The sequence below is a fragment of the Peromyscus eremicus genome, chromosome 18 (genome assembly GCF_949786415.1).
Source record: "Peromyscus eremicus chromosome 18, PerEre_H2_v1, whole genome shotgun sequence".
In the NCBI taxonomy this organism is placed as follows: Eukaryota; Metazoa; Chordata; class Mammalia; order Rodentia; family Cricetidae; genus Peromyscus; species Peromyscus eremicus.
Window position 1 is genome coordinate 41124960 of NC_081434.1, and position 144179 is coordinate 41269138.

At 41.9% G+C, this 144179-nt stretch overlaps 3 protein-coding genes, 1 long non-coding RNA gene and 1 pseudogene across 13 annotated transcripts in view; 3 read left to right on the forward strand and 2 right to left on the reverse strand.

Annotated features, from left to right (window-relative positions):
- Nucleotides 1-2568: 2568 nt before the first annotated feature.
- On the forward strand, nt 2569-12558 carry LOC131895311 (disks large homolog 5-like). 5 transcript variants are annotated; one of them, XM_059245755.1, is made up of 7 exons: nt 2570-2790; nt 4788-4950; nt 6394-6525; nt 7594-7777; nt 10772-10887; nt 12036-12129; nt 12295-12558. In XM_059245755.1, exons 1-6 carry the CDS (start codon nt 2658-2660, stop codon nt 12106-12108), a joined length of 801 nt encoding a protein of 266 aa, XP_059101738.1. In that variant the 5' UTR covers nt 2570-2657; the 3' UTR covers nt 12109-12129; nt 12295-12558. The 5 variants fall into 5 exon arrangements, 4 of the variants coding, with proteins under 4 accessions (XP_059101738.1, XP_059101739.1, XP_059101740.1 ...); XM_059245756.1 differs by having other exon boundaries at nt 2576-2697; XM_059245757.1 differs by lacking the exon at nt 2570-2790 and adding an exon at nt 3214-3304.
- Nucleotides 12559-13430: 872 nt separating this feature from the next.
- On the reverse strand, nt 13431-48091 carry LOC131894861 (uncharacterized). The gene is made up of 3 exons (XR_009375044.1): nt 47892-48091; nt 31550-31728; nt 13431-22152 (listed from the first exon to the last, which is right to left on the reverse strand). It is a non-coding gene; the product is annotated as an uncharacterized LOC131894861 (long non-coding RNA).
- LOC131894860 (girdin-like) lies at nt 14316-71815 on the forward strand. 4 transcript variants are annotated; one of them, XM_059245184.1, is made up of 7 exons: nt 14316-14469; nt 63563-63725; nt 65217-65348; nt 66414-66597; nt 69595-69710; nt 70855-70948; nt 71114-71815. In XM_059245184.1, the coding sequence occupies exons 1-6, from the start codon at nt 14337-14339 to the stop codon at nt 70925-70927; spliced, it is 801 nt and encodes a 266-aa protein (XP_059101167.1). In that variant the 5' UTR covers nt 14316-14336; the 3' UTR covers nt 70928-70948; nt 71114-71815. The 4 variants fall into 4 exon arrangements, 3 of the variants coding, with proteins under 3 accessions (XP_059101167.1, XP_059101166.1, XP_059101168.1); XM_059245183.1 differs by lacking the exon at nt 14316-14469 and adding an exon at nt 61383-61568; XM_059245185.1 differs by lacking the exon at nt 14316-14469 and adding an exon at nt 62888-63076.
- A 67549-nt stretch (nt 71816-139364) lies between these two features.
- LOC131894980 (SIN3-HDAC complex-associated factor-like) lies at nt 139365-140537 on the forward strand (annotated as a pseudogene).
- Nucleotides 140538-142653: 2116 nt separating this feature from the next.
- The window catches only part of LOC131894978 (disks large homolog 5-like), a 19283-nt gene continuing 17757 nt past the window's right edge, over nt 142654-144179 (reverse strand). For all 3 annotated transcript variants that reach the window (XM_059245357.1, XM_059245356.1, XM_059245358.1), the window contains one exon: nt 142654-143548. In XM_059245357.1, coding sequence (XP_059101340.1) covers nt 143539-143548 — 10 coding nt within the window. In that variant the 3' untranslated portion in view covers nt 142654-143538. The remainder of the gene's footprint in view (nt 143549-144179) is intronic.

A 144179-nucleotide genomic window follows, 5' to 3' on the forward strand; every position in this document is an offset into this window, starting at 1 on the left:
CACTCCCAACCAAAGACTGAAGTTTCTTGGAACCTGTAGGGACAGGTATGCTAATTGTCTTAGGCTGCCACACATCCATTTAGGGCTCTCATAGGTTCAGGATCCTGCCGCAGTCTCACTGACTGTCAGATTGGAACAGATTTGCTAGATCTCTTCTAGGTTGACAAAACCTATTAAGCCCGTCTAATAAAATGCAGAATAGAATAGACCCTCCTGGTGGTGTAGGTAGGATGAGGAATCCCTCATGACGGTCCTGATAAGCAATGATGGGAGGAACCTCATGACTAGGTGGAGTGGATAGAGACTGCATCAGGGGCCACATGTCTCTGGTACAGAGTGATTCTGTGCAAGACTAAAAAGGTGAGAGGTGGCTGACGCTTCTCTTTTATCACAGCAGATCTCAGATTATATTGAGAAAGTTCCTCCAAATGACTGATTTACTCTTGTGAAGCTCCTCTGGGATAGATCTGACTCCTGAGACTGACAGTGAGGCAGAGATTTGAGGGGACTGGACCTGCCTGGACTGAATCTACGAAGTTGAACACAATCCTCAGGGGAGTCTTTGCCATGGAGGAGATGGGAATGGGGGGTATGCTGGGGGAAAGGCTGGGGGGCGGGAAAGGGGAGAACAAGGGAAGCGGTGGCTAATATGTAAAATGAAATTAAATTATAAAATAAAATTAAAAAATAGATATGCATATTGTATACCAAAATATAAATAAAGGCAACATACAGGAAGCCTACAGCCAACATCAAACTAAATGAAGAGAAACTCAAAGGGATTCTACTAAAATCAGGAATAACACAAGGCTTCTCACTCTCTCCAAATCTATCAATATTGGACTTGAAGTTCTAGCTAGAGCAATAAGATAACAAAAGGAGATCAAGGTGGTACAAATTGGAAAGGAATAAGTCAAACATTCACTATTTTCAGATGATGTGATAATATACATAAGTGACCCCAGAAATTCTAACAGGGAGCTCCTTCAGCTGATAAACACCTTCAGTAACATGGAAGGATACAAGATAAACAAACCAAAAAACAATCAGTAGACCTAAAATATACAAATGATGAATGTGCTGAGAATGAAATCAGAGAAACCTCCACCTTTACAAAAGTCACAGAAAACATAATATACATTGGGGCAACCTGTCTGATAAGAACTTTAAGTTTTTAAAAAAGAAATTGAAGAAGATATCAGAAAATGGAAAGCTCTCATATGGTCTTGGATAGGTAGAATCAACATAGTAAAAATGGAGATCTTACCAAAGGCAATCTTCAGATTCAATTTAATCCCCATCAAAACCCAACAAAAGTCTTCAGAGACCTAAAAAGAACAATTTTCAACTTCATATAAAAACCAAAACCCAGGATAGCCAAAACAATCCTGTACAATGAAGGCATGCCTGGCATCATCATCCCTGATCTCATGGTCTACTATAGAGCTATATTATAAAAATAACTTGGTATTGGCATAAAAATTGACACATAGATCAATGGAATTGAATCAAAGACCCTGACATTAATCCAAAGACATACGAATACCTGATTTTTGACAAAGAAGCTGAAATTATACAATGAAAAAAAGAAAGCGTCTTCAACAAATGGTGCTGGTGTACTGGCATAACTGTATGTTGACACATGCAAGAATGCAAATGGATCCATTATCTATGACCATGCACAAAACTCAAGTCCAAATGGATCAAAGACCTCAACATAAATCCAGTTACACTGAACCTGATAGAAAAGTAGCAGCACAGACACTGAGAGCACCACCTAATAAACGGGACCTCCTGCAACTGAGAAGCTCCTGTAAGGCAAAGGAAAGGGTCAACAAGACAAAATGACAGCCTACAGAATAGGAAAAGATCTTCACCAAACCCACATCTGACAGAGGGCTGATCTCCAAAATATATAAAGAATTCAAGAAACTAGACATCAAAAAACCAAAGAATCCAACTTAAAAAAAAATGGGGTACATTTCAAAACAGAGAATTCACAACAGAAGAATATTAAATGGCCAAAAGACATTTAAGGAATTGCTCAAAATCCTTAGCCATCAGGAAAATGCAAATCAAATGACACTAAGATACCATCCCACTAACAAACTCACAGCTTGAGTGAGCTCTACTGACACTGGGAGAATCTTCATAACCATGTGACTTTTTTTGAGCCCACCAATCTCTAAAATTCTGAGGATCTTCCCTGGGTGAATGTTCACTTCAGAGGTCTCATCCCTACTACTCCCCATTATCTTGATCTCATGTCTAAGCATCCTTTCTTTCTCAAATTATTGATTATTAATCTTGAGGAGGGGAAAGTCCAACCCTAGACAGCGCATGCAAAATGAGCTTTCAATTTCACTTAGATGAAGTTTCTAATGAAGCAGAGGCCTAGATTTCTGGCTTTGAAAGGAGGATCTACGTAAAGGCTTCCATTGTGAACCCAGAGGCTCCTGCAAATGGCACCTTGGTTTCAAGTCACTTTTGGGTGAGGTATGAGACAGGGATATAACAGCTATACCATGTGACATCAGTACATGGACATTCTACTGTATCCTGGAGAGCCCTGGCATTCCATGTGATGTCACCAGTGTTGTGGCAACGCCAACTGTCATTGGGGCATTTGTGCAGTGTCTCGTGTTTCACCTACAGACATGCTGACTAGACTGAACAGGATTCTTGGGAGACAGGATGGCGAGCACAGGGAGACCAAAGGGAGGCAGAAGGAAGATGGCCTTCAGTCTCCATGTCACACATCAAGAAATAAATGGTTCTGGGGAAAGCGCAGTGAGTCCTGGGAAAGGGATGGGGAGCTTCCTGAAGGAGGAAGGCTTCAGCTGATCCTTCTAGGAGTGGGGCTAAGGGGGAGGGAGAGTTTCTGAGAAGCCATGGGCCTATCCTAGTCCTCTGAGTTCTTCAAGAACAGAACAAAGTTGAGGATTTTTCAAGGTTAGTTTGGCAGAGAGCCAGAGATGGTCAAGGCTGCAGCTGTTCTGTTGAGGGCCCTCTGCTTTCCCTCTGAGTGGGAAGGAAGCACAGAGGGACTAAAGAGGTTTCAGTACCAGCCATGCACTTCACCCACACTGGATGTCTTTTGGTGTGTGTCACTAATAACAAGGAGAGTAAAGTCCTCTGGCCAGAGCTAGAGGTTCTCACAGTTTAAATAACAACCCACTAGCAGGGCAGGAGCCACCAAGTATTGCTGCATGTCAGTGATCCCTAAGGTTTCTGAGTTTCTTTCCTCTCACTCGCCAGTCCTCTTCCCTCTACCTTGAGTGCAAACTGGGACATCACTCTTCCTGTAAGTATTTGTTCTTGGTGTCAGAGGGCTCACCTGTGGATGCCCAGTTCATAGGTATTTTCAGTCATACCTTTCAATAATTGATAACTCCTTTGCTAACATCATGATGGTTAGAATGTATTCTGCTGAAGCTTTTGGCAAAAGTTTCATCATTACCTATATGATTATCATTGTTCTGACAGGACCCACATAATCCTTCACCATCCCCATACATTGTAACAGCCCTGTGGATCTTCTCTAATGTGCTTGTTCACCTTGTGGAACTGATCTTCCTTCCTCATTATCCTGAGCTAATTTCTTAGTATCCTCTATTTCTCATCTTATTAGTTAGCATTCTTCAGGATGAGAAGAGCCATTCCTGGGCAGTGTTAGGAAATTGAGTCTTGCCCTCCATACATGATGAACTATTGAATTAGAATGAACTAGATTCTAATGAATCATTGAGATCTCTGGATTGAAATGACGAGGTGCTGAAGGCCCTGCTCTGTCTCAGGGAAGGCTGCTGGAAAGAGGAGCTTGGCTTTTGGTGAATTGGGGAAGAGTTTGTTATCAGATAGGTGATGACGTTAGCAGTGACCCTAACAGTCCCTTCTCTGGAAATTCTATTGTATCCTGGAGAGTGATTGGCATCTTCTGTGAAATCACCAGTGTTGTGGCAATGCCAACTGCCCTTGAGGCATTTATTAAGAGCTCACAGGGTTCACCAATTGACATGTTGGCAAAACTGAGCACACTGATTCACATAGAAAACACTGGTTTTCTAAGCAGGAGTTGATGCCACAATTGGTACTTCTCTTAATGGGGTGCAGTAGCTGTGAACATTTGAAGCAATGGCCCTATGCAGCTTACCTGGCTTGCTAAAGAGCAGATCCAAAGTGGAGGATTTCTGAGGGCAGAGGGCCAGGAAATGTCAGGGATGCAGCTGCTGTGCTGGGACCTTTTCCAGTTCATTATGATTGGCAAATAATGCTAAAGGAGGCCCAGAACCACTAATGAGGTATCAGGGTAGCATGTTGCTACACTTTATTCTCAGTGGATTTCTGTAGATTTCATGGATATCTGATATAAATACCAGGAAGGGAAACTTTCCATCCATGTACCCAGGTCTGAGACATTCAGTTGCTTTTAGTCCAGCACACAGATTATCAGGGCTGAGAGATGCAAAGCACCAGGCAGTTCAGAACTTTCTCGCATCACATTAGGTATCTGGTGAGAATTCCAAACCAACATGACTGGTCTTGCTTATGCCTTTCAGGGACAGTGGGGTTGCAGTAGGGCCTGAGGCATATATCTATCCCTAGAGATTGGAGATAGACACATGGCTTATGGTCCCCAGTTTAAGGATATCTGCTCGGATTTTTGAGGGCTTCACTGGGTGCCATGCATTTCCTCTTCCTCAGGACTCCTCTTGGGACTCCACATGATCTCTCTTGGCCCTATGTCATTCATCTGGACAAATTCACTTGTGTTTATGTACCTACAGGGACTACTAGGAAGGCATCATCCACACCCTTCTTCCTCACTGAGCAGGAGCAACAGCTGAACCAGGTGGATAAACTGACCCTTCAGCTACAGATGATGACCAATGAGAGGAATGAACTGCTGGAACTCCTGGCCCTTTATAACAACAATGAGTTGAACAACAGGTACTCAACATGCCCTTTTCTCTGGTGACTGTCTTGAACCTACTGTGTCCTGAGTGCATCTGAGAGGCAGAACTGAAGCCTGTATGATTGAGATAGGACATAGTGTGTTCTGAATCCTCCCAATGAAAACCAGAGCTTGTGGCCTGAATCACAATCTACAGAGAGGGGCAGTAGGGTGTAAGATCACAACATGCATTTCAAGAGGCCCTGACAGGCATTGGCTTTTAGGAGATGCTCAGTGCTCTGAATTGATATTTATTTTTGCTTTTTGCTATGGCAGCAGCTTGAATGGCCTGGTGGGCCTACTCAGTCCATCTGTGTGTCACCAGAAGGCCTGGAATTCATCTCCTCTCCTCTCAGCTTGTTCCTTATACTATGAGACAATGCCACTTACCTGTGTTTCTCTGACATCCTAACTGTGTGTTTGTTTATGTGTGTGAAGTGCTCTCTAAGGGGCCCAAACATGGCAGTGGCAGGTTTTTCCCTTTTCACTTCCCTCTCCCTTGATAAACCATTAGATTACATTCCTAAATTTAGTCCCCAAAGTCCATTCCCTTTAGTGGACACTGACTCATTCTTGAAACTAAACACCAAAATCTCATAATCAAAATTCATTACTTGGCTACACTGGCTAACTGATCCAATCAGATCTCAACAACTCACCCTAGCACAGATTAACGTTTTCTTCTTAAAAACCCACTGCTGAAAAAAGCCTGCTGCTTGCTGTCTGCCTTTGCCTGATCAAGAGACATGCTCCCAATGCCATGCTTGTCCTGTGGGGTAATAAATCTCTTTGTGCTGAGGATTGTGTGTCTGAGTGTGTTCGGTACTGTCTTTGAGAGGCTTACTTACAGTGTGTGTGTGTGTGTGTGTGTGTGTGTGTGTGTCCTTCCAGATCCTGTGAGTCAGAGCTTGATAGTAGGCCTGAATATTCACATGTTTCAAAGATTTCTGGTGATGTACGTGCTGAGGCCAGGGAGCCCCACATTGAGCATCACTGCTCTCAGCTTTGTGCTCACCCTGGTGCCTCATTGGAATCCCCTTGGGAGTTTATAAAGCCATCCTCATGTAGTGCCTCCTTCATGGCACTATTGATTTTGAGTTCTGGATATCCTTGTAAGGAGAAAGAATCTCTGTTCTCAAGACAGTGGAAATGTCATTGCAGATTTCAGATAGACCCCGATCTGTGGCACAGACTCCTCAGACCCTCTTAGCTGGCTAGTCTACCCCTCCAGGCCTACTGAGGGAGCTCATGTAGTCCTGTCTCCTTCCTGGCCCTGGGACAGTGAGGCAAGTCTAATGCACATCAGGAGGTCCAGTACATAGAATTCAGGGTGTGAAATCCAGTGGGCTAGGGTAGTATAAATCAGAACCTTAATTCATGTGGTCCCTGACACCCGTGTTCATGGGGTTCTTTGCTCCTGGGGCCATGCCCTACCACAGGCTGATATCTGAGCTTGAGATGCTGAAAACACAGCATGAGAAGGAGATGTCAGATGTCAAGAAATTCCCCAAGGAGATCTGTGAGGCCTCGTACAAGTGCAAGGAGCTGAGTGAGCAGACCACCTCCTACCGGTGAGTGTCTAACTTAGATGGGACTCCAAAAATTGGTAGGGACTGCTTCTGTTAGTCTGAAGTTTCTCCAGTCCTGCCTGACCCAGCTGTCAGGAGAAATCTGTCCTACTCACCTCTGAAGTCAAATAGTCCCAAATAAACACACAGAGGTTTATATTACTTACAAACTGTATGGCCAATGGCTTAAGTTTCTTGCTAGTTAGCTCTATCATCTTAAATTAACCCATTTCTGTTAATCTATGTTTGCCACATGGCTGCTGCATGGCCAGGCTGCTGGCATGTTGCTCCTTGGGTGGCAGCTGGTATCTCCTCCACCTCTGACTTCCTTCTCTGTCTCTCCTGGATTTTTCTGCCTGGTTCCATCCTGCCTTGCCATAGGCCAAAGCAGCTTATTTATTAACCAATGCGAGAAACAAATATTCACAGCATACAGAAGACATCCCACAGCAGCTTCTCCCCTTCTACACCTTTGAACAAAGGTGGGCTGTGGTTCTAGTCTGACCTCTTAGCAAGCAGCCTGCCTCATAGCTCATGGACTTGTGCCTCCTAAACTGAGTTCTCCTAAGAGTGAAGAGTCTTAGAGCCCCCCCACCCCCAACATTTTCCTGTCAAAGTCTGGAGCTTCCAGAGAGAAAACATGGTTTGCACCATGAATGTTTGCTGTGGCTCTGGCAGGAGCTTACAGAGTTGGTTTCTATGGGAAGCGTGCATGGAATGTATTCCCATTGGGTCCTCTGTCCGCCTTAGAGCATGGTTTGACTCTACCTGCTCATGTTTCCCCAATACTGTGAACAGTTAAACACCAGAGTGTGTGTGGGGGAGGTGGAGGATCCAGTTTTCATAGGTACATGGATCCCTTTTGCTGTCAGGGTATTCAGAAGCAGTTTGAATCTATCTGGAATTTGGCTATTCTCTGGCTTTGGCCTGCACCTGAGTGATGCTGGCATGACTAATGTGGGTTCCTGCCCAGGGTCATGGGGATGGGGATGTGGGGCCTTGCAGGAATAATGGTATTAGAATCAGGAGTGCAGAAGCAGGTGGAACTCATCATCTTTGGTGATATTTCAGCACCCTCTACAGTCAGCTCCTGAGGGAATGGACTCAGCTAAAGGAAAAAGTGAGCATGTTGAAAAAGAACAACAGAAAGCTGCAGAGGGAGCATATTTTACTACAAGAATCCTGTGACGAGGCGAGGATGCTCAATGTGGAGGCCTATGGGAAGACCTATGACCTCTGGACAAAGCAGAAGCAGGTAGGTTGAAGCAGGAGGGCCAAGTTGCCCACCTGTCTAACCATACACATACATATACACACACCCATGTAACCATCTACTCACTTATCCACCTGACCCATCCCATCCAACAGTTCATTTCTGTGATCATTCACAAGTCTTTCTGGGGAGTTAGCCTCTTGGAAGGCATTGCATGACTGCCAAGGAAACCCTACTGCTCTGCTAGAAGCTGCAGTCCATCGAGGGAGACGGGTAAATCACATTTCACTCACTGATATGCTAGTATGGAAAGAGCAGTGCTATGATGGGAGCCACATAAGGAGTAGCACAGAGATCTGAGTGAGTGAGGTCAAGGGTCTGGGTCTCACTTGCTTTGCATAGGTCATATGAGATCAGAGGCAGAAACAGTATGGAAGGAGGAACATCCCCTACAAAAGCCAAACAATGGATCTATTTTAAAATTAATAAGTAGACTTCTCTTCTTTCACGGCATAGAAGTAACTTCCCAGGAAATGTCTGGGTTGTCTTACTAGCTTCACACATGGAACCTGACATTTTGATGCTCACTCTAACATGTATATGGCTGTGTTCTTAGGAAAGATCCCTTCTCATAGTTTTATAGAGTGCTGTAGTTCAGGAAAGTGCTGTGGGTGACATAGGTAGCCTCCTACTGTCTGACCTGGGCTGTTTTAATATAACATGCACTATAATCTGGTCAAAAGTTGTTGGGTAATGACAATGGGTGACTTCCATTCTCTGGTCTATCACTGCCTTCTGTGGAGGAGTCTGGGTAGGTTTTGGGAGGAGTCTATGATGGGTCAACTTGGATCTATCGGGAGGCTTCCTGTCCAGCCATCTTCCATGGGCACTTGGTCTTGTGTGGTCAAACTCAGTTGTGCAGAGGTTGTTATTTATTTGTACAATCAGTGAGTCTGGCGATAAAAACTTCCCTAGGAGGGGAAACAAGCTCAGGCCAGGGCAGAAAAGCCTGGCTGAGTCTAAGAGGCTTGTAGACAACAGGGAGGACACACTCCCTCTCCCTGTAGTACAAAAGGTGTTGCAAGATTCCAGTATTCTCCCTTGCCCTTCTGGGTTCAAGAAAGGGGTGTGTGTGTGTGTGTGTGTGTGTGTGTGTGTGTGTGTGTGTGTGCCTATGTGTTGTCTTATGTGTTTCTATGGGGTATGGGAATATGTGTTTGAGCCTCTATGTGTGTGTTCACTCACTCATGGAACAATGGAACATCTTTAACAATGATGGAGAGAGACTTAATGAGAAAGTACTGTGCCTAACCTGGTTAGTACCGCTTTTCATCAGTCAAAGAACAGATGGAGCTGCCCATCATTCTGCATGTCCACACAGTTAACAACAACAAAAGGCCACAAAATTGATGCAAGCTAACAATTTTTTCAGGTCTTTGTAGAGGCAGGATTATTTATCTGCAAAGAAATCCTCTGGAGAAAACAAAGTAATAGGGTACATGAAGGTGAGAAAGAGGTTACTGAGAGGCAGGAAAGGTGCCTGAGGGTTTGTGTCCTTCTCTGCTCTGGGTGAATGGTGGCTGACCACTGATGACTTCCCTGCATCCTGTTTTGTTCTTCTCCTCATCGCCTGCCGCCATTTTCCTTTCACCTTTGCCTAACCTTGGTTCAGCTAATCTTGACCATGGAGCTTGGCCTGGATTTTATTCTCTAAGAAATTCTGCACCGCAGAGGTGCTTGTGGCTGCATCTCAGCCCAGCAGAAGTCCCACAGCTATGCTGAGGTGTGAGGAGAGGCTGTCTCAGTGCACCCCTTAGGCTCCTCATATTCTAAAGCACCCACTCCATGTTGTGTCTGCAGCACTCAGAACCTGCTTTTATTCCAAACTTCTTCATACTGAGTTAAAATCGGCCTGATGGAAGGTTGAGAGAAATGAGAACTCTCAGACATTGCTAGTAGTGTAAGATGGTGCAGCCCTGTGAGAAGCTATATATAATTATTCAGAATGTTGAATGCAGACTCCAGTGGTCCATTGATTCCAGAATGTAAAGTAGGTGTCCTCAGAGAATAGGGTCAACAGGGTTACAGCAGGACTCATCAGAACACCTCCAGCTAGAAACTATTCAGATGCCCATCCTTCATTAGGAAAAACATACAATGTGGTCCATGGAATATTGTGAAGCATGGAATAATACATGCAATCCTTTGGATGTGAGTTAATCAACCTTCTGTTACTCAAAGAAATTCCTGACATAATCATATTACTTGGAGAAAAGGTTAATATAGACTTCTGACTTTAGACATTTTTGTTTTGTTTTGTTTTCTGAGCTCATTCCTTTGGGCCTAAATTGAGGCAACCTGTGGTTTAGAGAGCTTTTTTAGGAGGAAGCTGCCGCCCTTGGAGACACTGAGAAGCATTGAGTGAGAGCAAGGGGCTGGTCCACTGCCATCCAGTGGTCCTTTGCTGGGGAACTAAGCCTTCAATGTACAGACTTGGGAACTTGCTAGGAGAGCTTAGATTACTGGTCAAGGAACCCTGGGGTTCACCTGTCGGTGTACAGGTTTATAAGGCAAGCACTACATTGACTTATCGGTCCACTGAGTTTTTCTCCCATGTGCTAGTCTGACACACAGGCAGGCAAAACACCTGCACATATAAATTAAAAATAAAATGAAAATTATCAAAACAGAGTAAAAGAACACCATCTTCTCCACATCCCTGTGCTCAGAGTTTCCTGTGTTTTCCTGCCTATGGGCTGGAATATGAGTAGAGAGTCTGTGGGTCAATGAAAGGTCACTTTCTTCTCCATACTATCCCAGGTGATGTCCTATTACATCAGTGTTATCTAGGAAACTAAAAAAGGATGCAATGTAGTGTGCTTGTATGTATGCATCCATGTACATATATGTGTTCTCGTGTGTGTATGTGTGTGTGTGTGTGTGGGTGTGTGTGTGTGTGTGTGTGTGTCTCCATGCTTCTGTATGTTCATGGGTGCAGGAAACCCTCTCCTAAAAACACAATCTTCTAATGAGCAGGAACATCAAAGACTTGAGGAAAATCTTCAGTCCCTGCTGAAGCAGAAGGAGCTGCTCACCTGGCAAAGGGACTTGGCAGTAAAGCTGCAGCATCACTTCACTGTGTACCAGATGAGGTAGGAGCCTAGGCTTCCAGAAGCAGGTGGATCCAAGTGGGTTCACTGTACCTGGATCTCTGTCCTCTTTGAGTTTCTGTTCCATTGGCAAAGCTTCCAGCCACAGCCAGGGAAAGAACACCTCAGAGTGTCGTTACTGGCTCAGTCAACAGGAACTTATGTCCTGGAAACAATATGCTTTCTCCTTTGTCTTATGTGGATTGTGTCCCCTTCTTCCATTTTGAGACCTCTAGTATGCTCTGAGTATCTCATCTCTTTTTTTTTTTTTTTTTTTTTTTTTTGGTTTTTCGAGACAGGGTTTCTCTGCGTAGCTTTGCGCCTTTCCTGGAACTCACTTGGTAGCCCAGGCTGGCCTCGAACTCACAGAGATCCGCCTGGCTCTGCCTCCCGAGTGCTGGGATTAAAGGCGTGCGCCACCACCGCCCGGCTGAGTATCTCATCTCTTAAGTTAGATCTCTTCACAAATATTTCCATGGTAGCCAGAAACCTAGAGGGGATCATCAATCATGAAGGGAAGTGCATCCTCTTGCAACTTTATTTTTCATCAGGAACATCACTTCAGAGATGTTTCTACCCTTTGGTAGATAGCACACAGCAGCCTACTGCTGATTGCAGGCTCTCTGCACTGTTTATCAGTTTCTCATGACAAGATTTACACTGGTCATAAACAGAGTAGGAGTTGACAATTTAATCCCATGCAGGGGTCTGAGCTTTAGGAATAATCAAAGGCTATTCTGCATTGCTGTATAGGCTCCACTAGAAGGCAGGCATAGAGTTTTCCAGGAAGTTCACATTCACCTGGTATCTAATCAAGGTCAGCTGCATCTATCCTGACCTGTGCCTCAGACCTTCTCATACTTATATTTCTCCAAAATGATGTCTTTGGACTGTTGGAGAAATATGCTGTTTTTTCTAATCCAGCACGGTGTGTATTTTCCAGTTCAACTTCTAGCAGTTTTTAAAATCTGAGAAAAAAATCTTGCCCAGGACCTCTCTGACCCTTTTCCCTTGGGGAAGCAGGGAATTAACTCAGCTGAAAGGTACTGCTTGATTGTCTAGCTTAGTAGATCTAGTTGGGGCTCAAAAGCTGACATGGCAGGTCCCCACCGCCCCCATGGACTTCTGCTCTTGCTGCCTTCTTCCCTTAGGTTTGAAAACCTCCAGCAGGAACGGAGCAGACTACAGTCCAGGATAATAGCTTCCTGCACATGGAGCTGCTGAAGCAGAAATACTATGTCCCAGGCAAGTAATCCACCATTGAGCCCCATCTCCAACAGCAGGGTGTTCATGGGGTGTGTTTCCTTCCTTAACTTTTGTTTACTACGGATGAATAGGCCCTGATTTTCTTGCCAGTGGCACAGCAAAACTGTTTCTGAATCATATTTTTCTAATGATTTTCCATAACAGCACCTGTTAAGAAGAATGAGAAGGCAAGAAGCAGCCAGGACACCTTGAAGGCATGACATTCTACACTCCAGGTTCAAGGCCTCCTCAGAAAATGCCACCTCTTTTCAGCTTTGAACTCACTAGTGATGCAAATATCAACCTACCATCAGGGGATCCAGCCATAATCTGATCCACATCTGTTGGCTCACTATCCCCAGAGAAAAGTTTGTGTCAGAAATAAGTCTAAGATACAGAGAACACAAAATAAATTACTAAAAACCCTGAGTCCATATGTGATGGGAAATCTGACAAGAAAGACTGTGTTAATGTCACATTGCCATCCAGACAGACCACACCAAAAGCATAAGATCCTCTCTAATGCAGTGCTGATGCTGACGCCATGTCATGGGCAAGTGTTGCTGAAGATAATTCTCTACAGAGAATAAGCCAGTTCCTCATCGCTCTTGCTCTTCCATAATGAAATTCCAAAGAAAGTTGTAATTTCCACAATTTTTTTTGTTTTATATCTTGGGATATTTATGCTTTGGTTTTTGGTTTTCTTCATTTTCATTTAAGGTTGTGTTAATTTTTGTTATTGCTTTTATCTTGTCATTGTTTTAATAGTTTGCTAAGGCTATACACTGTATATAATGATGCTGTTTGAAAGCCCCCATTGAGTAAAATGAATGTATTTTATGAATAAAATAAATTTCAAACTGTTCACTCTAAGACTCTTCTTTAGTCAGATGAGGTTTCACACTCCTGTAAACCCAGAACTCACAGGCTTGTACTTATCTCAGTAAGTTCCAGGAAGCTCAGGCTGCACAAGGATTTTCCATTCATGAGCCTCAGGGATACACAGAAGGATTGCACCTGGATGTGGATGGCATAGCCTGCTCCATGTATACCCACTACATAATAGAGAAAAACTAGATGTATTGTATGCTTGAGGTCATATATTTAGCTACCAGTAAAATGTGGTACACTATACACACATGTTCATGAAATCATAATGTACACCAAATTAAAGGGAAACACAAGTATATTGATCCAGGCATTTCCAGAAATAAGAATAAATTAAAATTGTATAAAAGAAATAAAGAAATGAAAAGCATTCTGCCTCTGGTTTTCTTGAAATATAACATGAGTGATATCCGAACAGCAGAGATAATTCCTTTAATGCATGTTGGGATATTTTGTGGTGCTTTTCTTTATACTTCTGGTGTTTTGCCACCATGTACATGCAATTCCCACAGGGGCCAGGTGAGGGCAGAGTCCACCTGGAATTTAAGTTAAAAAGGTTTGTTAGGTGTCCTGTGGCTCTTCTGAGATAGCAATAAATGCTCTTAATGGATGAGCCATCTCCACAGTCCCTGCAATTGACCTTGGTCCTCCCAGCCATGTGTGCTGTTTTAGTTCGATTGGTTCACTCCCAACCAAAGACTGAAGTTTCTTGGAACCTGTAGGGACAGGTATGCTAATTGTCTTAGGCTGCCACACATCCATTTAGGGCTCTCATAGGTTCAGGATCCTGCCGCAGTCTCACTGACTGTCAGATTGGAACAGATTTGCTAGATCTCTTCTAGGTTGACAAAACCTATTAAGCCCGTCTAATAAAATGCAGAATAGAATAGACCCTCCTGGTGGTGTAGGTAGGATGAGGAATCCCTCATGACGGTCCTGATAAGCAATGATGGGAGGAACCTCATGACTAGGTGGAGTGGATAGAGACTGCATCAGGGGCCACATGTCTCTGGTACAGAGTGATTCTGTGCAAGACTAAAAAGGTGAGAGGTGACTGACGCTTCTCTTTTATCACAGCAGATCTCAGGTTATATTGAGAAAGTTCCTCCAAATGACTGATTTACTCTTGTGAAGCTCCTCTGGGATAGATCTGACTCCTGAGACTGACAGTGAGGCAGAGATTTGATTGTAAAGAAATTTATCCCCTCGCTCTCCAGACTGGAGCTGTCCCCTGGTATTCCATGTGATGTCACCAGTGTTGTGGCAACACCAACTGTCATTGGGGAATTTGTGCAGTGTCTCGTGTTCCATCTACATACATGCTGACTAGACTGAACAGGATTCTTGGGAGACAGGATGGCGAGCACAGGGAGACCAAAGGGAGGCAGAAGGAAGATGCCCTTCAGTCTCCATGTCACACATCAAGAAATAAATGGTTCTGGGGAAAGCGCAGTGAGTCCTGGGAAAGGGATGGGGAGCTTCCTGAAGGAGGAAGGCTTCAGCTGATCCTTCAAGGAGTGGGGCTAAGGGGGTGAGAGTTTCTGAGAAGCCATGGGCCTATCTAGTCCTCTGAGTTCTTCAAGAGCAGAACAAAGTTGAGGATTTTTCAAGGTTAGTTTGGCAGAGAGCCAGGGATGGTCAAGGCTGCAGCTGTTCTGTTGAGGGCCCTCTGCTTTCCCTCTGAGTGGGAAGGAAGCACAGAGGGACTAAAGAGGTTTCAGTACCAGCCATGCACTTCACCCACACTGGATGTCTTTTGGTGTGTATCACTAATAACAAGGAGAGTAAAGTCCTCTGGCCAGAGCTAGAGGTTCTCACAGTTTAAATAACAACCCACTAGCAGGGCAGGAGCCACCAAGTATTGCTGCATGTCAGTGACCCCTAAGGTTTCTGAGTTTCTTTCCTCTCACTCGCCAGTCCTCTTCCCTCTACCTTGAGTGCAAACTGGGACATCACTCTTCCTGTAAGTATTTGTTCTTGGTGTCAGAGGGCTCACCTGTGGATGCCCAGTTCATAGGTATTTTCAGTCACACTTTCAATGGTTGATAACAACTTTGCTAACATCATGATGGATGGAATGTATTCTCCTGAAGCTTTAGGTAAAAGTTTCATCTTTACCTATTTTACTTATCATTATTCTGACAGGAACCACATAATCCTCCACTATCCTCATATTGTAACTACCCTGTGGATCTTCTCTGATGTGCTTATTCACCTCGTGGAACTGATAGCGAGCACATCCGTTGTGCTTCCATATTATACTGAGTTAAGTTCTTAGCATCCTTATTTCTCATCTTGTTAGTTAGAGATCATCAAGATGAGAACAGCCATTCCTGGCACAGTTTGGAAAATGAGTCTTGCCCTCCATACATGATGAACTATTGAATTAGAATATACTAGATTCTAATGAATCAGAGAGATCTCTGGATTGGAAGGAGGAGGTGCTGAAGGCCTTCCCCTGTGTCTCAGGGAAGGCCCCTGGAAAGGGCAGCTTGGCTTTTGGTGAATTGGGGAAGAGCTTGTTATAAGATAGGTGAAGGCTGTTGGCAGTGACCCTAACAGTCCCTTCTCTGGAAATTCTGTTGTATCCTGGAGAGTCCTTGGCATCTTTTGTGAAATCACCAGTGTTGTGGCCATGCCAACTGCCCTTGAGGCATTCATTAACTGTGTATAGGGTTCACCAATCAGCAACAGCTGAACCAGGTGGATAAACTGACCCTTCAGCTACAGATGATGACCAATGAGAGGATTGAACTGCTTGAATTCCTGGCTCTTTATAACAACAATGAGTTGAACAACAGGTATTCATCTCGCCCTGTTCTCTGGTGACTGTATTGGCCCTACTGTGTCCTGAGTGCATCTGAGAGGCAGAACTGAAGCCTGTAGGAGTGAGATAGGACAAAGGCTGTTCTGATTCCTCCAAATGAAAACCAGAGCTTGTGGCCTGAATCACAATCTACAGAGGGGCAGTAGTGTGTAAGATCACAACATGCATTTCAAGAGGCCTTGACAGACATTGGCTTTTAGGAGTTGCTTGGTACTCTGGGTTGAGTGTTTATATTTGAGTATTTATTTTTTTTATTTTTTATTTTTATTTTTATTTTTTATTTTTTACTTTATTGCTTTTTGCTCTGGGAACAGCCTGAAAGGCCTTGTGGTCCTACTCGGTCCATCTGTGTGTCTGGAAGGCCTGGATTTCATCCCTGCTCCTCTCTAGTCTTGTTCCTTTTACTATGAGACAATGCCCCCTACCTGCATTTCTTTGACATCCTAACTGTGTGTGGAATTATGTTTGTGAACTGCTCTCTAAGGGGCCCAAACGTTGGAAACATGGCAGTGGCAGGTTTTTCCCTTTTCACTTCCCTCTCCCTTGATAAACCATTAGATTACATTCCAAATTTAGTCCCCAAAGTCCATTTCCTTTTGTGGAGTCTGACTCATTCTTGAAGCTAAACACCAAAGTCCAACAATTTAAATTCATTACCTGGTTACACTGGCTAACCTGTCCCTTCAGAGCTCAACAATTTACCCAGCACAGACTTAACCTTTTCTACTTAAAACCCCACTGTTAAAAAAGCCTGCTGCTTGCTGTTTGCCTTCGTCTGATCAAGAGACAGGCTCCCAAACTATGCTTGCCCTGCTGGGTTAATAAATCTCCTTTTGCTGAGGATTGGGTGTCTTTGTGTGTTCTGTATTGTCTCTGAGAGGCTCACTTACAGTGTGAGTGAGTGTGTGTGTGTGTGTGTGTGTGTGTGTGTGTCCTTCCTGATCCTGAGAGACAGAGCTTGATAGTAGGCCTGAATATTCACATGTCTCAAAGATTTCAGGTGATGTAGGTGCTGAGGCCAGGGAGCCCCACATTGAATATCACTGCTCTCAGCCTTTGTGCTCATCCTGGTCCCTCATTGGAATCCCCTTGGGTGTTTATAAAGCCATCCTCATGTAGTGCCTCCTCCATAGAAATACTGATTATGAGTTCTGGGTATCTTGTAAGGAGAAAGAATCTCTGTTCTCAAGACAGTGGGAATGTCATTGCAGATTTCAGATAGACCCCATTCTGTGGCACAGACTCCTCAGATCCTCTTAGCCAGCTAGTCTGCCCCTCTAGGTGTACTGAGGGAGCTCATGTAGCGCTGTCTCCTTCCCTTTTGACACTCAGCCTTTCCTGGGTGGCAGCTGGCATCTCCTCCACATCTGACTTTCTTCTCTGACTCTCCTGGATTTTTCTGCCTGGCTCCATCCTGCTTTGCCATAGGCCAAAGCAGCTTATTTATTAACCAATGGGAGCAATACATATTCACAGCATACAGAAAGACATTCCACAGCAGCTTCTCCCCTTCTTCACCTTTGAACAAAGTTGGGCTGTAGTTTTAGCCTGTTTACCTCTTAGCAAGCAGCCTGTCTGATAGCTCTTGGACTTGTGCCTCTGAAACTGAGTTCTCCTAAGAGTGAAGAGTCTGAGAGCCCCTCCTAACATTTTCCTGTCACCTTCTGGAGCTTCTAGAGAGAAAACATGGTTTGCACCATGAATGTTTTCTGTGGCTCTGGCAGGAGCTTACAGAGCTGGTTTCTATGGGAAACATGGAATGTATTTACATCGGGTATTTTAACCCCTCAGAGCATGGTTTCCCTCTACCTGCTCATGTTTTCTCAATACTGTGAATAGGGAAGCACCAGGGTGTGCGATGGAGAGGTAGGAGATCCAGTTTTCAGAGTTACATGGATCCCTTTTGCTATCAGGGTATTCAGAAGTAGTTTGAATCTTTCTGTAATTTGGCTATTCTCTGGCTTTAGTCTGCACCTGAGTCATGCTGGCATGGCTAGTGTGCGTTCATCCCAGGGATCTGGGGATGGGGACATGGGACCTTGCAGGAAGGATGGTATTAGGAGGCAGGAGTGGCAGATGGAGGTGGAGCTCATCATCTTTGGTGATATTTCAGCACCCTCTACAGTCAGCTCCTGAGTGAATGGACTCAGCTTGAGGAAAAAGTGAGCATGTTGAAAGAGGACAACAGAAAGCTGCAGGGGGAACAGATTTTACTACAAGAGTCCTGCGAGGAGGCGAGGAGGCTCTGTGAGGAGGCCTATGGGAAGATCTATGATCTCTGGACAAAGCAGCAGCAGGTAGGTTGAAGCAGCAGGGCCAAGCCCCCACTTGTCTAACCATACACACACATATACACACACCCATGTAACCATCTACTCACTTATCCACCTGACCCATCCCATCGAATTGTTCATTTCTGTGATCATTCACAAGTCTTTCTGGGGAGTTAGCCTCTTGGAAGGCACTGCATCACTGGCAAGAAAACCCCACTGCTCTGCTAGAAGCTGCAGTCCATCAAGGGAGATGGGTAAATCACATGTCACTCACCAATATGTTAGTATGGAAGGAGCGGTGCTATGATGGGAGCCACTCAGGGAGTAGCACAGAGATCTGAGTGAGTGAGGTCAAGGGTCTTGTTCTCACTTGCTTTGCACAGGTCATATGAGATCAGAGGCAGAAACAGTATGGAAGGAGGAACGTCCCCTACAAAATCCAAATGACCGCGTCTTGTGGACGTCTTTTTGGGTGTCATATGGCATTTTACCCTCTTGTTCCCCGACTGCCATGGTGTTCTCTTTACCTGGTCAACCTCTTGGTTCACACTGACAGAAACTTAAGTAACAGTTTGTCAATACAGTTTTCTGTGAGCCAGTTCTCCCATCCTGGATCTTACACTCAGAAGCTCACTGGATTACCAGGGATGTGGCAAGGGCTTATGACAGATGGGCATCATGGTGGCAGATTTGAGATTTTAAGAGAATTATTTCTCCAATTGCACCAACTTAGCCTGCAGAAGCACAGCATGCTTCCCCAGGCATGTTTAGTCTCAAAATGATGGAAAGCAGAACTGTGGGTCTCACTTGAAACAGTTAGTGTGAGGAGTCTAAATTCAACTGGTAATGTCATCCTCAATAGGTTGATGTCCTCCTCATTGTGTTTTGTTCACTTATGATTTCATGTGTGTGTGTGTGTGTGTGTGTGTGTGTGTGTGTGTATGCGTGTGTGTTGTATGCAAGCTTGAGGGTGCACACATTAGTGAGTTTGTTGGAAGGCCACATCAAGTGACCTCTGTTGCTTTCTCCCTTATTCCCTTTAGCCTGGGTCTCTCACTGAACCTGAAATTTTCTCTTCTGCCTAAGCTGGATAGCCACAGATCTTTGAATCTCCTGTCTCCTCACAGTAGAGCTTCATGTCTTTTTCTGTCTCATCTCATTGTAAATGATTCATTTGGTCAGAAAAAGAACTGACTTGTTGGTTTCTCTTAATTTTTATACATTTTTATTACTTTGAAATTAATGCATTTTGTAATAAATAGCAAAAATCAAACAATGGAGCTATTTGAAAAATCAACATAGACTTTTCTTTCACAGCATAGAGGTAACATCCCAGGATATTTCTAGTTTGTCTTACTGGCTACACAATATGGAACCTGATATTTTGATGCTCACTCTATCATGTATATGACTGTGTCTTAGGACAGATTCCTCCTCATAGTGTATAAAGTGCACATTTCAGAAAAGTGCTGTAGGTGACCTAAGTAGCCTCCTAGTGACTTCCTTGGGACTGTTTTCATATAATATGCACAGTAATCTGGTCAAAAGTTATTGGGTAAAGTAATGACAATTGGTGACTTCCACTCTCTGGTCTATCACTGCCTTCTGTGGAGGAGTCTGGGTAGGTTTAGTAGGAGTCTATGATGGGTCAACTTGGATCTGTCGGAAGGCTTCCTATTCAGCCATCTTCCATGGGCACTTGGTTTTGTGTGGTCAAACTCAGTTGTGCAGAGGTTGTTACTTTTCTGTTCAATCAGTGAGTCTGGTGATAAAAACTTCCCTAGGAGGGGAAATAAGTTCAGGCCAGGGCAGAAGAGCCTGGATGGGTCTGAGTCTTGTAGAAAGCAGGGAGGACCCACTACCACCCCCTAGAGTAGAAAAGGTGCTGTAACATTCTAGTCTTCTGCCTTGCTCTTCTGGGTTCAAGAAAGGAGTGTGTGTGTGTGTGTGTGTGTGTGTGTGTGTGTGTGTGTGTGTGTGTCTGTGTGTTGTCTTTATGTGTATCTATGTGGGTATGAGAATATGTGTTTGAGCCTCTATGTGTATGTTCACTCACTCATGGAACAATGGAACATCTTTAAGAATGATGCAGACAGACATCAATGTGAAAGTACTGTGCCTAACCTGGTTAGTACTACTTTGCATCAGTCAAAGAACTGACGGAGCAGCTCATCATTTGGCATACCCATAAAGCTAACAACAAGAAAAGACAGAAAATTGATGCAAGGTAAAAGTTTTTCAGGTCTTTGTAGAGGCAGAATTATTTATCTGCAAAGAAATCCTTTGGAGAAAAACAAAGTAATGGGGTACATGAAGGTGAGAAAGAGGTTACTGAGAGGCAGGAAAGGTGCCTGAGGGTTTGTGTCCTTCTCTGTTCTGGGTGAATGGTGGCTGACCACTGATGACTTCCCTGCATCCTGTTTTGTTCTTCTCCTAATCGCCTGCCGCCATTTTCCTTTCACCATTGCCTAACCTTGGTTCAGCTAATCTTGACCATGGGGCTTGGCCTGGATTTTATTCTCTGAGAAATTCTGCACTGCAGAGGTGCTTGTGGCTGCATCTCAGCCCAGCGGAAGTCCCACAGCTATGCTGAGGTGTAAGAGGCTGTCTCAGTGCACCTCTTAGGCTCACCATACTCTAAAGCACCCACTCCATGTTGTGTCTGCAGCACTCAGAACCTGCTTTTATTCCAAACTTCTTCATACTGAGTTAAAATTGGCCTGATGGAGGGGTGAGAGAAATGAGAACTCTCAGACATTGCTAGTAGTGTAAGATGGTGCAGCCCTGTGAGAAGCTATATATAATTATTCAGAATGTTGAATGCAGACTCCAGTGGTCCATTGATTCCAGAATGGAAAGTAGGTGTCCACAGAGAATAGGGGACAATAGGGTTACAGCAGGACTCATCACAGCACTCCCAACAAGAAACTATTCAGATGCCCATCGTTGATGAGTGAAAACATGCAATGTGGTCCATGGAATATAGTGAAGCATGGAATAATACATGCAATCATTTGGCTGAGTTAGTCAACCTTCTGTTACTTAAAGAAATCCCTGACACAATCATCTTACTTGGAAGAAATGGTAACATAGACTCCTGATTTTAGAGGTTTTCTAGTTTTCTGAGCATGTTGCTTTGGGCCTAAATTGAGGTAACCTGTGGTATAGAGAACTTTCATAGGAGAAAACTGCCCTCCTTGGAGGCACTGGGTAGCACTGAGAGAGAGCAAGGGGCTGGTCCACTGCCATCCAGTGGTCCTGTGCTGGGGAACTAAGCCTTCAATGCACAGATGGGGAACTTGCTAGGAGAGCTTGAATTACTGGTCAAGGAACCCTGGGGTTCACCTGTCTGTGGACAGGTTTATAAGGCAAGCACTACATTGACTGATCTGCACACTGAGTTCTTCCAGAGCACCAGGCATGCATGTGTTATACAGACACACAGGCAGGCAGAACACCTGCACATTTAAAGTAAAAATGAAATGAAAAAATATTAAAACAGAGTAAAAGTACACAATCTTCTCCCCATCCCTGTGCTCAGAGCATCCTGTGTTTTCCTGACTCTCAGCTGGAATATGGGTAGAGGGAGTGTGGGTTAAGGAAAGTTAACTTCTCCATAGTGTACCAGGTAGTCTCTTCTTACCTTAGTGTTATCTGGGAAACTAAACATAGATGTAATGTAGTATGCATCCACATATATGTGTGTGCTCAATTGTGTGTGTGTGTGTGGTGTGTGTTTGTGTATGTGCATGTGTGTGTATGTACAGGGGTGCAGGAAACCCTCTCCTAAAAACACAATCTTCTAATGAACAGGAACATCAAAGACTTTAGGAAAATCTTCAGTCCCTGATGAAGCAGAAGGAGCTGCTCACCCGGCAAAGGGACTTGGCAGTAAAACTGCAGCAACACTTCACTGTGTCCCAGATGAGGTAGGAGCCTAGGCTTCCAGAAGCAGGTGGATCCAAGTGGGTCCACTGTACCTGGATCTCTGTCCTCTTTGAGTTTCTGTTTGATTGGCAATGCTCCCAGCCACAGCTAAGGAAAGAACACCTTGTCGTTACTGGCTCAGTCAACAGGAACTTATGTCCAGTAAGCAATATGGTTTATCCTTGGTCTTATGGGGATTGTGTCCCATTCTTCCCTTCTGAGACCTATAGTATCCTCTGAGTATCTCATCTCTTAGATTAGATCTCCCCACAAATATTCACATGGTAGCCAGAAACCTAGAGAGGGTCATCAATCATGAAGGAAAGTGTGTCCTCCTGCAAATTTATTTTCCATCAGGAACATCAAGTTTAGAGATAAGTTTCTACCCTTTAGCAGATAGCACACAGGAGCCTACTGCTGATTGCAGGCTCTCTTCACTGTTTATCAGTTTCTCATGAGAAGATTTACTCTGGTCATAAACAGAGTAGGAGTTGACAAGCTAATCCCATGCAGGGGTCTGGGCTGTAGGAATCATCAGAGCCTTCTCTGCATTGCTGTGTAGGCTCCACTAGAGGGCAGGCATAGAGTTTTCTAGGAGGTTCACATTCATCTGGTATCTAACCAAGGCCAGCTACATCTTTCCTGACCTGTGCCTCAGACCTTGTCATACTGATATTTCTCCAAAATGATGTCTTTGGACTGTTGAAGAAACATGCTGTTTTTTCTAATCCAGCACAGTGTGTATTTTCCAGTTCAACTTCTAGCAGTTTCTAAAATTTGAGGAAAAAATCCTGCCCAGGTGTTCTCTGACCCTTTTCCATTGGTGAAGCAGGGAATGAACTCAGCTGAAAGGTAATGCTGATTGTCTAGATGAGTAGAGCAGATGGAGGCTAAAAGCTGACATGGAGGTTCCCCCCACCATGACCTGGCTTGTCTCTCAGCTGCCTTCCTTCCCTAGGTTTGAAAACCTCCGGCAGAAACTGGAGCAGACCACAGTACAGGATGAGAGACTCCTGCAGTTGGAGCTGCTGAAGCAGAAACACTATGTCCCAGGCAAGTCAGCCACCATTGAGCCCCATCCCCAACAGCAGGGTATTCATGGGGTGTGTTTCCTTCCTTAACTTTTGTTTACTAGAGATTAATAGGTCCTGATTTTCTTGCCAGTGGCACAGCAAAACTGTTTCTGAATCATATTTTTTTTAACTGATTTTCCCTATAGCACCTGTTAAGAGTACTGAGAAGGCTGGAGGAAGCCAGAAACACCTTGAAGGCATGACATTCTACACTCCAGGTTCAAGGCCTCCTCAGAAAATGCCACCTCTTTTCAGCTTTGAACTCAATAGTGAGGCAAATATCAATCTACCATCAGGTGATCCAGCCATAATATGATCCACGTCTTTTGGCTCACTATCCTTGGAGAAAAGTTTGTGTCAGAAATAAGTATAATATCCAGAGAACACAACACAAATTACTAAGAACCCTGAGTCCATATGTGATGGGCAAGTGTTGCTGAAGATAATTTACTACAGAGAATAAGCCAGTTCTTCACCTCATTTGCTCTTCCATAGTGAAATTCCAAAGGAAACTGAAATTTGTTTGTTTTTTTTTTGTTTGTTTTATTTCTTGGGATATTTATGCTTTGGTTTTGTGTTTTCTTCATTTTGTTTAAGGTTGTGTTAATTTTTGTTATTTCTTTTGTTCTTATCATTGTTTTAATAGTTTGATAAGGCTATACACTGTATATATCGATGCTGTTTTGAAAGCCCACATTGAATAAAATGAATGTATTTTTATGAATAAAATTAAATTTCAACCTTTTCACTCTAAGACTCTTCTTTAGTCAGATGAGGTTTCACACTCTTGTAAACCAAGAACTCACAGGCTTGTACTTATCTCAGTAAGTTCCAGGAAGCTCAGGCTGCACAAGGATTTTCCATTCATGGGTCTCAGGGCTACACAGGGGGATTGCCCCTTGGATGTGGATGGCATAGCCTACTCCATGGACACCCACTACATAATAGAAAAACTAGATATATTGTATATTTGAGGTCGTATATTTAGCTACCAGTAAACTGTGGTACACTGTACACACATGTTCAAGAAATCATCATGTAGACCAAATTAAAGGGAAACAAAAATATTTTGCTCCAGGCTTCTCTGGAAATGAGAACATTCATTAAAATTGTATAAACAAAATCAGGAAATGAAAATCATTCTGCCTCTGGTTTTCTTGAAATATAACATGAGTGGCAACTGAACAGCAGAGATCATTTCCTGCATAACATGTTGGGACTTTTTTTTGTGATGCTTTTCTTTAGACCTATGGGTGTTTTGCCACCGCGTACATGCAATTCCCACAGAGGCCAGGTGAGGGCAGATTCCACCAAGAATTTAATTTAAAGAGGTTTGTTAGCTGTCCTGTGGGTCTTCTGAGATAGCAATAAATGCTCTTAATGGATGAGACATCTCTCCAGTCCCTGCAATTGACCTTGTCCTCCCATCCATGTGTGCTGTATTAGGTGAATTGGATCACTCCCCATCAAAGACTGAAGTTTCTTGAAAACTGTAGGGACAGGCATACTAATTGTCTTAGGCTGACACACATCCATTCAGGGCTCTCTCATAGGTTCAGGATCCTGGCCCAGTCTCACTGACTGTCAGAATGGAACAGATTTCCTAGATCTCTTCTAGGTTGACAACACTTATTAAGCCTGTCTGATGAAATGCAGAATTGAGAAAACCCTCCTGGGGATGGAGGTGGGATGAGGAATCCCTCATGATGGTCCATATAAGCAATGTTGGGAGGAAATTATGACAGGGTGGAGTGGATGGAGGCTTATTCAGGGGCCACATGTCTCTGGTGCAGAGTGATTCTGTGCAATTTATAACTGAGATAAGGCTGTTGTGAGGCCCAAACTACTCTAAAAGTTCTATACATGTCTGGTGTATTGGTCAAGATTCTGTGGGGTAACAACTTATAGAATGCATTTCTATATATACAGAAGGCTATTTTTTAGAATGACTTAGAAGCTTTGGTCCAGCTAATTTATCACTGGCTGGCTATGATGGCAAAGTCCAAGAATCCAGTAGTTGCTCAGTCCACTACGCTTGATATCCTAACCCATCAGTAGTATAGTCTGGAATCCCAAAGAAGTTGGCTCCAATGCCAGTGAAGGTATGGACTTGCTAGCAAGGTGAGAGCAAACAGCTAAAGAGCAAAACTCCCTTCCTCCATTTCTGTATATGGGCTTCCAGCACAAGGACTGGCTGATTACAGGTAGGGTTTAGGGGCTCAAAACATTCAATTTAAAGGTGGTTCTTTCCTCATCAACATCCAGATTAAAGGAATGTCTTCCTACTGCAAAGAGGTGAATTCCATGTGGATCTTCTCTCTTCAAATTAAGCAAAAATTATTCACTGGTATGCCCCTCCATTTTTGGGTTTTAGTTAATTCCAGATGTAATGAATTTGACAACTAAAAGTAGCTATCACAACTGCACCCCATGTCAACTTGACACACAATTATATCTTTTTATGTCATGATTAATTTCCAAATGTAAAACAATAACCAGGTCATAATAATGCCCAAATATGATAAAATTATACCAAGTACAAAGCAAACACATTATGATTTAGACTAGCTCAAAATTATGCCTAGCATGATTTAACTATCCCTGTATAACTGCAAACATATTATAAAGTTCGAATATGTGGCAATGTCTCATGAGGGACATTCTTTTAGTATCTCAAATTTAAATATGATAACCATCGATATTCTCCCTTCTTTTGGAATGAATGTTTTTATTTATTTGTTTATTTTTATTTTTACATCCTAACCAAAATTTCACCTCCATCCTCTCCTCTCAACCATCCACCCACCTCCACTCTTCCTGATCCCCATCCATTCCTCCTTCTCGTTTTTCTCTTCAGAAATGGGCAGGCCTCCTTTGGATATCTGCCTGCTATGTTATATAAAGTTGTGGTGGGACTAGGCATGACTTCTTCTATTAAGGCTATATGTAGCAATTCAGTAGGAGGAATGGGTCCCAAAAGAAGGCATTACAGGCAAGCTCTGCTCCCACTGTTAGGAGTCTCACAAGAAGACCAAGATATACAACTGTAAAATATATCCAAAGGTCCTAGGTCAGTCCCACTCTTGCTCCGTGATTTGTGTTTCAGGCTCTGAGTCACTATGAGCCTAGGTTAGTTTGTTCTGTGGGATGCTTGTGGGACTCCTGACCCCACTAGCTCCTACAAAAATTTAACTGTTTATTCATTATTGTATGTGCATTGGAGTTTTGCCTTCATGTATGCCTGTGTGAGGGTGTCGAATCCTCTGGAACTGAAGTTACAAACAGTTGTGAGCTGCATCAATTTTTTCATTATTTTAAAAATTATTTCATCTGAGTTTATGGAAATGTACCGCTGGGTATTTAAAATAATAACATCTATATGTTTACTTATTTAGAAAGGGGGAAATACAAACATGCATACATACGATATAGAGAGAATGAAATTTATTGGTGGGGATTTAAAATGATAACATATATCCATTTACTTATTTAGAGAGGATAAAATACATATATACATATATATGAGAGAGAGAGAATGAACATACAATACACACCATGACATTTCGACATTCTGTTCATATGGAGGTCAATGAACAAATTAGGAGGAGTAAGCTCTTTCCTTCCACCCAACTAGGCATCTCATTGGCCCTTCCCTGGTACTTTTCATGATCAACTTGTGGCTTTCTGCCTTAGAGGATTTTCTTGTGGTTTGAAACTTAAAGAATATTTTAATATTAATCTGCATTAGGAAATATTTGTGCATAATTTTGTTTCAAATGATTGATACACTTAATAACTTTTCACCCTAGGGGTAAGAATTCTTGATGGGAGGAGGGTTGCTGTGTGTCTAGCTTGAAGAAACTGCTAGTCCAGAGTAATTCATGGGAAAAGGCAAAAGTGAAGTTACTCTGGCATGCAGGTGAGTGAGTTCACTGGAAATAACCAGTGAAAAAGCACCAAGGAAGGTTCCAGAGTGAGTCATTGAAATGCCATGTTCCTTCTTTGCATTGTGCCTTTGAGAGTCTGTCCTATGTGCCCCGTGCACTTCTCTGGACTAAGACTATTGGTCACTAATGCTCTGTAGGCCCCTCTTGACAGTTTAGGTTTTAGCATTTAACCAGTTATAGCAATCATCACAGTTATCCAAATATAACATTCTTATAAAAGTCAAAATTTCCAAGGCACTTCAGAAGTTAAATAGCCTTCATGTTTGCTAAACATTTTAGAATACTAAGGTCTCAAAGACTTAGTGAAAAACATACCAGTTAGATGAATTACCTTGTATATTTTAATCTCTAGATACTTTTAAAACACGAATTTCTGAAAAATTGATGCAAAATGACATGCACAGTACATGATATACTGAGGTTCTTCTTTAATGCACTTCAGGATCAAATATGAGCATAATCATTAATTATACCCAGAACTTTAGCTTTATTTCATACTTGATGACATTCAGAATAAGCTATATTAAAACATGGGGCTTGACATAGGAAGTTATTTGAGTTGATGTATGAATGTGAGGAAGAACACAGATCTTCCCCTGAAACTGCTCATAAAACCTAGAAAGGATTTCCTGACAATTTCCTTAAGCAGGTCAGAAGCACCACATGTCCCTCCATGGAGGAAACGTGCAGCCTCATGTCTGAACTGATGAAGGCACACAGAGAGGACATGATCCAAAAGCCCTCACTATTTGCCATTCATCTGCTTGACTCCTATTGCTTTCATTTTGACACACGTTTCATATCATTCCACTTTCCATCAACTCTAGAATAAACTCTCAGGTCTACTACATGCTCTAAAAGGCACAGTGCTGGCCCTGAGCAGTGGTGCATGTCCATGGCTCAATGCCATGCTGCATGGGTGAAATGACTGGGCCCACAAGGAGTTGAGTATCAGGAAATGCCCCTGAAGTGAGAAGGGTAAGGGTATTGGGAAATATGGGGGAATACATAAAGGCATCATTTTGTGGTATGGAAAGAACTCAGGTGAACATGAAGGCTGTAGCCCACTCCAAGGATCAGGACCATAATGAAATCTGGAGTAAGGGCCCATCTGTTCTGGAGCCGTGTGCACCTCTGTCCTTACACATTGTAGAATTTGGGGACAGAAACCTGATATGAGCCCGGATGAGTGTTTGGAAGACTCCCTTTCTTTGGTAGCCTTTTCAGGTCTCTAGCACCTGCAGGTCAGTAATTCCTCTTGAGATGATCTCCACAGCAGGACTGATGCCCTTCACCATCTCCATGTGCTCCATGGGTCCCTCTGACTTGTGCCTGGGATGGTACCCCATCTTTAAACTAAAGAGTGTTCTGGGACTCTAGAGGCTTTAGGTACAAGGGAGATGTTGGTGTGCTTACTCTTCCTGTTGAGATTTTAGGCACAAGTGAGATGTTGGTGTCAAAGACTTTGTTCTTGTCTTTCACACTTGGAAGCCTGGCTAGGGGTGGCATAGACCAGGAAATGAGACCTGTTCAAAGACAGCGCAGGCATGTACAGGGGTAACAGCTGCTCTTATACCCTCATACATATCAAACAGTTCAAGTGAGAGATAACTCTTTCCATCTTTTACCCGGAGAGATGGAAGCTCATTAGGTTGTGTCCAAGAGGGACCTCTCCAAATGAGCGTGGTGCCTGGATTGGTTCACAGGGGTCTGGGATTCAGGGTTAGAGGCACCCCAGGACAAGTGACAGTGAGGTGGGGATGGATGGCAGCTGATGATGCTGTGTTCATCTTCTTTCATCTCCCCTGTACACTGTGGCTGGGCTTCAATACTATATGCTTTTATATTTAAGTAATTTGATACTGATTAAGTGAAGTCCAAAATTTTGTTGTTAATGTACATTTAATGTACCTAACTTTTTAAATTGTAAATTAGAATATTAGTTTAATATTATTTGAAAATATTGACATTTAAGGATTCCTTCTTAAGCAAAGGATATTCTATGTAACGACAATTAATTCTGAATGAAAGCAATCTTGAACAAAATCTCAGGTCTAAGCATTTGTTGGGGGCTTTTCTTCCTTAGGAAGACTTGTGCTGTGAAAGTTTGTATTCGGTGAGTGTTCATGTGTTTCTCTTGGCAATCTCTGTTTTGTTGTGGAGTCCCTAACAAGGAATTTAAGATAGGTAGAGCCTAATGATGAGACTCTCCTTTTTTAAAAAAAAAATATACTCTCACATCAAAAACATCGTCTACTAACACCACCATAATCTGTTTTCTTATGCTATCTAAGGATATCTTAGAGATTTTTTATTTGAATGTAATAAGCCCCTATAAGCTCATAGGTAGTGGAATTATTAGGATGTATGGCTTTGTTGGAGAGAGTGTGGCCTTGTTGGAGGATGTATGTTACTGTGGAGGAGTGTTGAGATCTCTTATGCTCATGCCATGCCTAGTGTCTCAGAGCACTTTTTGTTGCCTGTGGGATCAAGATGTAGCTTCTTCTCCACTTTCTTTTCCTTCTCAAGCATCATGTCTGCCTGCATGCCTCCATGTCCTGCCATGATCATAATGGACTAAACCTCTGAAACTGTAAGCAACCTGATTAAATGTTTTCCTTTTTAATTGTTGCTGCAGTCATGGTGTCCCTTCACAGCAATAGAAACCCTAACTAAAACAGCAGGTATCCAACATAATTACAGAGGACAATGGACTCAAAACAATTTTACTTTTGGACCACCCTTTGAGCATGGATCAGATGCAGAATACATTGTAAGGGTTTGTACATTTAGGTGTATTTGTTACAAATGCTTTTAGACCTGTATAATCTACGTAGACATCATTGCAGTGCAAGCCCAAGGTCAATCAATTCACCTTGCTAAGTGGAAATCTGGGACAGCCATGTGTCATGCAGTGGGTAAGAGCTGATGTGTTGTTCTATGCTGAGTAGCAGTGTGCAGAGTCAGAAATACCTTTCTCTTTGTGTTCTGCCTTTTTTTCCTCCTATTACTTCAGACATGATCTTTCACCCATTTAACTAGAACTTTCTCAGCACATGAAGTCAGCCGACCCAAATGAACCCCTTCCTATGCTACTCACCCTGGTTACCTCCATGTCTTCAAAGCCTAGTGTAATAAATGCTTCCTAAGTCTACACAGAAATATAAACTAGTACATGAAGAAATTAACAACTCGACTTCTAGACAACTAGAAGATGTTTTAGATAGAGACCATAGTGCCGCCACCATCGTGGAGTATGATACCTCATGACATATGTATATATATGCATTACTCAGGGAGAAAAAAATAAAAATATAGTATTAATATTAAACTACTGAAATGATATGCAGGTATAGAAAAATGAACTGAAGGAAGATTTGATATTCATTTCTAGATACTGATAGCAAAGATTATTTCTGATATTTATGCTTTTTGAAAGTTACATTTTACATATTTTCTAATAAGGCAAATGCAGTGTCTCTGTTGTGAATTAAAAAGTTATCCCTTTTGGGCTGGAGAGATGGCTCAGCGGTTAAGAGCACTGGCTGTTCTTCCAGAGGTCCTGAGTTCAATTCCCAGCAACCACATGGTGGCTCACAACCATCCGTAATGAAATCTGGTGCCCTCTTCTGGCCTGCAGGTGTATATGCAGACAGAACACTGTATACATAATAAATAAATAAATCTTAAAAAAAAAAAAGTTATCCCTTTCAAAAAAACATAACAGGCACTCAGAGATGAAGGCAGAAAAGAGCTAACACAGCAAGCTGGCCAATCAGAAAGTTCTGCTGCCTCCTTGGCTGATGTCTGGGAGTTGGGATGTCAGTTTATCTTTATATTTATAGACACATATTTATGCGGTTAGATATGGTTGTACATATTATGTATACTATATAGATACTTATAAAAATTATGCAAATAACTATACTCATAGCTCTGCATACAACATGCATACCATACACATGCTTACCAATACCACAAAGTTTGTTTGTTTCTTTTTATTTTCTTATTATGCCAATTTATTGTACATCTAATTTAATTTCAAAGTTTATTTCTATGTGTGTGTGTGTGTGTGCCTGCAAAGGTGTAGACAAATACATGTTTTTAAATTTATGATTGTGGGCACATGTATGTGTGTACTGTGTGGAAACAAGCATGTGTGTATTGTGGCACAAGAATGATGGTGCCCTCATCCTTTATGATGGACTATTGCAGTGGGGTGGGGCATGCTTGATCATGCTGCATTCTGTGCATGGAACTTCCATGCTTCCAGAGCACAGATGTTGTCTAAGATGTTACTAACAATGTGTAGACAATTCAAGATCTTTCTTAGATGGATATCTACAATCTATGTCACACTTTAAGTTCCTAAAATACCATTTGCCACCAAAACATGTAAGTTTTCAGTTTCTCCTTCCTCTTCCACTACACTTTCAGGTTATAGTAAATCACCACCATCAAGTAAGTCTAAAAACACTTACTGACCATCCACAACTTGATGGAGAGCAGAAAATTTTGGGTTCCCAGGATACAATGATGTTGACTGGAAGACTTCCAGGTGGGATGTTCCTACTGCAACTGTTACCACAGGCCTTGAGGCTGAGACAGCAAAGAGGAATCTCTGCTGGGCAACTGTATAACTTCTCATCTTCTAGATTCTGCTGCTGCAGACAGGAAAAGGATTTCAAGGTCTGTGATTAGATAGCTAGTTTAAATGAGGCCACCCTCCCTAAATCCTCTTTGGCTTTGAGGGTAGCAAGACGCTTACACTTCATCTAGAAAACAGGAAGAAATTCCAAAGTGTTTTTCCTTTATAACAGATTTTATTGGTTGAGGACCAGTAGAAAAACATGTTATTTCAGAAAGGTCATGGACCAACACTAAGAATAAAAGTGCCAAATCCTGACCTAAGAGAGGCCTGCACCCAAACCTGAAGCTGAATAAGCTCTGACCCAGAGGAAAAACAGAGGTATCCCTGGGCCAGTCCATTAAATGGAAGAGCCAAGGCCAAAGGAGAAAAGGAAAAGTAACAAAATGAAATGAAACAAAAAGCAAAGAAAAGAACGCCCATATCTATCCTGACCCTGAAGTAGGATGGCCCCAACCAAGAGGGAGATGAGTTCTACCCTATCCCTCAGAAGAAAAAGATGTGGCTCAAAGAAGGAAAAGGAGAGTATCCATGACTCAACTTTACCTGGACTGAAGGCAGGGCCCTCACCAGGATGAGAAGTTGGCCTCAGCATAACTCTGACCCTGAAGACTGGGCCAAACTAAGAAAGGACACAGGCCCAGACCAATCCCTCAAATGAAAGAGGCTGGGACAAAGCAGGAAAAGGGAACACAGACAGGGGCCTAACACTTAACCCTGACAAAAGCCTGAGATAAAACAAGGGGAGAAGAAGACCTGGGACATTCTCTTAAATGAAAGAGGCCAAGGACCAACCAAGATAAAACTATTGTCTGCCTATAATCCTTACCCTGATGAAGTATGGGCCTAAGCAAGAAGAGATGTGGGCCACATCATAACCTTAATGCTGACAAAGACCAGGCCAAAACCGAGAAAAGTAGTGGGCCTGAGTCCCATTCTAGCTGTGCATATGCCTGGGCCCTAATCAAGAAGAGAAGTGGGACTGGGGCATCCCCTTAAAGAATGAACACCCAGAGAAAACCAAGAAAACAGCTATGCCCAGCTCTAATTTTTATTCTGAAGACACCAAGGACCAAATGAAGAAGTAGGTCTTTAGCTAGAGTTTTCTCCAGTCCTGCTTGGCCCACGGTCAGTTCATGTCTCTCTACATGCCAGTCCCGAAGGTGCTCAAACCCAACCAAGTAAACACACAGAGACTTATATTACTTATAAACTGTATGGCTGTGGCAGGCTTCTTGCTAACTGTTCTTATATCTTAAATCAACCCATTTCTATTCATCTATAAGTTGCCCACGTGGCTTGTGGCTTACCAGTATCTTAACATCTTCTCATGGCGGCGGCTGGTGGCGTCTCCTCTGCCCCAGCTGTCCTGTTCCCAGAACTCTCCTCTTTCCTTGTCCCGCCTATACTTCCTGCCTGACTACAGGCCAATCAGTGTTTTATTTATTAACCAATCAGAGCAACACATTTAATATTCAGAACATCTCACAGCATAGGTCTGGGGCAAATATTGACTGGGAAGAATTTGGAGCTCATACAAAGTTCATAGAACAAACCAGGCAAAATCAAAAGTGGAAATGTTACAGGCCAACCACAGACCTTGATGAAGAGAAACCACAAACCCCAAAATCAAGGGAGCTCCTGCCAACCCAATGAGAGATATGTGGTCAGACTTAATGTTGACCCTAGGAAGTCCAGTTTGAAGAGACAATTTAAATGGAGCCTGCTTCAACCACAATGGAGAACTCTTCCCAGACCAAACACTGATATCAAGTAGCCAAGGACTAAGCTCTGTGTGAAAGGAGTCCAGTCAATCCCAGAAGAGAAACACGCCTGACCATAAACTGCTATCAGTGGAGACCTGCAGCCTACTGAGCAAGAATTAAGTCCAGGAGCCCTGAACATTAAGGATGTATGGGCAGAATACTCTCTTCCTCATCCAACACCCTAACCAAAAGGGAGCCAGAAACACCATGTTCTCAATAGAGCCAATGGCTCCCTTATAGATGAAAGCAAATGGAAATCATTAACATATTTCATAGTTAGAGGGAACCTTGAGGCATTCTGATCCCAGATCTTGATTTCACTTGATATTTTACAGTCAATCAAGGCCTCAAAAGAGACATACAGAAGAACATTTGTTGAAAATCTTAGACTCACAGACTTCATGTACACATATAAGTTGACATCCTGAGTACCAACTGTGTGGATCACAGACATTTCATTTACAACACAAACTATCCTCAATACATGCACGCCAGAATGTGCCACTCACCATGTGATCCAAGCTCTCATTTGAGTAACCAATGAATATGGACATACCATAACACAAATGGTGTTATACTGCATGCTGTTGTGGCCTGATATAACTCCATATCTTGAATTCAGCTGATATTTTTAGGAACAAACAAGTCTCAAAAGTAACATAGGAATAACCCTTCCTACCAAGAAGCTTAGACTAACCAAAAATTTGCTTCAGTAATTCTTTTTTACTTCTTTAACAGAAACATGGTCCATAAAGTTTCTTTTTTCTTACAAGATTTGAGAGAGTTGAACTTAATATAAAAAATTAGATCAAGGGTGGAAATGATTTCTCAAAGAAGGATCCCATTGTATTATTTTTTTTTTAAATTCCCAGTATGATGTGTAATGCCAATCACCTAAGCATTAACAAATAAAGACTTTTCTCACACATTGTCAGAGTTCCTCCTATATTTAATTTTCCTTATTCTGACTTTTCTTAACATTCTGGAATGAACCATCTCATCCTGACCTTTCAACTGCAGGCACTTTTACATTTCATTTCATCAACTTGCTACATCTCCACTTTACTTAAAGGATTCCAGACAAATCATTGAGTAGGGTGTCCTCGAGCTGCTGAGCTCAGTGCTAAGGACCCCCAACTAATTTTGTTGTCTTTATAAAAATAACATCCCCAAAGGCAATCACGATCAGTCCATCACATTCTGGAAAGTCTATGACATGACTTTTCTCTAAAATATGTCCTTAAAAAATTTGCAATGGGGATTTAGCTCAGTGGTAGAGTACTTGCCTAGAAGGCCTTGGGCTTGGTCCTCAGCTCTGAGAAAAAAGGGGTCTGAATGTAATCTTCAGAGTATCTAGACTGTGACATATTTCTGGACCAGAAATTCTTGCCTCTCCATCACAATAATCCATATCATCATTCTAGAACTTAACCTGTTTTGTCACAACATCTCTGTATCATCTCCTGTATCCAGGATTCCTTGTTCCTTTTCTAGAGTTCTACAAAAAACCGAGAGCATTTATTTAGAAAGGTTCTTGGGGGACTTGAATGACAGGGCCCCCTGGATGATAAGCGTTTATCCCCCACCTGACATATCAGCATAAAGAAAAAGTGGAACCACTGAGAGACAATTGGAATGGAACTAAACTTGAGGGCTGTTTCTGAGAATCAGAAGTCACAGAATTGTCCAGATTCAAAGGGCTACAGATGTTGAAGAAAAACTTCTGAGTTCTTCACAAATATCCACTTCTCTGACTGTGTCTTGTGGACATCTTTTTGGGTGTCATATGACATTTTACCCTCTTGTTCCCAGACTGCCATGGTGTTCTCTTTACGTGGTCAAGGTCTTGGTTCACACTGACAGAAACTTAAGTAACAGTTTGTCAATACTGTTTCCTGTGACTAGCATTGGCCAGTTCTCCCATCCTGGATCTTACACTCAGAAGCTCACTGGATGACCAGGGATGTGGCAAGGGCTTATGACAGGTGGGCGTCAGGGTGGCAGACTTGAGATTTTAAGAAAATTATTTCTCCAACTGCACCAACATAGCCTGCAGAAGCACAGCATGCTTTCCCAGGCATGTTTAGTCTCAAAATGATGGAAAGCAGATTTGTGGGTCTCACTTGAAACAGCTAGTGTGAGGAGTCTAAATTCAACTGGTAATGTCATCCTCAATAGGTTGATGTCCTCCTCATTGTGTTCTGTTCACTTATGATTTGAGGGGTGTGTGTGTGTGTGTGTGTGTGTGTGTGTGTGTGTGTGTGTGTTGTATGCAAGCTTGAGGGTGCACACATTAGTGAGTTTGTTGGAAGGCCACATCAAGTGACCTCTGTTGCTTTCTCCCTTATTCCCTTTAGCCTGGGTCTCTCACTGAACCTGAAATTTTCTCTTCTGCCTAAGCTGGATAGCCACAGATCTTTGGATCTCCTGTCTCCTCACAGTAGAGCTTCATGTCTTTTTCTGTCTCATCTCATTGCTAAATGATTCATTTTGGTCAGAAAAAGAATTGACTTGTTGGTTTCTCTTCATTTTTATACATTTTTATTACTTTGAAATTAATGCATTTTGTAATAAATAGCAAAAATCAAACAATGGAGCTATTTGAAAAATCAACATAGACTTTTCTTTCACAGCATAGAGGTAACATCCCAGGACATTTCTAGTTTGTCTTACTGGCTACACAATATGGAACCTGATATTTTGATGCTCACTCTATCATGTATATGACTGTGTCTTAGGACAGATTCCTCCTCATAGTTGTATAGAGTGCGCATTTCAGAAAAGTGCTGTAGGTGACCTGAGTAGCCTCCTAGTGACTTCCTTGGGACTGTTTTCACATAATATGCACTGAAATCTGGTCAAAAGTTATTGGGTAAAGTAAGGACAATGGGTGACCTCCATTCACTGGTCAATCACTGTCTTCTGTGGAGGAGTCTGGGTAGGTTTAGTGAGGAGTCTATGATGGGTCAAATTGCATCTGTTGGAAGGCTTCATGTCCAGCCATCATCCATGGGCACTTGGTCTTGTGTGGTTAAACTCAGTTGTGCAGAGGTTGTTACTTTTCTGTACAATCAGTGAGTCTGGCAATAAAAAGTTCCCTAAAAGGGGAAATAAGTTCAGGCCAGGGCAGAAGAGCCTGGATGAGTCTGAGTCTTGTAGACAACAGGGAGGACACACTACCTCTCCCTAGAGTAGAAAAGGTGCTGTAACATTCTAGTCTTCTCCCTTGCTCTTCTGGGTTCAAGAAAGGTGTGTGTGTGTATGTGTGTGTGTGTGTGTGTGTGTGTGTGTGTGTGTCTATGTGCTGTCTTATGTGTATCTATATGGGTATGGGAATATGTGTTTGAGCCTGTATGTGTATGTTCACTCACTCATGGAACAATGGAACATCTTTAAGAATGATGGAGACAGACTTCAATGTGAAAGTACTGTGCCTAACCTGGTTAGTACCACTTTGCATCAGTCAAAGAACTGACGGAGCTGCTCATCATTCGGCATGTCCATAAACTAACAACAACAAAAGACAGAAAATTGATGCAAGGTAAAATTTTTTCAGGTCTTTGTAGAGGCAGAATTATTTATCTGCAAAGAAATCCTTTGGAGAAAAACAAAGTAATGGTGTCCATGAAGGTGAGAAAGAGGCTACTGAGAGGCAGGAAAGGCTGCCTGAGGGTTTGTGTCCTTCTCTGCTCTGGGTGAATGGTGGCTGACCACTGATGACTTCCCTCCTCATCACCTGCTGACATTTTCCTTTCACCTTTGCCTAACCTTGGTTCAGCTAACCTTGTCCTTGGAGCTTGGCCTGGATTTTATTCCCTGAGAAAATCTGCACTGCAGAGGTGCTTGTGGCTGCATCTCAGCCCAGCAGAAGTCCCACAGCTATGCTGAGGTGTGAGGAGAAGCTGTCTCAGTGCACCCCTTAGACTCACCATACTCTAAAGCACCCACTCCATGTTGTGTCTGCAGCATTCAGAACCTGCTTTTATTCCAAACTTCTTCATACTGAGTTAAAATTTGTCCTGATGGAGGGTTGGCAGAAATGAGAACTCTCCGATATTGGTAGTAGTGTAAAATGGTGCAGGCCTGTGAGAAGCTATGTACAGTTATACAGAAAGTTGAAATACAGACTCTAGGTGGACCATTGATTCTAGAATGGAAATGCCTCTGGGCTGGAATATGGGTAAAGTGGGTATGGGTTAATAAAAGGTAACTTTCTTCTACATACTATCCTAGATGATCTCTTCTTACAATAGTGTTATCTGGGAAACTAAACATGGATGCAATGTAGTGTGTTTGTATGCGTGCATCCATGCACATGTGTGTGTTCAAGAGTGTGTGCATGTGTGCATGCATGTGTGTGTGTGTGCTTGCACAAGTGTGTATTTAAAGGGGTGCACACAATCCTCTCCTAAAAACACAACGTTCTAACGAACAGGAACATCAAAGACTTAAGGAAAATCTTCAGTCCCTGAGGAAGCAGAAGGAGCTGCTCACCCAGCAAAGGGACTTGGCAGTAAAGCTGCAGGATCATTTCACTGTGTCCCAGATGAGGTAGGAACCCAGGATTCCAGAAGCAGGTGGATCCAAGTGGGTCCGCTGTACCTGGATCTCTGTCCTCTTTGAGTTTCTGTTCAACTGGCAAAGCTCCCAGCCACAGCCAGGGAAAGAACACCTCACAGTGTCTTTACTGGCTCAGTCAATAGGAAATTCTGTCCTGGAAGCAATATGCTTTCTCCTTGGTCTTATGGGGATTGTGTCCTCTTCTTCCCTTCTGAGACCTCTAGTATCCTCTGAGTATCTCATCTCTTAGATTAGATCTCCTCACAAATATTCACATGGTAGCCAGAAACCTAGAGGGGGATCATCAATCGTGAAGGAAAGTGTGTCCTCCTGCAACTTTATTTTCCATCATGAACATTATGTTTAGAGATAAGTGTCTACACTTTGGCAGATTTGCATACAGCAGCCTACAGCTGATTGCTGGCTCTCTTCACTGTTTATCAGTTTCTCATGAGAAGATTTACTCTGGTCACAAACAGAGTAGGAGTTGACAAGTTAATCCCATGCAGGGGTCTGAGCTGTAGGAATCATCAGAGCCTTCTCTGCATTGCTGTGTAGGCTCCACTAGAGGGCAAGCGTAGAGTTTTCCAGGAGGTTCACATTCACCTGGTATCTAATCAAGACCAGGTACATCCTCCCTGACCTGTGCCTCAGACCTTGTCATACTGATATTTCTCCAAAATGATGTCTTTGGACTGTTGGAGAAATATGCTGTTTTTTCTAATCCAGCAGTGTGTATTTTCCTGATCAACTTCTATCAGTTTTTAAAAGTTGAGAAAAAATCCTGCCCAGTAGCTCTCTGACCCTTTTCCCTTGGGGAAGCAGGGAATGAACTCAGCTGAAAGGTAATGCTCGATTGTCTAGCTGAGTAGATCTGGTTGGGGCTCAAAAGCTGACATGGCAGGTCCCCACCAGGCTTGTATCCCATCTGTCTTCCTCCCCTAGGTTTGAAAACCTCCCGCAGGAACTGGAGCAGACCACAGCCCAGGATGAGAGCCTCCTGCAGATGGAGCTGCTGAAGCAGAAACACTATGTCCCTGGCAAGAAAGTTACCATTGAGACCCATCCCCAGGAGCCAGGGATCATAGAGTGTGTTTCCTTCCTTAACTTTTGTTTACTAGGGATGAATAGGCCCTGATTTTTCATGCCAGTGGCACAGCAAAACTGTTTCTAAATCATACTTTCTTTACTGATTTTACCTGACAGCACCTCTTAAGAAGACTGAGAAGGCTGGATGAAGCCAGGAACACCTTGAAGGCATGACATTCTACACTCCAGGTTCAAGGCCTCCTCAGAAAATGCCACCTCTTTTCAGCTTTGAACTCAATAGTGAGGCAAATATCAACCTACCATCAGGCGATCCAGCCTCAATCTGATCCATGTCAGTGGGCTCACTATCACTGGAGAAAATTTTGTGTCAGAAATAAGTCTAAAATACAGAGAACACAAGACAAATTATTAAGAACCCTGGCTCCATATGTGATGGGAAATCTGATGAGGAAGACTGTGTTTATGTCACACTGCCATCTAGACAGAACACACCAAAAGCACAAGAGTCTCTCTACTGCAGTGCAGAAGCTGACGCCATGTCATGGGCAAGTGTAGCTGAAGATAATTCACTACAGAGAATAAGCCAGTTCCTCACCTCTTTTGCTCTTCCATAATGAAATTACAAAGGAAACTGTAATTTCCTTAATATTTTTGTTTTATATCTTGGGATATTTATGCTTTGGTTTTTGGGTTTCTTCATTTTCATTTAAGGTTTTGTTAACCTTTGTTATTACTTTTATTCTTGTCATTGTTTTAATAGTTTGCTAAGGCTATACACTGTATATAATGATACTGTTTTAAAGGCCCCATTGAGTAAAATGAATGTATTTTATGAATAAAATACAATTTCAAACTTTTCACTCTGAGACTCTTCTTTAGTCAGGTGAGGTTTCATACCCCTGTAAACCCAGAAATCACAGGCTTGGATGTATCTCAGTAAGTTCTAAGAAGCTTGGGCTGCACAAGGATTTCCCAGTCATGGGTCTCAGGACTACACAGGGGAATGGCACCCTGGATATGGATGGCATAGCCTACTCCATGGATAACAACTACATAAGAGAAAAACTAGACATATTGTATCTTTGAGGTCATATATTTAGCTACCAGTAAAATGTGGTACACTGTACACACTTGTTCACAAAATCATCATGTAGACCAAATTAAGGGAAACAAAAATATATTGTTCCAGGCTTCTCAGGAAATAAGAATGTTCATTAAAACTATATAAAAGAAATCAGGAAATGTAAAGCAATATGCCTCTGGTTTTCTTAAAATATATCATGAGTGATAATAGATCAGTAGAGATAATTTCCTGCAAGACACGCTGGGATATTTTGTGGTGTTTTCTTTATACTTAGGGGTGTTTTACCACCACATACATGCAATTCCCACAGAGGCCAGGTGAGGGCATAGTCCACCTGCATTTTAAGTTAAAGAGGTTTGTTAGCTGTCCTGTGGGTCTTCTGAGACAGCAATAAATGCTCTTAAAGGATGAGCCATCTCCCCAGTCCCTGCAATTGAACTTTGTCCTCCCAGTGACGTGTGCTGTATTAGGTGGATTGGATCACTCCCCACCAAAGACTGAAGTTTATTGAAAACTGTAGGGACAGGCATGCTAATTGTCTTAGGCTGCCACACATCCATTCAGGGCCCTCATAGGTTCAGGATCCTGCCCCAGTCTCACTGACTGTCAGAATGGAACAGATTTGCTAGATCTCTTCTAGGTTGACAACACCTATTAAGCCTGTTGAAATGCAGAATTGAGAAGACCCTCCGGGGGGTAGAGGTAGGATGAGGAATTCCTCTTGATGGTCCAGATAAGCAATGTTAGGAGGAACCTCATGACTAGATGGAGTGGATAGAGTTTTCATCAGGGCCACATGTCTCTGGTGCAGAGTGATTCTGGGCAAAACTATAAAAGGTGAGAAGTGGTTGAAGCTGCTCTGCTACCACAGCAGATCTTGATTATATCGAGAAAGTTCTTCGAGATGACTGATTTACTCTGGTGAAGCTTCTCTGGGATAGATCTAAGTTCTGAGACTGAGAGTGAGGCAGATATTTAATGTGTAAAGGAAATAATTCCGTGTGCCTCCAGGCTAGAACTATCACTATCAAGAGCAAAAGGTACCTAATGTCTTCTGATCTTAGTGTGTGTGTGTGTGTGTGTGTGTGTGTGTGTTGCCAGGTCTAGGCCCACAAAAGCTAAGACATCTGGTTTTTCATTCCTCACTTAAGCTAGAATCTGTCCATCTCATATAATTACTCATTTAATTTGATTACTGTGTGTTCCTTTTGAGAAATTTCAGACTTGTGTTATTTTACTTTCTTGCCCAGTGATTCTGTGCAACTCATAACTGAGATAATGCTGTTGTGAGGACCAAACTACTCTTGGTCATGGTTCTATGGGGTAACAACTTATAGAATGCATTTCTATACATACAAAAGCCTATTTTTTAGAATGAATTAGAGGCTGTGGTCCAGCTAATTGAACATTGGCTGGCTATAATGGCAAAGTCCAAGAATCCAGTAGTTGCTCAGTCCACAATGCTTGATGTCTCAGCCCATCAGTAGTATAGTCTGGTATCCCAAAGAAGATGGCTCCAATGCCATGAAGGAATGGACTTGCTAGCAAGGTGAGAGCAAGCAGCTAAAGAGCAAAAGCTCCCTTCCTCCATTTCTGTATATGGGCTTCCAGCACAAGGCCTGGCTCAGATTACAGATGAGGTTTTGGGGCTCAAAACGTCTGAGTTAAAGGTGTTTCTTTCCTCATTAACATCCAGATAATGTCTTCGAACCACAAAGAACTAGATTCTAGATGGATTTTCTCTCTTCAAATTAAGCAAAATACCTCACAGGTGTGCCCCTCCATTTTTGGGTCTTAGTTAATTCCAGATGTAATAAAATTGACAACTAATAATATCTATCACAACTTCACCCCATGTCAACTTGACACACAATTATATCTTTTTATATCATGATTAATTTCTAAATGTAAAACAATAACCAGGTCATAATAATGCCTAAACATGATATAATTATTCCAAGTACAAAGCAAACACATTATGTATTAGACCAGCTCAAAATTATGCCTAGCATGATTTAACTATCCCTGTACAACTACAAACACAATAAAAAGTTAGAATAAGTGGCAATGTTCCTTGAGGGACATTTATTAAACATTTATTAAATCTCAAATTTAAATATGATAAACATCAATATTCTCCCTTCTTTTAGAATGAATGATTTTATTTATTTGTTTATTTTTGTTTTTACGTCCTAACCAAAATTTCACCTCCATCCTCTCCTCTCAACCCTCCGCCCACCTCCACTCTTCCTGATCCACATCCATTCCTCTTTCTCTTTCTTCTCTTCAGAAATGTGCAGGCCTCCTATGGATATCTGCCTGCCATGTCATATCAAGTTGTGGTGGGACTAGGCATGACTTCTTCTATTAAGGCTGGATATAGCAACTCAGTAGGATGAATGGGTCCCCAAAGCAGGAATTAGAGACAAGCCCTGCTCCCACTGTTAGGAGTCTCACAAGACCACCAAGTTATACAACTGAAAATATATGCAGAGGGCCTAGGTCAGTCCCATACAAGTTCCCTGGTTGGTGGGTCAGGCTCTGAGTCACTATGAGCCTAGGTTATTTAGTTCTGTGGCATGCTTGCGGGGCTCCTGACCCCACTATCACTTACAAAAATTTAATTGTTTATTCACTAATTTACATGCATTGGCGTTTTGCCGTCATGTATGCCTGTGTGAGGGTGTCAAATCCTCTGGAACTGGAGTTACAAACAGTTGTGAGCTGCATCGATTTCTTTCATTATTTTAAAAATTAATTATTTCATATGCATAGGGTATGGAAATCTACTGATCGGAATTTAAAATAATAACATATATCCATTTACTTACTTTGAGAGGGGGAAATACCTACATATATATATACATACATACATACATACATACATATGATAGAGAGAGAATGAACATACAATACACACCATGCGAATTTGACATTCTGTTCATATGGAGGTCAATGAGCAAATTTGGAGGAGTAAGCTCTTTCCTCCCACCCAACTAGGCATCTCATTGGCCCTTCCCTGGTACTTTTCATGATCAACTCGTGGCTTTCTAACTTAGAGGATTTTCTTGTGGTTCTGAAACTTAGAGCATATTTTAATATTAAAGTGCATTGGAAAATTTGTGCAGAATTTTGTTTCAAATGATTGATACACTTAATAACTTTTCACCCTAGAGGTAAGAATTCTTGATGGGATGAGGGTTGCGGTGTGTCTAGCTTGAAGAAACTGCTTGTCCAGAGTAACTCATGGGAAAAAGCAAAAGTGAAGTTACTCTGCCATGCAGGTCAGTGAGTTCACTGGAAATAACCAGCGAAAAAGCACCAAGGAAGGTTCCAGAGTGAGTCATTGAAATGTCATGTTCCTTCTTGGCATTGTGCCTTTGAGAGTCTATCCTATGTGCCCCGTGCACTTCTCTGGAATAAGACTATTGGTCACTATTGCTCTGTAGGGCCCTCTTGACAGTTCAGGTTTTAGCATTTAACCAGTTAAAGCAATCATCACATAGTTATCCAAATATAACATTCTTACAAAAGTCAAAATTTCCAAGGCTCTTCAGAAGTTAAATAGGCTTCACGTTTACTAAACATTTTAGAATACTAAGGTCTCAAAGACTCAGTGAAAAACATTCCACTTAGATGAAGTACCTTGTACATTTCAATCTCTAGATACTTTTAAAACAAGAATTACTGAAAAGTTGATGCAAAATGACATGCACAGAACATGATATACTGAGATTCATCTTTAAATTTATATAAAAGTTACACTTCAGGATCAAATATGAGCACAGTCATTAATTATACCCAGACTTTTGCTTTATTTCATACTTGTTGGCATTCAGAATATGCTATATCAAAACATGGGGCTTGACATAGGCAGGTATTTGAGTGGATGAATGAATGTGAGGAAGGACTCAGATCTTCCCCTGAAACTGCTCATAAAATCTAGAAAGGATTTCCTGACAATTTCCTTAAGCAGATCAGAAGCACCACATGTCTCTCCATGGAGGAAACGTGCAGCCTCATATCTGAAGACTGATGAAGGCACACAGAGAGGACATGATCCAAAAGCCCTCACTATTTGCCATTCATCTGCTTGACTCCTATTGCTTTCATTTTGAGACACGTTTCATAACATTCCTCTTTCCATCAACTCTAGAACAAAAGCTCAGGTCTACTACATGCTCTCAGAGACAGAGTGCTGGCCCTGAGCCATGGTGCATGTCCACGGCTCAATGTCATGCCGCATGGGTGAAATGACTGGGCCCACCAGGAGTTGAGTATCAGGAAACTTCTCCGAGGTGAGAAGGGTAAGGGTATTAGGAAACATGGAAGATACATAAAGGCATCATTTTGTGGTAGGGAAGGAACTCTGGTGAACATGAAGGCTGTAGCCCACTCCAAGGATCAGGACCATAATGAAATCTAGAGTAAGGGCCCATAATTTTGGGGCCATGTGCACCTCTGTCCCTACATGTTGTAGAATGTGGGGACCCTGGCCTGATATGAGACCAGATGAGTGTTTCGAAGACTCACTTTCTTTGGTAGCCTTGTTCTGGTTTCTAACTGCCTGCAGGGTCAGTAATTCCTCTAGAGATAATCTCCACAGCAGGATTGATGCCCTTTCACCATCTCCATGTGCTCCATGGGTCACTCTGACCTGTGCTGGGATGTTACCCCACTTCTAAACTAAGGAGTGTTCTGGGGCTGCTGGGTGTCACTTGGGACAGTTTTTGGCAGGAGTGAAGCTTGTTGTGGCTGCCATTTGGATGAGACATGGGGACCTCTGGGGATGGATTAATTCTGTTTGCTTGCTCTTCCTGTTGAGACTTTAGGCACAAGTGAGATGTTGGTGTCAAAGGCTTTGTTCTTGTCTTTCATGCTTGGTAGCCTGACTAGGGGTAGCATAGACCAGGGAATGAGACCTGTTCAAAGACAGTGCAGGCATGTACAGTGGTAGCAGTTGCTCTTAGACTTTCATACGTATCAAACAGTTTCAGTGAGAGATAACTCTTTCCATCCTTTTCCTGATAGCTGGAAGCTCATTAAGTTGGGTCTAAGAGGGACCTCTCCAAATGAGTATGGTGCCTGGCTGGGTGCACGGGGATCCGGGATTCAGGGTTAGAGGCACCCCAGGGCAAATGACAGTGAGGTGGGGATGGATGGCAGCTGATGATGCTGTGTTTGTCTTCTCCCAACTCCCTTGTTCACTCAATGGCTGAGCAACAATACTATATGCTTTTACATTTAATTAATTTGATACTGATTAAGTGAAGTCAAAATGTTGCTATTAATGTACATTTAAAGTACCTGACTCTTTCAATTGTAAATTAGAATATTTACTTAATATTATGTGAAAATATGTACATTTAAGGGTTACTTCTTAAGCACAGGATATTCTGTGGAATGACAATTCTGGATGAAAACAATCTTGAAAAAATCATCTCAAGTCTAAGCAATTTTGGTGGGTTTTTTTCTACCTTAGGAAGACTTGTGCTGTGAAAGTTTGCACTAGGTAAGTGAATATGCTTTTCTTTTGGTAATCTCTGTTTTGTTGTGGAGTCCTTAAAAAGGAACCTAAGATGGGGAGAAACAAATGATAAGACTCTCCTTTTTTTAAAAAAAAGTACTCTCCTCTCAAAAACATCTTCTATTAGCCCCACCATAATCTGTTTTATTATGCCTTCTAAGGATATCTTGGAGGTTTGTTAATTTGAATGCAATAAGACCCAATAATCTCATAGGGATTGGCACTATTAGGGGGTGTGGCTTTGTTGGAGAGAGTGTGGCCTTATTGGAGGATTATGTTACAGTGGGGGAGGGTTGAGATCTCTTATGCTCATGCCATGCCTAGTGTCTCAGAGCACTTTTTGCTGTCTGTGGATCAAGATGTAGCTTCATCTCCACATTTTTCTCCTTCTCCAGCACCATGTCTGTCTGCATGCCTCCATGTCCTGCCATGATCATAATGAACTAAACCTCTCAAACCGTAAGCCACCTGATTAAATGTTTTCCTTTATAATTGTTGCTGTGGTCATTGTGTCCCTTCACAGCAATGAAACCCTAACTAAGACAGTAGGTATCCAACATAATCACAGAGAACAATGGACTCAAGAAAGAATTCTACTTCTGGACGACCCTTTGAGCATGGACTTTGGTATAAACCAGCTCTGATGCAAAATACCTTGTAAGGGGTTGTACATTTAGGTGTATTTGTTACAAATGCTTTTAGACCTGTATCATCTTTATAGACATCACTGTAGAGCAAGCCAAGGACAATCATTTCACCATGCTAAGTGGAAATCTGGAACAGCCATGTGTCATGCAGTGGGTAAGAGCTGATCTGTTGTTCTATACTGAGTAGCAGCATGCAGAGTCAGAAATACCTTTCTCTTGTGTTCTGCCTTTTTGCCTCCTATTACTTCAGCCATAACCTTTCACCCATTTAACTAGAACTTTCCCAACACATACAGTCAGCCCACCCAAGCCATCTCCTTCCCATGCTACTCACCCTAGTTACCTCCATGTCTAATGTTTCCTAAGTCTACAAAGAAACAAACTAGTCTATGAAGGAATTAACAACTCGACTTCTAGGCAACTAGAAGATGTTTTAGATAGAGACAGTAGTGGCCACTACCATCACGGAGAATGATACCTCATGACTTATATATATTGGAAGACTGCATTATTCAGGTGAGAAAAAATTAAAAAATAAGATTAATATTAAAGTATTGAAATGATATACAGTTATAGAAAAAAGTGTTGAAGGAAGTTTTGATATTCATTTCTAGATACTGAAAGCAAAGATTATTTCTCATGTTTCTGTTTTTGAAAGTTACATTTTACATATTTTCTAACAAGGCAAAAAAGTGTCTCTGTTGTGAATTAAAAAGTTATACCTTTTAAACAAACATAACAGGTACTCAGAGTTGAAGGTAGAAAAGAGCTAACACAGCAAGGTGGCCACTTGGAAAGTTCTGCTGCCTCTTTGGCGGGTGTCTGGGAGTTGGGATTTCAGTTTATCTTTATATTTATATACACATGTATATGCAGTTAGATATGGTTGTACATATTATGTATACTATATAGGTACTTATAAAAACATGCACATAACTATACCCATAGCTCTGCATACAACATGCATACCATACACATGCTTACCAATACCACAGAGGTTGTTTGTTTCTTTTTATATTTTGTTATGCCAAATTATTGTACATCTAATTAATTTAATGTATATTTCTATGTGTCTGCATGTGTGTGTGTGTGTGTGTGTGTGTGTGTGTTTGTGTGTGTGTGTGTGTGTGCATGCAAATGTGTAGACAAATACATGTTTCTAAATGTATGAATGTGGGCACATATATGTGAGTATAGTGTGTGAAAAGCATGTGTGTATTGTGGCACAACAATGATGGTGCCCTCATCCTTTATGATGGGCTAGTGGCACTATTACTTTTGGGTGGGGCATGCTTTATCATGCTGCATTTTGTGCATGGAATTTCCATGCCTCTAGAATACTGATGTTGTCTAAGATGTTGCTAACAATGTGTAGATGTTTCAGGATCTTTCTTAGATGGATATCTACAATCTATGTCACATATTAAGCCCTTCAGATAACATTTGACACCAAGCACATGTAAGTTTTCAGTTTCTCCTTCCTCTTCTACTGCACTTTCAGATTATAGTAAATCATCACCATCAAGTAAAACTAAAAACACTTACTGGCTATCCAGAACTTGGTGAAGACCATGAAATTGTGGGTTCCCAGGATACAATGATGTCCACTGGAAGACTTCCAGGTGGGGTGTTCCTACTGCAACTGTTACCACAGGCCTCCAGGCTGAGACAGCAAAGAGGCGTCTCTGCTGGGCAACTGTATAACTTCTCTTCTTCCGGATTCTGCTGCTGCAGACAGGAAAATCATTTCAAGTCTGTGATTAGATACCTGGTTTTATTGAGGCCACCCTCCCTAAACCCTGTTTGGCTTTGAGGATAGCACAATGCTTAAGTTGCATCTAGAGATAACAGGAAGAAATTCGCAAGAGTTTTTCTTTTATAACTGAGATGTTATTGGTTGAGGACCAGTAGAAAAACATGTTAATTCAGTTTGGTTTTCTTTCTTTTTGTATGCTACAATTCTTAAGTGTATATTTCCATCCTCATAAGATAGAGGAATGGAACACTGTGATACCTTGACTAACTCCTCAGATCTCTAAGATGCCTCCTTCCCACTATCCTTAAATGTCATATTAGGGCAAGAAAAAAGCATCCATGGTAAAATAAATAAATAAATAAATAAATAAAAAGGAAACCCAACACTAAGGAGTTTGAGCTAGAAGTATTGTAGGATATCTGAGACCAGCTGTGAGAGATAAAATTTCAGGGAAGGAGAGAGGCATGAAGGCAAAGGACAATGGGAGATTGGGAAGGGGTTTGCTCAAAGTGAGATATGTCTATTATTTTGTACTACTAATCTCCACTAGCATTTGTTAGAAAAGGTGACAACAGCTGAGGCAGAGTCAGCACCTGTCCCAGGACTCCACTTTCCAAAATGGGACAGGATGAACTACTGTTACACTGCTATCCAGTGAGTGACAGCCTCAGAAGTCATCAACTACCATGATGAGAGGAGGTAGGGAAAGCCTCATGGCTTTCTGCTTTCTGGTCAATCCCACCTCAAGTTGTGTTTAATATTGGTGAAGGGACAGGCTGGAGGGCAAATTTCAAACAGCTCTGTTCCCTAAGCCCCAGTTACTGCAGATGGCACAATACAAGCCTCATGATAAGAGAATCTTGATGATAAACTGAGTCTCAGAAATGATAGACCAGTATTTGAACTGTGAACATATGGCCTGAGTCTGCCCCATCCCCAATGACCTTCCTCTTCTCAGCAGTGAACTTCTGTAGTAGAAGACGATGATTGGATGGGAAGTTGTCCCCAAGCAATGATGATAACTGTGGCCTTCGGGCACCTTCCCTAATTACCAGTCCAAAACCATCTGAATAGTTTGACCACATTTGTGCTCCCCTGAGCACAGTGAGGCCTGGCTTCTGTGACTTTCCATAAGGAATCACTTTCATGGTTACATGTGTGCCTTTGACAGGTTGGCAGCTCACTCTATTAAAGTGGCCTGTGATTCACAACAGTAATAACGTGAGCAGGAATCAATTTCTGTTAAGTCAGTGCAGACATTCTTTGTGGGAAGACCTGATTGCATGTCAGTGAATGGACATGACAAGGAGCTTTCTTGAAAGAGATCACTAAGGCATGGTTCATTGCTCCAAGGGTTTTCAAGGCAGAAGTCAAATGACATATTGAGAAGTGTTTCCATAGCAAGGACCAAAGAAGCACCCTCATAGTGCATGCCATGAATGACATACAGGAGGGGACATCATGCCCACACTGCACAAAGGGCAACAAGAAGGTCTGCACAACCGTCATGTGCCTAACAAGGCAGCCTTAGATCAATGGAGGACCAGCCTCTGCTGTTATATTAACTGCCTGTGATATGCCTACATGGGAGCAGACCCCAGAAGGAAGGAAAGGTAGCAGAGACCTTGTCGGGACTCTATTTTGGTATCTTTACTGAGAAGCAATAATTTTTCACATGAGCCCATGGTGCCTCTTTACCATGGCCACAGTCTCCAATGCAACACCAAGGACTCTCCCAAGCACCACTGTCTCCTCCCTACTTCACCTTTCTGTTTGTGTAATATGAAGATCATTTCATCTGGAGTCTCTGCTGTGTGTGCTGGTGTCTGTGCCAACTTCATTTGGAAAGAGCCAATGTTCCTCAGAATATACTTGAGGTGTAAGAGAAGGGCTGTAAACACTGTCCTCTATCAATATCCACATGTTATTTTTTTCAGAAATGCTGAGCATAATCCAAGGCTAATTACAAATTACAAATAGATTCAGACAAACCTGGACTCAAATGTATCCACTGCTTCAATGCTAAAGAGAAACAGGTACCAGACAGTCCCAGAATATCAATGTAAGCAGGCTTAATTCTAACACAAAAACTGCCTGGATACCACCATACCCTGAAATTAGCCCAGGCCAACATGGTCCCTGAAAAAGCCCATGCTAAGTACCTAAAGTGAAAGTAGACCAGGATTAACCATCAAACCAAGATGTCAAGACAAAAGTATTCCAAGGCCTGAGGATGAACCTGATGAAGACCAGGAATAAAGCCTAACTTAGCAATGGCTTTCCCTCATCCAGAAAGGCCAGGGACCAACCCTAAGAATAAAATTGCCAAACCCTGACCTAAAAGAGGCCTGCACCAAAACCTGAAGCTGAATAAGCTCTGACCCAGAGGAAAAACAGAGGTATCCCTGGGCCAGTCCATTACATGGAAGAGCCAAGGCCAAAGGAGAAAGAAAAGTAACAAAATGAAATGCAACAAAAAGAAAAGAAAAGAATAGCCATACCTAACCTTGACCCTGAAGAAGGTTGGCCCCAACTGAAAGGGAAATTAGTACTACCCTATCCCTCAGAAGAAAAAGACCTGGCTCAAAGAAAGAAAAGGAGAATATCCATGCCTCAACTTTACCTGGACTGAAGCCAGTGCCCCCACCAAGATGAGAAGTTGGCCTTAGTATAACTCTGACCCTGAAGAAGACTGGGCCAAACTAAGAAGGACGTGGGCCCAGAACAATCACTCAAATGAGAGGCCGGGACAAAGCAGGAAAAGGAAACACAGGGGCCTAACACTTACCCTGACAAAAGCCTTAGACGAAACAAGGAGAGAAGAAGACCTGGGACATTCTCTTAAATGACAGAGGCCAAGAACAAAGCAAGAAAAAAACTGTCTGCCTATAATCCTTACCCTGATGAAGTATGGGCCTAAGGAGGAAGAGATGTGGGCCACATCATAACCTTAAGGCTGAAATATACCAGGCAAAAACCAAGAAAATTAGTGGGCCTGAGTCCAGTCCTCACTATGAATGTCTGGGTCCTAATAAAGAAGAGAAGTGGGACTGGGCCATCTCCTTAAAGAAGGAACACCTAGAGAAAACCAAGAAAACAGCCATGCCCAGCTCTAATCCTTATTCTGAAGACACCAAGGACCAAATGCAGAAGCAGGTCTGGGGCAAATATTGACTGGGAAGAATTCAGAGCTCATACAAAGCTCAAAGAATAAACCAGGCAAAATCAAAAGTGGAAATGTTACAGGCCAACCACAGACCTTGATGAAGAGAAACCACAAACCCAAAAATCAAGGGAGCTCCTGCCAACCCAATGAGAGATATGTGGTCAGACAATGTTGACCGTAAGAAGTCCAATTTGAAGAGACAATTTAAATGGACCATGTAAGAATCTGAGTTGTATAAAGTTGATGCAAATAAATCTGCATAAAATTTAAACATTATAAGGGCTTTCTTAACATTTCATTAGTTTTAGTCACTGAAAGTTACAGTGTGCCTAAATTCCATCACCATATTGTCATTCATCATGTATATTTAATTAAGAAGGATTACAAAAGCTTTGAAGTCCACCATAACAAAAGACAGAAATTTTGGCATGAATAATCTGTAAACTATAAACTATTATTTGGTCTGGCTGACTCAACACACAATGGACAAACTCCAGAGGTCTGGCAGCTTCTGACATAAGTTACTAAGAAAGGAGCTCTGAGTTTAGTATCCCATGGGCCTTCAGTGCATGAAAAACAGCTATTAATTTTCTTAAAAGATGTCTGAATAACAAGCTAGGTGAGGGGATACATAGAATAAAAACCCAAAAGCAGACACAGAAAGACATTTTGGACAGAACCCGTGAAGTTAAAACTATCAAGATAGAAGACTCAAATTAACCATGTAATTGCATTAAACATAAAGGTCTAGATGGGAGAAATTGCCAGACTAGATAAACAACCACAAAGGATTTCACTCTATGATGAATAGAAAACAAATGTATGGGCAGAGTGTCAGAGTAAGGAGGCAGGAAAAGGCAGGGTTCTTTAAAATGTCCTAGTACCTATGTTACTACTAAAGTAAACTGCTGAACAATAAGTTTTACTAGGAAAGTATCTATTATGAATAACACAAATATTATAATATACATGTGTGTGGTGAAAAGGGATCAATTTTCCAGGCAGACAGAACACTCTACTTAAAAAGTATTTATGAATCCTCCAACCTGGATGAGAAAGTGGATGGGAACTGAAAAATCTACACTTAAAGTTGGAGATGGGAGTCAACAGAACAAAAGGAGGGAAAGTCCAACAGCTTCACTTGCAAATGTTTGTTGTGTAATGAGATTTTGGTAAGGTTCAAGGTCCCTGGCTTCGGAACACCATCAACACTAGACCTGCATGATACACAGCAGCTCCCAATGCCACTAAGATGATGAAGAGATGATGGAGAGGTGGGAAAGATGGGGGTCGGGGGAGTGAAGTGCTTTACTTTTTTATTCTTTTTAATTATTGTTAATTTTGTCTCATTTATATTCTCCTTTTCTTTCCTTTGTGGGGGTACTCTAAAAGAGTGAGGGGCAGATATGGAGGGACTGGGAGATGGGTGGGATTGGGGTACATGGTATGAAATTACCAAAGAATCAATAAAAAAAGAAAAAATGCATAGGTTAAAAAAATCAAATTTCACTTTCTACCATTTGTTAACATGAACTAAACAATAAGAAGTCAAATGAATGAGGTTTTTGACTTTTAAAAAACATGAACATATGGAATAATTCAGTGCAATTTTGACATAGGAACAAAAGTTCCTATATAACAAGGGTTAAAGATGATGCATTTGGAACAGAAAATTCCATTTTACTCTTTTTTGTTGTTGTTTTTTGAGACAGGGTTTCTCTGTGTAGCTTTGTGCCTTTCCTGGAACTCACTTGGTAGCCCAGGCTGGCCTCGAACTCACAGAGATCCGCCTGGCTCTGCCTCCCGAGTGCTGGGATTAAAGGCGTGCACCACCACCGCCCGGCTCCATTTTTTACTCTTAATATATCCACAGGATAAGATTGGGTAATAAGAAAAAATTTAAATTGTAATTAAATTAAGTTCTTGTACTATAAAAAGAGAAAATAAGAAAGAAGCAGAGAAAGTCATTAAGGATAAGGAGAACATGAACACTGCTGTCAATCAATTTCACCTAAGAGACATTTACAGAACACCTCCTCAAATGACAGCTTAAGACAACATTCCCAGAACACGCAAGTCACTTTTCAACACACTCCATGTTACAAGATACTAAACAGGTTTAAATAAACATAAAAGACCCGATATAAAGTGATGTGTGCAATGTGACTACAGGGAAATTAAAATATAAGTCAATAGCAGAATAGTATCTTAATAATCCCCAATAAATGAAAATTAAACATTTCATTCTTAAAATAATAAACAGATAGCCGGGCGGTCGTGGCGCACGCCTTTAATCCCAGCACTCGGGAGGCAGAGCCAGGCGGATCTCTGTGAGTTCGAGGCCAGCCTGGTCTACCAAGTGAGTCCCAGGAAAGGCGCAAAGCTACACAGAGAAACCCTGTCTCGAAAAACCAAAAAAAAAAAAAAATAATAATAATAATAATAAACAGATTAAAAGAGAAAGTCATAGTGAGAGTAAAAGTATCGAAGTGGAAATAAAAGATAACAAAATTTATGGAATAAAGCTAAACCATAATTAGAAAAAAACTAAAACATTAAATGATTTTATATGAACGTGAATACATTTGGATTTTGTGTGTATGTTCTACAATAAGATCTCACTCTGTAGCATAGCCCAGTGTAGCCAGGGCTACGTGTGGAGCCCAGTCTGTTCTCAAACTCATGGAATCCTGTTTCCCAAGGGCTTGGATTATAGGTATGAAATACTTAACACCTGACTTAAGTAATTTGTAATATGTGACATAAATTTTATATAAATACTAAAAAAAAGTGACTAAGAAGCCTCTAATCAATTTTTAAAATTCAATAAATTGAAAATAAATATGAGAAGAAGTAAGAGAAAGATACATATCTATATAACACTGATAAATCTCTAGGCACACTAGCGAAGAAAAATGAAAGAATACTAAAGTTACTCACATAAGGAATGAGAAAAGGGATATTGCAGATCCCACAGGCACTAAGATGAAGTAAAGAAATACAGAAAACGTTAAGCCTATAACAATTTGGAGGAAAGCCTATAATCATTCTTTCAGAACTGCATCCTGCCATCCTGGATCTTCACAGCAGGCATCACAGCCTCATGAGAACTGGGCTGTGAGGAGTCTCCAGGCTCTGAGAAGACTGCCGTAGCCCTCACTAGACCTGGCCTAAGAGGAGGCTGCTGCCAAGAAGGCCTTTGCCTTCACCTCAGCCTCCCCAGAACCGGGGCTGTGAGGAAGTCCAGACTCTGAGGAGATGGTGGTCTCCCACCCATGTGGTCCACCCCTCAGAGACCCTGAGCCTGGCCACCCTGGCCTGGGGCGGCCTTCACCGGAATGAACTGCACAGACCTGCTCCACAACGGTTCAGCAGCTCCTCAACAGTTCCTTCATGTCCTCAAGTCTAAGCATGCTCAATGTACCAGGCTGGAAGAACATGGTGGAATGGGGGAGGTTTAGAGTCTCTGCCCGGATGCTCATTGGGCCAGAGTGCTTCAGGGGCGGGCTTAAGCCTCACATGCCATTTATGACTGGATGTGTTGCATGTGGCTCTATTTGGAGGCTGGCCTTTTCTGGTGGGATGTGGCTTTGGTGGGAATGGTCTGCAGTGTCTCAATGGGGACAAAGGTTGTGGAGCCTCTCAACACTGGGGGCTGCACATGGCAGGCTTCCCGCTCAGCACAGGACAAGTGGGTGCTCAGTTCTCCATGGTCTGCTCATGAGTTACAGAGGGAGGCCTTGTGGCCAGAGCTGCACACCTGCCATCCCATAGTTCTTTTCTGTCTCACCTTGCCTCATCCTATCTGACCTCGCCTCACATCCTCTTTCCTGGAGCAGAAAACCCATTTGGCCATCTGGGAGGCCACCAGATAGCGCTGCTTTATTGCAAAGAGGAGAAAATTAAAATGACAACCAGAGAGTCACTTTCTCAAAATCACACAGCTGCTTGCATGTGACAGGGACCCTAGTCAAGTCAATTCCACAGACAGCTAGATTAGAGTTGACTTCTATTCCGCAGAACTGGCTGTGTTTAGTCCAGTGAGGAAGTGGTATGTAATAATGTTGACATTGTGTCAGGTCACCAGCTTGGTGTTCCTGTGACTCAGCATGGATAGGGAGATTGCATCAGTCGGACTGCACTCTTATCATTCACCTCTCCAAGTGATTTGGTAAATATTCAGCATGTAAAATGACTTAGTGGCTCATGGCTGAGAAATGTCAAAAGCATAAGTTTGAGTGATTTCATGATCTTTAAGATAAGAGCTGTCCTGCAGAAGGGAAAGGAGGAAAACAGTTTGTGTCCAAGACCCCCGGCAGACCTTGCAATCTCCACACCCTGCCCCCACGCCCATCTGCCCAAGCCCCCAGCCACTTCCTGAGACTTAGAGGCCGGCCCCCAACTCCCATCTTGCCCGGACTTCCCTTCTGGAGGGGAGAGAGAGAGAGAGAGAGAGAGAGAGAGAGAGAGAGAGAGAGAGAGAGAGAGAGAAGAGCTCCCATCCTCCATCCTGCCCCAGACTTCCCTTCTGGACAAGAGCTCCCATCCTGCCCTGGACTTCCAATTTGGACAAGAGAGCTTCCATCTGGACAAGAGACAGAGACTTCCTGAATCTGTCAGCTCTGTCTGAACCAAGTGTGCGGATAAGGCCAAGAACGAACCACAAGGAGATGGGCAGACGTCAAGGCAGAAACACATACAACAAAATGAATAGCAATACAGCATCACCAGGCCCTAGCCCTCCTCCAACACCTAGAACTGAACATCAGAAATTGGAAGAAGCAGAAGAAAACAGCCTCATGAATGACATCATGAAGAAGGTAGTGGCTTCTGTAGAGGAAAAGACAAAAAAATGGGAAGAATGCTGTAAACAACTAGAGGAAAGGGCAAACAAATTAGAAGAAATCAATAAAGTCCTGGAAGAAAACAATGAAGTACTGAAAGAAAATAAGAAAAAGCAATGAAACAAATAAAGGAAACAGTCCAAGACCTGAAAAGGGAAAAAGAAAAAATGAAGAAGACACAATCAGAGGGAATGCTGGAAATAGAAAATCTGAGTAAACGTTTGGGAACTTCAGATGCATGTATAATCAACATTATGCAAGAGATGGAAGAGAGGATCTCTGGCATTGAAGATACAGTAGAACAAATAGATTCATCAGTCAAAGAAAACACTAAAGCCAACAAAGTCATGAACCAAAATGTCCAAGAAATTTGGGACACCATGAAAAGACCAAACCTACAAATAATAGGGGTAGAAGAAGGAGAAGAATACCAACTCAAAGGCACAGAAAATATATTCAACAAGATCATAGAAGAAAACTTTCCCAACTTAAAATAGGAAATGCCTATGAAGATACAAGAAGCCTATAGAACACCAAACAGACTGTACCCCCAAAAAAAGTCCCCTTGCCACATAATAATTAAACAACTAAACGTACAGAATAAAGAAAGAATATTAAGAGCAGAGAAGAAAAAAGACCAATTGATGTATAAAGGCAAACCCATCAGAATAACACCCGATTTCTGAATGGAGACTTTGAAAGCAAGAAGGATCTGGACAGTTGTAGCGCAGACACTAAGAGACCATAGATGCCAGCCTAGACTAATATACCCAGCAAAACTTTCAATCATCATAGATGGAGTGAACAAGACATTCCATGACAAAGCCAGATTTAAACAATACTTATCCACAAACCCAGCCCTACAGAAAGCACTAGAAGGAAAATTCCAACCTAAGGAAGTTAGATACACCCTCAAAAACACAGGCAATAGATAAAACCACAGTACTAAACCCCAACAAAGAGAAGTACACACACATCACCACCAAACAATAACAGGAATGAACAATCACTGGTCATTAATATCCCTCAATATCAATGGACTTAACTCACCTATAAAAAGACATCGGCTTATAGAATGGATACAAAAGCAGGACCCATCTTTCTGCTGCATACAAAAAACACATCTCAAATTCAAAGTTAGACACTACCTAAAAATAAAAGGCTGGGAAAAGACTTTCCAATGAAACGGTCTTAAGAAACAAGCGGGCGTAGCCATCCTGATATCAAGCAAAATAGACTACAAACTAAAATCAATCCAAAGAGATCAAGAGGGGCATTACATAATCATCACAGGAAAGATCCACCAAGATGAAGTCTCAATTCTGAACATTTATGCCCCAAACATAAGGGCACCCATATATGTAAAAGAAACATTATTAAAGCTTAAATCACATATAAAACCCCACACATTAATAGTGGGAGACCTCAACACCCCACTTTCACCACTGGACAGATCTCCCAAATCGAAACTTAACAGAGAAATAAAGGACTTAACTGATGTCATGACTCAAATGGACTTAATCGATATCTACAGAACAATCCATCCTAACAAAAAAGAATATACCTTCTTCTCAGCACCCCATGGAACCTTCTCTAAAATTGACCACATACTTGGCCACAAAACAAATCTCAACAGATACAAAACAATTGGAATAACCTCCTCTGTTCTATCAGACCACCATGGTCTCAAGTTGGATTTCAACAACAACAAAAACTACAGAAAACCTACAATCTCATGTAAACTGAATAATACTCAACTGAATCACCAATGGGTTAAGGAAGAAATAAAGAAAGAAATTACAGACTTCCTAGAGATCAATGAAAATGAAGACACCACATATCCAAACCTATGGGACACTATGAAAGCAGTACTAAGACGGAAAATCTTTGCACTAAATGTCCACATAAATAAGTTGGAGAAATCTCACACTAGTGACTTAATAGCACACCTGAAATCTCTAGAGCAAGAAGAAGCTCCCAGGAAAAATAGATGCCAGGAAATTATCAAAGTGAAAGCTGAAATCAATAAAATAGAAACAAAGAGAACAATACAAAAAATTAATGAAACAAAGAGTTGGTTCTTTGAGAAAATCAACAAGATAGACAAGCCCTTATCCAAACTAACCAAAAGACAGAGAGAGAGCAACCAAATCAACAAAATCAGAAATGAAAAGGGGGACATAACAACAGACATTGAGGAAATCCAGAGAATCATCAGGTCATACTTCAAAAACCTCTACTCCACAAAACTGGAAAACCTAAAAGAAATGGATAACTTTCTGGATAGGTACCACATACCTAAGTTAAATCAAGACCAGATAAACTATTTAAATAGTCCAATAACCCCTAATGAAATAGATACAGTCATTAAAAGTCTCCCAACCAAAAAAAGCCCAAGACCAGATGGTTTCAGGGCAGAATTCTACCAGATCTTCAAAGAAGAGTTAATACGAATACTCTCTAAATTGTTCCACACAATAGAAACAAAAGGAATATTACCAAACTCCTTCTATGAGGATACAATTACCCTGATTCCTAAACCAAACAAGGATACAACAAAGAAAGAGAACTACAGACCGATCTCCCTCATGAACATTGAACTCTGGTGATAGGATGGTCAGACACCCTAATTGTCGTGCTAGAAACCTCATCCAATGACTGAGGAAATCGGATGCAGAGATCCATGTCCAGGCCCCAGGTGGAGCTCCAGGAGTCCTATTGGCGAGATAGAGGAGGGTTTGTATGAGCAAGAATTGTTGAGGCCAAGATTGGAAAAAGCACAGGGACAAATAGCCAAACGAATGGAAACACATAGACTGGGAAGCAATGGCTGAGAAGCCCCCAACTGGATCAAGCCCTCTGGAGAAGTGAGACAGTTGATTAGCTTGATCTGTTTGGGAGGTATCCAGGCAATGGGACCTGGACCTGTCCTCAGTGCATGTACTGGCTGTTTGGAACCTGGGGCTTATACAGGGACACTTGGCTCAGCCTGGGAGGAGGGGACTGGACCTGCCTGGACTGAATCTAACAAGTTGAACACAATCCTCAGAGGAGTCTTTGCCATGGAGGAGATGGGAATGGGGGTAGGCTGGGGCAAAGGCTGGGCGGCGGGAAAGAGGAGAACAAGGGAAGCGGTGGCTGATATGTAAAATTAAATTAAATTATAAAATAAAATTAAAAATAGATATGCATATTGTATACAAAAAATAAATAAAGGCAATATACTGCAAGCCTACAGCCAACATTAAACTAAATGAAGAGAAACTCAAAGGGATTCTACTAAAATCAGGAATAACACAAGGCTTCTCACTCTCTCCAAATCTATCAACATTTTACTTGAAGTTCTAGCTAGAGCAATAAGATAACAAAAGGAGATCAAGGTGGTAGAAATTGGAAAGGAATAAGTCAAACATTCACTATTTTCAGATGATATGATAGTATACATAAGTGACCCCAAAAATTCTACCTGGGAGCTCATTCAGCTGATAAACACCTTCAGTAACGTGGCAGGATACAAGATAAACAAACTAAAAAAAATCAGTAGACCTAAAATATACAAATGATGCATGGGCTGAGAATGAAATCAGAGAAACATCCACTTTTAAAATAGCAACAAACAACATAAAATACATTGGGGCAACCTGTGTGATAAGAACTTTAAGTTTTTAAAAAAGAAATTGAAGAAGGTATCAGAAAATGGAAAGCTCTCATATGGTCTTGGATAGGTAGAATCAACATAGTAAAAATGGAGATCTTACCAAAGGCAATCTTCAGATTCAATTTAATCCCCATCAAAACCCAACAAAAGTCTTCACAGACCTAAAAAGAACAATTTTCAACTTCATATAAAAACCAAAACCCAGGATAGCCAAAACAATCCTGTACAATGAAGGCATGCCTGGCATCATCATCCCTGACCTCATGGTCTACTATAGAGCTATATTATAAAAATAACTTGGTATTGGCATAAAAATGGACACATAGATCAATGGAATTGAATCAAAGACCCTGACATTAATGCAAAGACATACGAATACCTGATTTTTTTTTTGTTTTGTTTTTTTGAGACAGGGATTCTCTGTGTAGCTTTGCGCCTTTCCTGGAACTCACTTGGTAGGCCAAGCTGGCCTCGAACTCACAGAGATCCACCTGGCTCTGCTTCCCAAGTGCTGGGATTAAAGGTGTGCGCCACCACTGCCCGGCTGAATACCTGATTTTTGACAAAGAAGCTAAAATTATACAATAAAAAAAAAAGAAAGCGTCTTCCACAAATGGTGCTGGCATACTCGCATAACTGTATGTTGACACATGCAAGAATGCAAATTGATCCATTATCTATGACCATGCACAAAACTCAAGTCCAAATGGATCAAAGACCTCAACATAAATCCAGTTACACTGAACCTGATAGAAAAGTAGCAGCACAGACACTGAGAGCAACACCTAATAAACGGGACCTCCTGCAACTGAGAAGCTCCTGTAAGGCAAAGGAAAGGGTCAACAAGACAAAATCACACCCTACAGAATAGGAAAAGATCTTCACCAAACCCACATCTGACAGAGGGCTGATCTCCAAAATATATAAAGAATTCAAGAAACTAGACATCAAAAAAACCAAAGAATCCAACTTAAAAAAAATGGGGTACATTTCTAAACAGAGAATTCACAACAGAAGAATATTAAATGGCCAAAAGACATTTAAGGAATTGCTCAAAATCCTTAGCCATCAGGAAAATGCAAATCAAATGACACTAAGATACCATCCCACTAACAAACTCACAGCTTGAGTGAGCTCTACTGACACTGGGGGAATCTTCATAACCATGTGACTTTTTTTGAGCCCACCAATCTCTAAAATTCTGAGGATCTTCCCTGGGTGAATGTTCACTTCAGAGGTCTCATCCCTACTACTCCCCATTATCCCGATCTCATGTCTAAGCATCCTTTCTTTCTCAAATTTTTGATTATTAATCTTGAGGAGGAGAAAATCCAACCCTAGACAGCGCATGCAAAATGAGCTTTCAATTTCACTTAGATGAAGTTTCTAATGAAGCAAAGGCCTAGATTTCTGGCTTTGAAAGGAGGATCTACCTAAAGGCTTCCATTGTGAACCCAGAGGCTCCTGCAAATGGCACCTTGGTTTCAAGTCACTTTTGGGTGAGGTATGAGACAGGGATGTAACAGCTATACCATGTGACATCAGCACATGAACATTCTACTGTATCCTGGAGAGCCCTGGCATTCCATGTGATGTCACCAGTGTTGTGGCAACGCCAACTGTCATTGGGGCATTTGTGCAGTGTCTCGTGTTTCACCTACAGACATGCTGACTAGACTGAACAGGATTCTTGGGAGACAGGATGGAGAGCACATGGAGACCAAAGGGAGGCAGAAGGAAGATGGCCTTCAGTCTCCATGCCACACATCAAGAAATAAATGGTTCTGGGGAAAGCACAGTGAGTCCTGGGAAAGGGATGGGGAGCTTCCTGAAAGAGGAAGGCTTCAGCTGATCCTTTTAGGAGTGGGGCTAAGGGGGTGAGAGTTTCTGAGAAGCCGTGGGCCTATCCTAGTCCTCTGAGTTCTTCAAGAGCAGAACAAAGTTGAAGATTTTTCAAGGTTAGTTTGGCAGAGAGCCAGGGATGGTCAAGGCTGCAGCTGTTCTGTTGAGGGCCCTCTGCTTTCCCTCTGAGTGGGAAGGAAGCACAGAGGGACTAAAGAGGTTTCAGTACCAGCCCTGTACTTCACCCACACTGGATGTCTTTTGGTGTGTATCACTAATAACAAGGAGAGTAAAGTCCTCTGGCCAGAGCTAGAGGTTCTCACAGTTTAAATAACAACCCACTAGCAGGGCAGGAGCCACCAAGTATTGCTGCATGTCAGTGACCCCTAAGGTTTCTGAGTTTCTTTCCTCTCACTCTCCAGTCCTCTTCCCTCTACCTTGAGTGCAAACTGGGACATCACTCTTCCTGTAAGTATTTGTTCTTGGTGTCAGAGGGCTCACCTGTGGATGCCCAGTTCATAGGTATTTTCAGTCATACCTTTCAATAATTGATAACTCCTTTGCTAACATCATGATGGTTAGAATGTATTCTGCTGAAGCTTTTGGCAAAAGTTTCATCATTACCTATATGATTATCATTGTCTGACAGGACCCACATAATCCTTCACCACCCCCATACATTGTAACAGCCCTGTGGATCTTCTCTAATGTGCTTGTTCACCTTGTGGAACTGATCTTCCTTCCTCATTATCCTGAGCTAATTTCTTAGTATCCTCTATTTCTCATCTTATTACTTAGCATTCTTCAGGATGAGAAGAGCCATTCCTGGGCAGTGTTTGGAAATTGAGTCTTGCCCTCCATACCTGATGAACTATTGAATTAGAATGAACTAGATTCTAATGAATCATTGAGATCTCTGGATTGAAATGACGAGGTGCTGAAGGCCCTGCTCTGTCTCAGGGAAGGCTGCTGGAAAGAGGAGCTTGGCTTTTGGTGAATTGGGGAAGAGTTTGTTATCAGATAGGTGATGACATTAGCAGTGACCCTAACAGTCCCTTCTCTGGAAATTCTATTGTATCCTGGAGAGTCATTGGCATCTTTTGTGAAATCACCAGTGTTGTGGCAATGCCAACTGCCCTTGAGGCATTTATTAAGAGCTCACAGGGTTCACCAATTGACATGTTGGCAAAACTGAGCACACTGATTCACATAGAAAGCACTGGTTTTCTAAGAAGGAGTTGATGCCACAATTGGTACTTGTCTTAATGGGGTGCAGTAGCTGTGAACATTTGAAGCAATGGCCCTATGCAGCTTACCTGGGTTGCTAAAGAGCAGATCCAAAGTGGAGGATTTCTGAGGGCAGAGGGCCAGGAAATGTCAGGGATGCAGCTGCTATGCTGGGACCTTTTCCAGTTCATTATGATTGGCAAATAATGCTAAAGGAGGCCCAGAACCACTAATGAGGTATCAGGGTAGCATGTTGCTACACTTTATTCTCAGTGGATTTCTGTAGATTTCATGGATATCTGATATAAATACCAGGAAGGGAAACTTTCCATCCATGTACCCAGGTCTGAGACATTCAGTTGCTTTTAGTCCTGCACACAGATTATCAGGGCTGAGAGATGAGAAGCACCAGGCAGTCCAGAACTTTCTCGCATCACATTAGGTATCTGGTGAGAATTCCAAACCAACATGGCTGGTCTTGCTTATGCCTTTCAGGGACAGTGGGGCTGAAGTAGGGCCTGAGGCATAGATCTATCCCTAGAGATTAGAGATAGACACATGGCTTATGGTCCCCAGTTTAAGAATATCTGCTCGGATTTTTGAGGGCTTCACTGGGTGCCATGCATTTCCTCTTCCTCAGGACTCCTCTTGGGACTCCACATGATCTCTCTTGGCCCTATGCCATTCATCTGGACTAATTCACTTTTGTTTATGTACCTACAGGGACTACTAGGAAGGCATCATCCACACCCTTCTTCCTCACTGAGCAGGAGCAACAGCTGAACCAGGTGGATAAACTGACCCTTCAGCTACAGATGATGACCAATGAGAGGAATGAACTGCTGGAACTCCTGGCCCTTTATAACAACAATGAGTTGAACAACAGGTACTCAACATGCCCTTTTCTCTGGTGACTGTCTTGAATCTACTGTGTCCTGAGTGCATCTGAGAGGCAGAACTGAAGCCTGTATGATTGAGATAGGACATAGTCTGTTCTGAATCCTCCCAATGAAAACCAGAGCTTGTGGCCTGAATCACAATCTACAGAGAGGGGCAGTAGGGTGTAAGATCACAACATGCATTTCAAGAGGCCCTGACAGGCATTGGCTTTTAGGAGATGCTCAGTGCTCTGAATTGATATTTATTTTTGCTTTTTGCTATGGCAGCAGCTTGAATGGCCTGGTGGGCCTACTCAGTCCATCTGTGTGTCTCCAGAAGGCCTGGAATTCATCTCCTCTCCTCTCAGCTTGTTCCTTATACTATGAGACAATGCCACTTACCTGCGTTTCTCTGACATCCTAACTGTGTGTTTGTTTATGTGTGTGAACTTCTCTCTAAGGGGCCCAAACATGGCAGTGGCAGGTATTTCCCTTTTCACTTCCCTCTCCCTTGATAAACCATTAGATTACATTCCTAAATTTAGTCCCCAAAGTCCATTCCCTTTAGTGGACACTGACTCATTCTTGAAACTAAACACCAAAATCTCATAATCAAAATTCATTACTTGGCTATACTGGCTAACTGATCCAATCAGATCTCAACAACTCACTCTAGCACAGATTAACCTTTTCTTCTTAAAAACCCACTGCTGAAAAAAAGCCTGCTGCTTGCTGTCTGCCTTTGCCTGATCAAGAGACATGCTCCCAATGCCATGCTTGTCCTGTGGGGTAATAAATCTCTTTGTGCTGAGGATTGTGTGTCTGAGTGTGTTCGGTACTGTCTTTGAGAGGCTTACTTACAGTGTGTGTGTGTGTGTGTGTATGTGTGTGTGTGTGTGTGTGTGTGTGTGTGTGTGTGTGTCCTTCCAGATCCTGTGAGTCAGAGCTTGATAGTAGGCCTGAAAATTCACATGTCTCAAAGATTTCTGGTGATGTACGTGCTGAGGCCAGGGAGCCCCACATTGAGCATCACTGCTCTCAGCTTTGTGCTCACCCTGGTACCTCATTGGAATCCCCTTGGGAGTTTATAAAGCCATCCTCATGTAGTGCCTCCTTCATGGCACTATTGATTTTGAGTTCTGGATATCCTTGTAAGGAGAAAGAATCTCTGTTCTCAAGACAGTGGAAATGTCATTGCAGATTTCAGATAGACCCCGATCTGTGGCACAGACTCCTCAGACCCTCTTAGCTGGCTAGTCTACCCCTCCAGGCCTACTGAGGGAGCTCATGTAGTCCTGTCTCCTTTCCTATTGACAGCCAGCCTTTCCTGGCCATGGGACAGTGAGGCAAGTCTAATGCTCATCAGGAGGTCCAGTACATAGAATTCAGGGTGTGAAATCCAGTGGGCTAGGGTAGTATAAAACAGAAACTTAATTCATGTGGTCCCTGACACCCGTGTTCATGGGGTTCTTTGCTCCTGGGGCCATGCCCTACCACAGGCTGATATCTGAGCTTGAGATGCTGAAAACACAACATGAGAAGGAGATGTCAGATGTGAAGAAATTCCCCAAGGAGATCTGTGAGGCCTCGTACAAGTACAAGGAGCTGAGTGAGCAGACCAACTCCTACCGGTGAGTGTCTAACTTAGATGGGACTCCAAAAATTGTAGGGACTGCTTCTGTTAGTCTAAAGTTTCTCCAGTCCTGCCTGACCCAGCTGTCAGGAGAAATCTGTCCTACTCACCTCTGAAGTCATATAGTCCCAAATAAACACACAGAGGTTTATATTACTTACAAACTGTATGGCCAATGGCTTAAGTTTCTTGCTAGTTAGCTCTATCATCTTAAATTAACCCATTTCTGTTAATCTATGTTTGCCACATGGCTGCTGCATGGCCAGGCTGCTGGCATGTTGCTCCTTGGGTGGCAGCTGGTATCTCCTCCACCTCTGACTTCCTTCTCTATCTCTTCTGGATTTTTCTGCCTGGTTCCATCCTGCCTTGCCATAGGCCAAAGCAGCTTATTTATTAACCAATGCGAGAAACAAATATTCACAGCATACAGAAGACATCCCACAGCAGCTTCTCCCCTTCTACACCTTTGAACAAAGGTGGGCTGTGGTTCTAGTCTGACCTCTTAGCAAGCAGCCTGCCTCATAGCTCATGGACTTGTGCCTCCTAAACTGAGTTCTCCTAAGAGTGAAGAATCTTAGAGCCCCCCCCCAACATTTTCCTGTCAAAGTCTGGAGCTTCTAGAGAGAAAACATGGTTTTCACCGTGAATGTTTTCTGTGGCTCTGGCAGGAGCTTACAGAGTTGGTTTCTATGGGAAGCGCGGATGGAATGTATTCCCATTGGGTCCTCTGTCTGCCTTAGAGCATGGTTTGACTCTACCTGCTCATGTTTCCCCAATACTGTGAACAGTTAAACACCAGAGTGTGTGTGTGGGGGAGGTGGAGGATCCAGTTTTCATAGGTACATGGATCCCTTTTGCTGTCAGGGTATTCAGAAGCAGTTTGAATCTATCTGGAATTTGGCTATTCTCTGGCTTTGGCCTGCACCTGAGTGATGCTGGCATGACTAATGTGGGTTCCTGCCCAGGGTCATGGGGATGGGGATGTGGGGGCTTGCAGGAATAATGGTATTAGAATCAGGAGTGCAGAAGCAGGTGGAACTCATCATCTTTGGTGATATTTCAGCACCCTCTACAGTCAGCTCCTGAGGCAATGGACTCAGCTAAAGGAAAAAGTGAGCATGTTGAAAAAGAACAACAGAAAGCTGCAGAGGGAGCATATTTTACTACAAGAATCCTGTGACGAGGCGAGGATGCTCAATGTGGAGGCCTATGGGAAGACCTATGACCTCTGGACAAAGCAGAAGCAGGTAGGTTGAAGCAGGAGGGCCAAGTTGCCCACCTGTCTAACCATACACATACATATACACACACCCATGTAACCATCTACTCACTTATCCACCTGACCCATCCCATCCAACAGTTCATTTCTGTGATCATTCACAAGTCTTTCTGGGGAGTTAGCCTCTTGGAAGGCATTGCATGACTGCCAAGGAAACCCTACTGCTCTGCTAGAAGCTGCAGTCCATCGAGGGAGACGGGTAAATCACATTTCACTCACTGATATGCTAGTATGGAAAGAGCAGTGCTATGATGGGAGCCACATAGGGAGTAGCACAGAGATCTGAGTGAGTGAGGTCAAGGGTCTGGGTCTCACTTGCTTTGCATAGGTCATATGAGATCAGAGGCAAAAACATTATGGAAGGAGGAACGTCCCCTACAAAAGCCAAACAATGGATCTATTTTAAAATTAATAAGTAGACTTCTCTTCTTTTTTGGCGTAGAAGTAACTTCCCAGGAAATGTCTGATTTGTCTTACTAGCTTCACACATGGAACCTGACGTTTTCATGCTCACTCTAACATGTATATGGCTGTGTTCTTAGGAAAGATTCCTTCTCATAGTTTTATAGAGTGCTGTAGTTCAGGAAAGTGATGTGGGTGACATAGGTAGCCTCCTACTGTCTGACCTGGGCTGTTTTAATATAACATGCACTATAATCTGGTCAAAAGTTGTTGGGTAATGACAATGGGTGACTTCCATTCTCTGGTCTATCACTGCCTTCTGTGGAGGAGTCTGGGTAGGTTTTGGGAGGAGTCTATGATGGGTCAACTTGGATCTATCGGGAGGCTTCCTGTCCAGCCATCTTCCATGGGCACTTGGTCTTGTGTGGTCAAACTCAGTTGTGCAGAGGTTGTTATTTATTTGTACAATCAGTGAGTCTGGCGATAAAAACTTCCCTAGGAGGGGAAACAAGCTCAGGCCAGGGCAGAAAAGCCTGGCTGAGTCTAAGAGGCTTGTAGACAACAGGGAGGACACACTCCCTCTCCCTGTAGTACAAAAGGTGTTGCAAGATTCCAGTATTCTCCCTTGCCCTTCTGGGTTCAAGAAAGGGGTGTGTGTGTGTGTGTGTGTGTGTGTGTGTGTGTGTGTGTGTGTTTGTGTGCCTATGTGTTGTCTTATGTGTTTCTATGGGGTATGGGAATATGTGTTTGAGCCTCTATGTGTATGTTCACTCACTCATGGAACAATGGAACATCTTTAACAATGATGGAGAGAGACTTAATGAGAAAGTACTGTGCCTAACCTGGTTAGTACCGCTTTTCATCAGTCAAAGAACAGATGGAGCTGCCCATCATTCTGCATGTCCACACAGTTAACAACAACAAATGACAGAAAATTGATGCAAGCTAACAATTTTTTCAGGTCTTTGTAGAGGCAGAATTATTTATCTGCAAAGAAATCCTCTGGAGAAAACAAAGTAATAGGGTACATGAAGGTGAGAAAGAGGTTACTGAGAGGCAGGAAAGGTGCCTGAGGGTTTGTGTCCTTCTCTGCTCTGGGTGAATGGTGGCTGACCACTGATGACTTCCCTGCATCCTGTTTTGTTCTTCTCCTCATCACCTGCCGCCATTTTCCTTTCACCATTGCCTAACCTTGGTTCAGCTAATCTTGACCATGGAGCTTGGCCTGGACTTTATTCCCTGAGAAATTCTGCACCGCAGAGGTGCTTGTGGCTGCATCTCAGCCCAGCAGATGTCCCACAGCTATGCTGAGGTGTGAGGAGAGGCTGTCTCAGTGCACCCCTTAGGCTCCTCATACTCTAAAGCACCCACTCCATGTTGTGTCTGCAGCACTCAGAACCTGCTTTTATTCCAAACTTCTTCATACTGAGTTAAAATCGGCCTGATGGAAGGTTGAGAGAAATGAGAACTCTCAGACATTGCTAGTAGTGTAAGATGGTGCAGCCCTGTGTGAAGCTATATATAATTATTCAGAATGTTGAATGCAGACTCCAGTGGTCCATTGATTCCAGAATGGAAAGTAGGTGTCCTCAGAGAATAGGGTCAACAGGGTTACAGCAGGACTCATCAGAACACCTCCAGCTAGAAACTATTCAGATGCCCATCCTTCATTAGGAAAAACATACAATGTGGTCCATGGAATATTGCGAAGCATGGAATAATACATGCAATCCTTTGGATGTGAGTTAATCAACCTTCTGTTACTCAAAGAAATTCCTGACATAATCATATTGCTTGGAGAAAAGGTTAATATAGACTTCTGACTTTAGACATTTTTGTTTTGTTTTGTTTTCTGAGCTCATTCCTTTGGGCCTAAATTGAGGCAACCTGTGGTTTAGAGAGCTTTTTTAGGAGGAAGCTGCCGCCCTTGGAGACACTGAGAAGCATTGAGTGAGAGCAAGGGGCTGGTCCACTGCCATCCAGTGGTCCTTTGCTGGGGAACTAAGCCTTCAATGTACAGACTTGGGAACTTGCTAGGAGAGCTTAGATTACTGGTCAAGGAACCCTGGGGTTCACCTGTCGGTGTACAGGTTTATAAGGCAAGCACTACATTGACTTATCGGTCCACTGAGTTTTTCTCCCATGTGCTAGTCTGACACACAGGCAGGCAAAACACCTGCACATATAAATTAAAAATAAAATGAAAATTATCAAAACAGAGTAAAAGAACACCATCTTCTCCACATCCCTGTGCTCAGAGTTTCCTGTGTTTTCCTGCCTATGGGCTGGAATATGAGTAGAGAGTCTGTGGGTCAATGAAAGGTCACTTTCTTCTCCATAGTATCCCAGGTGATGTCCTATTACATCAGTGTTATCTAGGAAACTAAAAAAAGATGCAATGTAGTGTGCTTGTATGTATGCATCCATGTACATATATGTGTTCTCGTGTGTGTGTGTGTGTGTGTGTGTGTGTGTGTGTGTGTGTGTGTGTGTGTCTTCATGCTTCTGTATGTTCATGGGTGCAGGAAACCCTCTCCTAAAAACACAATCTTCTAATGAGCAGGAACATCAAAGACTTGAGGAAAATCTTCAGTCCCTGCTGAAGCAGAAGGAGCTGCTCACCTGGCAAAGGGACTTGGCAGTAAAGCTGCAGCATCACTTCACTGTGTACCAGATGAGGTAGGAGCCTAGGCTTCCAGAAGCAGGTGGATCCAAGTGGGTTCACTGTACCTGGATCTCTGTCCTCTTTGAGTTTCTGTTCCATTGGCAAAGCTTCCAGCCACCGCCAGGGAAAGAACACCTCAGAGTGTCGTTACTGGCTCAGTCAACAGGAACTTATGTCCTGGAAACAATATGCTTTCTCCTTTGTCTTATGTGGATTGTGTCCCCTTCTTCCATTTTGAGACCTCTAGTATGCTCTGAGTATCTCATCTCTTTTTTTTTTTTTTTTTTTTTTGGTTTTTCGAGACAGGGTTTCTCTGCGTAGCTTTGCGCCTTTCCTGGAACTCACTTGGTAGCCCAGGCTGGCTTCGAACTCACAGAGATCTGCCTGGCTCTGCCTCCCGAGTGCTGGGATTAAAGGCGTGCGCCACCACCGCCCGGCTGAGTATCTCATCTCTTAAGTTAGATCTCTTCACAAATATTTCCATGGTAGCCAGAAACCTAGAGGGGATCATCAATCATGAAGGGAAGTGCATCCTCTTGCAACTTTATTTTTCATCAGGAACATCACTTCAGAGATGTTTCTACCCTTTGGTAGATAGCACACAGCAGCCTACTGCTGATTGCAGGCTCTCTGCACTGTTTATCAGTTTCTCATGACAAGATTTACACTGGTCATAAACAGAGTAGGAGCTGACAATTTAATCCCATGCAGGGGTATGAGCTTTAGGAATAATCAAAGCCTATTCTGCATTGCTGTATAGGCTCCACTAGAAGGCAGGCATAGAGTTTTCCAGGAAGTTCACATTCACCTGGTATCTAATCAAGGTCAGCTGCATCTATCCTGACCTGTGCCTCAGACCTTCTCATACTTATATTTCTCCAAAATGATGTCTTTGGACTGTTGGAGAAATATGCTGTTTTTTCTAATCCAGCACGGTGTGTATTTTCCAGTTCAACTTCTAGCAGTTTTTAAAATTTGAGAAAAAAATCTTGCCCAGGACCTCTCTGACCCTTTTCCCTTGGGGAAGCAGGGAATTAACTCAGCTGAAAGGTACTGCTTGATTGTCTAGCTTAGTAGATCTAGTTGGGGCTCAAAAGCTGACATGGCAGGTCCCCACCACCCGCATGGACTTCTGCTCTTGCTGCCTTCTTCCCTTAGGTTTGAAAACCTCCAGCAGGAACGGAGCAGACTACAGTCCAGGATAATAGCTTCCTGCACATGGAGCTGCTGAAGCAGAAATACTATGTCCCAGGCAAGTAATCCACCATTGAGCCCCATCTCCAACAGCAGGGTGTTCATGGGGTGTGTTTCCTTCCTTAACTTTTGTTTACTACGGATGAATAGGCCCTGATTTTCTTGCCAGTGGCACAGCAAAACTGTTTCTGAATCATATTTTTCTAGTGATTTTCCATAACAGCACCTGTTAAGAAGAATGAGAAGGCAAGAAGCAGCCAGGACACCTTGAAGGCATGACATTCTACACTCCAGGTTCAAGGCCTCCTCAGAAAATGCCACCTCTTTTCAGCTTTGAACTCACTAGTGATGCAAATATCAACCTACCATCAGGGGATCCAGCCATAATCTGATCCACATCTGTTGGCTCACTATCCCCAGAAAAAAGTTTGTGTCAGAAATAAGTCTAAGATACAGAGAACACAAAATAAATTACTAAAAACCCTGAGTCCATATGTGATGGGAAATCTGACAAGAAAGACTGTGTTAATGTCACATTGCCCTCCAGACAGACCACACCAAAAGCATAAGATCCTCTCTAATGCAGTGCTGATGCTGACGCCATGTCATGGGCAAGTGTTGCTGAAGATAATTCTCTACAGAAAAAGCCAGTTCCTCATCGCTCTTGCTCTTCCATAATGAAATTCCAAAGAAAGTTGTAATTTCCACAATTTTTTTTTGTTTTATATCTTGGTATATTTATGCTTTGGTTTTTGGTTTTCTTCATTTTCATTTAAGGTTGTGTTAATTTTTGTTATTCCTTTTATCTTGTCATTGTTTTAATAGTTTGCTAAGGCTATACACTGTATATAATGATGCTGTTTTGAAAGCCCCCATTGAGTAAAATGAATGTATTTTATGAATAAAATAAATTTCAAACTGTTCACTCTAAGACTCTTCTTTAGTCAGATGAGGTTTCACACTCCTGTAAACCCAGAACTCACAGGCTTGTACTTATCTCAGTAAGTTCCAGGAAGCTCAGGCTGCACAAGGATTTTCCATTCATGAGCCTCAGGGATACACAGAAGGATTGCACCTGGATGTGGATGGCATAGCCTGCTCCATGTATACCCACTACATAATAGAGAAAAACTAGATGTATTGTATGCTTGAGGTCATATATTTAGCTACCAGTAAAATGTGGTACACTATACACACATGTTCATGAAATCATAATGTACACCAAATTAAAGGGAAACACAAGTATATTGATCCAGGCATTTCCGGAAATAAGAATATTCATTAAAATTGTATAAAAGAAATAAAGAAATGAAAAGCATTCTGCCTCTGGTTTTCTTGAAATATAACATGAGTGATATCCGAACAGCAGAGATAATTCCTTTAATGCATGTTGGGATATTTTGTGGTGCTTTTCTTTATACTTCTGGTGTTTTGCCACCATGTACATGCAATTCCCACAGGGGCCAGGTGAGGGCAGAGTCCACCTGGAATTTAAGTTAAAAAGGTTTGTTAGGTGTCCTGTGGGTCTTCTGAGATAGCAATAAATGCTCTTAATGGATGAGCCATCTCCACAGTCCCTGCAATTGACCTTGGTCCTCCCAGCCATGTGTGCTGTTTTAGTTCGATTGGTTCACTCCCAACCAAAGACTGAAGTTTCTTGGAACCTGTAGGGACAGGTATGCTAATTGTCTTAGGCTGCCACACATCCATTTAGGGCTCTCATAGGTTCAGGATCCTGCCGCAGTCTCACTGACTGTCAGAATGGAACAGATTTGCTAGATCTCTTCTAGGTTGACAAAACCTATTAAGCCCGTCTAATAAAATGCAGAATAGAATAGACCCTCCTGGTGGTGTAGGTAGGATGAGGAATCCCTCATGATGGTCCTGATAAGCAATGATGGGAGGAACCTCATGACTAGGTGGAGTGGATAGAGACTGCATCAGGGGCCACATGTCTCTGGTACAGAGTGATTCTGTGCAAGACTAAAAAGGTGAGAGGTGGCTGACGCTTCTCTTTTATCACAGCAGATCTCAGATTATATTGAGAAAGTTCCTCCAAATGACTGATTTACTCTTGTGAAGCTCCTCTGGGATAGATCTGACTCCTGAGACTGACAGTGAGGCAGAGATTTGAGGGGACTGGACCTGCCTGGACTGAATCTACGAAGTTGAACACAATCCTCAGGGGAGTCTTTGCCATGGAGGAGATGGGAATGGGGGGTATGCTGGGGGAAAGGCTGGGGGGCGGGAAAGGGGAGAACAAGGGAAGCGGTGGCTAATATGTAAAATTAAATTAAATTATAAAATAAAATTAAAAAATAGATATGCATATTGTATACCAAAATATAAATAAAGGCAACATACAGCAAGCCTACAGCCAACATCAAACTAAATGAAGAGAAACTCAAAGGGATTCTACTAAAATCAGGAATAACACAAGGCTTCTCACTCTCTCCAAATCTATCAACATTGGACTTGAAGTTCTAGCTAGAGCAATAAGATAACAAAAGGAGATCAAGGTGGTACAAATTGGAAAGGAATAAGTCAAACATTCACTATTTTCAGATGATGTGATAATATACATAAGTGACCCCAGAAATTCTAACAGGGAGCTCCTTCAGCTGATAAACACCTTCAGTAACATGGCAGGATACAAGATAAACAAACCAAAAAACAATCAGTAGACCTAAAATATACAAATGATGAATGTGCTGAGAATGAAATCAGAGAAACCTCCACCTTTACAAAAGTCACAGAAAACATAATATACATTGGGGCAACCTGTCTGATAAGAACTTTAAGTTTTTAAAAAAGAAATTGAAGAAGATATCAGAAAATGGAAAGCTCTCATATGGTCTTGGATAGGTAGAATCAACATAGTAAAAATGGAGATCTTACCAAAGGCAATCTTCAGATTCAATTTAATCCCCATCAAAACCCAACAAAAGTCTTCAGAGACCTAAAAAGAACAATTTTCAACTTCATATAAAAACCAAAACCCAGGATAGCCAAAACAATCCTGTATAATGAAGGCATGCCTGGCATCATCATCCCTGATCTCATGGTCTACTATAGAGCTATATTATAAAAATAACTTGGTATTGGCATAAAAATTGACACATAGATCAATGGAATTGAATCAAAGACCCTGACATTAATCCAAAGACATACGAATACCTGATTTTTGACAAAGAAGCTGAAATTATACAATGAAAAAAAGAAAGCGTCTTCAACAAATGGTGCTGGCGTACTGGCATAACTGTATTTTGACACATGCAAGAATGCAAATGGATCCATTATCTATGACCATGCACAAAACTCAAGTCCAAATGGATCAAAGACCTCAACATAAATCCAGTTACACTGAACCTGATAGAAAAGTAGCAGCACAGACACTGAGAGCAACACCTAATAAACGGGACCTCCTGCAACTGAGAAGCTCCTGTAAGGCAAAGGAAAGGGTCAACAAGACAAAATGACAGCCTACAGAATAGGAAAAGATCTTCACCAAACCCACATCTGACAGAGGGCTGATCTCCAAAATATATAAAGAATTCAAGAAACTAGACATCAAAAAACCAAAGAATCCAACTTAAAAAAAATGGGGTACATTTCTAAACAGAGAATTCACAACAGAAGAATATTAAATGGCCAAAAGACATTTAAGGAATTGCTCAAAATCCTTAGCCATCAGGAAAATGCAAATCAAATGACACTAAGATACCATCCCACTAACAAACTCACAGCTTGAGTGAGCTCTACTGACACTGGGAGAATCTTCATAACCATGTGACTTTTTTTGAGCCCACCAATCTCTAAAATTCTGAGGATCTTCCCTGGGTGAATGTTCACTTCAGAGGTCTCATCCCTACTACTCCCCATTATCTTGATCTCATGTCTAAGCATCCTTTCTTTCTCAAATTATTGATTATTAATCTTGAGGAGGGGAAAGTCCAACCCTAGACAGCGCATGCAAAATGAGCTTTCAATTTCACTTAGATGAAGTTTCTAATGAAGCAGAGGCCTAGATTTCTGGCTTTGAAAGGAGGATCTACGTAAAGGCTTCCATTGTGAACCCAGAGGCTCCTGCAAATGGCACCTTGGTTTTGGGTGAGGTATGAGACAGGGATGTAACAGCTATACCATGTGACATCAGTACATGGACATTCTACTGTATCCTGGAGAGCCCTGGCATTCCATGTGATGTCACCAGTGTTGTGGCAACGCCAACTGTCATTGGGGCATTTGTGCAATGTCTCGTGTTTCACCTACAGACATGCTGACTAGACTGAACAGGATTCTTGGGAGACAGGATGGCGAGCACAGGGAGACGAAAGGGAGGCAGAAGGAAGATGCCCTTCAGTCTCCATGTCACACATCAAGAAATAAATGGTTCAGGGGAAAGCACAGTGAGTCCTGGGAAAGGGATGGGGAGCTTCCTGAAGGAGGAAGGCTTCAGCTGATCCTTTCAGGAGTGGGGCTAAGCAGGTGAGAATTTCTGAGAAGCAATGGGCCTATTTCAGTCCTCTGAGTTCTTCAAGAGCAGAACAAAGTTGAGTATGTTCAAGGTTAGTTTGGCAGAGAGCCAGGGATGGTCAAGGCTGCAGTTGCTCTGTTGAGGGCCCTCTGCTTTCCCTTTGAGTGGGAAGGAAGCACAGAGGGACTAAAGAGGTTTCAGTACCAGCCCTGCACTTCACCCACACTGAATGCCTTTTGGTGTGTGTCACTAATAACAAGGAGAGTAAAGTCCCCTGGCCAGAGCTAGAGGTTCTCACATTTAAATAACAACCCACTATCAGGGCAGGAGCCACCAAGTATTGCTGCATGTCAGTGATCCCTAAGGTTTCTGAGTTCCTTTCCTCTCACTCGCCAGTCGTCTTCCCTCTACCTTGAGTGCAAACTGGGACATCACTCTTCCTGTAAGTTTTTGTTCTTGGTGTCAGAGGGCTCACCTGTGGATGCCCAGTCCTTAGGTATTTTCAGTCATACCTTTCAATAATTGATAACTCCTTTGCTAACATCATGATGGTTAGAATGTATTCTGCTGAAGCTTTTGGCAAAAGTTTCATCATCACCCATATGATTATCATTGATCTGACAGGACCCACATAATCCTTCACCACCCCCATACATTGTAACAGCCCCATGGATCTTCTCTAATGTGCTTGTTCACCTTGTGGAACTGATCTTCCTTCCCATTATCCTGAGCTAATTTCTTAGCATCCTTTATTTCTCATCTTATTAGTTAGCATTCTTCAGGATGAGAAGAGAAATTCCTGGGCAGGGTTTGGAAATTGATTCTAGCCCTCCTTACATGATGAACTATTGAATTAGAATGAACTAGATTCTAATGAATTAGTGAGATCTCTGGATTGGAAGGAGGAGGTGCTGAAGGCCTTCCCCTGTGTCTCAGGGAAGGCTGCTGGAAAGGGCAGCTTGGCTTTTGGTGAATTGGGGAAGAGTTGGTTATCAGATAGGTGATGACATTAGCAGTGACCCTACAGTCCCTACTCTGGAAATTCTATTGTATCCTGGCATCTTTTGTGAAATCACCAGTGTTGTGGCAATGCCAACTGTCCTTGAGGCATTTATTAAGTGCTTACAGGGTTCACCAATCAACATGTTGGCAAAACTGAGCACACTGATTGGCAGAGGAAGCACTGGTTTTCTAAGCAGGAGTTGATGCCACAATTGGTCCTTCTCTTAATGGGGTGCAGTAACTGTGAACATCTGAAACAATGGGCCTATGCAGCTTACCTGGGTTGCTAAAGAGCAGATCCAAAGTGGAGGTTTTCTGAGGGCAGAGGGCCAGGAAATGTCAGGGAGGCAGATGCTGTGCTGGGACCTTTTTCAGTTCATTATGATTGTCAAAGAATGCTAAAGGATGCCTAGAACTACTAATGAGGTATCAGGGTAGGATGTTGCTGCACTTTATTCTCAGTGGATTTCTGTAGATTTCATGGATATCTGATATAAATACCAGGAAGGGAAACTTTCCATCCATGTACCCAGGTCTGAGACATTCAGTTGCTTTTAGTCCTGCACACAGGTTATCAGGGCTGAGAGATGTGAAGCACCAGGCAGTCCAGGACTTTCTTGCGTCACATCAGGTATCTGGTGAGAATTCCAAACCAACATGGCTGGCCTTGCCTTGCTTATGCCTTTCAGGGACAGTGGGGCTGCAGTAGCGCCTGAGGCATATATCTATCCCTAGAGATTGGAGATAGACACATGGCTTATGGTCCCCAGTTTAAGGATATCTGCTCAGATTTTTGAGGGCTTCACTGGGTGCCATGCATTTCCTCTTCCTCAGGACTCCTCTTGGGACTCCACATGATCTCTCTTGGCCCTATGCCATTCATCTGGACAAATTCACTTGTGTTTATGTACCTACAGGGACTACTAGGAAGGCATCATCCACACCCTTCTTCCTCAATGAGCAGGATCAGCAGCTGAACCAGGTGGATAAACTGACCCTTCAGCTACAGATGATGACCAATGAGAGGAATGAACTGCTGGAACTCCTGGCCCTTTATAACAACAATGAGTTGAACAACAGGTACTCAACATGCCCTTTTCTCTGGTGACTGTCTTGAACCTACTGTGTCCTGAGTGCATCTGAGAGGCAGAACTGAAGCTTGTAGGAGTGAGATATGACACAGGCTGTTCTGATTCCTCCAAATGAAAACCAGAGCTTGTGGCCTGAATCACAATCTACAGAGAAGGGCAGTAGTGTGTAAGATCACAACATGCATTTCAAGAGGCCCTGACAGGCATTGGCTTTTAGGAGATGCTCAGTGCTCTGAATTGATATTTATTTTTGCTTTTTGCTATGGGAGCAGCTTGAATGGCCTGGTGGGCCTACTCTGTCCATCTGTGTGCCACTTACCTGCATTTCTCTGACATCCTAACTGTGTGTGGAATTATGTATGTGAAGTGCTCTCTAAGGAGTCCAAACATTGCAAACATGGCAATGGCAGGTTTTACTCTTTTCACTTCCCTCTCCCTTGATAAACCATTAGATTACATTCCTAAATTTAGTCCCCAAAGTCATTCCCTTTAGTGGAAACTGACTCATTCTTGAGACTCAACACCGAAGTCTAATAATCAAAATTCATTACTTGGCTACACTGGCTAACCGATCCAATTAGATCTCAACAACTCACCCTAGCACAGATTAACTTTTTCTACTTAAAAACCCACTGCTGAAAAAAGCCTGCTGCTTGTTGTCTGCCTTTGCCTGATCGAGAGGCAGGCTCCCAACACCATGCTTGCCCACGGGTTAATAAATCTCTTTGTGCTGAGGATTGTGTGTGTGAGTGTGTTCTGTACTGTCTCTGAGAGGCTCCCTTACAGTGTGTGTGTGTGTGTGTGTGTGTGTGTGTGTGTGTGTGTGTGTTTGTGTGTGTGTGTGTCCTTCCAGATCCTGTGAGTCAGAGCTTGATAGTAGGCCTGAATATTCACATGTCTCAAAGATTTCAGGTGATGTAAGTGCTGAGGCCGGGGAGTCCCACATTGAGCATCACTGTTCTCAGCCTTTGTGCTCACACTGGTCCCTCATTGGAATCCTCTTGGGAGTTTATAAAGCCATCCTCATGTAGTGCCTCCTCCATGGCACTAATGATAATGAGTTCTGGGTATCCTTGTAAGGAGAAAGAATCTCTGTTCTCAAGACAGTGGAAATGTCATTGCAGATTTCAGATAGACCTGGATCTGTGGCACAGACTCTTCAGACCCTCTTAGCCAGCTAGTCTGCCCCTATAGGTCTACTGAGGGAGCTCATGTAGTCCTGTCTCCTTCCCTATTGACACCCAGCCTTTCCTGGCCCTGGGACAGTGAGGCAAGTCTAATGCACATCAGGAGGTCCAGTACATAGGATTCAGGGTGTGAAATCCAGTGGGCTAGGGTAGTACAAAACAGAATCTTAATTCATGTGGTTCCTGAGGCCTGTGTTCATGGGGTTCTTTGCTCCTGGGGCCATGCCCTACCACAGGCTGAATTCTGAACTTGAGATGCTGAAAACACAGCATAAGAAGGAGATGTCAGATGTAAAGAAATTCCCCAAGGAGATTTGTGAGGCTTCGTACAAGTGCAAGGAGCTGAGTGAGCAGACCAACTCCTACCGGTGAGTGCCTAATTTAGATGGGACTCCAAAAATTGGTAGGGACTGCTTCTGGCAGTCTGAAGTTTTTCCAGTCCTGCCTGACCCAGCTGTCAGGAGGAATCTGTCCCACTCACCTCCTGAAGCCAAATGGTCCCAATTAAACACACGAAGGCTTATATTACTTACAAACTGTATGGCTAATGGCTTAAGTTTCTTGCTATCTAGCTCTATCACCTTAAATTAACCCATTTCTATTAATTTATGTTTGCCACATGGCTGTTGCATGGCCAGGCTGCTGGCATGTTTCTCCTTGGGTGGCAGCTTGCATCTCCTACACCTCTGACTTCCTTCTCTTTCTCTCTTGGATTTTTCTGCCTGGTTCCATCCTGCTTTGCCATAGGCCAAAGCAGCTTACTTATTAACCAATGGGAACAATACATATTCACAGCATACAGAAAGACATCCCACAGCAGCTTCTTCCCTTCTTCACCTTTGAACAAAGTTGGGCTGTTGTTCTAGTCTGACCTCCTAGCAAGCAGCCTGCCTGATAGCTCTTGGACTTGTGCCTCCTAGACTGAGTTTTCCTAAGAGTGAAGAGTCTGAAAGCTCCTCCCAACATTTTCCTGTCAACTTCTGGAGCTTCTAGAGAGAAAACATGGTTTGCACCATGAATGTTTTCTGTGGCTCTGGCAGGAGCTTACAGAGCTGGTTTCTATGGGAAACATGAAATGTATTCCCATTGGGTCTTCTGTCCCCCTCAGAGCATGGTTTCCCTCTACCTGCTCATGTTTCCCCAATACTGTGAACAGGTAAGCACCAGGGTGTGCAGTGGAGAGGTAGGGGATCCAGTTTTCAGAGTTACATGAATCCATTTGCTGTCAGGGTATTCAGAAGTAGTTTGAATCTTTCTGTAATTTGGCTATTCTCTGGCTTTGGCCTGCACCTGAGTGATGCAGGCATGGCTAATGTGGGTTCCTACCCAGGGTTCATGGGGATGGGGACATGGGACCTTGCAGGAAGGATGGTATTAGGAGGCAGGAGTGGCAGATGGAGGTAGAGCTCATCATTTGTGGTGATATGTCAGCACCCTCTACAGTCAGCTCCTGAGTGAATGGACTCAGCTTGAGGAAAAAGTGAGCATGTTGAAAAAGAACAACAGAAAGCTGCATGGGGAGCAGATTTTACTACAAGAGTCCTGCGAGGAGGCGAGGAGGCTCTGTGAGGAGGCCCATGGGAAGATCTATGACCTCTGGACAAAGCAGCAGCAGGTAGGTTTAAGCAGCAGGGCCAAACTGCCCACTTGTCTAACCATACACACACACCCATGTAACCATCTACTCATTTATCCAACTGACCCATCCCATCCAACAGTTCATTTCTGTGATCATTCACAAGTCTTTCTGGGGATTTATCCTCTTGGAAGGCATTGCATGACTGACAAGTAAACCCTACTGCTCTGCTAGAAGCTGCAGTCCATTGATGGAGACGAGTAAATCACATATCACTCACCGATATGTTAGTACGGAAGGAGAGGTGCCATGATGGGAGCCACTTAGGGAGTAGCAGAGAGGTCTGAGTGAGTGGGGTCAAGGCTCTGGGTCTCATTTACTTGGCAGGGGTCATATGAGATCAGAAGCCGAAACAGCATGGAAGGAGGAACGTCCCCTATAAGAATCAAACCATGGATCTATTTTAAAATTAATAAGTAGACTTCTTTTCTTTCTTGGCATGGAAGTAACTTCCCAGGAAAGTCTGGTTTGTCTTACTAGCTTCACACATGGAACCTGACATTTTGATGCTCACTCTAACATGTATATGGCTGTGTTCTTAGGAAAGATTCCTTCTCAGAGTTTTATAGAGTGCTGCATTTCAGGAAAGTGCTGTGGGTGACATAGGTAGCCTCCTACTGACTAACCTGGGCTGTTTTAATATAACATGCACTATAATCTGGTCAAAAGTTGTTGGGTAATGACAATGGGTGACTTCCATTCCCTGGTCTATCACTGCCTTCTGTGGAGGAGTCTGGGTAGGTTTAGGGAGGAGACTATGATGGGTCAACTTGGATCTATCAGGAGGCTTTCTGTCCAGCCATCTTCCATGGGCACTTGGTCTTGTGTGGTCAAACTCAGTTGTGCAGAGGTTGTTATTTATTGGTACAATCAGTGAGTCTGGTGATAAAAACTTCCCTAGGAGGGGAAAGAAGTTCAGAATAGGGCAGAAAAGCCTGGCTGAGTCTAAGTGGCTTGTAGACAACAGGGAGGACACACTACCTCTCCCTGTAGTACAAAAGGTGTTGCAAGATTCGTGTATTCTCCCTTGCCTTTCTGGGTTCAAGAAAGGTGTGTGTGTGTGTGTCTATGTGTTGTCTTGTGTTTCTATGGGCTATGAGAATATGAGTTTGAGCCTCTATGTGTATGTTCACTCACTCATGGAACAATGGAACATCTTTAAGAATGATGGAGAGAGACTTCAGTGAGAAAGTACTATGCCTAATCTAGTTAGTACCACTTTGCATCAGTCAAAGAACAGATGGAACTGCCCATCACTCTGCATGTCCACACAGCTAACTACAACAAATGACAGAAAATTGATGTAGGCTAAAGGTTTTTCAGGTCTTTGTAGAGGCAGAATTATTTATCTGCAAAGAAATCCTCTGGAGAAAACAAAGTAATGGGGTCCATGAAGGTGAGAAAGAGGCTACTGAGAGGCAGGAAAGGCTGCCTGAGGATTTGTGTCCTTCTCTGCTCTGGGTGAATGGTGGCTGACCACTGATGACTTCCCTGCATCCTGTTTTGTTCTTCTCCTCATTGCCTGCCACCATTTTCCTTTCACCTTTGCCTAACCTTGGTTCAGCAAATCTTGACCATGGGGCTTGGCCTGGATTTTATTTTCTAAGAAATTCTGCACTGCAGAGGTGCTTGTGGCTGCATCTCAGCCCAGCAGAAGTCCCACAGCTATGCTGAGGTGTGAGGAGAGGCTGTCTCAGTGCACCCCTTAGGCTCCTCATAGTCTAAAGCACCCACTCCATGTTGTGTCTGCAGCACTCAGAACCTGCTTTTATTCCAAACTTCTTCATACTGAGTTAAAATCGGCCTGATGGAGGGTTGAGAGAAATGAGAACTCTCAGACATTGCTAGTAGTGTAAGATGGTGCAGCCCTGTGTGAAGCTATATATAATTATTCAGAATGTTGAATGCAGACTCCAGTGGTCCATTGATTCCAGAATGGAAAGTAGGTGTCCTCAGAGAATAGGGGACAACAGGGTTAGAGCAGGACTCATCAGAACACCTCCAGCTAGAAACTATTCAGATGCCCATCCTTGATTAGGGAAAACATACAATGTGGTCCATGGAATATTGTGAAGCATGGAATAATACATGCAGTCATTTGGCTGAGTTAGTCAACCTTCTGTTACTCAAAGAAATTCCTGACAAAATCATCTTACTTGGAAAAAAGGTTAAAATAGACTGACTTTAGAGATTTTGTTTTGTTTTGTTTTCTGAGCTCATTTCTTTGGGCCTAAATTGAGGCAACCTGTGGTTTAGAGAGCTTCTTTAGGAGGAAGCTGCCGCCCTTGGAGACACTGAGAAGCACTGAGTGAGAGCAAGGGGCTGGTCCACTGCCATCCAGTGGTCCTTTGCTGGGGAACTAAGCCTTCAATGTACAGACTTGGGAACTTGCTAGGAGAGCTTAGATTACTGGTCAAGGAACCCTGGGGTTCACCTGTCGGTGTACAGGTTTATAAGGCAAGCACTACATTGACTTATCTGTCCACTGAGTTTTTCTCCCATGTGCTAATCTGACACACAGGCAGGCAAAACACCTGCACATATAAATTAAAAATAAAGTGAAAATTATCAAAACAGAGTAAAAGTACATAATTTTCTCCACATCCCTGTGCTCAGAGTTTCCTGTGCTTTCTGCCTCTGGGCTGGAATATGAGTAGAGAGGCTGTGGGTTAATGAAAGGTCACTTTCTTCTCCATAGTATCCCAGGTGATCTCCTATTACATCAGTGTTATCTAGGAAACTAAAAACAGATGCAATGTAGTGTGCTTGTATGTGTGCATACATGTACGTGTGTGTGTGTGTGTGTGTGTGTGTGTGTGTGTGTGCTTGCACACATATGTAAGTACAGGGGTGCAGACCACCCTCCCCTAAAAACGCAAGCTTCTAATGAGCAGGAACAGCAAAGACTTGAGGAAAATATTCCGTCCCTGCTGAAGCAGGCAAAGGGACTTGGCAGTAAAGCTGCAGCATCACTTCACTGTGTACCAGATGAGGTAGGAGCCTAGGCTTCCAGAAGCAGGTGGATCCAAGTGGGTCAGCTGTACCTGGATCTCTGTCCTCTTTGAGTATCTGTTCGATTGGCAAAGCTCCCAGCCACAGCCAGGGAAAGAACACCTCAGAGTGTCATTGCTGACTCAGTCAACAGGAACTTATGTCCTGGAAACAATATGCTTTCTCCTTTGTCTTATGAGGATTGTGTCCCCTTCTTCTATTCTGAGACCTATAGTATGCTCTGAGTATCTCATCTCTTAAGTTAGATATCCCCACAAATAGTTCCATGGTAGCCAGAAACCTAGAGGGGATCATCAATCATGAAGGGAAGTGCATCCTCTTGCAACTTTATTTTTAATCAGGAACATCACTTTAGAGATAAGTTTCTACCCTTTGGCAGATAGCACACAGCAGCCTACTGCTGATTGCTGGCTCTCTGCAGTGTTTATCAGTTTCTCATGACAAGATTTACACTGGTCATAAACAGAGTAGGAGTTGACAAGCGAATCCCATGCAGGGGTCTGGGCTGTAGGAATCATCAGAGCCTTCTCTGCATTGCTGTGTAGGCTCCACTAGTGGGCAGGCATAGAGTTTTCCAGGAGGTTCACATTCACCTGGTATCTAATCAAGGCCAGGTACATCTTCCCTGACCTGTGTCTCAGACCTTGTCACACTGATATTTCTCCAAAATGATGTCTTTGGACTGTTGGAGAAATATACTGTTTTTTCTAATCCAGCAGAGTGTGTATTTTCCAGTTCAACTTCTAGCAGTTTTTAAAATTTGAGAAAAAAATCCTGCCCAGTAGCTCTCTGACCCTTTTCCCCTGGGGAAGCAGGGAATGAACTCAGCGGAAAGGTACTGCTTGATTGTCTAGATTAGTAGATCTGGTGTGGGCTCAAAAGCTGACATGGCCGGTCCCCACCAGGCTTGTGCTCCAGCTGCCTTCTGCCCCTAGGTTTGAAAACCTCCAGCAGGAACTGGAGCAGACCACAGCCCAGGATGAGGGCCTCCTGCAGATGGAGCTGCTGAAGCAGAAACACTATGTCCCAGGCAAATAATCCACCATTGAACCCCATGTCCAACAGCAGGGTGTTCATGGGGTGTGTTTCCTTCCTTAACTTTTGTTTTTAGGGATGAATAGGCCCTGATTTTCTTGCCAGTGGCAGAGCAAAACTATTTCTGAATCATATTTTTTTTAATGATTTTCCATACAGCACCTGTTAAGAAGACTGAGAAGGCTGGAGGAAGCCAGAAACACCTTGAAGGCATGACTTTCTACACTCCAGGTTCAAGGCCTCCTCAGAAAATGCCACCTCTTTTCAGCTTTGAACTCAATAGTGAGGCAAATATCAATCTACCATCAGGGGATCCAGCCAAAATCTGATCCACATCTGTTGGCTCACTATCCTTGGAGAAAATTTTGTGTCAGAAATAAGTCTAATATACAGAGAACACAACACAAATTACTAAGAACCCTGAGTCCATATGTGATGGGCAAGTGTTGCTGAAGATAATTTACTACAGAGAATAATCCAGTTCCTCACCACATTTGCTCTTCCATAGTGAAATTCCAAAGGGAACTGAAATTGGTTTTTTTTTTTTTTGTTTTATTTCTTGGGATATTTATGCTTTGGTTTTGGGTTTTCTTCATTTTATTTAAGGTAGTGTTAATTTTTGTTATTTCTTTTATTCTTGTTATTGTTTTAATAGTTTGCTAAGGCTATACACTGTATATATTGATGCTGTTTTGAAAGCCCACATTGAATAAAATGAACATACTTTTATGAATAAAATTCAATTTCAAACTTTTCACTCTAAGACTCTTCTTTAGTCAGATGAGGTTTCACACTCCTGTAAACCAAGAACTCACAGGCTTGTACTTATCTCAGTAAGTTCCAGGAAGCTCGGGCTGCACAAGAATTTTCCATTCATGGTCTCAGGGCTACACAGGGGGATTGCACCTTGGATGTGGATGGCATAGCCTACTCCATAGACACCCACTACATAATACAAAAACTAGATATATTGTATATTTGAGGTCGTATATTTAGCTACCAGTAAATTGTGGTACACTGTACACACATGTTCAAGAAATCATCATGCAGACCAAATTAAAGGGAAACAAAAATATTTTGCTCTAGGCTTCTCTGGAAATGAGAACATTCATTAAAATTGTATAAACGAAATCAGGAAATGAAAATCATTCTGCCTCTGGTTTTGTTGAAATATAACTTGAGTGGCAACTGAATAGCAGAGATCATTTCCTGCATAACATGTTGGGACTTTTTTTTGTGATGCTTTTCTTTATACCTATGGGTGTTTTGCCACTGCATACATGCAATTCCCACAGAGGCCAGGTGAGGGCAGATTCCACCAAGAATTTAATTTAAAGAGGTTTCTTAGCTGTCCTGTGGGTCTTCTGAGACAGAAATAAACGCTCTTAATTGATGAGCCATCTCTTCAGTCCCTGCACTGACCCTTGTCCTCCCATCTATGTGTGCTGTATTAGGCGAATTGGATCACTCCCCACCAAAGACTGAAGTTTCTTGAAAACTGTAGGGACAGGCATACTAATTGTCTTAGGCTGCCACACATCCATTCAGGGCTCTCATACACACATCATTCAGGATCCTGCCCCAGTCTCACTGACTGTCAGAATGGAACAGATTTGCTAGATCTCTTCTAGGCTGACAACACCTATTAAGCCTGTCTGATGAAATGCAGAATTGAGAAGACCCTCCTGGGGGTGGAGGTAGGATGAGGAATCCATCTTGATGGTCCATATAAGCAATGTTGGGAGGAAATTATGACTAGGTGGAGTGGATGGAGGCTTATTCAGGGGCCACATGTCTCTGGTGCAGAGTGATTCTGTGCAATTTATAACTGAGATAAGGCTGTTGTGAGGCCCTAACTACTCTAAAAGTTCTATACATGTCTGGTGTATTGGTCAAGATTCTGTGGGGTAACAACTTAAAGAATGCATTTCTATATATACAGAAGGCTATTTTTTAGAATGACTTAGAGGCTTTGGTCCAGCTAATTTATCACTGGCTGGCTATGATGGCAAAGTCCAAGAATCCAGTAGTTGCTCAATCCACTGCGCTTGATATCCTAACCCATCAGTAGTATAGTCTGGAATCCCAAAGAAGTTGGCTCCAATGCCAGTGAAGGTATGGACTTGCTAGCAAGGTGAGAGCAAACAGCTAAAGAGCAAAAACTCCCTTCCTCCATTTCTGTACATGGGTTTCCAGCACAAGGCCTGGCTGATTACAGGTAGGGTTTAGGGGCTCAAAACATTCGATTTAAAGGTGGTTCTTTCCTCATCAACATCCAGATTAAAGGAATGTCTTCCTACTGCAAAGAGGTGGATTCCATGTGGATCTTCCCTCTTCAAATTAAGCAAAAATAATTCACTGGTATGCCCCTCCATTTTTGGGTCTTAGTTAATTCCAGATGTAATGAATTTGACAACTAAAAGAAGCTATGACAACTTCACCCCATGTCAACTTGACACGTAATTATATCTTTTTATATCATGATTAATTTCTAAATGTAAAATAATAACCAGGTCATAATAATGCCCAAATATGATAAAATTATACCAAGTACAAAGCAAACACATTATGTATTAGACAAGCTCAAAATTATGCCTAGCATAATTTAACTATCCCTATATAACTGCAAACATATTATAAAGTTCGAATAAGTGGCAATGTCTCTTGAGGGACATTCTTTTAGTATCTCAAATTTAAATATGATAACCATTGATATTCTTCCTTCTTTTGGAATGAATGTTTTATTTATTTGTCTATTTTTATTTTTACATCCTAACCAAAATTTCACCTCCATCCTCTCCTCTCAACCATCCACCCACCTCCACTCTTCCTGATCCCCATCCATTCCTCCTTCTTGTTTTTCTCTTCAGAAATGGGCAGGCCTCCTTTGGATATCTGCCTGCTATGTTATACAAAGTTGTGGTGGGACTAGGCATGACTTCTTCTATTAAGGCTAGATGTAGCAATTCAGTAGGAGGAATGGGTCCCAAAAGCAGGCATTAGAGGCAAGCTCTGCTCCCAATGTTAGGAGTCTCACAAGAAGACCAAGTTATACAACTCCAAAATATATGCAGAGGGACTGAGTCAGGTCCATGCATGATCCCTGGTTGGTGGTTCAGGCTCTGAGTCACTATGAGCCTAGGTTAGTTAGTTCTGTGGGATGCTTTTGGGGCTCCTGATCCCACTGGCTCCTACAAATGTTAATTGTTCGTTCATTATTTTATGTACATTGGTGTTTTGCCTTCATGTAAGCCTGTATAAGGGTGTAGAATCCTCTGGAACTGGAGTTACAAACAGTTGTGAGCTGCATCGATTTTTTTCATTATTTTAAAAATTATTTCATATGATGAGTATATGGAAATTTATTGGTGGGGATTTAAAATGATAACATATATCCATTTACTAATTTAGAGAGTATAAAATACATACATACATATATATGATAGAGAGAGAATGAACATACAACACACACTGACATTTCGACATTCTGTTCATATGGAGGTCAATGAACAAATAGGAGGAGTAAGCTCTTTCCTTCCACACAACTAGGCATCTCATTGGCCCTTCCCTGGTACTTTTCATGATCAACTTGTGGCTTTCTGCTTTAGAGGATTTTCTTGTGCTTTGAAACTTAAAGAATATTTTAATATTAATGTGCATTAGGAAATATTTGTGCATAATTTTGTTTCAAAAGAATGATACACTTAATAACTTTTCACCCTAGGGGTAAGAATTCTTGATGGGAGGAGGGTTGCTGTGTGTCTAGCTTGAAGAAACTGCTAGTCCAGAGTAATTCATGGGAAAAGCAAAAGTGAAGTTACTCTGCCATGCAGGTCAGTGAGTTCACTGGAAATAACCATTGAAAAAGCACCAAGGAAGGTTCCAGAGTGAGTCATTGAAATGCCATGTTCCTTCTTGGCATTGTGCCTTTGAGAGTCTGTCCTATGTGCCCCATGCACTTCTCTGGACTAAGACTGTTGGTCATTAATGCTCTGCAGGCCCCTCTTGACAATTCAGGTTTTAGCATTTAACCAGTTATAGCAATCATCACATAGTTATCCAAATACAACATTCTTACAAAAGTCAAAATTTCCAAGGCACTTCAGAAGTTAAATAGCCTTCATGTTTACTAAACATTTTAGAATACTAAGGTCTCAAAACTTAGTGAAAAACATTCCATTTAGATGAATTACCTTGTATATTTTAATCTCTAGATACTTTTAAAACATGAATTTCTAAAAAATTGATGCAAAATGACATGCACAGTACACGATATACAGAGGTTCTTCTTTAATGTACTTCAGGATCAAGTATGAGCATAATCATTAATTATACCCAGAACTTTAGCTTTATTTCATACTTGATGACATTCAGAATAAGCTATATCAAAACATGGGGCTTGACATAGGATGTTATTTGAGTGGATGAATGAATGTGAGGAAGGACACAGATCTTCCCCTGAAACTGCTCATAAAACCTAGAAAGGATTTCCTGACAATTTCCTGAAGCAGATCAGAGGCACCACATGCCCCTCCATGGAGGAAACGTGCAGCCTCATATCTGAAGACTGATGAAGGCACACAGAGAGGACATGATCCAAAAGCCCTCACTATTTGCCATTCATCTGCTTGACTCCTATTGCTTTCATTTTGACACATGTTTCATAACATTCCACTTTCCATCAACTCTAGAATAAACTCTCAGGTCTACTACATGCTCTAAAAGGCACAGTGCTGGCCCTGAGCAATGGTGCATGTCCATGGCTGAATGCCATGCTGCATGGGTGAAATGACTGGGCCAACCAGGAGTTGAGTATCAGGAAAGGCCCCTGAGGTGAGAGGGGTAAGGGTATTGGGAAATATGGGGGAATACATAAAGGCATCATTTTGTGGTATGGAAGGAACTCAGGTGAACATGAAGGCTGTAGCCCACTCCTAGGATCAGGACCATAATGAAATCTGGAGTAAGGGCCCATCTGTTCTGGAGCCGTGTGCACCTCTGTCCCTACACGTTGTAGAATTTGGGGACAGAAACCTGATATGAGACCAGATGAGTGTTTGAAAGACTCTCTTTCTTTGGTAGACTTGTCCTGGTCTCTAGCTGCCTGCAGGGTCAGTAATTCCTCTTGAGATGAACTTCACAGCAGGATTGATGCCCTTCACCATCTCATGTGCTCCATTGGTCACTCTGACTTGTGCCTGGGATGGTACCCCATCTTTAAACTAAAGAGTGTTCTGGGACTCTAGAGGCTTTAGGCACAAGGGAGATGTTGGTGTGCTTACTCTTCCTGTTGAGACTTTAGGCACAAGTGAGATGTTGGTGTCAAAGACTTTGTTCTTGTCTTTCACACTTGGAAGCCTGCCAAGGGGTGGCATAGACCAGGGAATGAGACCTGTTCAAAGACAATGCAGGCACGTACAGGGGTAACAGCTGCTCTTATACCATCATACATATCAAACAGTGTGAGTGAGAGATAACTCTTTCCATCTTTTCCCTGTTAGATGGAAGCTCATTAGGTTGGGTCCAAGAGGGACCTCTCCAAATGAGCGTGGTGCCTGGATTGGTTCACAGGGGTCTGGGATTCAGGGTTAGAGGCTCCCCAGGGCAAGTTACAGTGAGAGGCGGATGGATGGCAGCTGATGATGCTGTGTTCATCTTCTTTCATCTCCCCTGTACACTGTGGCTGGGCTTCAATATTATATGCTTTTATATTTAAGTAATTTGATACTGATTAAGTGAAGTCCAAAATTTTGTTGTTAATGTACATTTAATGTACCTGACTTTTTAAATTGTAAATTAGAATATTTGCTTAATATTATTTGAAAATATGCACATTTAAGAATTCCTTCTTAAGGAAAGGATATTCTATGTAATGACAATTAATTCTGAATGAAAGCAATCTTGAACAAAATCTCAGGTCTAAGCATTTGTTGGGGGCTTTTCTTCCTTAGGAAGACTTGTGCTGTGAAAGTTTGTACTCGGTAAGTGATCATGCTGTTCATTTGGCAATCTCTGTTTTGTTGTGGAGTCCCTAACAAGGAATTTAAGATAGGTAGAACCAAATGATAAGACTCTCCTTTAAAAAAAAAAGTACTCTCATATCAAAAACATCGTCTATAGCACCACCATAATCGGTTTTCCTATGCTATCTAAGGATATCTTAGAGATTTTTTAATTTGAATGTAATAAGCCCCTATAAGCTCATAGGTAGTGGAATTATTAGGATGTATGGCTTTGTTGGAGAGAGTGTGGCCTTGTTGGAGGATGTATGTTACTGTGGAGGAGTGTTGAGATCTCTTATGCTCATGCCATGCCTAGTGTCTCAGAGCACTTTTTGTTGCCTGTGGGATCAAGATGTAGCTTCTTCTCCACTTTCTTTTCCTTCTCGAGCATCAAGTCTGCCTGCATGCCTCCATGTCCTGCCATGATCATAATGGACTAAACCTCTGAAACTGTAAGCAACCTGATTAAATGTTTTCCTTTTTAATTGTTGCTGTAGTCATGGTGTCCCTTCACAGCAATAGAAACCCTAACTAAAACAGCAGGTATCCAACATAATTACAGAGAACAATGGACTCAAAACAATTTTACTTTTGGACCACCCTTTGAGCATGGATCAGATGCAGAATACATTGTAAGGATTTGTACATTTAGCTGTATTTGTTACAAATGCTTTCAGATATGTATCATCTATGTAGATATCATTGCAGAGCAAGCCCAAGGTCAATCAATTCACCTTGATAAGTGGAAATCTGGGACAGCCATATGTCATGCAGTGGGTAAGAGCTGATGTGTTGTTCTATGCTGAGCAGCAGCGTGCAGAGTCAGAAATACCTTTCTCTTTGTGTTCTGCCTTTTTTCCTCCTATTACTTCAGACATGATCTTTCACCCATTTAACTAGAACTTTCCTAGCACATGAAGTCAGCCCACCCAAATGAACCCCTTCCCATGCTACTCACCCTGGTTACCTCCATGTCTTCAAAGCCTAGTGTAATAAATGCTTCCTAAGTCTACACAGAAATATAAACTAGTACATGAAGAAATTAACAACTTGACTTCTAGACAACTAGAAGATGTTTTAGATAGAGACCATAGAGGCCACTACCATCATGGAGTATGATACCTCATGACATATATATATATATATATATATATATATATATATATATATATATATATAATGAAGACTGCATTACTCAGGGGAGAAAAAAATAAAAATATATTATTAATATTAAACTACTGAAATGATATGCAGGTATAGAAAAATGAACTGAAGGAAGATTTGATATTCATTTCCAGATAGTGATAGCAAAGGTTATTTCTGATACTTATGCTTTTTGAAAGTTACATTTTACATATTTTCTAATAAGGCAAATGCAGTGTCTCTGTTGTGAATTAAAAAGTTATGCCTTTCAAAAAAACCTAACAGGCACTCAGAGTTGAGGGCAGAAAAGAGCTAACATAGCAAGCTGGCCAACCAGAAAGTTCTGCTGCCTCCTTGGCTGGTATATGGGAGTTGGGATTTCAGTTTATCTTTATATTTATAGACACATATTTATGCGGTTAGATGTGGTTGTACATATTATGTATACCATATAGATACTTATAAAAGCATGCACATAACTATACTCATAGCTCTGCATACAACATGGATACCAAATATATGTGTACCAATGCCAAAAGGTTGTTTGTTTCTTTTTATTTTCTTATTATGCCAATTTATTGTACATCTAATTTAATTTAAAAGTTTATTTCTATGTGTGTGTGTGTGTGTGTGTGTGTGTGTGTGTGTGTGTGTGCCTGCAAAGGTGTAGACAAATACATGTTTTTAAATTTATGATTGTGGACACATATATGTGTGTACTGTGTGGAAACAATCATGTGTGTATTGTGGCACAAGAATAATGGTGCCCTCATCCTTTATGATGGACTATTACAGTGGGGTGGGGCATGCTTGATCATGCTGCATTCCTTGCATGGAACTTCCATGCTTCTAGAGCACAGATGTTGTCTAAGATGTTACTAACAATGTGTAGACGATTCAGGATCTTTCTTAGATGGATATCTACAATCTATGTCACATGTTAAGACCCTAAAATACCATTTGCCAACAAAACATGTAAGTTTTCAGTTTCTCCTTCCTCTTCCACTGCACTTTCAGGTTATAGTAAATCAACACCATCAAGTAAGTCTAAAAACACTTACTTGCCATCCACAACTTGGTGGAGAGATGAAAATTTTGGGTTCCCAGGATACAATGATATTGACAGGAAGACTTCCAGGTGGGGTGTTCCTACTGCAACTGTTACCCGGGCCTTGAGGCTGAGACAGCAAAGAGGCATCTCTGCTGTGCAAGTGTATAACTTCTCGTCTTCTAGATTCTGCTGCTGCAGACAGGAAAAGGATTTCAAGGTCTGTGATTAGATAGCTGGTTTAATTGAGGCCATCTTCCCTAAATCCTGTTTGGCTTTGAGGGTAGCACAACGCTTACACTTCATCTAGAAAACAGGAAGAAATTCCAAAGTGTTTTTCTTTTATAACTGAGATTTTATTGATTCAGGACCAGCAGAAAAACATGTTATTTCAGTTTTGTTTTCCTTCTTTTTGCATGCCACAATTCTTAAGAGTAGGTTTCCATCTGCAATAAGATCTAGCATACAGGAAGGGAACACTGTGATACCTTGACTAACTCCTCAGATCTCTAAGCTGCCTCCTTCTGACTACCCATCAAATGGCAGGTTAGGGCAAGAAAAGAGCATCCATGGTAAAAAAAATAAATAAATAAAAAGGAAACCCAACACTAAGGAGACTGAGTTAAAAGGATTCCTGGGAATGTGAGGCCAGCCTTGAGAGAGAAAACTTTCAGGGACAGAGAGAGGCATGAAGGCAAAGGACAATGGGAAATTCGGAATGGGTTTGCTCAAAGTGGGATATGTTCATTGTTTTCTACTACTAATCTCCACTAGCATTTGTTAGAAAAGGTGACAACAGCTGAGGCAGAGTCAGCACTTGTCCCAGGACTCCACTTTCCAAAATGGGACAGGATGAACTGCTGTTACACTGCCATCCAGTGAGTGACAGCCTCAGAAGTCATCAACTACCATGATGAGAGGAGGTAGGGAAAGCCTCATGGCTTTCTGCTTTCTGGTCAATCCCACTTCAAGTTGTGTTTAATATTGGTGAAGGGACAGGCTGGAGGGCAAATTTCAAACAGCTCTGTTCCCCAAGGCCCAGGTACTGCAGATGGCACAATACACATCTCATAATAAGAGAATACTGACGATAAACTGAGTCTCAGAAATGGTAGACAATTATTTGAACTGTTTACATACAGACTGAGTCTGCCCCATCACCACTGACCTTTCTCTTTTGAGCAGTGAACTTTTGTAGTAGGAGAGGATTATTCGATGGGAAGTTGTCCCTAAGCAATGATGATAACTGTAGCCTTTGGGCAACTTCCTTAATTACCAGCCCCAAAACATCTGCATAGCTTGACCACCTTTGTGCTTCCCTGAGCAGAGTGAGGCCTGACCTCTGTGAAACTCCATAAGGAACCATTGTCATGGTTACATGTGTGCCCTTGACAGGTTGGCAGCTCACTCTACTAAAGTAGCCTGTGATTCACAACAATAATAACGTGAGCAGGAATCAATTTCTGTTGAGTCAGTGCAGACATGCTTTGTGGGAAGACCTGATCACACATCAGTGAGTGGACATGACAAGGAGCTTTCTTGAAAGGGATCACAAAGGCATGATTCATTATTCCAGGGGTTTTCAAGGCAAAAGACAAATGTCACTTTGAGAAGTTTTTACATAGCTAAGACCAGGGGAACAGCCTCATTAGTGCATGCCATGAATGACATACAGGAGGGGACACCATGCCCACACTGCATAAAAGGATCCATGAAGATCTTCACAACAATCATGTGCCTTTGAAGGCAGCTGCTAGATCAATGGAGGACCAGCCTCTTCTGTTATATTAGCTGCCTGTGGTATGCCTTCATGGGAGTAGACCACATAAGGAAGGAAAGGCAGCAGAGACCTTGTTGGGACTCAATTTTGTTATCTTTACTGAGAAGCAACAATTTTCCACATGAGATCATGGTGCCTCTTTACCCATGCTCACAAATCTCCAATGCAACAGCAAGGACTCTCCCAAGCACCACTGTTTCCTACCTACCTTACCTTTCTATTTGTGTAATATGTAGTTTATTCCATCTGGATTCTGTGCTGTGTATGTTGGTGTCTGTGCCCATTTCACTTGGAAAGAGCCAATGTTCCTCAGAATATACTTGAGTTGTAAGAGAAGGGCTGTAAACACTGTCCTCTCTCAATATCCACATGTTATTTTTTTTCAGAATGGCTGAGCATAATCCAAGGCTAATTATAAATTACAAAATCGCTTCAGACAAACCTGGACTCAAAAGTAACCACTGCTTTAACCCTAAAGAGAAACAGGTACTAGAGAGTTCCAGAATATCAATGTAACCAGGCTTACCTCCAACACAAAATCTGCCTGGACACAGCCATACCCTGAAAGTAGCCCAGGCCAACATGGTCTCTGAAAAAGCCCATGCTAAGCACCTAAAGTTAAAGTAGACCAGGATTAACCATTAAACCATGATGTGAAGAGTAAAGTATTCCAAGGCCTGAGGATGAACCTGATGAAGAACAGGAATAAAGCCTAAATTGACAATGGCTTTACCTCATTCAGAAAGGTCACAGACCAACCCTAAGAATAAAAGTGCCAAATCCTGACCTAAGAGAGGCCTGCACCCAAACCTGAAGCTGAATAAGCTCTGACCCAGAGGAAAAACAGAGGTATCCCTGGGCCAGTCCATTAAATGGAAGAACCAAGGCCAAAGGAGAAAAGGAAAAGTAACAAAATGAAATGAAACAAAAAGCAAAGAAAAGAACGCCCATGTCTATTTTGACCCTGAAGGAGGCTGGCCCCAACCAAGAGGGAGATGAGTTCTACCCTATCCCTCAGAAGAAAAAGACATGGCTCAAAGAAGGAAAAGGAGAGTATCCATGACTCAACTTTACCTGGACTGAAGGCAGGGCCCTCACCAGGATGAGAAGTTGGCCTCAGCATAACTCTGACCCTGAAGACTGGGCCAAACTAAGAAAGGACACAGGCCCAGACCAATCCCTCAAATGAAAGAGGCTGCGACAAAGCAGGAAAAGGGAACACAGACAGGGGCCTAACACTTACCCTGACAAAAGCCTGAGATAGAACAAGGGGAGAAGAAGACCTGGGACATTCTCTTAAATGAAAGAGGCCAAGGACCAACCAAGATAAAACTATTGTCTGCCTATAATCCTTACCCTGATGAAGTATGGGCCTAACCAAGAAGAGATGTGGGCCACATCATAACCTTAATGCTGACAAAGACCAGGCCAAAACCGAGAAAAGTAGTGGGCCTGAGTCCCATTCTAGCTATGCATATGCCTGGGCCCTAATCAAGAAGAGAAGTGGGACTGGGGCATCCCCTTAAAGAATGAACACCCAGAGAAAACCAAGAAAACAGTCATGCCCAGCTCTAATTTTTACTCTGAAGACACCAAGGACCAAATGAAGAAGTAGGTCTTTAGCTAGAGTTTTCTCCAGTCCTGCCTGGAGAAAACTGCCCACGGTCAGTTCATGTCTCTCTACATGCCAGTCCCGAAGGTGCTCAAACCCAACCAAGTAAACACACAGAGACTTATATTACTTATAAACTGTATGGCTGTGGCAGGCTTCTTGCTAACTGTTCTTATATCTTAAATCAACCCATTTCTATTCATCTATAAGTTGCCCACGTGGCTTGTGGCTTACCAGTATCTTAACATCTTCTCATGGTGGCGGCTGGTGGCGTCTCCTCTGCCCCAGCTGTCCTGTTCCCAGAATTCTCCTCTCTCCTTGTCCCGCCTATACTTCCTGTCTGACTACAGGCCAATCAGTGTTTTATTTATTAACCAATCAGAGAAAAACATTTAATATGTAGAACATCCCACAGCATAAGTCTGGGGCAAATATTGACTGGGAAGAATTCAGAGCTCATGCCAAGCTCATAGAACAAACCAGGCAAAATCAAAAGTGGAAATGTTACAGGCCAACCACAGACCTTGATGAAGATAAACCACAAACCCCAAAATCAAGGGAGCTCCTGCCAACCCAATGAGAGATATGTGGTCAGACTTAATGTTGACCCTAGGAAGTCCAGTTTGAAGAGACAATTTAAATGGAGCCTGCTTCAACCACAATGGAGAACTCTTCCTAGACCAAACACTGATATCAAGTAGCCAAGGACTAAGCTCTGTGTGAAAGGAGTCCAGTCAATCCCAGAAGAGAAACACGCCTGACCATAAACTGCTATCAGTGGAGACCTGCAGCCTACTGAGCAAGAATTAAACTCAGAAGCCCTGAACATTAAGGATGTGTGGGCAGAATACTCTCTTCCTCATCCAACACCCTAACCAAAAGGGAGCCAGAAACACCATGTTCTCAATAGAGCCAATGGCTCCCTTACAGATGAAAGCAAATGGACATCAGGAACATATTTGGTAGTTAGAGGGAACTCTGATCCCAGATCTTGATTTCACTTGATATTTTACAGTCAATCAAGGCCTCAAAAGAGACATACAGAAGAACATTTGTTGAAAATCTTAGACTCACAAACTTCATGTACAGTTATAAGTTGACATCCTGAGTACCAACTGTGTGGATCACAGATATTTCATTTACAACAGGAACTATCCTCAATACTTGCACGCCAGGTTGTGCCACTCACCATGTGATCCAAGCTCTCATCTGAGTAACCAATGAATATGGACATACCATAACACAAATGGTGTTATACTGCATGCTGTTGTGGCCTGATATAACTCCATATCTTGAATTCAGCTGATATTTTTAGGAACAAACAACTCTCAAAAGTAACATAGGAGTAACCCTTCCTACCAAGAAGCTTAGACTAACCAAAAATTTGCTTCAGTAATTCTTTTTTACTTCTTTAACAGAAACATGGTCCATAAAGTTTCTTTTTTCTTACAAGATTTGAGAGAGTTGAACTTAATATAAAATATTAGATCAAGGATGGAAATGATTTCTCAAAGATGGATCCCATTGTATTTTTTTTAAATTCCCAGTATGATGTGTAATGCCAATCACCTAAGCATTAACAAATAAAGACTTTTCTCACACATTGTCAGAGTTCCTCCTATATTTAATTTTCCTTATTCTGACTTTTCTTAACATTCTGGAGTGAACCGTCTCATCCTGACCTTTCAACTGCAGGCACTTCTACATTTCATTTCATCAACTTGCTGCATCTCCACTTTACTTAAAGGATTCCAGACTAATCACTGAGTAGAGTGTCCTCGTGCTTCTGAGCTCAGTGCTAAGAACCCCCAACTAATTTTGTTGTCTTTATAAAAATAACATCCCCAAAGGCAATCACGATCAGTCCATCACATTCTGGAAAGTCTATGACATGACTTTTCTCTAAAATATGTCCTTAAAAAATTGGCAATGGGTATTTAGCTCAGTGGTAGAGTGCTTGCCTAGAAGGCCTTGGGCTTGGTCCTCAGCTCTGAGAAAAAAGTGGTCTGAATGTAACCTTCAGAGTATCTAGCCTGTGACATATTTCTGGACCAGAAATTCTTGCCTCTCCATCACAATAATCCATATCATCATTCTAGAACTTAACCTGTTTTGTCACAACATCTCTGTATCATCTGCTGTATCCAGGATTCCTTGTTCCTTTTCTAGAGTTCTACAAAAAACCGAGAGGATTTATTTAGAAAGGTTCTTGGGGGACTAGAATGACAGGGCCCCCTGGATGACAAACGTTTATCCCCCACCTGACATATCAGCATAAAGAAAAAGTGGGACCACTGAGAGACAATTGGAATGGAACTAAATTTGAGGGCTATTTCTGGGAATCAGAAGTCACAGAATTGTCCAGATTCAAAGGGCTACAGATGTTGAAGAAAAACTTCTGAGTTCTTCACCCATATCTAGTTCTCTGACCAATATGGAAAAAAGGACAAATGTTCTGAGTCCATTCTGCCTTTGGTGGACCCAATAACCACTGTATTGTATAGCCTGAAAAACTGTATATACTTTTATCTTTCTATCTATCTATCTATCTATCGTCTATCTATCTATCTATCCTATCACCTATCTCTATCAATCTATCCATCCATTTAACACTATCCATCCATCAACCCATCCATCCATCTTCTCCTGCTGCTACACTTCCTCTTCTATTTCTCCTTCTTGATCTTTCCTTATTAATCCAGAATATTATAACCGTTTTTGCCTCCCTGAGTTTTTGCGGGGCCTTAGTAAATATTAATTACATCATAACAAATAAAAGCTTTTCTCTGTGGGGTCATTCTCCATATTTTCCCACCCAAAATCTTTGTAATCCCTATCTCTCCCAGCACTTGCTAAAATGTGACATTCCTTAGATCTCTGACACTGTGACACTAAAAATCTTGTATAAAAGAGCGTTGGTTAAAAAAAAAATGCAAGTTGTGCTTAAAACGAGCCCAAAACCTACATCCAACAACTTGATACTTTAATAACTTGCAAGCACATCATCTTAGTTTGTTTCTTTATATGACAAATGTAATTTAGATGTAATGAATTTAGTGAGTTGAAATATTCAGTGCTTGTTAGTCCTCTCCCATGAAGTTTACAAAAAGGTTTTCTGACTAAATAAATTCTTGTCAAGGTGTAAAATCTGTAGAGTTTTCTAAATGGAAATGGAAAGTTGCACACAAAGCCAGAAAATAGAGTTAATCATAAGTCAGATATTTTATGGAAGATAAAAAATCAAGATCTTATATGAAACTGCTGAATTCATTAAAATTCGTTAGGCAAAAATTCAGTACACTTGTATACAATTAGAATGTAATTCTCCGTTTGGAATAAAAGTGATAGAAGATGCCACTTAGTTTCAACCTTTTATACAGAGAAAAGGAAAATCATTGCTAGAACTTGCATTGAGAGTCTTAAAATGGCCTGTGAAAAGAGCCTGTCTTAATCAGGAAGTATTCTGTCTTTCAACTAAAGACTTTCAAAAGATCAATGAAACCTCCTGTCAAAGCTTGGCTCATGGGATTATAGGCTATGAGAACAGATGAGATCAATCTGAATGCCATAGAAGTGGGAAAGTAGGTCATGCACTTACTTAACTTAAACCTCCTTGAAATACAGGCTATGTAATCTAATGAAATCTGAGAGAAATTATATCGTGATGGACTGGCTCACAGGAAGCATTGGGGATGCTTGGTTATCACAAGCAGAGGTCTCACATACACTGGAAGATGATGAAGGAAGGATGGGGTTTTCCTGATAAAATATATATGAGAGAAGCAGTGCTTTATGGACAATTCTCTGAGCATAGTAGAGCACTGGGCTGTGCTTACAGAAGAGGTCAAACATAAAATGGTTGATTCACCAGGGACTTTAGGACTGGTGTTTGCCTTTAGTGCCTTTGCAGAGCTCCATGGGACAATGTGAACTTACACAAACAACTAACATTTTAAGGAATGGGTGAAATGTTGTGTAACAATTTTCCTTTGTATAACATGAAATACTTTTCTATTATTTTAGAGAAAATAATTACATTATTTTCTCTTCTTTTTCATCCTTCCAAACCCTCACAATACTCCTCCTTGCTCTGTTTCTAATTTATGTCCTCTATTTTCATTAATTGTTGCTATGTTCATATACATATATATGTGCATGAAGATATATATATGTGTGTGTGTGCATGCATGTATATCCATATATTTATATTTCCTAAATGTAAAACAATCATTCTGTATAGCTAGAATATATGTTTCCAGTACTGACCATTTGATATTGAGTATCCAACTGTTGTGCTCTTCCCTGGGTTGGACTATTTCCTTAAGTCTCAAAAAGTTCTGTGGAAAGAGAGAGGAGGTTCATAATACCCAGCAATTAAACCAATGTTGGGAAAGCTGAAACTTTCAGGATTAACAAGGCCCTTTCACTCCCAGGTTAAACAGGTGGTAACTAAGGAGAACTGAAGAATTCAGACCCTCTGACTCATTCAGCTGCAAACAAGTAATGCAGACACATTCAGAATTCATTAATTTGAGGGAAAATTAATTACACAATCTTCCCTGAGAGGCAGATACATAACAAGGAATGAATAAATAATATAAATATGGCCAACTTCTGGATTCCTTTTTATTTTCTGTACTGAGACAAAGGCTTAGTAGGCTTTGTCTTCCACCAGTAGACTGCCTCTTCCAGCTGTCTGGTTCAGGACAGATAGGTATGTTCACAGTCAGTCCTGAACATGGTCACCTGAAGCTACAGGTGATCACCCAGAGTCAGATATTGGGGCAAAAGCTGAAAAATCAGAGAGGCAGAGCAGTAAGCCAATAGTTTTTAACCCTATGAAATCCTTCACCAAAAAAGAGTAAGCACCTCTCTCATCCCACCTTATCACTCCCTCTATCTGCCCAGCCCTATCACTTCTTTTCTGTCTGTACAGACCTCCAGACCTCTATGGTTAACTAATAGCTAGCTCCTCCTTCTGATTTTCAGGCAAGCTTTGTTAGAGCACAAATAAAATATCACCACATTTCCCCTTTTTTGTCTAAAGTAAAAAATGGTTATAACTAATATAAGAAAACTATATACAATAAGTTCAATAACTATATAAAATATATACAGGCAATAAATATAATAAGTACAATAACTATATACAATATATACAGGCAATAAATACATCAACCATGTCTTCCATTTGCATTTGACAAAATCAGAAAAAATACTCCATTTTCTATCCTATTTTTGTGAATCCAAAGGACTGTGTCTAATTCTCCTTCTATCCTAATTTGCATTACCAACCGAAAAATATCTTTTGATGTCCTTCAAACTTATGCACTTCACACCTGTTTAGTGAGTTTCTTTTCTGAATTTCTTAACAAGGAAAACTATAACTATTTAATATTCAACTCCTTGAGAGACCTGAGAAGGAAATAACATTGACTGAGTAAACAGGAAGTACAACTAAGCGACTTCTAAAACATGTGAGAAATGACAGAAACAGCTGGTTGCCTGCACAATCACTCAAGATTTCTCTGCACCATTGGGACATCCATCTTTGGCCTACAGGCCTAGCATATCTGTCAGACTGATCTGGGAAGAAGGATTTTCTGAAGGGCCTTCCTACTTTGTCTTGGCAAGGTGCAGCAGTCCTTTCCTTTGTGTCATGCTTGTCCATTTTGGACAGCATACTGTCAGCAATTGATGTAAGGTCACTTTCTTACCCAGTGGCTAACTTTTGCCACAAATAAAGTAAACACGATCTTGAGTTTCTTCAATGTCTATCATCTTCTTTGAAGTAAATTGATGCTGCCAGGAGCAGACATGTCTCACAGTCATAAAAAAAGAAAAAAACTCTATGTTATCATCTTAAATGCCATATCCTGCAGATCTCTGAAGTGCTTTAAGATGACCTGTCTATCTAAAATATATTTCTGCTTGACCTTGAGAACAAACCTAATATGACTACATGTTTCATTGTAATGAATAAGTACTAACCTGCATTTCTTTATTATCCTAAGTAGTTGGCCATAAATTTCAAGAACTAGAAAATTGCATTGCATTGTGAAATGAACTGTATAGGAATGATACATTGAATAAGATTAGAAATATATGTACAGTATTTTCTAACAAAATCAAACTCAAATTTGTATCAATATGCATAATTTATATATAATATACAAAAATCAAATCCAATGTGAAACATTTAAAACTAGTAGTTCCGTTCTAAAAGTAGATTTGAAAATCTAACTTTCTATATTACTATATCTATATCCTCTCTTTTTTCTTTTCAGAGTAGATTCAATAATCTACACTTTGTCCTACCTTTTCTATATCCCATTGTTTCAGTGGTTCAACATATGGAAGTCTGTAAATGGAATCCACCATATAAATAAAATAAAAGAAAAAAACCCCACATGATCATATCATTAAATGCTGAAAAGGTCTTTGACAAAATTCAACATTCCTTCACGATAAAAGTCTTGGAGTGATCAGGGCTACAAGGAACATACCTAAATATAATAAAGGCAACATACATCAAGCCTACAGCCAACATCAAACTAAATGAAGAGAAACTCAAAGAGATTCTACTAAAATCAGGAATAACACAAGGCTGTTCACTCTCTCCATATCTATCAACATTGGACTTGAAGTTCTAGCTAGAGCAATAAGATAACAAAAGGAGATCAAGGTGGTACAAATTGGAAAGGAATAAGTCAAACATTCACTATTTTCAGATGATATGATAGTATACATAAGTGACCCCAAAAATTCTACCAGGGAGCTCCTTCAGCTGATAAACACCTTCAGTAATGTGGGAGGATACAAGATCAACAAACTCAAAAATATCAGAAGACCTCCAATATACAAATGATAAATGGGCTGAGAATGAAATCAGAGAAACATCCACCTTTACAATAGCCACAGACAACATAAAATACATTGGAGTAACCTGTCTGACAAGAACTTTAAGTTTTTAAAAAAGAAACTGAAGAAGGTATCAGAAAATGGAAAGCTCTCATATGGTCTTGGATAGGTAGAATCAACATAGTGAAAATGGCGATCTTACCAAAGGCAATCATCAGATTTAATTTAATCCTCATCGAAATCCCAATAAAGGTCTTCACAGATTTTCAAAGAACAATTTTCAACTTCATATTGAAAACCAAAACCCAGAATAGCCAAAACAATCACCTACAATGAAGGAATGTCTGGCATCACCATCCCTGACCAAATGGTCTACTATAGAGCTATATTATAAAAACAACTTGGTATTGGCATAAAAATTGACACGTAGATCAATGGAATTGAATCAAAGACCCTGACTTTAATCCAAAGACATACAAATACCTGATTTTTGACAAAGAAGCTAAAATTATACAATGAAAAAAGAAAGCGCCTTCAACAAATAGTGCTGGCCTACTGGCATAACTGTATGTTGACACATGCAAGAATGCAAATTGATCCATTATCTATGACCATGCAAAAAACTCAAGTCCAAATGGATCAAAGACCTCAACATAAATGCAGTTACACTGAACCTGATAGAAGAGAAGTAGCACAGACACTGAGAGCAACACCTAATAAATGGGACCTCCTGCAACTGAGAAGCTCCTGTAAGGCAAAGGAAAGGGTCAACAAGACAAAATGACACCCTACAGAATAGGAAAAGATCTTCACCAAACACACATCTGACAGAGGGCTGATCTCCAAAATATATAAAGAATTCAAGAAACTAGACATCAAAACACCAAAGAATCCAACTTAAAAAAATGGGGTACATATCTAAACAGAGAATTCACAATAGAAAAATATTAAATGGCCAAAAGACATTTAAGGAATTGCTCAAAATCCTTAGCCATCAGGGAAATGCAAATCAAACGACACTAAGATACCATCCCACTAACAAACTCACAGCTTGAGTGAGCTCTACTGACACTGGGGGAATCTTAACCATGTGACTTTTTTTGAGCCCACCAATCTCTAAAATTCTGGCGATCTTCCCTGGGTGAATGTTCACTTCAGAGGTCTCATCCCTACTACACCCCATTATCCTGATCTCATGTCTAAGCATACTTTCTTTCTCAAATTATTGATTATTAATCTTGAGGAGGGGAAAATCCAACCCTGGACAGTACATGCAAAATGAGCTTTCAATTTCACTTAGATAAAGTTTCTAATGAAGCAGAGGCCTAGATTTCTAGCTGTGGAAGGAGGATCTACCTAAAGGCTTTCATTGTGAACCCAGAGGCTCCTGAAAATGGCACCTTGGTTTCAAGTCACTTTTGGGTGAGGTATGAGACAGGGATGTAACAGCTATATCATGTGACATCAGCACATGGACACTCTACTGTATCCTGGAGAGCCCTGGCATTCAATGTGATGTCACCAGTGTTGTGGCAACACCAACTGTCATTGGGGCATTTGTGCAGTGTCTCGTGTTTCACCTACAGACATGCTGACTAGACTGAACAGGATTCTTGGGAGACAGGATGGAGAGCACAGGGAGACCAAAGGGAGGCAGAAGGAAGATGCCCTTCAGTCTCCATGTCACACATCAAGAAATAAATGGTTCTGGGGAAAGCACAGTGAGTCCTGGGAAAGGGCTGGGAAGCTTCCTGAATGAGGAAGGCTTCAGCTGATCCTTCTAGGAGTGGGGCTAAGGGAGTGAGAGTTTCTGAGAAGCAATGGGCATATCCAAGTCCTCTGAGTTCTTCAAGAGCAGAACAAAGTTGAGGATTTTTCAAGGTTAGTTTGGCAGAGAGCCAGGGATGGTCAAGGCTGCAGCTGTTCTGTTGAGGGCCCTCTGCTTTCACTGAGTGGGAAGGAAGCCCAAAGGGACTAAAAAGGTTTCAGTACCAGCCATGCACTTCACTCACACTGGATTTCTTTTGGTGTGTGTCATTAATAACAGGGAGAGTAAAGTCCCCTGGCCAGAGCCACAGGTTCTCACATTTAACAACCCACTAGCAGGGCAGGAGCCACCAAGTATTGCTGCATGTCAGTGATCCCTAAGGTTTCTGAATTTCTGCCTCTCACTAGCCAGTCATCTTCCCTCTACCTTGAGTGCAGGACTGGGACATTACTCTTCCTGTAAGGATTTGTTCTTGGTGTCAGAGGGCTCACCTGTGGATGCCCAGTTCATAGGTATTTTCAGTCACACTTTTAATGGTTGTTAACAACTTTGCTAACATCATGATTGATGGAATGTATTCCCTGAAGCATTTGGTAAAAGTTTCATCTTTACCTATATGACTTACCATTGCTCTGGCAGGAACCAAACAATCCTCCACCATCCTCATACATTGTAACTGCCTGATGGATCTTCTCTGAAGTGCTTATTCACCTCGTGGAACTGATCTTCCTTCCCCATTATACTGAGCTAATTTCTTAGCATCCTTTATTTCTCATCTTGTTAGTTAGAGATCATCAGGATGAGAAGAGCCATTCCTGGGCACAGTTTGGAAAATGAGTCTTGCCCTCCATACATGATGAACTATTGAATTAGAATGAACTAGATTCTAATGAATCAAAGAGATCTCTGGATTGGAAAGAGGAGGTGCTGAAGGCCTTCCCCTGAGACTCCTGGAAAGGGCAGCTTGGCTTTTGGTGAATTGGGGAAGAGTTTGTTATAAGATAGGTGGAGGCTGTGTGCAGTGACCCTAACAGTCCCTTCTCTGGAAATTCTGTTGTATCCTGGAGAGCCCTTGGCATCTTTTGTGAAATCACCAGTGTTGTGGCAATGCCAACTGCCCTTGAGGCATTCATTAAGTGCGTATAGGGTTCACCAATCAACATGTTGGCAAGACTGAGCATACTCACTGGAAGAGAGATCTCTGGTTTTTTAGGGAGGAGTTGAGGCCAGAACTAGACCTTCTAGTAATGGGGTTCAGTAGCTGTAATCATCTGAAGCCATGGGCCTATGCTGCTTATCTGGGTTCCTAAAGAACAGATCTAAAGTGGAGGTTTCTGATGGGTAGTTGGCAGAGGGCCAGGAATGGTCAAGGATGCAGCTGCTGTGCTAGGACCTTTTTCAGTTCATTCTGGTTGTCAAAGAATGCCAAAGAAGGCACAGAACCACTAATGAGGTATCAGGTTAGCATGTTGCTACATTTTATTCTCAGTGGATTTCTGTAGGTTTCATGGATATCTGATATAAATACCAGAGAGTGAAACTTTCCATCCATGTACCCAGGTCTGAGATATTCAGTTGCTTTTAGTCCTGCACACAGGTTATCAGGCTGGGAGATGCAAAGCACCAGGCAGTCCAGGACTTTCTTGCATCACATCAGGTATTGGCTGACAATTCCAAACCAACATGGCTGGCCTTGCTTATGCCTTTCAGGGACAGTGGGCTGAAGTAGGGCCTGAGGCATATATCTATCCCTAGAGATTAGAGATAGACACATGGCTTATGGTCCCCAGTTTAAAGATAGCTGCTCTGAATTTTGGGGCTTCGCTGGGTCGCATGCATTTCCTCTTCCTCAGGACTCCTCTTGGGACTCCACATGATCTCTCTTGGCTCTATGCCATTCATCTGTACAAATTCACTTGTGTTTATGTACCTACAGGGACTTAGGAAGGCATCATCCACACCCTTCTTCCTCATTGAGCAGGAGCAACAGCTGAACCAGGTGGATAAACTGACCCTTCAGCTACAGATGATGACCAATGAGAGGAATGAACTGCTTGAATTCCTGGCCCTTTATAACAATAATGAGTTGAACAACAGGTACTCATAATGCCCTGTTCTCTGGTGACTGTCTGAACCCTACTGTGTCCTGAGTGCATCTGAGAGGCAGAACTGAAGCCTGTAGGAGTGAGATAGGACACAGGCTATTCTGATTGCTCCAAATGAAAAAGCAGAGCCTGTGGCCTGAACCACAATGTACAGAGGGGCAGTAGGGTGTAAGATCACAACATGCATTTCAAGAGGCCTTGACAGACATTGGCTTTTAGGAGATGCTTTGTGCTCTGGGTTGAGTGTTTATATTCGAGTATTTATTTTTGCTTTTTGCTCTGGGAACAGCCTGAAAGGCCTTGTGGTCCTACTCGGTCCATCTGTGTATCTGCAAGGCCTAGATTTCATCCCGGCTCCTCTCTAGTCTTGTTCCTTATACTATGAGACAATGCCACTTACTTGCATTTCTCTGACATCCTAACTGTGTGTGGAATTATGTGTGTGAAGTGCTCTCTAAGGGGCTCAAATGTTGCAAACATGGCAGTAGCAGGTTTTGCCCTTTTCACTTCCCTCTCCCTTGATAAACCATTAGATTACATTCCTAAATTTAGTCCCCAAAGTCTGTTTCCTTTTGCGGACACTGACTCATTCTTGAAACTAAACACCAAAGTCCAACAATCGAAATTCATTACTTGGTTACACTGCCTAACCTGTCCCTTCAGAGCTCAACAATTTACCCAGCACAGACTTAATCTTTTCTACTTAAAAACCCACTGTTAAAAAAGCCTGCTGCTTGCTGTTTGCCTTCGCCTAATCAAGAGACAGGCTCCCAAACTATGCTTGCCCTGCTGGGTTAATAAATCTCCTTTTGCTGAGGATTGTGTGTCTGAGTGTGTTCTGTACTGTCTCTGAGAGGCTCACTTACAGTGTGTGTGTGTTGTGTGTGTGTGTGTGTGTCCTTCCTGATCCTCCGAGTCAGAGCTTGATAGTAGGCCTGAATATTCACATGTTTCAAAGATTTCTGGTGATGTACGTGCTGAGGCCAGGGAGCCCCACATTGAGCATCACTGCTCTCAGCTTTGTGCTCACCCTGGTGCCTCAATGGAATCCCCTTGGGAGTTTATAAACCATCCTCTTGTAGTGCCTCCTTCATGGCACTACTGATTATGAGTTCTGGATATCCTTGTAAGGATAAAGAATCTCTGTTCTCATGACAGTGGGAATGTCATCGCAGATTTCAGATAGACCTGGATCTGTGGCACAGACTCCTCAGACCCTCTCAGCCAGCTAGTCTGCCGCTATAGGTGTACTGAGGGAGCTCATGTAGCCCTGTCTCCTTCCCTATTGACACCCAGCCTTTCCTGGCCGTGGGGCAATGAGGCAAGTCCAATGCACATCAGGAGGTCCAGTACATAGGATTCAGGGTGTGACATCCAGTGGGCTAGGGTAGTACAAACAGAACCTTAATTCATGTGGTCCCTGAGGCCTGTGTTCATGGGGTTCTTTGCTCCTGGGGCCATGCCCTACCACAGGCTGATATCTGAGCTTGAGATGCTGAAAACACAGCATGAGAAGGAGATGTCAGATGTGAAGAAATTCCCCAAGGAGATCTGTGAGGCCTCGTACAAGTGCAAGGAGCTGAGTGAGAATACCCAGTTCTACTGGTGAGTGCCTAATTTAGATGGGACCCCAGAAATTCATAAGGACTGCTTCTGGTAGTCTGAAGTTTCTCCAGTCCTGCCTGACCCAGCTGTCAGAAGGAATCTGTCCCACTCACCTCCTGAAGCCAAATGGTCCCAAAGACACACATAGAGGCTTATAATACTTACAAACTGTTTGACCAGTGGCTTAAGTTTCTTGCTAGCTAGCTCTATCATCTTAAATTAACCCATTTCTATTAATCTATATTTTGCCACATGGCTGCTGCATGGCCAGGCTGCTGGCATGTTTCTCCTTGGGTGGCAGCTGGCATCTCCTCCACATCTGACTTTCTTCTCTGCCTCTCCTGGATTTTTCTGACTGGCTCCATCCTGCTTTGCCATAGGCCAAAGCAGCTTATTTATTAACCAATGGGAGCAATACATATTCACAGCATACAGAAAGACATCCCACAGCAGCTTCTCCTCTTCTTCACCTTTGAACAAAGTTGGGCTCTAGTTTTAGCCTGTTTACCTCTTAGCAAGCAGCCTGTCTGATAGCTCTTGGACTTGTGCCTCTGAAACTGAGTTCTCCTAAGAGTGAAGAGTCTGAGAGCCCCTCCCAACATTTTCCTGTCAGCTTCTGGAGCTACTAGAGAGAAAACATGGTTTGCACCATGAATGTTTTCTGTGGCTCTGGCAGGTGCTTACAGAGCTGGTTTCTATGGGAAACATGGAATGTATTTACATCGGGTATTCTGTCCCCCCTCAGAGCATGGTTTCCCTCTACCTGCTCATGTTTTCTCAATACTGTGAACAGGTAAGCACCAGGGTGTGCGGTGGAGAGGTAGGGGATCCAGTTTTCAGAGTTACATGGATCCCTTTTGCTGTCAGGGTATTCAGAAGTAGTTTGAATCTTTCTGTAATTTGGCTATTCTCTGGCTTTAGTCTGCACCTGAGTCATGCTGGCATGGCTAATGTGCATTCAACCCAGGGATCTGGGGATGGGGACATGGGACCTTGCAGGAAGGATGGTATTAGGAGGCAGGAGTGGCAGAGGGAGGTGCAGCTCATCATCTTTGGTGATATTTCAGCAACCTCTACAATCAGCTCCTGAGTGAATGGACTCAGCTTAAGGAAAAAGTGAGCATGTTGAAAGAGGAAAACAGAAAGCTGCAGGGGGAGCAGATTTTACTACAAGAGTCCTGCGAGGAGGCGAGGAGGCTCTGTGAGGAGGCCTATGGGAAGATCTATGATCTCTGGACAAAGCAGCAGCAGGTATGTTGAAGCAGCAGGGCCAAGCTCCCACTTGTCTAACCATACACACACATATACACACACCCATGTAACCATCTACTCACTTATCCACCTGACCCATCCCATCTAATTGTTCATTTCTCTGATCATTCACAAGTCTTTCTGGGCAATTAGCGTCTTGGAAGGCACTGCATCACGGGCAAGAAAACCCCATTGCTCTGCTAGAAGCTGCAGTCCATCAAGGGAGATGGGTAAATCACATGTCACTCACCAATATGTAAGTATAGAAGGAGTGGTGCTATGATGTGAGCCACTTAGGGAGTAGCACAGAGATCTGACTGAGTGAGGTCAAGGGTCTGGGTCTCACTTGCTTTGCACAGGTCATATGAGATCAGACGCTGAAACAGTATGGAAGGAGGAACGTCCCCTACAAAAGCCAAATGACTGGGTCTTGCGGACATCTTTTTGGGTGTCATATGGCATTTTACGCTCTTGTTCCCCGACTGCCATGGTGTTCCCCTTACCTGGTCAACCTCTTGGTTCACACTGACAGAAACTTAAGTAACAGTTTCTCAATACTGTTTCCTGTGACTAGCATTGGCCAGTTCTCCCATCCTGGATCTTACACGCAGAAGCTCACTGGATTACCAGGGATGTGGCAAGGGCTTATGATGGATGGGCGTCAGGGTGGCAGATTTGAGATTTTAAGAGAATTATTTCTCCAACTGCACCAACATAGCATGCAGAAGCACAGCATGCTTCCCCAGGCATATTTAGTCTCAAAATGATGGAAAGCAGAACTGTGGGTCTCACTTGAAACAGTTAGTGTGAGGAGTCTAAATTCAAGTGGTAATGTCATCCTCATTCAGCTGATGTCCTCCTCATTGTGTTCTGTTCACTTATGATTTGAGGTGTGTGTGTGTGTGTGTGTGTGTGTGTGTGTGTGTGTGTGTTGTATGCATGCTTGAGGGTGCACACATTTGTTTGTTGGAAGGCTACATCAAGTGACCTCTGTTGCGTTCTCCCTTATTCCCTTTAGCCCAGGTCTCTCACTGAATCTGAAATTTTCTCTTCTGGCTAAGTTGGAAAGCCATAGATCTTTGAATCTCCTGTCTCCTCACAGTAGAGCTTCATGTCTTTTTCTGTCTCATCTCATTGCTAAATGATTCGTTTGGTCAGAAAAAGAACTGACTTGTTGGTTTCTCTTCATTTTTATACGTTTTTATTACTTTGAAATTAATGCATTTTGTAATAAATAGCAAAAATCAAACAATGGAGCTATTTGAAAAATCAACATAGACTTTTCTTTCACAGCATAGAGGTAACATCCCAGGATATTTGTAGTTTGTCTTACTGGCTACACAATATGGAACCTGATATTTTGATGCTCACTCTATCATGTATATGACTGTGTCTTAGGACAGATTCCTCCTCATAGTTGTATAGAGTGCGCATTTCAGAAAAGTGCTGTAGGTGACCTAAGTAGCCTCCTAGTGACTTCCTTGGGACTGTTTTCATATAATATGCACTGTAATCTGGTCAAAAGTTATTGGGTAAAGTAATGACAATGGGTGACTTCCATTCTCTGTTCTATCACTGTCTTCTGTGGAGGAGTCTGGGTAGGTTTAGTGAGGAGTCTATGATGGGTCAACTTGGATCTGTCGGAGGCTTCATGTCCAGCCATCTTCCATGGGCACTTGGTTTTGTGTGGTCAAACTCAGTTGTGCAGAGGTTGTTACTTTCCTGTACAATCAGTGAGTCTGGTGATAAAAACTTCCCTAGGAGGGGAAATAAGTTCAGGCCAGGGCAGAAGAGCCTGGATGGGTCTGAGTCTTGTAGATAGCAGGGAGGACCCACTACCACCCCCTAGAGTAGAAAAGGTGCTGTAACATTCTAGTCTTCTGCCTTGCTCTTCTGGGTTCAAGAAAGGTGTGTGTGTGTGTGTGTGTGTGTGTGTGTGTGTGTGTGTGTGTGTTGTCTTTATGTGTATCTATGTGGGTATGGGAATATGTGTTTGAGCCTCTATGTGTATGTTCACTCACTCATGGAACAATGGAACATCTTTAAGAATGATGGAGACAGACATCAATGTGAAAGTATTGTGCCTTCCCTGGTTAGTACTACTTTGCATCAGTCAAAGAACTGACAGAGCAGCTCATCATTTGGCATACCCATAAAGCTAACAACAACAAAAGACAGAAAATTGATGCAAGGTAAAATTTTTTCAGGTCTTTGTAGAGGCAGAATTATTTATCTGCAAAGAAATCCTTGGGAGAAAAACAAAGTAATGGGGTACATGAAGGTGAGAAAGAGGCTACTGAGAGGCAGGAAAGGTGCCTGAGGGTTTGTATCCTTCTCTGCTCTGGGTGAATGGTGGCTGACCACTGATGACTTCCCTGCATCCTGTTTTGTTCTTCTCCTCATCACCTGCCGCCATTTTCCTTTCACCTTTGCCTAACCTTGGTTCAGCTAATCTTGACCATGGAGCTTGGCCTGGACTTTATTCCCTGAGAAATTCTGCACTGCAGAGGTGCTTGTGGCTGCATCTCAGCCCAGCAGAAGTTCCACAGCTATGCTGAGGTGTAAGAGGCTGTCTCAGTGCACCTCTTAGGCTCACCATACTCTAAAGCACCCACTCCATGTTGTGTCTGCAGCACTCAGAACCTGCTTTTATTCCAAACTTCTTCATACTGAGTTCAAATCGGCCTGATGGAGGGTTGAGAGAAATGAGAACTCTCAGACATTGCTAGTAGTGTACGATGGTGCAGCCCTGTGAGAAGCTATATATAATTATTCAGAATGTTGAATGCAGACTCCAGGGGTCCATTGATTCCAGAATGGAAAGTAGGTGTCCACAAAGAATAGCGGACAATAGGGTTACAGAAGGACTCATCATGGCACTCCCAACTAGAAACAATTCAGATGCCCATCGTTGATGAGTGAAAACATGCAATGTGGTCCATGGAATATAGTTAAGCATGGAATAATACATGCAATCATTTGGCTGAGTTAGTCAACCTTCTGTTACATAAAGAAATCCCTGACACAATCATCTTATTTGGAAGAAATGTTAACATAGACTCCTGATTTTAGAGGTTTTCTAGTTTTCTGAGCATGTTGCTTTGGGCCTAAATTGAGGTAACCTGTGGTATAGAGAACTTTCATAGGAGAAAGCTGCCCTCCTTGGAGGCACTGGGTAGCACTGAGAGAGAGCAAGGGGCTGGTCCACCGCCATCCAGTGGTTCTGTGCTGGGGAACTAAGCCTTCAATGCACAGACGGGGAACTTGCTAGGAGAGCTTGAATTACTGGTCAAGGAACCCTGGGGTTCACCTGTCTGTGGACAGGTTTATAAGGCAAGCACTACATTGACTGATCTGCACACTGAGTTCTTCTTCCAGATCACCAGGCATGCATGTGTTATACAGACACACAGGCAGGCAGAACACCTGCACATTTAAAGTAAAAATGAAATGAAAAATTATCAAAACAGAGTAAAAGTACACAATCTTCTCCACATCCCTGTGCTCAGAGCATCCTGTGTTTTCCTGACTCTCGGCTGGAATATGGGTAGAGGGAGTGTGGGTTAAGGAAAGTTAACTTCTCCATAGTGTACCAGGTGGTCTCTTCTTACCTAAGTGGTATCTGGGAAATTAAACATAGATGTAATGTAGTATGCCTATATGTATGCATCCACATACATGTGTGTGCTCAATTGTGTGTGTGTGTGTGTGTGGTGTGTTTGTATATGTGCATGTGTGTGTATGTACAGGGGTGCAGGAAACCCTCTCCTAAAAACACAATCTTCTAATGAACAGGAACATCAAAGACTTGAGGAAAATCTTCAGTCCCTGATGAAGCAGAAGGAGCTGCTCACCCGGCAAAGGGACTCGGCAGTAAAACTGCAGCAACACTTCACTGTGTCCCAGATGAGGTAGGAGCCCAGGCTTCCAGAAGCAGGTAGATCCAAGTGGGTCCACTGTACCTGGATCTCTGTCCTCTTTGAGTTTCTGTTTGATTGGCAATGCTCCCAGCCACAGCCAAGGAAAGAACACCTTGTCGTTACTGGCTCAGTCAACAGGAACTTATGTCCAGGAAGCAATATGGTTTCTCCTTGGTCTTATGGGGATTGTGTCCCCTTCTTCCCTTCTGAGACCTATAGTATCCTCTGAGTATCTCATCTCTTAGATTAGATCTCCCCACAAATATTCACATGGCATCCAGGAACCTAGAGAGGGTCATCAATCATGAAGGAAAGTGTGTCCTCCTGCAAATTTATTTTCCATCAGGAACATCAAGTTTAGAGATAAGTGTCTACACTTTGGAAGATTTGCATACAGCAGCCTACTGCTGATTGCAGGCTTTCTGCAGTGTTCATCAGTTTCTCATGAGAAGATTTACTCTGGTCATAAACAGAGTAGGAGTTGACAAGCTAATCCCATGCAGGGGTCTGGGCTGTAGGAATCATCAGAGCCTTCTCTGCATTGCTGTGTAGGCTCCACTAGAGGGCAGGCATAGAGTTTTCTAGGAAGTTCACATTCATCTGGCATCTAACCAAGGCCAGCTACATCTTTCCTGACCTGTGCCTCAGACCTTGTCATACTGATATTTCTCCAAAATGATGACTTTGGACTGTTGAAGAAACATGCTGTTTTTTCTAATCCAGCACAGTGTGTATTTTCCAGTTCAACTTCTAGCAGTTTTTAAAAGTTGAGGAAAAAAATCCTGCCCAGTAGCTCTCTGACCCTTTTCCATTGGTGAAGCAGGGAATGAACTCAGCTGGAAGGTAATGCTGATTGTCTAGATGAGTAGAGCAGATGGAAGCTAAAAGCTGACATGGAGGTTCCCCCCACCATGACCAGGCTTGTCTCTCAGCTGCCTTCCTTCCCTAGGTTTGAAAACCTCCGGCAGGAACTGGAGCAGACCACAGTCCAGGATGAGAGACTCCTGCAGTTGGAGCTGCTGAAGCAGAAACACTATGTCCCAGGCAAGTCAGCCACCATTGAGCCCCATCCCCAACAGCAGGGTATTCATGGGGTGTGTTTCCTTCCTTAACTTTTGTTTACTAGAGATTAATAGGTCCTGATTTTCTTGCCAGTGGCACAGCAAAACTGTTTCTGAATCATATTTTTTTTTTTACTGATTTTCCCTACAGCACCTGTTAAGAGTACTGAGAAGGCTGGAGGAAGCCAGAAACACCTTGAAGGCATGACATTCTACACTCCAGGTTCAAGGCCTCCTCAGAAAATGCCACCTCTTTTAAGCTTTGAACTCAATAGTGAGGCAAATATCAGTCTACCATCAGATGATCCAGCCATAATATGATCCACGTCTGTTGGCTCACTATCCTTGGAGAAAAGTTTGTGTCAGAAATAAGTATAATATCCAGAGAACACAACACAAATTACTAAGAACCCTGAGTCCATATGTGATGGGCAAGTGTTGCTGAAGATAATTTACTACAGAGAATAAGCCAGTTTCTCAACTCATTTGCTCTTCCATAGTGAAATTCCAAAGGAAACTGAAATTTGTTTGTTTTTTTTTGTTTGTTTTATTTCTTGAGATATTTATGCTTTGGTTTTGGGTTTTCTTCATTTTGTTTAAGGTTGTGTTAATTTTCGTTATTTCTTTTATTCTTGTCATTGTTTTAATAGTTTGCTAAGGCTATACACTGTATATATTGATGCTGTTTTGAAAGCCCACATTGAATAAAATGAACGTATTTTTATGAATAAAATTCAATTTCAAACTTTTCACTCTAAGACTCTTCTTTAGTCAGATGAGGTTTCACACTCCTGTAAACCAAGAACTCACAGGCTTGTACTTATCTCAGTAAGTTCCAGGAACCTCGGGCTGCAATAGGATTTTCCATTCATGGGTCTCAGGGCTACACAGGGGGATTGCTCCTTGGATGTGGATAGCATAGCCTACTCCATGGACACCCACTACATAATAGAAAAACTAGATATATTGTATATTTGAGGTCATATATTTAGCTACCAGTAAACTGTGGTACACTGTACACACATGTTCAAGAAATCATCATGTAGACCAAATTAAAGGGAAACAAAAATATTTTGCTCCAGGCTTCTCTGGAAATGAGAACATTCATTAAAATTGTATAAACAAAATCAGGAAATGAAAATCATTTTGCCTCTGGTTTTCTTGAAATATAACATGAGTGGCAACTGAACAGCAGAGATCATTTCCTGCATAACATGTTGGGACTTTTTTTTCTGATGCTTTTCTTTAGACCTATGGGTGTTTTGCCAACACGTACATGCAATTCCCACAGAGGCCAGGTGAGGGCAGATTCCACCAAGAATTTAATTTAAAGAGGTTTGTTAGCTGCCCTGTGGGTCTTCTGAGATAGCAATAAATGCTCTTAATGGATGAGATATCTCTCCAGTCCCTGAAATTGACCCTTGTCCTCCCATCCATGTGTGCTGTATTAGGTGAATTGGATCACTCCCCACCAAAGACTGAAGTTTCTTGAAAACTGTAGGGACAGGCATGCTAATTGTCTTAGGCTGCCACACATCCATTCAGGGCTCTCTCATAGGTTCAGGATCCTGCCCCAGTCTCACTGACTGTCAGAATGGAACAGATTTCCTAGATCTCTTCTAGGTTGACAACACTTATTTAGCCTGTCTGATGAAATGCAGAATTGAGAAGACCCTCCTGGGGGTGAAGGTAGGATGAGGAATCCCTCTTGATGGTCCATATAAGCAATGTTGGGAGGAAATTATGACTAGGTGGAGTGGATGGAGGCTTATTCAGGGGCCACATGTCTCTGGTGCAGAGTGATTCTGTGCAATTTATAACTGAGATAAGGCTGTTGTGAGGCCCTAACTACTCTAAAAGTTCTATACATGTCTGGTGTATTGGTCAAGATTCTGTGGGGTAACAACTTATAGAATGCATTTCTATATATACAGAAGGCTATTTTTTAGAATGACTTAGAGTCTTTGGTCCAGCTAATTTATCACTGGCTGGCTATGATGGCAAAGTCAAGAATCCAGTAGTTGCTCAATCCACTACGCTTGATATCCTAACCCATCAGTAGTATAGTCTGGAATTCCCAAGAAGTTGGCTCCAATGCCAGTGAAGTTACGGACTTGCTAGCAAGGTGAGAGCAAACAGCTAAAGAGCAAAAACTCCCTTCCTCCATTTTTGTATATGGGCTTCCAGCACAAGGACTGGCTGATTACAGGTAGGGTTTAGGGGCTCAAAACATTCAATTTAAAGGTGGTTCTTTCCTCATCAACATCCAGATTAAAGGAATGTCTTCCTACTGCAAAGAGGTGGATTCCATGTGGATCTTCTCTCTTCAAATTAAGCAAAAATAATTCACTGGTATGCCCCTCCATTTTTGAGTTTTAGTTAATTCCAGATGTAATGAATTTGACAACTAAAAGTAGCTATCACAACTGCACCCCATGTCAACTTGACACACAATTATATCTTTTTATGTCATGATTAATTTCCAAATGTAAAACAATAACCAGGTCATAATAATGCCCAAATATGATAAAATTATACCAAGTACAAAGCAAACACATTATGATTTAGACCAGCTCAAAATTATGCCTAGCATGATTTAACTATCCCTGTATAACTGCAAACATATTATAAAGTTCGAATATGTGGCAATGTCTCATGAGAGACATTCTATTAGTATCTCAAATTTAAATATGATAACCATCGATATTCTCCCTTCTTTTGGAATGAATGTCTTTATTTATTTGTTTATTTTTATTTTTACATCCTAACCAAAATTTCACCTCCATCCTCTCCTCTCAACCATCCACCCACCTCCACTCTTCCTGATCCCCATCCATTCCTCCTTCTTGTTTTTCCTCTTCAGAAATGGGCAGGCCTCCTTTTTATATATGCCTGCTATGTTATATAAAGTTGTGGTGGGACTAGGCATGACTTCTTCTATTAAGGCTAGATGTAGCAATTCAGTAGGAGGAATGGGTCCCAAAAGCAGGCATTAGAGGCAAGCTCTGCTCCCACTGTTAGGAGTCTCACAAGAAGACCAAGATATACAACTATAAAATATATCCAAAGGGCCAAGGTCAGTCCCACTCTTGCTCTGTGATTTGTGTTTCAGGCTCTGAGTCACTATGAGCCTAGGTTAGTTTGTTCTGTGAGATGCTTATGGGGCTCTTGACCCCACTAGCTCCTACAAAAATTTAATTGTTTATTCATTATTGTATGTGCATTGGAGTTTTGCCTTCATGTATGCCTGTGTGAGGGTGTCGAATCCTCTGGAACTGAAGTTACAAACAGTTGTGAGCTGCATCAATTTTTTCATTATTTTAAAAATTATTTCATCTGATGAGTTTATGGAAATGTACCGCTGGGTATTTAAAATAGTAACATCTATATGTTTACTTATTTAGAAAGGGGGAAATACAAACATGCATATATACGATATAGAGAGAATGAAATTTATTGGTGGGGGTTTAAAACAATAACATATATCCATTTAATTATTTAGAGAGGATAAAATACATATATACATATATATGATAGAGAGAGAATGAACATACAATACACACCATGACATTTCAACATTCTGTTCACATGGAGGTCAATGAACAAATTAGGAGGAGTAAGCTCTTTCCTTCCACACAACTAGGCATCTCATTGGCCCTTCCCTGGTACTTTTCATGATCAACTTGTGGCTTTCTGCCTTAGAGGATTTTCTTGTGGTTTGAAACTTAGAGCATATTTTAATATTAAAGTGCATTGGAAAATTTGTGCAGAATTTTGTTTCAAATGATTGATACTCTTAATAAAAGCTCACCCTAGGGGTAAGAATTCTTGATGGGATGAGGGTTGCTGTGTGTCTAGCTTGAAGAAACTGCTAGTCCAGAGTAATTCATGGGAAAAAGCAAAAGTGAAGTTACTCTGCCATGCAGGTCAGTGAGTTCACTGGAAATAACCAGTGAAAAAGCACCAAGGAAGGTTCCAGGGTGAGTCATTGAAATGCCATGTTCCTTCTTGGCATTGTGCCTTTGAGAGTCTGTCCTATGTGCCCCGTGCACTTCTCTGGAATAAGACTATTGGTCACTATTGCTCTGTAGGGCCCTCTTGACAGTTCAGGTTTTAGCATTTAACCAGTTATAGCAATCATCACATAGTTATCCAAATATAACATTCTTACAAAAGTCAAAATTTCCAAGGCACTTCAGAAGTTAAATAGCCTTCACGTTTACTAAACATTTTAGAATACTAAGGTCTCAAAGACTCAGTGAAAAACATTCCACTTAGATGAAGTACCTTGTACATTTCAATCTCTAGATACTTTTAAAACAAGAATTACTGAAAAGTTGATGCAAAATGACATGCACAGAACATGATATACTAAGATTCATCTTTAAATTTATATAAAAGTTACACTTCAGGATCAAATATGAGCACAGTCATTAATTACACCCAGACTTTTGCTTTATTTCATACTTGTTGGCATTCAGAATATGCTATATCAAAACATGGGGCTTGACATAGGTAGGTATTTGAGTGGATGAATGAATGTGAGGAAGGACTCAGATCTTCCCCTGAAACTGCTCATAAAACCTAGAAAGGATTTCCTGACAATTTCCTGAAGCAGGTCAGAAGCACCACATGTCTCTCCATGGAGGAAACGTGCAGCCTCATATCTGAAGACTGATGAAGGCACACAGAGAGGACATGATCCAAAAGTTCTCACTATTTGCCATTTATCTGCTTGACTCCTATTGCTTTCATTTTGACACACGTTTCATAACATTCCTCTTTCCATCAACTCTAGAACAAAAGCTCAGGTCTACTACATGCTCTCAGAGACAGAGTGCTGGCCCTGAGCCATGATGCATGTCCACGGCTCATGTCATGCTGCATGGGTGAAATGACTGGGCCCACAGGGAGTTGAGTATCAGGAAACTTCTCCGAGGTGAGAAGGGTAAGGGTACTGGGAAACATGGAAGATACATAAAGGCATCATTTTGTGGTAGGGAAGGAACTCTGGTGAACATGAAGGCTGTAGCCCACTCCAAGGATCAGGACCATAATGAAATCTAGAGTAAGGGCCCATAATTTTGGGGCCATGTGCACCTCTGTCCCTACATGTTGTAGAATGTGGGGACCCAGGCCTGATATGAGACCAGATGAGTGTTTGGAAGACTCACTTTCTTTGGTAGCCTTGTTCTGGTTTCTAGCTGCCTGCAGGGTCAGTAATTCCTCTTGAGATGATCTCCACAGCAGGATTGATGCCCTTTCACCATCTCCATGTGCTCCATGGGTCACTCTGACCTGTGCTGGGATGTTACCCCACTTCTAAACTAAGGAGTGTTCTGGGGCTGCTGGGTGTCACTTGGGACAGTTTTTGGCAGGAGTGAAGCTTGTGGCTGCCATTTGGATGAGACATGGGGACTTCTGGGGATGGATTAATTCTGTTTGCTTGCTCTTCCTGTTGAGACTTTAGGCACAAGTGAGATGTTGGTGTCAAAGGGTTTGTTCTTGTCTTTCATGCTTGGTAGCCTGACTAGGGGTAGCATAGACCAGAGAATGAGACCTGTTCAAAGACAGTGCAGGCATGTACAGTGGTAGCAGTTGCTCTTATACTTTCATACGTATCAAACAGTTTCAGTGAAAGATAACTCTTTCCATCCTTTTCCTGATAGCTGGAAGCTCATTAAGTTGGGTCTAAGAGGGAACTCTCCAAATGAGTATGGTGCCTGGCTGGGTGCACGGGGATCCGGGATTCAGGGTTAGAGGCACCCCAGGGCAAATGACAGTGAGGTGGGGATGGATGGCAGCTGATAATGCTGTGTTTGTCTTCTCCCAACTCCCTTGTTCACTCAATGGCTGAGCAACAATACTATATGCTTTTATATTTAATTAATTTGATACTGATTAAGTGAAGTCAAAATGTTGCTATTAATGTACATTTAAAGTACCTGACTCTTTCAATTGTAAATTAGAATATTTACTTAATATTATGTGAAAATATGTACATTTAAGGGTTACTTCTTAAGCACAGGATATTCTATGGAATGACAATTCTGGATGAAAACAATCTTGAAAAAAATCATCTCATGTCTAAGCAATTTTGGTGGGTTTTTTTCTACCTTAGGAAGACTTGTGCTGTGAAAGTTTGCACTAGGTAAGTGAATATGCTTTTCTTTTGGTAATCTCTGTTTTGTTGTGGAGTCCTTAAAAAGGAACCTAAGATGGGGAGAAACAAATGATAAGACTCTCCTTTTTTTAAAAAAAGTACTCTCCTCTCAAAAACATCTTCTATTAGCCCCACCATAATCTGTTTTATTATGCCTTCTAAGGATATCTTGGACGTTTGTTAATTTGAATGCAATAAGACCCAATAATCTCATAGGGATTGGCACTATTAGGGGGTGTGGCTTTGTTGGAGAGAGTGTGGCCTTATTGGAGGATTATGTTACAGTGGGGCAGGGTTGAGATCTCTTATGCTCATGCCATGCCTAGTGTCTCAGAGCACTTTTTGCTGTCTTGGATCAAGATGTAGCTTCATCTCCACATTTTCTCCTTCTCCAGCACCATGTCTGTCTGCATGCCTCCATGTCCTGCCATGATCATAATGAACTAAACCTCTCAAACCGTAAGCCACCTGATTAAATGTTTTCCTTTATAATTGTTGCTGTGGTCATTGTGTCCCTTCACAGCAATGAAACCCTAACTAAGACAGTAGGTATCCAACATAATCACAGAGAACACTGGACTCAAGAAAGAATTCTACTTCTGGACGACCCTTTGAGCATGGACTTTGGTATAAACCAGCTCTGATGCAGAATACCTTGTAAGGGGTTGTACATTTAGGTGTATTTGTTACAAATGCTTTTAGACCTGTATCATCTTTATAGACATCACTGTAGAGCAAGCCAAGGACAATCATTTCACCATGCTAAGTAGAAATCTGGGACAGCCATGTGTCATGCAGTGGGTAAGAGCTGATCTGTTGTTCTATACTGAGTAGCAGCATGCAGAGTCAGAAATACCTTTCTCTTGTGTTCTGCCTTTTTCCCTCCTATTACTTCAGCCATAACCTTTCACTCATTTAACTAGAACTTTCCCAACATATACAGTCAGCCCACCCAAGCCGTCTCCTTCCCATGATACTCACCCTAGTTACCTCCATGTCTAATGTTTCCTAAGTCTACAAAGAAACAAACTAGTCTATGAAGGAATTAACAACTCGACTTCTAGGCAACTAGAAGATGTTTTAGATAGAGACAGTAGTGGCCACTACCATCACGGAGAATGATACCTCATGACTTATATATATTGAAGACTGCATTATTCAGGGGAGAAAAAATTAAAAAATAAGATTAATATTAAAGTACTGAAATGATATACAGTTATAGAAAAAAGTGTTGAAGGAAGTTTTGATATTCATTTCTAGATACTGAAAGCAAAGATTATTTCTCATGTTTCTGTTTTTGAAAGTTACATTTTACATATTTTCTAACAAGGCAAAAAAGTTTCTCTGTTGTGAATTAAAAGTTATCCCTTTTAAACAAACATAACAGGTACTCAGAGTTGAAGGTAGAAAAGAGCTAACACAGCAAGCTGGCCACTCAGAAAGTTCTGCTGCCTCCTTGGGGGGTGTCTGGGAGTTGGGATTTCAGTTTATCTTTATATTTATACACACATGTATATGCAGTTAGATATGGTTGTACATATTATGTATACCATATAGGTACTTATAAAAACATGCACATAACTATACCCATAGCTCTGTGTACAACATGCATACCATACACATGCTCAACAATACCACAAAGGTTGTTTGTTTCTTTTTATTTTTGTTATGCCAAATTATTGTACATCTAATTAATTTAATGTATATTTCTATGTGTCTGCATGTGTGTGTGTGTGTATGTGTGTGTGTGTGTGTGCATGCAAAGGTGTAGACAAATACATGTTTCTAAATGTATGAATGTGGGCACATATATGTGAGTATACGGTGCTGAAAAGCATGTGTGTATTGTGGCAAAACAATGATGGTGCCCTCATCCTTTATGATGGGCTAGTGGCACTATTACTTTTGGGTGGGGCATGCTTTATCATGCTGCATTTTGTGCATGGAATTTCCATGCTTCTAGAATACTGATGTTGTCTAAGATGTTGCTAACAATGTGTAGATGTTTCAGGATCTTTCTTAGATGGATATCTACAATCTATGTCACATATTAAGCCCTTCAGACAACATTTGACACCAAGCACATGTAAGTTTTCAGTTTCTCCTTCCTCTTCTACTGCACTTTCAGATTATAGTAAATCATCACCATCAAGTAAAACTAAAAACACTTACTGGCTATCCAGAACTTGGTGAAGACCAGGAAATTGTGGGTTCCCAGGATACAATGATGTCCACTGGAAGACTTCCAGGTGGGATGTTCCTACTGTAACTGTTACCACAGGCCTCCAGCCTGAGACAGCAAAGAGGCATCTCTGCTGGGCAACTGTATAACTTCTCTTCTTCCGGATTCTGCTGCTGCAGACAGGAAAATCATTTCAAGTCTGTGATTAGATACCTTGTTTTATTGAGGCCACCCTCCCTAAACCCTGTTTGGCTTTGAGGATAGCACAATGCTTACGCTGCATCTAGAGAAAACAGGAAGAAATTCGCAAGAGTTTTTCTTTTATAACTGAGATGTTGTTGGTTGAGGACCAGTAGAAAAACATGTTAATTCAGTTTGGTTTTCTTTCTTTTTGTATGCTACAATTCTTAAGTGTATGTTTCCATCCTCATAAGATAGAGGAATGGAACACTGTGATACCTTGACTAACTCCTCAGATCTCTAAGATGCCTCCTTCCCACTATCCTTAAATGTCATATTAGGGCAAGAAAAAAGCATCCATGGTAAAATAAGTAAATAAATAAATAAATAAATAAATAAATAAATAAATAAATAAAAGGAAACCCAACACTAAGGAGTCTGAGCTAGAAGTATTGCAGGATATCTGAGACCAGCTGTGAGAGATAAAATTTCAGGGAAGGAGAGAGGCATGAAGGCAAAGGACAATGGGAGATTGGGAAGGGGTTTGCTCAAAGTGAGATATGTCCGTTATTTTCTACTACTAATCTCCACTAGCATTTGTTAGAAAAGGTGACAACAGCTGAGGCAGAGTCAGCACCTGTCCCAGGACTCCACTTTCCAAAATGGGACAGGATGAACTACTGTTATACTGCTATCCAGTGAGTGACAGCCTCAGAAGTCATCAACTACCATGATGAGAGGAGGTAGGGAAAGCCTCATGGCTTTCTGCTTTCTGGTCAATCCCACTTCAAGTTGTGTTTAATATTGGTGAAGGGACAGGCTGGAGGGCAAATTTCAAACAGCTCTGTTCCCTAAGCCCCAGTTACTGCAGATGGCACAATACAAGCCTCATGATAAGAGAATCTTGATGATAAACTGAGTCTCAGAAATGATAGACCAGTATTTGAACTGTGAACATATGGCCTGAGTCTGCCCCATCCCCAATGACCTTCCTCTTCTCAGCAGTGAACTTCTGTAGTAGAAGACGATGATTGGATGGGAAGTTGTCCCCAAGCAATGATGATAACTGTGGCCTTCGGGCACCTTCCCTAATTACCAGTCCAAAAACATCTGAATAGTTTGACCACATTTGTGCTCCCCTGAGCACAGTGAGGCCTGGCTTCTGTGACTTTCCATAAGGAATCACTTTCATGGTTACATGTGTGCCTTTGACAGGTTGGCAGCTCACTCTATTAAAGTGGCCTGTGATTCACAACAGTAATAATGTGAGCAGGAATCAATTTCTGTTAAGTCAATGCAGACATTCTTTGTGGGAAGACCTGATTGCATGTCAGTGAATGGACATGACAAGGAGCTTTCTTGAAAGGGATCACTAAGGCTTGGTTCATTGCTCCAAGGGTTTTCAAGGCAGAAGTCAAATGACAAACTGAGAAGTGTTTCCATAGCAAGGACCAAAGAAGCACCCTCATAGTGCATGCCATGAATGACATACAGGAGGGGACATCATGCCCACACTGCACAAGAGGCAACAAGAAGGTCTGCACAACTGTCATGTGCCTAACAAGGCAGCCTTAGATCAATGGAGGACCAGCCTCTGCTGTTATATTAACTGCCTGTGATATGCCTACATGGGAGCAGAGCACAGAAGGAAGGAAATGCAGCAGAGACCTTGTCGGGACTCTATTTTGGTATCTTTACTGAGAAGCAATAATTTTTCTCATGTTCCCATGGTGCCTCTTTACCATGGCCACAGTCACCAATGCAACACCAAGGTCTCTCCCAAGCACCACTGTCTCCTCCCTACTTCACCTTTCTGTTTGTGTAATATGTAGATCATTTCATCTGGAGTCTTTGCTGTGTTTGCTGGTGTCTGTGCCAACTTCATTTGGAAAGAGCCAATGTTCCTCAGAATATACTTGAGATGTAAGAGAAGGGCTGTAAACACTGTCCTCTATCAATATCCACATGTTATTTTTTTCAGAAATGCTGAGCATAATCCAAGGCTAATTACAAATTACAAAGTAGATTCAGACAAACCTGGACTCAAATGTATCCACTGCTTCAATGCTAAAGAGAAACAGGTACCAGACAGTCCCAGAATATCAATGTAAGCAGGCTTAATTCTAACACAAAAACTGCCTGGATACCACCATACCCTGAAATTAGCCCAGGCCAACATGGTCCCTGAAAAAGCCCATGCTAAGTACCTAAAGTGAAAGTAGACCAGGATTAACCATCAAACCAAGATGTCAAGACAAAAGTATTCCAAGGCCTGAGAATGAACCTGATGAAGACCAGGAATAAAGCCTAACTTAGCAATGGCTTTCCCTCATCCAGAAAGGCCAGGGACCAACCCTAAGAATAAAATTGCCAAACCCTGACCTAAAAGAGGCCTGCACCAAAACCTGAAGCTGAATAAGCTCTGACCCAGAGGAAAAACAGAGGTATCCCTGGGCCAGTCCATTACATGGAAGAGCTAAGGCCAAAGGAGAAAGAAAAGTAACAAAATGAAATACAACAAAAAGAAAAGAAAAGAATAGCCATACCTAACCTTGACCCTGAAGAAGGTTGGCCCCAACTGAAAGGGAAATTAGTACTACCCTATCCCTCAGAAGAAAAAGACCTGGCTCAAAGAAAGAAAAGGAGAATATCCATGCCTCAACTTTACCTGGACTGAAGCCTGTGCCCCCATCAAGATGAGAAGTTGGCCTTAGCATAACTCTGACCCTGAAGAAGACTGGGCCAAACTAAGAAGGACGTGGGCCCAGAACAATCACTCAAATGAGAGGCCGGGACAAAGCAGAAAAAGGAAACACAGGGGCCTAACACTTACCCTGACAAAAGCCTTAGACAAAACAAGGAGAGAAGAAGACCTGGGACATTCTCTTAAATGACAGAGGCCAAGAACAAAGCAAGAAAAAAAACTGTCTGCCTATAATCCTTACCCTGATGAAGTATGGGCCTAAGGAAGAAGAGATGTGGGCCACATCATAACCTTAAGGCTGAAAAATACCAGGCAAAAACCAAGAAAATTAGTGGGCCTGAGTCCAGTCCTCACTATGAATGTCTGGGTCCTAATAAAGAAGAGAAGTGGGACTGGGCCATCTCCTTAAAGAAGGAACACCTGAGAAAACCAAGAAAACAGCCATGCCCAGCTCTAATCCTTATTCTGAAGACACCAAGGACCAAATGCAGAAGCAGGTCTGGGGCAAATATTGACTGGGAAGAATTCAGAGCTCATACAAAGCTCAAAGAACAAACCAGGCAAACTCAAAAGTGGAAATGTTACAGGCCAACCACAGACCTTGATGAAGAGAAACCACAAACCCGAAAATCAAGGGAGCTCCTGCCAACCCAATGAGAGATATGTGGTCAGACTTAATGTTGACCATAAGAAGTCCAATTTGAAGAGACAATTTAAATGGACCATGTAAGAATCTGAGTTGTATAAAGTTGATGCAAATAAATCTGCATAAAATTTAAACATTATAAGGGCTTTCTTAACATTTCATTAGTTTTAGTCACTGAAAGTTACAGTGTGCCTAAATTCCATCACCATATTGTCATTCATCATGTATATTTAATTAAGAAGGTTTACAAAAGCTTTGAAGTCCACCATAACAAAAGACAGAAATTTTGGCATGAATAATCTGTAAACTATAAACTATTGTTTGGTCTGGCTGACTCAACACACAATGGACAAACTCCAGAGGTCTGGCAGCTTCTGACATAAGTTACTAAGAAAGGAGCTCTGAGTTTAGTATCCCATGGTTCTTCAGTGCATGAAAAACAGCTATTAATTTTCTTAAAAGATGTCTGAATAACAAGCTAGGTGAGGGGATCCATAGAATAAAAACCCAAAAACAGACACAGAAAGGCATTTTGGACAGAACCCGTGAAGTTAAAACTATCAAGATAGAAGACTCAAATTAACCATGTAATTGCATTAAACATAAAGGTCTAGATGGGAGAAATTGCCAGACTAGATAAACAACCACAAAGGATTTCACTCTATGATGAATAGAAAACAAATATATGGGCAGAGTGTCAGAGTTAGGAGGCAGGAAAAGGCAGGGTTCTTTAAAATGTCCTAGTACCTATGTTACTACTAAAGTAAACTGCTGAACAATAAGTTTTACTAGGAAAGTATCTATTATGAATAACACAAATATTATAATATACATGTGTGTGGTGAAAAGGGATCAATTTTCCAGGCAGACAGAACACTCTACTTAAAAAGTATTTATGAATCCTCCAACCTGGATGAGAAAGTGGATGGGAACTGAAAAATCTACAATTAAAGTTGGAGATGGGCGTCAACAGAACAAAAGCAGGGAAAGTCCAACAGCTTCACTTGCAAATGTTTGTTGTGTAATGAGATTTTGGTCAGGTTCAAGGTCCTTGGCTTCGGTACACCATCAATACTAGACCTGCATGATACACAGCAGCTCCCAATGCCACTAAGATGATGAAGAGATGATGGAGAGGTGGGAAAGATGGGGGTCGGGGGAGTGAAGTGCTTTACTTTTTTCTTCTTTTTAATTATTGTTTATTTTGTCTCATTTATATTCTCCTTTTCTTTCCTTTGTGGGGGGACTCTAAAAGAGTGAGGGGCAGATATGGAGGGACTGAGAGATGGGTGGGATTGGGGTACAGGGTATGAAATTCCCAAAGAATCAATAAAAAAAGAAAAAATGCATAGGTTAAAAAAAATCAAATTTCACTTTCTACCATTTGTTAACATGAACTAAACAATAAGAAGTCAAATGAATGAGGTTTTTGACTTTTAAAAAACATGAACATATGGAATAATTCAGTGCAATTTTGACATAGGAACAAAAGTTCCTATATAACAAGGGTTAAAGATGATGCATTTGGAACATAAATTCCATTTTACTCTTTTTTTTTTGTTTTGTTTTTGTTTTTTGTTTTTTGAGACGGGGTTTCTCTGTGTAGCTTTGCGCCTTTCCTGGAACTCACTTGGTAGCCCAGGCTGGCCTCGAACTCACAGAGATATGCCTGGCTCTGCCTTCCGAGTGCTGGGATTAAAGGCATGCGCCACCACCGCCCGGCTCCATTTTTACTCTTAATATATCCACAGGATAAGATTGGGTGATAAGAAAAAAATTTAAATTGTAATTAAATTAAGTTCTTGTACTATAAAAAGAGAAAATAAGAAAGAAGCAGAGAAAGTCATTAAGGATAAGGAGAACATGAACACTGCTGTCAATCAATTTCACCTAACAGACATTTACAGAACACCTCCTCAAATGACAGCTTAAGACAACATTCCCAGAACACGCAAGTCACTTTTCAACACACTCCATGTTAAAAGATACTAAACAGGTTTAAATAAACATAAAAGACCCGATATAAAGTGATGTGTGCAATGTGACTACAGGGAAATTAAAATACAAGTCAATAGCAGAATAGTATCTTAATAATCCCCAATAAATGAAAATTAAACATTTCATTCTTAAAATAATAAACAGATTAAAAGATAAAGTCATAGTGAGAGTAAAAGTATCGAAGTGGAAATAAAAGATAACAAAATTTATGGAATAAAGCTAAACCATAATTAGAAAAAAACTAAAACATTAAATGATTTTATATGAACGTGAATACATTTGGATTTTCTGTGTATGTTCTACAATAAGATCTCACTCTGTAGCATAGCCCAGTGTAGCCAGGGCTACGTGTGGAGCCCAGTCTGTTCTCAAACTCATGGAATCCTGTTTCCCAAGGGCTTGGATTATAGGTATGAAATACTTAACACCTGACTTAAGTAATTTGTAATATGTGACATAAATTTTATATAAATACTAAAAAAAGTGACTAAGAAGCCTCTAATCAATTTTTAAAATTCAATAAATTGAAAATAAATATGACAAGAAGTAAGAGAAAGATATATATCTATATAACACTGATAAATCTCTAGGCACACTAGCGAAGAAAAATGAAAGAATACTAAAGTTACTCACATAAGGAATGAGAAAAGGGATATTGCAGATCCCACAGGCACTACGATGAAGTAAAGAAATACAGAAAATGTTAAGCCTATAACAATTTGGAGGAAAGCCTATAATCATTCTTTCAGAACTGCATCCTGCCATCCTGGATCTTCACAGCAGGCATCACGGCCTCATGAGAACTGGGCTGTGAGGAGTCTCCAGGCTCTGAGAAGACTGCCCTAGCCCTCACTAGACCTGGCCTAAGAGGAGACTGCTGCCAAGAAGGCCTTTGCCTTCAACTCAGCCTCCCCAGAACCGGGGCTGTGAGGAAGTCCAGACTCTGAGGAGATGGCGGTCTCCCACCTGTGTGGTCCACCCCTCAGAGACCCTGAGCCTGGCCACCCTGGCCTGGGGCAGCCTTCACCAGAATGAACTTCACAGACCTCCTCCACAACGGTTCAGCAGCTCCTCAACAGTTCCTTCATGTCCTCAAGTCTGAGCATGCTCAATGCACCAGGCCAGAAGAACAGGTGGAATGGGGGAGGTTTAGAGTCTCTGCGTGGATGCTCATTGGGCCAGAGTGCTTCAGGGGCGGGCTTAAGCCTCACATGCCATTTATGATTGGATGTCTTGCATGTGGCTCTATTTGGAGGCTGGCCTTTTCTGGTAGGATGTGGCTTTGGTGGCTTAAGTGGATAAAATAACCTGACCCAAAGTAACTTTGGGGGAAATTATTCATTTGACTCATAATTTTACAATACATTCCTATCAAACAAAATATTTCCATCCATGTTCCCCAGAGTCTCATGTTAATCATAACATAAACACTTTCAAATTCATAAATCCCATAGCCTTTAAAAATTCCAACATTTAAAAAGTCTACAGTCTCTTAAATGTATATTTTGTGAAAAAAATAAGTAACATCCCACTGTTTTCAAAAAGGGAAGAACAGGATCATAGTGAATAATCAATCACATTTAAGGAAAACAAAACAGGAAGCAATACTTCTGTTCTTTCCTTTTTGAACAGCTTCCTGTATCACATTGTGCAAATTCTGAGCCTGTTAATGATATTCTGGGATCTCATGGACTAGGGAAGCTCCATGTTTTAGACTTTGCCATCCCTAGTACACACAACTTTCCTACAGTGCCAATACTATTCCACACTGGCAACTCTCCTTATTTATCCTAAGGTTCTAGAATCTACCACAGCTTCGGATGTCTGCTGTAAGCAGTGTCCTCTCAGGCCCTTTCTGCAGGTGTTTCGAATCTCTGACATGGTCATCAGCTCTCCATGAGCTCTTCAATCTTGGATTGGCAGTCAAGACACCAAGACAGAAAAATCTCAGCAAACTCCCAAATATCTGGGCTCTAGCCAGATAGCAAGCAAGGGTAGTTTCTATTCCTTTAATCTATTGTATGTTAATTCTCCTATTAACCTGATCACCTTGTATCCACAGTCAGGTGTCAGAGAATGGTAAATGTTGGTTCTTATTACATAATCCAGTACCAAGACAATGGGATGAAATGGTATTATCACTCCTGGAAGGGACAAAAGTTTTCTCATCTCAATGAACTTCATATACAAGATAATCTCTCATAAGCACACCCCAGAGAAAAACATGATCTAGATAAGGCCTCAAACATGGGCCTGGAGGAGTCTCCCTTGGCTGATTTTAGATCTTATCAAATTGAAAATCAATATTAACTGTCACACAAAATTAATAAAATTTGCTGTGTAGATAGAAAATTTTCCTTTTTTAAGTGATATCTCAAGCACAAATGAGCCATATTTGAGGCCAAAGCATGTAAAACCTTTTGAATAAGGACTTACTCCTTTCCCAGATGTGAGCAGCAATTGTCTGAGGATTGCAGGGCAGAATTATGAACCTCATGTAGAGTACGGCACAGTGCAGAACTCTCCTGACCCATGCTTTTACCTCATTAAAACAGAATCACACCCAAGCATCCTCAGGAACAGAACCATGATCTTGTTTCCAAAGAGAAGGAGACAGAAAGACACTGAGAAGAGAGAGACACAAAGAGAGCAACTCCCTAAGAACCCATTGAAATGGATCTTAGAAAGGCACAAACTGTCACATGGCTTTCTATCAATTAAGTGTGGCTCTCCCTCACAAGACTACACTTTCCCAAACTTATTTCTACCAATATCTACACTAAATCTGTAATAAAAATTTCTTTTTACCCAAGTGTCATCACATGGGGCAGAGGCAGGTGGACCTCTTCAAGTTCCAGGCCTAGCCCATCTACTACACAGTGAGGTCCAGGCCAGACAAGGTTAGAATGTGGGACTGTGTCTCAAAACAGACTCACTCCAAATTTCTCTGTTTCATAAACTTTAGGGCTGTGAAAATGTTTCAACACATGAAGTGCTCACCTTGCAACCATCCCTTTACTTGTGCATTATAAAAACAGTTACAAGAGTGCATGCCTATAATCCTGCATTTTTAAGGCAAGAGAAAAGGCAGACGGGAGAAATCCTGCAAGCCTATTTACATGTGATAGCAAACTAGAGACGCCATCTCAAACATGGTATGGGGAAAGCACCAGCACTCCAAATTGTTCTCTGACTTTAACACCCAAACCATGACACATATGCACACCTTTCCACAAAGAAATGAGCACATACATACAAACTATCATAAGTAAATAGATAATAAAATTAAAATAGGATGATGTGGCAAATAACTTTTATTCCAATACCTGTACAGCAGAGGCAGACAGAGTTCTGTCAGTTTAGGGCCAATCTTGCCTACATTCTGAATTCAGTAACAGCTAGAGATATATAGAAAAACCCTGTCTCAAAGTAAAATTCCAACTCTGATTTGTGTTGACTCATCCTGAAAACATTTTCCAATATGCGCTGAAGGGTCCCAGCTTAACCACTGCAGAGGTCCTCAGGTTAAGGACAATATCTCAAATTCATTTTAGGTGTGAGCCATTGATCCCTGAAAAATCATTTTCATAAATGAATCTATTTGAGTATGTTAGCAGAGTCAGGTAGATCTCTTTGAATTTGGCCTACATAGTGCTCACACACGCACGCGCGAGCACACACACACACACACACACACACACAAATATAGTTGAATATAATCTTACTTTGTTGTTTGAGACAAGGTCCCATTAGAAAATTCTAGCTAGTCTAAAAGCCACACTGTATAGTTTAATGAATAATACGTATTGAAAATATGGAATATATAAAACAAATATAAAATAATACATATTGAACATAAGACAAATTTGCCATGTGGTGATGGTACATGTCTTTAATCCAGGCACTCAGGAGGTAGAGGCAGGCAGATCTCTGTGAGTTCAAGGCCAGCCTGGTCTACAGAGTGAGTTACAGGATATCCAGGACTGTTTCACAGAGAAACCCTCTCAAAAAACAAACAAACAAACAAAAAATTCCAATAAACATTTTATTCTATATCATTGACTCATTATTCAAAACATGACAGTTCCCCATATAAGAGGGAGCTTCCAAACAATTGTCTAACCCTGACTTGTCTAACCACAATCTATAGGAAGAGCAGCAATTTATAATATCAACATGCTCCATAATTTTGATAATAGCAAATATAACTAGATTTTTAAATACAAAATTAATAATGCTTCAAAATATAGTTATGAGGTTTTTTAGCTTATAACATTTCCAGTTTTACCAAGGAGCTTACCTATGAGTATCACCCATGCTGTCTCTGGAACATTCCAAGACTCTTGCAGTACCTGAAGTCTCAGAAGGCATTGGGGCCACCCTGGAAAGCTCTGTAAAGCAGCTGGGCACCAGGAAGTATTTGGAAGGCTTTTGGACTCAAAGAAGGGTCGAGAGTGGCTTAGAGACTAAAGAATCAGAAGGCAACCTGGTGGCAGGAAGGTCCTGAGTAAGACTAGGTGGATGCCTGCCTCACTTTTCCTCCATCAGGTTCTCACCTATATGACCATGGCCAGCTGTTCCTGTGCTGTTTTCAGCATCCTGCTATCCCTAACAGATGCAGCAGCAGCACTATGACCTTCCCTATCTGGGTTTCATCACAAGCTTTGGTTGGACTCCTTTTTCAGCTAGCTCCAGTTTCCGGGAGTTTCCAGGGATTAGTTCAAGGGATGCAAATGAACACTGACAAGAATAAAAGAATTATCAAAAAATAACAAAATTTCTAAGTAAAGTAATCTAAAAACACCAGGCAAACAAAACCCCAGCAAAGAAAAGACCCTTCCAAAAACTTAAGCTACAAATGTTCTTCTACTCTAGACTCAACAAATCAATGGAATACATTTGGCTTTCCAAAGACACCAAAGATGACTCAGACCTCCTCTATAAGTTCTTTCTCAGGACTAGTCATGCCAGTCCAGGCTGTGACACTGGAGAATCCCTAGTCATTTTCTTGATGGAAGATCCGATGACTGACTAACATAGGTGTGAGGGAGTGCTGTAGTATCTGCAGTGCGTCATCTTTAGCAACACTTTCACATGACATGGAGTTGGCTTCAGCATTGCCCTGGGGAGGGAATCCTATTCTTCTCCATGTTGTATGTATAGATAACAGCATGACAGCCATGCAGGCTTTCTTGTCATATTTCTCACCACATGTAGAGGACTCAGACAGCTTACTAAAGACATGGAGAGTAAACCGACAGAGTAACTCTGGCTCACCAACTTACCCTCCCCATGCTGCTGTGCCCCGTTTGAGGGCCACTTGTTAATCGATGTTTGGGTTCTGAGTAATCTTGGCAGGTCCTCTGTAGCTCAAGCTTCTTTCTGATGATTTATTTTCTCCTGGAATAATGCACCAACAGACACATGGATCCCTTGCTGGTAGGTTGAGATTTTCCTCACTGGTTAGTTCACAGCTACAAGATGTCTTTTGTTGAGGAGGTGTTGATGCTAGAGTGGAGTTCTCTTAAGTGGTGCTGTCAAGAGAAAGAATGGCAATTATTCCCATAAGCATCCTCACTCTGCCATGGCCTAGACAAAACCAGGGCCTATTCACTCACGGGACACCAATGTGAAGGAAGAAAGACCACCCCACGAATGCCATGGTTGCAGGGGATAGGAGTCAATGGTGGCTCTTTTGCCTGGCACACTTAGTGTCCCTGCTGAAGCAGGTTTGTCTGCAGCAGGCTCTGACCCTGGGTTGTGGCCTGTTCTAGATCATGCTGGAGTGTTTTAGACCTAGGAGAGGAAGGCAGCTGAAACACAGGCCTGGTGGGGACCTGCCATGCCAGCATTTGAGTCCCCACCGGCTCTACTCAGCTGGACAATTAACTTTACATTTCAGCTGAGCTTATCCCTTTCTTCCTCAAGAGAGAAGGGCCAGAGAGCAGCTGGCCCTGGATTTTTTTTCCTCAGCCTTTAAAAATTGCTAGAGATTGAACTGAGAAATATACACCTAAAATAAAAACAAAAACAAAAAACAAACAAAAAAACCCCAGCACATTTCTCCAAAAGTTCAGATACATTATTTTGAAAAAAAAAAATAGCAGCATAGCAATGTCAGAGTCACAGTTCAGGAGAGATATGCATGGCCTTGAACAGTTAGTTGCCAGGCAACTCAGCAACCTTGGAACCGAACTGTATGAGGTCCTCTAGTGGTATCTATACAACATTGCAGTGTTCAGGCTCTGTTTATGCCTTCAGCACAGAACATTCCTTGGCTTCAACCTGTCATCTCTATACCTGCTTATTTCCAGAGAAACTTTCTCACAGCAAACAGATGCTCACTGCAGAAAACCTGTAATTAGTAAGAAGGGGCTCCATGCAAATCTGCACAAGGGAAGGACCTTACCTCTAAAGGTGCCATCCTGAAGGAAAATGAAGAGGCAGGAGGGCACACTGTCTTCCATCTAATACTCTCCCTGTTAGGTTTGGGGTTGCCATGGGAACATGTGTGGGGAGACATAAAGATCAATGAACTCAGGACATATGAGAGCTTAGAAATGAAGAAGGGGACACAATCTCTAGAAAGATTAAGGATAATATGTATTTTTCCTAGACAGACATTTCTGTTGACTGAACCAGCTCATACACTCAGATGTTTTTTCCCTGGCTGTGACTGAAAGGCCATGAAGATGGGCAGAAATCCAAACAGGACAGAGATTCAGGTAGAGGGGAACTACTGAGTGCCTCTCCCTCCTGGTCTGGCTAGGGTCCTACCTCATCTGGGAGACAGTGAAGTAATGCTGCAGCTTTTCTGCCAAGACCTTGTGCTTGGTGACCAGATCTCTTTGTTTCAGCAGGTATTGCAGTCTCTCCTCCAATCTTTCCTGTTTCTGTTTAGTAGAAGATTATGTTCTTAGTGCAGGGTTGAACACTCATATGCACACAGACACACACTCCCCTGAACACACACACTCTTGAACACACACATACAAGTGTGTACGCATACAAGCATACTACATAGCATTCACATGTTTAGTTTCCCAAATAATGCTAATATAAGAAAAGATCACCCAGGATACTTAAGAAGAAACTGAACATTCCTTAGATGGAAGAAGACAGTGGGCAGGACAAATAGAGAGATCAGTCAATGAAGTGCACAAAACTTGTAAACCCAGTGCACGAACAAATGGGCTCGTGGGATGCTTGGCCTATAATAAATGGAAAAAAAAAGAAATACAATTTAATGCCAGGTGGTTGGAGAGCATGCCTCTAATCTCAACACTTGGGCGGACAGGCAGATCTCTGTGAGTTCAAGGCCAGCCTGGGCTACAGAGTGAGTTCCAGGAAAACTAGAGCTGTTGTTACACATAAGTTAAAGTTCATCAACACAGTAATGTCGTTAAGAACCAGGAATGGAAGTAGTCATAAGAAGATCCTGGCTTCTTCTGGGCATTTGAGTTGTTCTTCTCCTCAGGAAGGGCCTCTTACAAAACCTAAGGATTTCATAAGAATCTATTGGATGGATCTTAGGACTCTCCAAGATTTTCATTGCCAAAGGGCAAATACTGGAATTATCTGGAAATATAAGCTCCAGAGAACAGCAAGGACCCCATTGGTAAATAATTATCAGGAATAGAAGTGGCCAAGATGAGAAGGTTTTAATCTTTCATTCTATCTATCTATCATCTATCTATCTATCTATCTATCTATCTATCTATCTATCTATCTGTCTATCTTGTCCTCTTTCTTTTTGTTTTAAGTCTAGCTACCCAGGCTGACTCAAACTTGAGTATTTCTTTCTTCTATGTGTGCTACTGTGCTTGGCACAGAAGATTCCATACCCTGAAGCATGTCTGAAACCTGTTAAATAAATCTCCTCAAAAGTGAGTACTGACATAATTCAATTCACTCTCTCTATATATAACTAAATTTACCACCACCACCACCACCCCGTGCACACCATGCTTACCTTGCATTGGTTGATTGGACATCTCACATCTAAAAACGTCTGAAATACGAAATGCTGTGAAATCTGAAACTGTTGATCCCAAGCATTTAATAAAAGGGACATTCAGTCTGCAATTAGCATATAATTAACAATTAACAATGGCGGTCATTTGCTGTTAGAACTCTTAATGCTCTTCACAATCACAAAGAAGGAAGGTGGTCAACTGTAACAATTCTCATCTCACCATCTGAAATGAAAGCTGGGAGGTTGAGTGAATGCCTGAGAACAAGGCTAGCAAAGCCCTGGCTTTGGACACCCTGCCTTGCCTCCAGGCTCTGAGTTCTGTGCCATCAATCACACTGTGCTGCCTTATTAAGACCCAGTGACCTTGACCTCACCTTGAGTTCAAAGCATTTTTGTATACTTGCTCTAGTTAGATCCTGGGCCTTAATGGATTCTTTGGAAAGATGCTGGATTTTTGTTTGGCCTCAGTTTCTGACTGTGCACCCTGCAAGTCATCTGACAAAAACGTTTGTTTTAGAGGCAAGTGTTAGTCCTGCATTATAATCTCTGTAACTAGAGTCTGGTGCTCTTTTTCATGTTTAGACATAGGCATCTAATAACAGAGCACAACTGAGTTAAATAAATTTAGAAGCATATTTGTTATTTTTTTAATCTTAATACAAAGTTAACACAGATTTTGGGTTTACAAAATATACAAATCAACATAATTTTTATTGACATATAGCTCCAGTAAAACTTAAAATTTGGTGAGATAGGCATAACAATATTCTCCATCAATTTTAAATTAGATTTATTATTGCTCCTATTATTTCTGGGCACTTTTGTGACATGCATGCCGCAGTACATGTATAGAGGTCAGAAACTAATGTAAGGAATTGGTACTCTGCCCCCCCAAATGTGGGTCCCAAGGACTGAATTCAGATCATCAGGCTTGGTGACAAGTGCCTAATTTACCAGCTGAACCATCTTGTCAGCTCCTCTATCAAGTCTGAAATTCAACAATAAGGCAGAAAAACTTTACTTGGAATTTAAATAAAATTGGGGAAAAGAGTTCTTCTTCAACAAACTGTTTGAGGACGAGCAATGCTCATTGGGGAGAGGCATTTCCAAGCAGACCAGAGAGTTTATGTTCAACCCTGAAATCCCACAAGGTAGCGGGATGGAACATGTTGTACCGAGTCCCCCAAAGACCACCAAGAGACCAAATTCTGCAAAGTCTTTTTATTGCTGCCAGTTAACTTGGGCGTCTCCATCCATCTGATGCAGCAGAGCAGGAGAGACCCTGAGTAGCACTCAACCAGGGCTTTCTAATGGTTAGGGTAGGAGATCTAGGGGAATTCCAACTCTATATCATTACAAGCTCAAGACTGGTGCTTACGTCAGGTTAGAGATGCTTGGTTTGAACTGATTAGAGAGTTGCAACTGAAAGGAAATTGCCCTATCCTCTAGCAATCTATGTTATTGTATCCATTTGACCAGCAGATCCATTTCCTCTGATAGTTAGACATCCCATTTTTATCTGCAGGAAACTCATTCCCTATGAGAGCTATGGTATACAATCTATAACAGCAGAAAACATCTCAGAGGACATATCTGGTGCTTTGTTTATTATGCCAGTTATGTTATAGCATATCCTTTAGGTTATGGCAGGAAATGCCTGGTGTGCAGCTCCTAATTGTCTAGGGGTGAAGGGGCAGCAGATCATCTGGTGGGTTTTTTAAGAACAATTTATCCAAGGGCCTGTTGTCCCCTGTTGTGACCCTTCTCTAAGATGGCTGCAACCCTGGCATCCTCTCAAAAAGACTTCCAAAGAGTTGTCCTCTTAACTCCACATGCATACCTCTCCCCATCCCACACCCCCAAACACATAAACTAAATTAAGTAATTGGTGAAATGATAAATAAAAAAGAAAGCGAGGTGATACTGAGTACCTTTCAGCAGGTCCTGCCAATGTATGCCACTAAGCAACACACAGCACCAGCAACAGTTAGTGCAAAGAGCTTCATTGGGGAATGGTGAGTGGAAGTGTGAAGGGCTGTGTGGGAGTGGGGACTTGAGAGAGACAGAATGACAAGAGGAAGAAGAGATACAAGAGAGAAAAGAAGCGGCAAGAGAGGAGAAGCAAAGAGATGTGAAAAAGGCAGAGAGATGGAAAGGGAGTGAGCTGTGCCTGGTGGGCATTTTTAAGGCTGCACATGTGGCAGAGCTGAGGGTGGAAAGAACCCGATGACAAGTGATGATGTAACTGCTGTGGTGGCAGCAGCAGATGCAGGCTGCTGCGGCGTGGCAGAAACTAACAATTGGGGTGTGTGTCAAACACTGCGTCCTGCCTCTGCCTCCCTAGTGCTAGGACTAAAGACATGCACCACCACACACCATGATATGGATTATTTTTGATGTCTAAATAGGAGCTGATGAAAACATTTTCATATCTTTGTTCCTCAATCATCTTCATTGTTTCTATCTTCCACATGGTCCATATCATGGTAAAGTAACCACATGTATATACCATAGGACCTTCTGATTACAAAATAGAGGGAGATAATAAAAGTGTTATAAATATGGGGAATTGTTTTTGTTCTCTTAAAATAAATTGCATAATGAGGAGCAAACAATGAATGAGAACTATGAAGTATATCCCATCAAACTCATTTTTCCCCCTGTGGTTCGACTCCATCTCTTTTGCTACAACCATTAGAATAGCTCCACACTACCGCTTTAAGAATTTTGACAAGTATATACACATTCACATTTTTTTTAATCATTAATCTGGCTGAGCATTTTTGTTTCATTACTGCTCTAGGCTATACCATTTGGGTAGGTTTTAAATTTTTTTTTCTAACTTAGGCAGCATATAAAATCAGCAAACTTGCTGGGTTCACTGTGGGCACAGTGAGTGCTTGCAGAGGTTTTCTCGGTGCAGCCTGCCCTGTGTGGATGCTGCTGCACATGGAAGCTATTGCCCAGAAGGAAATATGTTTGGTTTTCACAAGCCAAAGGTGCACTGAAGAACAGAGGACTGCTGTATCTGCAGAGGCAAGTCTTCCAGCTCTTGGTTCATGGACAGTAAACATTACAAAAAGGATTTTCAGAGCTATTTTGGGTTGCACATGACATCTGCAGTGTCTGTGTGTTGCTTGTGGAAAGATGGAAGAAGTTGCCAGCAGATCCAGAAAAACAAAGCAAAACAAAAAACAAAAACAAAGTAACAACGAAAAACCAACAAAACTGGAATCATGTGGTAGATGCAAGGGCAGGACCCAGTCTAAAGGCAACATTTAAACAAAAAAAGCGAGAACTCTATCTGGAAACAGGATGAAAAGCAACCAGATCAGTAAACTGTGGAAGGAATTTAAACACCACAATCCTGATGCTCACAGCACCTCAAGTGCCTTTCCAGCCCAGTCTCTGCTTCAGTAACCAGTCAGATCAAGGCTCAGATACAGAGATGGCCTCCAGCTCTAAGAGGACTCCAGTTTTTCCTTTTTAGATATTACCTACTGGAAAAGACAGAGAATACATTGTGGGATCATCTCTAAGGGCAGTTTTGGCGAAGTCCTCATTGACACCCATCTCTTCAAGCCTTGCTGCAGCATAAAGCAAGCAGCTGCTATGAAGCCTGAGGAGGAGGGGCTGGCACCTCCCTGTCTCCACTCAGGAGTAGTGACTGAGGTTCAGTAGAAGGTAACAAAGATTGATTTAAACTTTGAAAAGACCACAAAGTAACAAACTGACCCTCCTATTTTTAACTTGGATACCTATTATTCTGCCAAAAGACATTTGATATAACAGTTTTAATGTGTTACCTACTCCCCATCCAACAAACTCAGAAGCCAGTGTCTAGCTTACTGCAAGAAAAAAAAGTGTACATAATATTTAAGATGCTGAGTATTTCATAGGAAAGCTGAATGCTGTTGTAAAGTACTAGTTAAGTGTTTTTGCTTGTTTAATACCCCCAAATGAATGAAATTAGGGGATTTCAGGGTCCAGAGGTGCCATTGTTCTATGATAAACCATATGTAGTTTAGTCTTTCTGTGGAAAGGTTGTGGTTGAGGCATTTTAAAATGTCTGGCTACACTTACTTTTCCTCATGATAATCTGTCATAATTCAGTAGCATGACCTGCCTCTAGAGACAGTTAAAAATTTTGGAATGCTTCAGCATTACCAAACATCTGATGATTCAGACCTGTAGTACTGACTATTAAGCTTGGAGGAGGAAGCAATTTCTGAACACACAGGTAGCATCGTGTCACCTCCCTTCATCTTAATATTTGATAAGAAGACTTTATGTGAATCTTCTAAAACAGAACTGGAGCTCCTTCTGGGGAAGGCAAGTCTGTAGGATGGGCAAGGTCCTACACGGATAGTATCAAAACATCACCATACAGTAGAGAACACACGGTTAGATACCACTTATTAGAATGTGTAAGTCCTGGGGATGCACTGGGCATAGCTGATGCTGCTTGAGGCACATTTCTTAGAGAACTTGCAGTGTATAAATAACTGACATTGCTGTTACATGACTGTATGGGACTCACTGAAATCTGTATGATTCAGTTCTAGCTCTGGATTTCCTCAGCTGACCTTTGTGGAGGTTTTATCTATAGAGTAGCCCTTTGCCTTGTCTTGACCTTATTAGGATTTGGGCTTTTGTTGCTTTTCTCCCACTATTTAAAGTAGGCTAAAGAGAAGAGTTGTGTATTGAGATTAAGTTGGTTAGTTGAGTTGGTTTCTTGGATTTGGGCTTCTGAACATCCAGGTAGCTGAACGGAATGCCTTACATTAAGATCTCAGAGAGGGTTTCTCCAGAATGCTCCTGAAGCTGTCCAATGGCTTTTTCTCAAAATTCAGGAAAAAACATTACTGCCGTGTCAGACATCTCTTAGAGGGAAGGGTACATGCTGCCTTAGTATTCTGTCACTCGTGATTATTTTGAAAACTGGATTTTTAAAGTTGTTAGTGTTTCACAACAAGGAGAGCCACAGTTTTTATGACAACCTGTAGTTTTATAGTTTTACCTTGTGTGCTTCTTCCTTTTGTGAAAAACCTACCTAGTACAAGCCACCATATGCACAGAGTGCCCAATGATTGAGCATCTCCATTTCTGCATTTATATATTTATTATTAGACCTCAACTGCAGTTTTCTCCCACTCAACTCTCTGCCTGTAAACATACTGTATTTAGGCATGCATTTTGTATTAATATACTAAATCTACAAATATGTCTTATACTTTTTATACTCTTGGATAGTTATTATCAAAACCATTACTCTAGGGTATTGATAAATTTAGTTTTATTAGAAAAATAAAATAAACAAACTTGATATTTGATGCCGAAGTAGGATACTGAATTCTGATGTAGCCTGAGAAAAATCTGGAGATAATATTTAAAAGTAAAAGTAGATGAAGCTTTTCATCTGCCAAGTAGCATTAAGTTAGTTGGTAATACTCACCTATTTTACTTTTATGTATACTTGTGTGTGAATGTTTTGCTTGCATGTATATCTGAGTACCAGAGGCATGCTTGGTACGGAGGTCAGAAGTCATTGGGTCCTCTGGAATTAGAATTTCAGATGGATATGAGCCCCCTTATGTGTGTTGGGAACCAAACCCAAATGCTCTTAACTACTGAACCATCTCCCCAAGCCCCAAACTCATACTTAAATTTAGCAGATGGAATTGATGTTCTGAGTAACGTATCTGAGACAGCCTTATGGAATTTTATGAAATGTTTTGTGTCATAAACCAACAGGAAACACCATTTCAGAGATTGGAATGAATCCTTCAGGCTTTGTTCACAATATTCCTAATGGAAGCAGATAACAGTGCCAGAGCAGGTCATTACTCTACATCTCCCCAATGTAACAGCCATGCTAAAGGAGTGAGAGGTCAGAAGGCATCTCCAGTATTCACACTTGCAGCTCAGCAGTTCCCCTCTGCTGTGGGTAGTGGTAAACTTTGTTCATGCATTTCAAGGCCACTTTCACTGTTTTGCTATCCCAGAACCACAAAGGGCAATTGTGAAAGGGCATGGGGAAAGGACTAATGTAGTGCAGAAGGGAGATTCCTTTCTTCCCACAAGCTCATCATTGTTACATTCTCTAAATCTGGCTGTTAACATAAAGGCTAGGTCATGAAGACCGGAGTAGACCATGCCATCCACATTCAAGGTGTCAACCCCCTATGTAGCCCTGGTTAGATGGGAATTCACTTTGTAGCCAAGGCTCCTGGAACTTGCAGAGATTCATCTCTGCCTCTGAGTTCTGAAGTTACAGGAGTGCAACACCATGCCTGAATAAAGAAGAGTTGTAAAAGTGAAGAGTTGTAAATTGCTTTTTTATTCATAAAAAGTCTTCAGTGGGGACTTTTAAAAGGCAGTCGGTAAATGCAGTGTATATATTTAGCCAACTATTAAAACACTGACAAGAATAAAAGAATTAACAAAAAATAACAAAATTTCTAACTAAAGTAAACTAAAAACACCAAGCAAACAAAACCCCAGCAAAGAAAAGACCCCTCCAAAAACTTAAGCTACAAATATTCTTCTACTCTAGACTCAACAAATCAATGGAATACATTTGGCTTTCCAAAGCACCAAAGATGACTCAGACCTCCTCTATAAGTTCTTTCTCAGGACCAGTCATGCCAGTCCAGGCTGTGACACTGGAGAATCCCTAGTCATTTTCTTGATGGAAGATCCGATGACTGACTAACATAGGTGTGAGGGAGTGATGTAGTATCTGCAGTGCGTCATCTTCAGCAACACTTTCACGTGACATGGAGTTGGCTTCAGCATTGCCCTGGGGAGGGAATCCTATTCTTCTCCATGTGGTATGTATAGATAACAGCATGACAGCCATGCAGGCTTTCTTGTCAGATTTCTCACCACATGTGGAGGACTTAAGACAGCTTACTAAAGACATGGAGAGTAAACTGACAGAGTAACTCTGGCTCACCAACATACCCTCCCCATGCTGCTGTGCCCCGTTTGAGGAACACTTGTTAATAGATGTCTGGGTTCTGAATAATGTTGGCAGGTCCTCTGTAGCTCAAGCTTCTTTCTGATGATTTATTTTCTCATGGAATAATGCACCAACAGACACATGGATCCCTTGCTGGTAGGTTGGGATTTTCCTCACTGGTTAGTTCACAGCTACAAGATGTCTTTTGTTGAGGAGGTGTTGATGCTAGAGTGAGTTCTCTTAAGTGGTGCTGTCAGAGAAAGAATGGCAATTATTCCCATAAGCATCCTAACTCTGCCATGGCCTAGACAAAACCAGGGCCTATTCACTCACGGGACACCAATGTGAAGGAAGAAAGACCACCCCACGAATGCCATGGTTGCAGGGGATAGGAGTCAATGGTGGCTCTTTTGCCTGGTGCACTTAGTGTCCCTGCTGAAGCAGGTTTGTCTGCAGCAGGCTCTGACCCTGGGCTGTGGCCTGTTCTAGATCATGCTGGAGTGTTTTAGACCTAGGAGAGGAAGGCAGCTGAAATACAGGCCTGGTGGGGACCTGCCATGCCAGCATTTGACTATCAACATTACCTTTCATCTGAGCTTATTCCTTTCTTCCTCAAGAGAGAAGGGCCAGAGAGCAGCTGGCCCTGGATTTTTTTCTCAGCCTTTAAAAATTGCTAGAGATTGAACTGAATCTAAACTAAACTGAATCTAATCTAAACTAAAAACAAAAACAAAAAAAACAAACAAAAAAAACCCAGCACATTTCTCCAAAAGTTCAGATACATTATTTTGAGAAAAAAAAATAGCAGCATAGCAATGTCAGAGTCACAGTTCAGGAGAGATATGCATGGCCTTGAACGGATGCAGGCAACTCAGCAACCT

What these genes read in the sequence shown, in the direction of transcription:
- LOC131895311 (XM_059245755.1), top strand. Translation starts at nt 2,658, where the DNA reads ATGCTGACTAGACTGAACAGGATTCTTGGGAGACAGGATGGCGAGCAC. An exon ending in ATGGTTCTGGGGAAAGCGCA is followed by an intron (nt 2,791 to 4,787) that starts GTGAGTCCTGGG and finishes ATGTACCTACAG; the next exon opens with GGACTACTAGGAAGGCATCA. An exon ending in TCTGGACAAAGCAGAAGCAG is followed by an intron (nt 7,778 to 10,771) that starts GTAGGTTGAAGC and finishes TCTAATGAGCAG; the next exon opens with GAACATCAAAGACTTGAGGA.
- LOC131894860 (XM_059245184.1), top strand. Translation starts at nt 14,337, where the DNA reads ATGCTGACTAGACTGAACAGGATTCTTGGGAGACAGGATGGCGAGCAC. An exon ending in AACAATGAGTTGAACAACAG is followed by an intron (nt 63,726 to 65,216) that starts GTACTCAACATG and finishes GCCCTACCACAG; the next exon opens with GCTGATATCTGAGCTTGAGA. An exon ending in TCTGGACAAAGCAGAAGCAG is followed by an intron (nt 66,598 to 69,594) that starts GTAGGTTGAAGC and finishes TCTAATGAGCAG; the next exon opens with GAACATCAAAGACTTGAGGA.